Source organism: Glycine max, chromosome 1 (assembly GCF_000004515.6).
Source record: "Glycine max cultivar Williams 82 chromosome 1, Glycine_max_v4.0, whole genome shotgun sequence".
NCBI classification, from domain to species: domain Eukaryota; kingdom Viridiplantae; phylum Streptophyta; class Magnoliopsida; order Fabales; family Fabaceae; genus Glycine; species Glycine max.
Window position 1 is genome coordinate 16,678,736 of NC_016088.4, and position 144,179 is coordinate 16,822,914.

General features: G+C 38.8%; 3 protein-coding genes, 1 long non-coding RNA gene and 1 pseudogene across 4 annotated transcripts; 2 read left to right on the top strand and 3 right to left on the bottom strand.

Moving 5' to 3' along the window:
- Positions 1-1,297: 1,297 nt before the first annotated feature.
- On the top strand, positions 1,298-1,961 carry LOC121175274 (uncharacterized). The gene is made up of 2 exons (XR_005892520.1): positions 1,298-1,495; positions 1,572-1,961. It is a non-coding gene; the product is annotated as an uncharacterized lncRNA (long non-coding RNA).
- Positions 1,962-7,560: 5,599 nt separating this feature from the next.
- On the bottom strand, positions 7,561-11,388 carry LOC100795590 (uncharacterized). Its single transcript, NM_001255754.3, has 4 exons — positions 11,109-11,388; positions 10,544-10,661; positions 10,058-10,154; positions 7,561-7,995 (listed from the first exon to the last, which is right to left on the bottom strand). Exons 1-4 carry the CDS (start codon positions 11,342-11,344, stop codon positions 7,736-7,738), a joined length of 711 nt encoding a protein of 236 aa, NP_001242683.2. The 5' UTR covers positions 11,345-11,388; the 3' UTR covers positions 7,561-7,735.
- Positions 11,347-101,511, top strand: LOC100803923 (probable polygalacturonase At3g15720; annotated as a pseudogene).
- A 1,452-nt stretch (positions 101,512-102,963) lies between these two features.
- Positions 102,964-104,040, bottom strand: LOC102668437 (uncharacterized). The gene is made up of 2 exons (XM_006573979.1): positions 103,383-104,040; positions 102,964-103,058 (listed from the first exon to the last, which is right to left on the bottom strand). The coding sequence occupies exons 1-2, from the start codon at positions 104,038-104,040 to the stop codon at positions 102,964-102,966; spliced, it is 753 nt and encodes a 250-aa protein (XP_006574042.1).
- A 19,035-nt stretch (positions 104,041-123,075) lies between these two features.
- On the bottom strand, positions 123,076-123,963 carry LOC102668701 (uncharacterized mitochondrial protein AtMg00310-like). The gene has a single exon (XM_006573980.1). The coding sequence runs from the start codon at positions 123,961-123,963 to the stop codon at positions 123,076-123,078; it is 888 nt and encodes a 295-aa protein (XP_006574043.1).
- Positions 123,964-144,179: the final 20,216 nt, after the last annotated feature.

Genomic DNA, 144,179 nt, shown 5'->3' on the forward strand with positions numbered 1-144,179 from the left:
GTACATTTAATCTACAGTTTTTTGATAAATTGGTAAAAATAAGGATGCTGCAGTATTATTGAAATTAATCATAAAAGATAAAGTCCCCACTGCCCCAAAAGCCATTATTCTAATTTCAACAGCAATAGGCATTGAGGCAGTCCCTACAGCCCCATAAGCCAAAACCATCACAGAACCACCATACCATGTTCCAGCTGTGTGTCAATGCTATTTTATCAAAATTGGTGAGGGTCAATGCTTCTTCGTAAGGTTGGTGATACAGTTAAATGTATAAGATGTAGTGATTATATTCTCTGTATTCCTCTTAAATGTTGAGCTTTTTTTAGCCATATTATTTATTTATTATTTTTCTGACAGTTAACTAAACAAGGATTTTGCTTGATGATAGGAGTGAGAGCGATGCTTGGACCAAGTTAGTGATGATATTTATTTATCTTTTGGTAAAAAGTTTATGGATGTTGCTGAGATTTTCTTGCACTGTGTGGATTTCTTCTACATCCAACAATTTTATTAAATTTCAAACATTACCCCTATTAAGTTTTTTGTGAGTTGATTTTATTTTTTCTTCATTCACCAAGTTGTTTTCTTTCTGGATGACGTCCTAGCTGTTGTTGTGGACGGTTTGATCGAGGTTGCGGTGGTCGTTCCCAACACGTGGTTATCATCGTGGTGGGTATTGCGGTGCAACGATGGAGTAAGTTTTTTTTTTTTTTTGGTGTCTGAGAGTTGATCTGTTTGGTAATAAACATATGGATTGATAATCCGTATGGTTCTTATGGATCCGTATGAAATTTACGGATTGTTAATCCATAAGTAATTTATCGCAATATAATTTGTAATAAAAAAAAAGTTGATAATTTATAACTAATTTGTAGATAATTATATATATATATATATATATATATATATATATATATATATATATATATATATATATATATATATATTTGTAGCAATGACTAAAAGGTAATAAAAAAGAGTTGATATTTTTTTTTAGCAAAGTCCATATGAGTAATTAAATATTTATAATATTTGTGTAAATATTATTACGTTAACTACTTTATGCAAGTAAAAAAATAATAAAATTGTATCATATATTAGTTTATGCAAGTCTAAATTTTAATATATATGTTTATCAATTTTAATGTATTATATTATTAAATGAAGTAAAAAAAATAAAAATTGTATGATAGTATATGTTAAAAACATATTTATTGATATATCGACATACTTATGTAGTTTAGAAAACATAATTTTTTTAACCTAGATGTTTCTTAAACTAAATAGATTTATATATAAATAATTAGAATTATGTGGTGTCGTTAGGGTTCATTAGTTTATCATTGAATTTTTTTAATGTTTTGTTAAGATAAATGAAGATCAATGGATATATGACAACATAATGTTTGAAGAAGTTAATATGAATGAAGAAAATGGAGAAGAATCTGTTGTGTTTGAAAATATTGATTGTTCTGATGCCTTCAATACTTCTCAGGTATTTATATAATTTTGTATTTTGTTAAAGTAAATAATGTCCTTTAAAGACTAAACATGTATTAACCCTTTTGTAGGTGTTTGCTACCTGTGATGATGTTTTGCATTGGGCTCATTCTATTGCATATGATATTGGTTTTGTGGTGATGATTATGAGGTCAAACACAAGTACTAGAAATAGAGGAAAGATCTCATATGTTTTAATTAGTTGTGAAAAGAGTGGAAAATATAGGGCATACAGGCAAGATTTAGTACGAATAGTTACTGACAGTAGAAAATATGGGTGTCCCTTTAAGTTGTGAGTGAAACCAGTATTAGGAGGTGAATGATGGATGGTGAAATTAATACATGGGAGTCATAATCATACATTAGCAAAGTCATTAGTTGGACATCCATATGTTGATCGACTGACTAAGGATGAGAAGATTATTATTGATGATATAACAAAGTCAATAGTCATTTATGTTGAGGGGCTTCTTTCGCATCACCACTAACCTGTCTCCCTAAGGTTCTTCCCAAAACTCTACCTAAAGCCCAACACAATCCTCTAGTTCTAATAATAATCTACAAATTTAAACAGTAATAACAATTAATGTCATTGTTCAAATAATAGTTTACTTTCATCATATATTTGGTACAAATTTTTTTGTCATTCTATTAATAAAAAAAAAAAACTAACAAGTTCAGTAAATATTTTAAAACCCTATTGTACTATAAAATGTAGTATATTTTAACAAAGGTAATAACAACATTTAAATTACCATTAAATGATTAATGTAGCAAACTACAATATATCATCAAAATCAAACTACAAATTCAGTAATAATTCCCGGCTATTATCTACAAGTTGGGAATTATCTACAAGGTTACAATAGCCCCTACAAATAAGGACCAACAACCACACTCAACTAATATAAATACAGGTTCCATCGAACCCCTCTACACGACTTGTTCACACACTCAGCACATGGCAACAAGCTTGTGCCCCCTCTCTCTTTCGCGCATACAAGCTTTACATTAACATACATTTGCTTTTCTTTCCTAACTCATATTGTTACTTGAGCGTTGAAGTCCTTTATTTTGCAAGTCCCCGCTCCTATCAAAGATACCTCTCCTAGCCGACGTATGAAGTTCGGAACCTCACTCAGCCACATCCACCTTGACGTGTTACGGTTCTAAATTTTGGTAAGAACATTTGGCGTCCACTGTGGGGCCACGGTAAAACATACCCCACGACCTCTCATCAATCCCCTCACACTCATCTATGGTTAGCACTTAGTCTGCCCTCTGATGTGAGACCCCCCCTAACGAACTCCCATCTTTGTCCGACAGTTATGACAGACACAAATACTCTACAACAACTCCAAAACCGCATCGCAGGGAGCAACACCATGAGGAAGAGTTGACAAAGCTTAAAAGTTGACCATGACCAGCTAGAGGCTCATGTCAGATGTCTCTAGGGCGATGAGCAATTCGCCCACACCTTGGCCTGAATGCACCCTAGGGGAATCACACATCTGACGCATATGCAACACTGCAGATGATTTGAGTCTCTCCCACATGCAATGCCCAGCGCGGACTGTCCGTTGACATCCTTTTGTCGATCGCATTATGGAGGCAGGTATACCCTTGGGGTGGAAACCACTCAACCTCGAGCGATACGATGGGACAACAGATCCAGATGAGCATCTGTATGCCTTCCTGACACAGGCGAACCTCTACACCAATGATAACACGATCCTATGTTGTGTCTTTACTACGTCCCTCAAGGGAGCAACATTGACCTGGTACGGTGGACTTCCACCTAGGTCCATAGATAGCTTCAACACCCTTGTCAAATGATTTAATGCGCAGTATGCCACTAGCAGGTTTCACCGCATGACCTCGACCACCTTATCCAGTTTGCGACAAGTAGACGACAAGTCTCTCAGAAAGTTCATGGACAAATTTGGGTGCTCTTCGCCTTACGCCCCGACAAGTTCTTAGATAGTCTGTGCAAAAAATCACTCGGTAGCATGGACGAACTGTGCGAATGAGCCAAGGGCTACATCCAAATGTAAGAAATGTCCAGATTCTAGAATGAAGTTCGTCAAGCCCAACGAAATCGCGACAAGCACGAAGCACACACCAAGCCTAACGCGCACAAGTCAGACAAGAGGCACAAGCCAGACAAGCATCAACGTCTCTCCAAAGGGCCTAGGTATGAGCGTTATACACCCCTAACGACTAATCGCACCATGATTCTCGAGGAAACATTCAACCTGGAGGTACGTATCTGGCTACCCCAAAGACGCAACCAAATATTGCAGATATCATCGCAGTATTGGTCACAACACCAAACACTGTTGGGCCCTAAAAGACAAGATAGAAGAACTTATACATGCTAGGTACTTAGCCCAGTTTGTTAAGAGACCAAACAACCACCAAGCAAGAGCAAGACCTGGAGGACATCTAGAGGAGTAGAACAGGAACAAGGAAGCAAATAGAAGAAGAGTAGAAGACTATGATAGACCAAGACAGCAGCAATAGTGACAACCTCCACCCTAGAACAGGAACCCGCCCAACACATCAAAGGTGTAATCAACACCATCACTAGCGGCTTTTCCTATGGATGACAGTCTAACCATCCCCAAAAATGAAGCCTACACGCCATCTGGGACTTCAACATTAATTTTTTCGACACACCCTTTTAGTGAAGTCTCCCTCTTATCACCTTTACGGATAGGGACTTCAAGGGCATCAACCCCGTCAACCAAGACGATTCTGTAGTTGTCTCCATCGTCATAATGAACTTCATGGTGTTTAGGGTCCTCATCGACCAAGGTAGTTCTGCTGACATCCTGTATTGGAAAACCTTCCAAAGACTTGAGGTCTCACATAATATTGTCCACCCCCACGTAGTCCACTCCTCGGCTTGCATGCGAGAAAGTCGAGACCAGAGGCTACGTGGACTTGATGACCACTTCCGATCAGGGCAAGCTCTCCAGGAGCTTCACCATCATATATCTACTGGTTAATGCAAACACATCATACTTTTCCTTAATCAATAGAAAGACATTCCACGAGGTTGGAGCCATAGTCTCCACGCCCCATCTGACAATGAAATTCCCTACACTGACAAGAGAGATCGTAACAGTCAAGGTTGACCAAAGGCAAGAGCGATAGTGCTATGCAAAGAGCTTGAAGTAGCACTGTATCCTCCCATCTATGAGCTTGTCATGCCTCACCCCATAGCAGTTAAAGGCACTTAAGTCATGATAGTGAATGAAGGGTCTCAAAGTCGAGCCCTAACCGTCTACCAATCTAGCCTAGGCATAGAATTTGACATAGATCAGTGAGATGATACCTTCGACAGAGGCCCAAAATCCATCAAAGAGCTTGTCTAGCTACAACTCGGACCTAAACCAGGGCAGTGCACTCAGCTCAGTAGGGACCTCACCAGTCATAAACACCGCTGCATCGTTGACATGCTTTGCAAAAATGCAGATTTATTTGCCTGACATCCATCTGACATGTCGGGGATCCATCCCGACATAATCTGCCATAAATTGGCTATTTGCCCCCAAGCTAAACCTATATCACAAAAGAAAAGGAAGATAGGAGAATAGCAGTGTGAAGCCGTCAAAGAAGAAGTAGACAAGCTCCTTCATGCCAACTTCATCAGAGAGGTCAGGTTTTCTACCTGGCTCGCCAACGTCCTCATGGTAAAAAAGGCCAACGACAAATGACGAATGTGCACCAACTACACTAATCTGAATAGGGCATGCCCTAAAGATGCACACCCTTTTCCCAGCATCGACAGGTTGATCAATAGAGCGTCCAGATTCTAGGTGCTAAGTTTCCTGGACGCATACTCTGATACAACCAAATCAGAATGCATCCTCCAAATGAGGAGAAAACAACATTCATCATTGAAGATGTCAACTTTTGTTATAAGGTCATGCCATTCAGCCTAAAAATACAGGCGTGACATACCAATGACTAATGGACCGAGTCTTCAAACAATGGATTAGACGAAATGTCAAGGTATATATGGACAACATGATTGTCAAGTCTCAAAGAATACCCCAACATGTGGGGGACCTGGAAGAAGTATTCGGGGAACTACGCAAATACGACATGCACTTTTGTGAATGGTTTGACTATTTGAGGATTCACATACTTCTCCACTTCTTCCTCCCATCCATTTTCCTTTTCCTTTCTTGTTCCAATGACTTACACCTTTGCTTTTGTGAATGGTTTGAGCCTGCAAAGCTTGTTCTTAAGCCCTTTCACCACTCCCTCTCTCCTTAACTCATTCTTCATGTGCTTGAAGAGAATTCAACAACTCCCCCACCTTCATTGAATCAAAGATCCTTGGATTCTTTGATTGCCACAATAATGTGATTAAAAGAGGAGTCAATGTTCTCAACACCTTGCCAACAATTTGTTGGTCTAACAACACTTCATTGCAGGCTTTCATTGAATTGATTAATGTTTGGATTTAGTTGAAATAATTAACAATGGACTCTTGATCACTCATTGACAATAATTCATATTGTCTTCAAAGATCTTGAAGCTTCACCTTTTTGGTTTTGTTTGCACCTCCATAAGCTTTGTTCAAGATGTCCCAAGCTTCTTTTATTATCATAGCCTTTGAAGTTTTTCCAAAATTTGCAACATCTACACACTGGTGAATCAAGAACTGGGCTTTGCAATCCATCTTCTTGGCTTCTTTGTGAATTTTCTTTTGCTCATCTGATGCACTTCTTCCAAGTTCTTGAAATCCATTCTTGACGATTTCTTCCATATCCTTGAAATTGAAGATTGCATTCATCCCCTCACACCAATCATCGGAGTTCTTTCCATCAAGCATAGGTAGGTTGCCTGAAACATAACCACTTGAACCAGCCATGACTTCTAGTCACTAACACTTCAGAGTATCGCACAAAATCAGTCTCCACCTCTTTTCACACAGATCCCTAACAATGGCTCTAATACCAGTTTGTTGGGAAGAAGACACTCTCTCACAAAATGTTTAAAGAAGGATAAGAGATAGAAGTTGAAAGTAATTGTTATTGATCACAATTTTCACATATATAATTAGTTTCCTTTTATAAGCAACTCACATTAATACTCATCTACCCTTTAATCTCTAACTAACTAATAACATAATAACTGTCATTTAAATTATATCACAACACCTCAGCCATGGCTAGCACTAAAAAAAGGATTTTTCTTAGAATATAAAAAAATGGAAGAGTCACGAGACCCTTAACAAAAAATTTTAAAAAAATAGTGGTATTTGGTTTTGTTGAGAAAATGGTTAATTTTTTGGATTTGGATCTAAGAAAAGGGTTCCCCAACAATGTGGAACATGAGAATCATTAATTGAGATTTTTAATTTTTTTATTTTTGTTATGTTGAATAGGTGATAGTGTGTCTAAAGAAAAAGTGAGGTGAGGATTGTAGTGAGGATTTTATGCACGAAGCTGAGTGATGTCATTATTACCGCGAGAGGGGTGGTGATAGGATTTTTCTAATGATAGGATGTATGGAATATGGGCCATATTTTGCGCATATTGGTGAATTGAAAAATCACCTTTAAAAAAAGTGAACTCAAAAATACCTCTACTAATAAGATGTTTAATTAATAAACGTATCAAAGTGTCATCTCAGCAATTAGTCAACATTTTTTTTCCAACAATCAACACTCCTAATTTTATGATTGTTAAAATTCTCAATTTTTCAAACTAGGGGACCAAATGTTTCAATTTTAAAATAAGAAGGTCAGAATTGCATATTTAATACAATAGAAGGACCAAAATTATAATTTAATCAAAAATTAATTAAAAATGACTTAATTATGATTCAGATCCTTGAAATTGTGATATTTTCTTAGTTTCCATTTAAATTTAATTTTTCTAAATATTTTATTCAACAAAAAAAATATTTTTTTAATCTATAATAGGTTAAATAAGCCTTCAATTAAAGTATGATAAAAGTGTATTTTTTGTACATCACTCAGGTAAGAGACACTAATTGCTAAACATAGGTGTTGTGAAGTCAGTTAGAAGTAGGAGCTGATATAAAATATTTCAAATATGATAATTTTGTAATGATGAAAGAGCTAACATAGCTTATCCAATTATCTTTCTAGTACAAAAATAAAAGTTACATAAATGACTCATAGTTTGAACATGAATCATATATAATTATAAATATACAATGGAGTACTCTTGCTATATCTACACTCCATGAACTAAAACCTTTGAGATCGAGCCACTATTATAATCAAGAGGATTAGTATGGAGAGAAGGAAAGATGACCTAACTTTTTCATCCCTCTCTGTTGCAATTGTTGTGGCATTCCCCATCTTAGGGGATTGAAATAAATCATTCACAAGTGATTGGAAACTTTCTATTAGTTCCAATATTTTTCCCTTTATGATATCCAATGTCCAGCTAAGTATTTGTATGCCAAATTCATTTAGTTCAAAAATCTGAGGTCTCCTGCAATCAACTAAATAAAACAATACCATGTGAAATGAGTCAGTAGAAGTTTAATGCAATATAGTATTTTAACATTCAAAAAGATGCTTTCATATATATCCCTTGGAGGTCATCAAGCAGGGAGGAAAGAGAGAAAATAAAGGTGTAAGTTGGATATAAAAATAGGGGTGCGATAACCTAGGGTTGTTTAACATTTTATTTTGGATTCTAGTTCCTCCAAAATGAGAAACTCACTTTAACAGAGTAAGATAAGTAATCTTAATCGTTGTTGATGAAATAAGCAATTGATATTATGTACACATGGACAACAAATTGTGACTTTGTTGAGATATCAAAAGTTGATTTTCTCATCAATGTTTGAGATTACTTACCTTTTATTAGAAAAAATTCAAGTCTCGCATCAGCTAGAGACAAGACCAGGATAGAATATATAAGTAAGGGAAAATCCTCACCCTATGAGCTAGCTTTTGCGGTTGAGTTAGACTAAAACCCACATTCTAAAATGGTATCAAAGTCTATCCTAAATCAATTCAAAGAACCACCCACCATGTTATCGCAGACCAAGCCCAAAAGTGTTGGGCATGAAGTAAGGGCGTTCAAATCCAAACCGATCGAAAATAAAAATTGAAAACAATTATAAAAAATTGAAAACCAAACCAAACCGATTCTTTTTTTAATATCTTTGGATGATTATTTTTCTCAAATCGATTAGTTTAGTTCAATTTGTGATTTGCATTTTTGAAACCAATCCAAACCGTAAAACTTGTACTGACACTTATATTACTTTAATTTTATGTATTTTATGTGTGTACCACTTCAATTTCATAATATTTTGTAGTGTTATGTATACAAAACTTATATAATGCATACTACTTTATTTTTCATATGACTCTTTAAAGATATGTTTGGTTCAAAATAGATAAAACTGTCCATATTTTTATTATAAAGGGTTTATCATATTAATAAATTTCGTAGATTGTTGTCAATAATTTTTAATGTAATTTTATTTAAAATATGAAAAGAAGTATATAAATTTTAATAAAATAATATTTTAGTAAAAACCGCAAAAATCAAACCAAACCACAAAATATTGGTTTAGTTTGGATTTTATTGTAAATGAAAACCAAACCAAATCGATCTGCATATATTTTTGAAGCTTGGTTCAAGTGACTTTTTGATTAAAACCGAACCAAACCGAGCTGCGAACACCCCCTAGCGTGAAGGGATGTATTGGAAAAAACTCTAGTCCCACATGGGCTAGAGATAAGGACAAAATAGAGTATATAAGTGAGGGACAACCCTCATCCTATGAGTTAGCTTTTAGGGTTGAGTGAGATTCAAATCCACATATTAAAAAAAAAGCACATCCCATATTAGCTAGAAATAAGGCCAAAATAAAGTATATAAATGAGAAACAACCCTCACCCTATGAACTAACTTTTGGTGTTGAGTTAAGTCCAAACTCACATTTTAAGATGGTATAAAGTATATAAGTGAGGAACAACCCTCATCCTATGAGTTAACTTTTTGGGTTAAGTTAGGTCCAAACGCACATATTGAAAAAAATCTAAATCCCACATTAGTTAGAGATAAGACCAAGATAGAGTATATAAGTGAGGGACAACCCTTACCCTATGAGCTAACTTTTGGGGTTGAGTTAGGTCCAAATTCACATTTTAAGATGATATCAGAGTCTATCCTAGATCCATTAAACGAGTCACTCACCATGTCATCCACGCACCAAGTACAAAAGTGTTGGGTGTAAATGGGTGTATTAGGAAAAATCTAAATCTCACATCGACAAGAGACAAGACCAAGATAGAATATATAAGTGAAGAGAAATCCTCACCCTATAAACTAATTTTTGGAGTTGAATTAGGTTCAAGTCCACGTTTTAAAACTTTTTACCCTAACTTTAGAGTAGTCATTTTTTTCATTTTTCTTTTGACCGGGAAGGGGTTTTATGAAATGCAATATGCAGTTGGTAGCTACTGTCAATCTATTCATTTACTTCTGTAGTTTTACTTTTCAAAAAATACACATATACATAGGACATGACCATACATACAAACCTGAATCAGGCAACTCTAGGAGCTTTTTTTGATGCCGGACATTGCTCATGACAGCATCCCAAAGAGCCTTATCAGATGATAATGATACCACTAATCTCTGCAAGAAGTTATAGTCCCAAAGACAGTCAAATTAAAAAGAAAATTAAATAGGAACAACAAAAGTCATATATAGAAGATTAAATTAGATAATAAAAGCAAGAATGACCACCTAGAAAGTGCCAAAGTGGTGCATTCAAATTGGGGATAACATATTAAATAACAAGATTCCCCCAACAGTGGTTGGTATCCATAACATGACAAATGAGGTTTAGACACTCGGATTATTAGCTCCGAGCAAATAAAAGAAAACAAATTTCGTCCAAAACAAAAATATCTAAAAAAAATAGAATTTTTATGTCAGTTTTCACCCAAAATCAGGGATTGTTTTGATTTAATAAGTGAAAAAAAATACTTTGCAATTTAAACTACTAAAGTCAAGAGGGAAACCTTAATAGTGGGATCAGCTTGCAGCAACTGAAAAGCATCATATAGTCTTTTATATCCATGAGACATCACTCCCCTCGAATCATAAAAGCCTGAGATCTGTTGAAATGCTTGCATAAATCTGACACAACAGTTTTGAAAAGGAACGTTCAAGCTGTTATTAATTGCTTGGATAAAACTCTTATATACACACAATAAACGGTAAAAAGTAACCAGTAAACTTTTGCCACTTGATAAGCTAATTTAACTTGGGTAAAAACTTATTTATTTTTTGTTTCTTGTTTTCTTTTTTTTCTAAGTGGTACGAAGAAGTTTATCCTAACATGCCTAAAACAACTTCTACATTAAAGTAAAGTAGACAAGACTAAACTATGAGTAACGAGAAATGTTACAGCCACGGCTCAACATGGAACACTGATTAACCAAAGCAGTAAAATTGAAGTTAAAATATTCTTTACCGCAACAGTAACTACAATTTAATCCAATTATCTTTAAAGGGGCATCAAGTAATAACAGAGATGTCGGAAGAAAGTAGAAACTAGAAAGTGAATTAGAAGTTAGAACCCACTCTTGAAGAGATGATACAGCATCTTCAACTTCACGTTGAGATGGAGCTGGCTGGTTGGTGCAAAGTTGAGTGTGAGAGACGCTGCAAGTGCAAGATAAAGTGTTTGTAGTTGAAAGTGCAGGGTTAAGCTTGGGAGCAGAAGAAGAAGGAGAAGGAGAAGAGAAGTTGTTGAGGGTGTTCCTAAACTGAGGCACACGATGACTGGTAATGGTAGTCATGATGGTTCCTCCTCCCATTGATGGGGGTACTGCATAGAGAGTTTCTAGTTATTACTCTTCCATAACATAATCTTCTATTAGGTGGATGATGAGATAAGATGTTGGCATTTGCTTCTTGGACCCACTTTTAGATGTTGGAATTTGCTTCTTACACCCCCTATTTTGCTTCATGCACGCCCCTAAAGACATGAACAGATCCAAATACCCCTGCCTCTCCCAAGCAAGTGGGGCCCACCCAAAACCTCCGCCAACCCAAACACCACTGCCGTAACTGTCAACACCACCACCGACAACCATGATTTAAAAAACAACACAAATCAAGTTGTTCAAGTCAAAAATAAAAAAGAGGAGTAAAACTATACCTTACTCTGGAATAGCTATTCCGAAATAGGCTTAATTGTAAATTTAATCCCCCAATTTATCTCAACTCAGGAATTTGGTCCCCCCTCACCAATTGAGTCTTTCATTTTTTTTTAATCTCGTTATTTTAGTCTCTAATCCCGAAATTAAACGTTGACTGTTAATTGCTTATATTGATCATCATATGTCGTGCTTTTATTGGAAATTAATTAGGTACACAAAATTAACCATCATTGGTAATTTTTATTTTACCTCTTTACCATAAAACTTCTCCCTATTATCACCCTACAAGAAAAAGTTGTAAAAGAAAAAGTTGGTTAAGCTTTTCTCATTTATTATCATAAAATAATAATAAATATTGATAAAAATAATTATATAAAATAATTAAGAGTGATTTGATTTTAATTTTTATGTTAATTTAAATATTGTTATGTTATAAAGATCATGTAAACATATAAAATATATTCCTTGCTAATTCAAATAAGATTTTAATATACATGCCTTTTTAGTTAGAATTTTTATTTTCTTATTAGCATGTAAAAAATTTTATATTGTTAACTGGTTAAAAATATTGTTTTGTATGATTTTAACGTAATTATAATAAACTTGATATACATTATAATTGACTGTCTAAAAACATCATTACACCAATAATGTATGTATTATTTATTCTTAAAATAATAATGTTTTAACACTATGTTTTTGTGTGCTGGAACCTCCCATTCATTGTCTATGCCATTTTTTTCTTACAAATTTTCTCCATCGGCGGTATATTAATTCTACAATCTATAAATTATCATATTTTCTCTAGTTTTCATAGTGCGTTTACATTCTACAAGCCATATCTAACACATACACATATATAGTTAGACTTGATAAAGTATTCTATTTTTTTGAATGCATAAAGTCTGTATTATTTTAAGAAAAAGAATATTGATATTACTTTCAATTCTGAAGATGAAGTTCCATTTGTTGTCCTGGCAATTTTTGTTGTTGCTTTACCTTGCGTGTGGACTAGAATGGAGCTTGATGCAGGTCCTAGCTTCAATAGTGTTATCGATCAAGTATGTTTATCAGTTTAATTTCTTCCTTATCTTATATACAGCAACGACCACAAACTGATGTCCTACGTACCCACACATGCATAATTGCATATACCATAAGGTTTTCTTTTTGTGTATAATGATTATATCAATGACTCTTTTTTGAGATACTGATTAAATATCAATGATAAAACCTACAACTTAATGCATATTATATAAATATCCTTATTATTAAGCCAATTCTAGCGAGATATTGGCATTAGGTTATATAACATTTCTAATTGCCAATTCACATTTTTAAATTTTACAAAATAATTATGAGTATACCTTCAACATTGTCTTCCAAAATTGCACAAGTTATCACATTTTTCTTTTAAAAAAAACATACACCAAATTATTTTTTAAATTAAGATCTCAATCATCACCATATATTTTTCTTCAAAGATTTTATCACTAATTAAGTTTTGAAAAAATTAAAGTCCACTTAATCAATTTTCAAAATTCTTATCCATTAGTTTAGTCATCTATATCTATATTTTGATTAAATATACCGACATTTTAAAATTTTGACGGATAAATTTAGTCACTAGATTATTGGAGGAAATGCATTTTAAAATTATATTTTGAAGGACTTACTTAATGATCAATTTTTTTAAAAAGGGATATAATGTGGTGCTATATTTAAATGGTTAACTTAAAAATTCACTAATAATTTATGATTTCAATATCATAAGTTGTCGTCACTGAAACAACTTCTAATATTGAAATTAAACCTTAATTAATTATTTAAATGTTTATATATTCACAACACTATTTTTTTTTTGTTGGAAATGCTTACATTCATTTTTATCTCAATTACAACTCCTACCACTAAAAAACCCATGCATATACTAATAGATAAAAATGTTAATAGTATAAAACATTGATATTATGCGTCAATCTTCTTTATTAACCGAATTGTCCTTCAATAATTACATATTCTTCATACTTCGGTTTAGAAAATTAACGTGTGCCTTCAATACATCATCATGTAAACCTACAATATTTCTTATAAAGTATGTTTCGTTAGAAACAAGGTTTTAGTACCCTCCAACTTACATTTTTTTTCAATTAATTAGTATATAATTTTTTTTAACTACCCTCCTTTTTCTGCTAAAACTCTTGGAATCTCTGTTCCTTCCGTGGCTCCTGATAATTTCGGATGCGTAACAACTAAAACTAATGGTGATATTTCATTATGCTTTATTTTTTTTATTTATTTTATCTCTGGCGTTTAATTGATATTTAAGTACATGCATTTTGAAAATTTAGTTTTTCTCTGATTAATAAAAATTGCCTTTTCACCTGCTATTCAAAAGACAAGCATCATGAAAACATATAATTTTTTTTTTTTCGAAATGAATATGGAACCTGGCTTTAGGACATCCGCTTGTTTCTTCTCAGAAAAAAAAGGACATCCGTTTGTTATTTATTATAAGTATATTCATTTTTAATTAATGAATAGAAGTTAAATTTTATTTGGCTAATCTGATGTAAATAATTTGCAGTTACTATTTACATAGAGCCAATGCCTTTTATATGGCTTTTGAAGTTAATGTTTTGCATATGCTTTCTTATTTGAGCCTTTGAATACTTGAAAAATAAATATAGTACGTATAGTTAAAAGGAATCTAAAATTAATTTTATTTAATATCATTTTCAACTATTTGTTTGGTAATTTGTAAAGGCTTTTCTGAAAGCATGGAGAGACGCACGTAATGCAAGTCATGGCTCCCCAACACTTCTCATACCGAAAGAGAAAACTTTCATGTTACAGCCGGTGTTGTTCCGTGGTCGTTGCAAGCCTCCAATAGTTCACATTAAGGTAACTAGTCATAACTTTCATATTCTATTAGAATTTTAAAAAAGTTTTTCCACCAAAAAAAAATGTTTTAAAAAATTAAAAAAATCTATATAAAAAATTGAAGTAAAAGTATTAAATAATAAGATTTTTAATTTGCTAATTAACTAGTTTTTAGCGATTTAAAAAATAAAAAGTCATGTGAATAGTATTAGATAAGAAGAAATTCAATTATTTGTAATATTAAAAAACTTTCTTTTAATTAATTTAATATATTTAAAATAAATAAATGGCATAGATAATATTCGATAACGATAAATTTAAACTTTTGGATCAATAACAAAATTATTAATTTATTAAATTTTTTGTAATTTTTATGATAAGTTTAATTAAGATGAAAAAATGTTGATATATGGAAAAATGTTTTTTTATTTTATTTCAAGAAGTTAAAAGTGAAATTTGCTAAAAAAAATAAAGAGAAAGAATATAGATATAAACTAAGTTAAGAGAGTGCAAAAAAAAGAAGTAAAAGTCAAACTAATTAAACAGTATACTCATACTAAGAGATCTAATTCAATTTGTTGAGCAAGATATGTGAGTATGGATAAAAGAATTATATATATATATATATATATATATATATATATATATATATATATATATATATATATATATATATATATATATATATATATAGATAATTAATCCAACAACAAATGTTATAAAAGAATCATATTGTTGGATCACCTATGTGCCCTTGATAACTATTTTAAAGTTTTGATCTACATTTATCATATTGCATTATTCATCATTCTTGCTTACTATCTGTCCGTTTGATCTCCCTCCGTTGATCTTAATTAATTAGTCATCCTCTCACCATCCTTCAATATACGAACATAGCCAAAAATACAAATATTTACACATCGGTTGTGTACAAGTAGCCATCAAACCCTTAATTGATATGGGTATAGATGCAGCAGTTTTAATGTGCCTTAGAGACATTAGGCATAATAAATTTGAAGATTCCTTAATAGGAACGGTAGAAACAAGCCTAGGATAAGGTCCAATATACTTCAACTGTTACCCAAACAAAATAGTGAGTCTGATGGATAGAAACATTTTTGACTCTCTGTTTTTAAACATCCACTTTCATGGTCTCGACATGAAAGAAGGATCAATCCCAGCAACTCTAATCTATAGGATCTAGTACAAATTCATGAACACTTGTGCATCTAGAGTCCTATTAAAACCTCAAAGAGGAGAAACAACTTTGTTTATAACTGATATGACAAAGGCCAATGTTTCTCTTCCGAGAACGGTAAAATGGGATAAGGTAACTCTTCCTGAAAAATGGGTCATGGATAAGGCCACGCCGTCTGTTCCCCGACCCGCTCCGACAATTGAACAAATCAAACAGGATAACTCCGATAAGGTAGAAATAACCTTTAATAGGAGAAATTCTTTTTCATCAAGAATAGAAGTCTCTAGGTCTGAATATGAGTCAGTCAGAAGATCTTTTTTGGTTAGAACTCGTTAGATCCCAATAGGATTAACCAGATCTAAGTCACACAACCAGTTTCCTACTGTAAATCTCCAAGGATTAGATACCACATCTAGCATACCTAGAACAACTTACAACCAAGAATAAAAGGACGACTAAAAGCCAATCCAATCCCCAACTTATTCTTCTATTGAACCTTATGATGTTATCTGGCAACTTTAGCATTGATAAGGAAACACTTAAGAAAGACTTTTTTTCTCCGGAGAATTAACCTCAAAGGAGATGGTTTTTCCAACACTACAAGGGTACAAACAAAAAATAGATCCAAGATAAGTTCTATGAATTTGTCGAAAGAGTCAAAATTAATGTCCTTTTCTTTGATTGGTTTCATGCTTATACCATCAGAAAGGATATAGATTACCCATGGAAGCAGGATATCATAGGTGATCCAACAACAAATGTTATAACAAACTGACAAATGAAGGATGGCAAATTAATCCAATCGGAATTACCTCCCACAACACAATACCAACTACCAAATGTCAAAGATAGTAACAACAAACCTGTCATGACTGTTCCATTCAAAACAAAAGATATCAATGAGGAAATAACCTCTAAAGACATTAAAAGCCTAATGGAACAGGCAAATTGTACCAACAAATATTTACAAGTTTTAGGAGAGTCTATCAAAACTAAGGTAGTCCCTAAACATAAATCAGTTGAGGAAACATCAACAAGTATTCCTATTGAAAAGCCACTATTTAAACCTTTTAAAATTAGTGATAAAGCTAAACGAAAAATTAGGGAACTTAGAAAAAACAATCATCCTCATTCTGGAAACAAGTCCTCAATTGAAGAAGTAGGTGACAATAATAGCGAATTACAAAACAAAATTGGTAGTTTACTTAAGGTCATCCCAGAAACTCCCCAAACTTCAAAAAATACATCAAAAATGGTAACAAGAAGTACCTCCAAATTAATTAATGTCATTAATGAAGATAGTGACCAAAACTCAAGAAAACACAACTGAGATAGGTTCCGTATCAGAAAAGGATATAAATCTAATTAATTCTAAACACTGGAAAACACCTTCCAAGTTATATTATCAATGTCCAATTGCCCCTGACCTTCTATTAGAAGAAAGAGGTGAAAACAATTTTAAGAGTTTTAGTGCAAACAACATCTATGAATGGAACATAGATGCACAAATGGAGTATAACATTATGAATACATTCCAACATATGACCATGGTAGTCACAGCCTACCAAACCTCCCATGAGTGTTCAGAAGAAATCATTATAGATATTTTAGTGGCAGGATTTTCCGGACAATTGAAAGGATGGTGGGATAATTATCTCACTAACGAGGAAAAATAAAAAATTTACAGCGCAGTTAAGACGGATCTCAATGGAAAAGTCATTACTAATGACGAGGATAAGGAGATTCCTGACACTGTTAATACATTAATATTTACAATAGCCCAACATTTTATTGGAGACTCGTCTCTTTGGAAGGATAGGTCTGCAAAATTATTATCAAACCTTAAATGTAGAACTTTAGCAGATTTTAGGTGGTACAGAGATACCTTCCTGACTAGAGTATACATCAGAGAAGATAGTCAACAACCTTTCTAGAAAGAAAAATTTCTAGCCGATCTTCCAAGATCATTAGGAGATAAGGTTAGAGATAAAATCCGTAGCCAGTCTGCTAATGGAGACATTTCATATGAAAGCTTAAGTTACAATCAATTAATTTCTTATGTCCAAAAGGTAGCCTTGAAAATTTGTCAAGATGACAAAATCCAGAGACAATTAGCTAAAGAAAAGGCACAAACAAAGAGGGATTTAGGATCCTTCTATGATTAATTTGGTCTACCAGCTTGTCCAAAACAAAAGAAAAAACAAACCTCTAGGAAATAAATCCATGAGAATAAACCTATCCATAAAAGGAGATTTCCAAAAAGGAGATACTCGCATAAACCTTCAACTAGTAAAGAAATAGAGAATCCTAGACAAAAATTAGGATAAAAAATAACATGCTACAATTGTGGAAAACAAGGCCACATTAGTAAATATTGTAGGTTAAAAAAGAAATTAAAAAATCTTAACCTAGAACCAGCTATTGAAGAGCATATAAATAATTTGCTCATAGAAACTTCGAAGGAAGAAACTTCATCCTCCATGCTCTCTGATGAAAATCTCAATATAATCCAACAAGATGACCAATTATCATCAACAAATGATGATGGACAAATCAATACTCAAACAAGAGAATAAGATCTCTTGTTTGAAGCAATCAATTCAACACCTGATCCACAGGAAAAGAAGGTTTTTCTGGAAAAACTAAAGAAAACATTAGAGGTAAAACCTAGACAAAAGGATTTTATTACAAACAATAAGTTCGATGTTAGTAACATATTCAAAAGGTTAGAAAACACTTCTGCCAAACCAATAACAATCCAAGATCTCCAAACAGAGATTAATAATTTAAAAAGAGAAGTTAGAGAACTTCGTAAACAACAAGAAATCCACCAAATTATCCTTTCTCAGCTTGAAGAAAGCAGTGATTTTGAGAATACTGAAAAGGATAACGAAAATGAAATTAAAAATGAGGAAGATGAAATGTGTATGGGATTAATCAACAAGATTAAAATCCAAAAATTCTACATAAACATTAGAATCATAATTAATGATTTTGTCTTAGATACAATGGTCCTATTTGACACAGGGGTTGATTCAAATTGTATTTTAGAAGGTCTAATTCCAACAAAATTCTTTGAAAGAACCTAAGAGAAATTAAGTACAGCAAATGGTTCAAAATTAAAAATTAATTTTAAATTATCAAATGCAATCATTGAAAATCAAGGCCTTAGGATTAACACAAACTTTCTTCTGGTAAAAAATCTTAAGAACGAAGTAATACTAGGTACCCTTTTATTAGAATATTATTTCCCCTTCAGATATTAAAAGAGGGAATAACTACAAATCATTTGGGTAGAAAATTATATTCAATTTTTCCACTAAACCAATTTCCAGAAATATAAATCTTATAGAAAATAAGATTAACCAAATTAACTTCTTAAAAGAAGAAGTATCCTTTAATAATATCCAACTGCAATTAGAAAAACCTCAAATAAAAGAAAAAAAATCCAATCTTTATTAAAGCATATTGAATCCACAGTATGTTCTGATTTGCCACATGCATTTTGGGATAGAAAGAAGCATATTGTCGATCTCCCCTATGAGAGAGACTTCAGGGAAAAACAAATTCCCACAAAGGCAAGACCGATTCAGATGAACGAAGAACTTCTTCAATATTGTCAAAAATAAATTAAGGATTTGCTTGATAAAGGCCTAATCCAGAAAAGAAAAAGCCCATGGTCTTGTGTAGCTTTTTATGTCAATAAACAGGCTGAACTTGAGCGAGGTATGCCTCGTCTAGTCATAAATTACAAACCTTTAAACCAAGCATTACAATGGATTAGGTATCCGATTCCAAACAAAAAAGATCTACTCAACAGATTGAATTTGGCAAAAATATTTTCAAAATTTGATATGAAATCTGGATTTTGGCAAATCCAAATCCAAGAATCAGATAGGTACAAAACAACGTTCATCGTACCTTTCGGGCAATATGAGTGGAACGTAATGCCATTCGGACTAAAGAATGCCCCTTTAGAATTTCAAAAAATTATGAATGATATCTTTAATCCTTATTCAAAATTTGTCATTGTCTACATAGATGATGTTTTAATCTTCTCACAAAATATTGATCAGCACATCAAACACATTCAAACTTTTATCAATATTATCAAACATAATGGATTGGCAATCTCCAAATCAAAGATCAATCTATTCCAAAGTAGAATTAGGTTCCTTGGTCATAACATATATCAAGGTACGATTATTCCAATAGAAAGGTCAATAGAGTTTGCCAACAAATTCCTAGACCAAATAACAGACAAAGCCCAATTACAAAGATTTCCAGGTTGTCTAAATTTTGTAGGAGAATTTGTTTCCTACTTAAATAACATTGTCAAACCATTACATGATAGGTTGAAGAAAAATCTGCCTCCTTGGTCTGACATCCATACCCAAACAGTAAAAGAAATCAAATTCAAAGTCCAATCTATGAAATGTTTGTATCTTCCCATTCCACAGGCATTCAAAATTGTTGAAGCAGATGCATCAGACATAGGCTATAGTGGTATCCTCAAACAAAGAGTTCATACCCAGGAACATGTCATTGCATACACATCAAAGCATTGGAATTCTGCACAAGAAAAATATTCAACTGTTAAAAAAGAAGTTTTAGCAATTGTTCTGTGCATTTCCAAATTTCAATCTGATTTATTAAATCAAAACTTTTTAATCAGGATTGATTGCAAATCAGCCGAAGACATTATTCAAAAAGATGTTAAAAACCTTGCCTCAAAACAAATTTTTGCAAGATGGCAAGCAATTTTAAGTGTCTTTGATTTTGAAATAGAATATATTAAGGGCACCTCAAAATCTCTGCTTGACTACCTCACACGTGAATTCTTACAGAGAAACACTGATGCCGCCTAAGGCGACGAGTTCCTCCAGTAGAGGAGGAAGTTCTAGCAAAGGAACAGTACTGGCTCTACCAGAGCCAACCACCAAAAAGGCATCCTCAACATCTTCTGGGTCATCTAGCCAGGCTGGGTCATCTACCCAGAAATCAAAACTTGAAGAGTCATCAGCCCAACTAACCACCACCAAACCTGAGTCATCAACTCAGGACTCCCCAAAACCAATCACCACCAAACAAACCGTGGCAGATTATGCCTGATCAATCCAAACCCTCTAAGCCCTTGAAGAAATGGGCCTCACCAAAGTCCCAAGGTTAGCCAAAAAGACCTGGGCAGAAATGGCCTCAGAATCAGATGATGATTCTGAAACGAAACTCCAAAAACAAATCCAAATTGCCAAGCAAACCAAGACGGTTAGCAACCCCAAAGGCAAACAAACAATGGTTCAACAAGACCTAACACCAAAACCAGCTAACAACTATGTTTCAAAGAATAATTTTTTTTTTTTTTCTGTTTTGCAGATGGAGCTGGAGTATTGGGACAAGAATCCCTTTAAGGCAACTGCAAAAGCTTTCCCGCAGGGATTCCATTTCAAGTCAACGACCCTCAACAAAACTAGAAAATTCTATGAGTTCATCTTAGTGGATACAGATTCAATATCCATTAAACACTTCAAAGACTCCAAAGATCCAATCCTGAATACCCATTCAACCATTCAAATCATAAAAGTAATGCAACCATGACATAACAGATTAAACCTAAACCAACCCAAGAAATTCTCTATTCCATTTGACTCGGCAAGATATACGTATTGGGATTACATTGATGCCTGGACCAATGTATTCTGGCATTAAAATAATAAATTTAAACACTCATGGTTAATCTACTTTAAAAACAACACAGTGTATAATTTCCCGAACTGGTTCCTCCAATGGTGGAATTATTTTGAACCAATTTCACAAATTTATCTAGAAGAAGTCCAACAAGGATTTAACCAATTCAAAAAAAAAATGTTTAATAACTAGGAATCAAGAATTCCAACTGATTTAATGTATTTCTCCAGCTTTGGTTTGTCATGGATTTTCTCATGGCAATATAGATATGGGAAGACAAAAAACAACAGGCAATTTCCACCTCTGCAAAGACACGCTTTTGTCAAATGGTGGACTCAATTTGACACATCAAAAGTAGCTCCAGAGCAAGTCAAAAACTGGTTTCAGGCCAACCCAGAATTTTTAAAACCTACTGATCCAGAAACATCATTGTTTCTAAATCAAAAGTCTCAGCTAGAAGTATTCTTGGCTAGCTCCAAATCCAAAGAAACTCTGGCAAAAAATCTAAAAGAGGTTCTTCATCTACTTCAACAAGAAAAAGAAAGTACCATGAAGAAGGAAGTTGATTCCTTAGAAGAAAATGATGATAAAAACAACAGTCCCTTCTATCAGAATGAGGATGATTGTTTTGGCATCTCTTTAGAAGATGATTAATTAATTAAGATCACTCAATAGCTTAATCAATGTAATTTACTTTTTCGGTCAAGTTACCGGTATTTTGCACCAATCATTGTAATAGTTCCAGTCAAGTTATTGGTACTATAGCAAACAGTAAATCTTGTGGCTATAAAAGGAGTCCTCGTCCATAATGTGAGGTACCCTTTTTATTTCAGTCATATTTTCAGGTTTCTGAGGCTACAGGTGCTCTGCTTAAGAACAACTTTTGTAAGCACTTCTTCCAAAGTTTAATAAATTTTGAGTTTCGATTCATCTCCCTTCTCCCTCTTTGTCGATCCTGTGCGGCTCTGCCGCCGTTTCAATTTCTTCTTTTGTGAAAACCTGGGATTTGTAAGCCGTTTAACGGTGTGTGTAACACCCTAATATATATATATATATATATAGTAATTATATTTGATGTTTGATTATTTTGTTGTGTTATTTTATTCTTAATTATTTTCATGGAGGTTAATTTAGTTCATAGAGGGGTGTGGGTAGATAAGAATCTAGCTTCTCAAAGAAGCCATGAGGAAGCCTCTTAATGAAGCTTCTCAAGGAAGCTACATGAAGCTGTCTCGATAAAAATGCTGCCCAGTCTTCGTTAACCGTTGGATCTTCTCGAAATTTGGTCTTGAGCTTCACAGAACACTTGTCCATGATCTGACCATTGGGATATTTGAGAAGACCTCTGGAGTGTGCGCGACGTTTCCATTTCTGAGAGCATTAGTCACTTGTGCGTTTTGAGCCTTGCAGTCCAAGTAGCTTTGGAAAAATGCCATTTCTTCTCCTTCTTTCTTCCAAAACCATTTCTAATGTTCCAAGCTCTTTCTCCATCACCCACAACCACCAGTAGCCACCACAAACCACCGTTGTTCTCCGTTGAAACCCCACACCGAGAGGAACCCTTCAACCAAAGCGGAATCTTCCAAACTTGCCTCGCGGTTTCGGTAGAGAACGAAGCCCTAATCTGACCTTTTGTTTTCCTTCGAGGTAACCATGGTTCTATGCTTGTTTCTTGTTAGTTTCATCTTACCTTTGCATCATTCTGAGTTTGGAAACCGCCATTGCATGTTTTACGCTTCCTCTGAAAAACCCTAGAGCAAAGAGACTTTGTAAAAGTTATCCTTTTCTGAAATGGGTGTTATTTTCGTGACCTTCATTGAACCCCGATCGCATTGGCATGATCAGAATTTAAAAAATGATGTCCCTTTGTAAAACCCAAAATGCTCTCAGCACTTTCATGTAGTGACGTGGGTGTTTAACCCAGAGCATTGTTGTTAGCTTTGTTTCTAAAATCCATATTAAGTCTCCTTCATTTTGGCATGGTAGAGGCTTACGGGGAACCGACGAGCGGGGACGAAAGAGAAATCTCCAAGTGACGTGACAAGGAACTCGTGGGTAGCTTACAATATGTGAGGGGAATTTATTATAAAATTTACCGTTTTAACACCATAGTTAAGGTCAGGGAACGTAGCTATGAGAATAACTGCATGTCCCTGTTGCATGCTGATTTTTCCTTTATAGAAAATGATGTTTTTAACTAATGGGATGCAATATAATTGTCCTTGATGTGCATGCGGGTTTTCCAAGAGAAATAATGTTTTTAACTAATGGGATGTGATACATTTGAATATTGATGTTGCAGCTGGTTTTTAGGAAAAACTATGTTTTGACGAATAGGATGCGATATATATTTATTGTGATGAATGAAATTGGTATCTTTATTTGATTTGTGTTGTTTGAAGACCTTGGGAGTGTAAATCTCAGGCATGAAAGAAATATATATGTGCGGAATGCAATTTATTGTTGATGTCGCTGTCGCAACCTACCCTTCGGCGGGAGGGCGACGCGGGGCTCGCGGGTGCGTCTTTCAAGAAAGGAATACGTGCGGAGTCGCCACCAACATTTATTTGAGGAAAACGTCGGAAAAATCGGAAAAGACGTTGCCTATGAACTTTAAGTGAAAGGTTCGGGAGTTGTATTTATGCACGGGGAAGGTATTAGCACCCCACGCGTCCGTCACAAGGGACGACAGCCTTTAATCAAGGGTGCAAATATGACTTCAATTTGTTTTATTTTCCCTTTTTTATGTTTTTATGTCTTTTTATGCCTTTTGTATTTTTTATCTTTTTGTGGTCGACAAGGGTGTTTCCCTCGCTCCTACGTATCCTCAATTGCGATGAGAAAATCAGACCTACGTAGTTCTTTTGTGAACAAAGCGTTTTGGTTAAGTTATTTTTTAGTTTTTATTGAATGAAAGGTCATTTAAGGCGTTGGACCATTAGACAATCTTTCGATTCTTTTGAAAAGTGAGAAAACGTTAAGGCATTGGACCATTAATGATTTCTTTATTTTTGAAAGAGGTAACAAAGTTACATATTGATTTTAGGCTTTTTTAGAAATCTACACTTAACCAATAAAAGCGGAAAAGACCATTTCAAGGCGTTGGACCTTTGAAAATGGCTCTTTTAGGCGATGACAAAAGTTTGGTTTATGAATTGATTTTAGCCTTAGTTTCACTTTGGTTATTAGTCGATTCGATTTAAGAAAGAGAAATCCCAAAGAAATACGTCCGATTGATTTTTTTTAATTTATTTTACTAAAAGATATTTTTTATTATTATATTATTATTTTACCTTTTTTTGGTTTCCAATGTGGTTACGGCATGACCGAACGGTCGGATTTCATTTTAACATAAATTAACGGATGTTACAATTCAAATGATCGGTGGAAATTTATTTTATTTTTTGATTAGGCGAGAAAATGACTTAAGTAAATGACTAAAGCACGTTAAAAACAGAAGAAAAGAAAACTGAAAGTAAACGAAATTAAAGTGAAAGTACACAAAACAAGAAATGAATTGAAAGTCTCGGATTCGAAAACTTACCCGTTGAAGACCCTGTTGGACTTCTTCGAGTCCACTGGGTGTCTTGCGGGCACGATCCCTGCAAATAGTGGATGGTATAAGAAATCAGTTGAACCATATGCATACTTACCTATGTCGGGACGACAGAGACCAACTGATACATCTGTAGGGGAGATCGGCATTGCGGTCACTGGGCAAAACGTTGCTAAGTAGCAACATCATCCATATCTGTGTAAGAGTGGTCATGTTGGTGCGCATGATCCACACTTGTCTCTTTGCAGCGACACGGGTGAAATCATGCCCCGGTATGCATAGTAGCTGCGTGATAGCCTCCCTCTCTGATTGTGCTCGCACAGTTGGCCCTCCTCCAATATCAGGGGGTGGCCCAAGAACTGATAAAAGGAAACTACTGGCCCCTGAACCAGGAGTGCAAGTCTCAGTTAAGCATTTAAGGGTAGAGGACCTTAAATTCTCTTAAGGTGCGGATGTGGAGCCCTCTGAAAGCGAGGACGCATAGTCCTCTAAAGATGAGGGCGTGTAACCCTCTGAAGGTGAGGACGTGAAGTCCTCTGAAGGTGAGGACGTGCAGTCCTCTGAAGGTGAGGGCGTGCAGCCCTCTGATGGCGAGGACGTGTAGCCCTACGAAGGCGAGGACATGTAGTCCTCTGAAGAAGATAGGTACTAGTACCCAAGGGTCCACCCTTATGAGAAATCAAGAGATCGACTCATTGAGAGGGCCGGTCATCCCAAATTCACAAGATTGGACATTTAGATGTAGGAAATCTATGTAGTTAACATGATTTTTAGGGATGCAGATGCATGCAACCTTTGTTGTGAAATTTGGCAAATGCGGACTTCATATGAAATAATGCAATGTAATGGAAAGTTGTACAATGTTCATGTCATTCTTTCCTTGTTTTGTGATTTTTGATTTTGATTTAATTTTTTGGAAAACACAGATTGACTATCCTTTTGAAAAAGGTGATAATTCATGCAACCTTATCCTATCTTTTGCAAATCTTTCCGTGAACTCCCTCAGAGTATATGTTCTGTTTGATTTAGTCACTTGACCATTTTGGAGTGACGGCAATGGAGTCGTTTGACATTTAATCAATCCATTGAAATTCCAGGGTTTGTCCCTTTTTTTTTTGTTTAAAAACATCGACGGGTGAGAACTTTTGATCTGCCCCTATGTTCACTTGAGGCTCATGCACGATGCCCCTCATTGCCCCAGTGTAAGACTTTGAGGTACCAATTTTTATCTTTCATCATGACCTTGTAGCTGGGAACCTATTAGGTGAGAACTTCTAATCTGCCCCTAGGTTTACTTAAAGCTCATGCACGGTGCCCCTCATTGCCCCAGTGTAAGGTTTTGAGGTACCAATTTTTATCTTTCGTCATGACCTTGTAGCTGGGAACCTATTGGGTGGGAACTTCTAATCTGCCCCTAGGTTCACTTGAGGTTCATGCACGATGCCCCTCATTGCCCCAGTGTAGGGCTTTGAGGTATCAATCGTTGTCTTATTTTCACAACCTTGTTGCAAGGAAGAACGAAAGAAGCGATTGATTCTCGAGAAATAATTGAAGGATTTTTTTTTCAGTTGATGGATTAAGTCAAATGACTCCTATTCTTGATAACTCACTTCTCTCTAAAAAGACAAACTTTCCAGAATGATAAAATGAGGTCACATGAACGTCTATATTTTTACTTGAAAACACAGTCAATAAAATGCTTTTTATTTTATTTTTATTTTGAAACTTATTTTTGCTTTACTTGTCGTTTTACGGCACCCTCACCAAATGTGTAGCACGAGTAATTTTTGATTGAATGGTCTTGGAAGTCAACACTCAGGAGCGCAGGTCGCTTTGAGCAAACAAACCAATGGCTTACACTCACATTCCGGTGGAAGTTGAATAAGCAAAGATGTGTTTGTGAAAGGATGAGAGAAACAAGGATGTCAAATTCATTCATTTTAGCATTGTAACTGTGGTTTACAATAATGGCATAAACTTGGAAATCCTGATGTGTCATTAGAGACACCTAACAACAGTCTTCAAAATTGCCCTATGTGTGGTGTCGCTTGTCAATGTCAGGACTCATACGCGATTCTCCTCAAATTTCAGCCAGCCCGCATCAATTAGACTTTGCACCTTATGCTTCAGGGTCATACAATGCTCAATGGAATGCCCCGGGGCTCCTCCATGATAAGCACACATTGCGTTCGAGTCGTATCCTCGAAAAAATAGAGGTTGAGGAAACCTACAGGGGTTATGGCTACCATTGCAGTATCTAGTAGGTAATGGAGCAAGTTAGCATAGGACACCGAAATTTGGGGTGAATCCTACAAGTTTTTTTGCTGTAAAATTCCTTTTTGGTTTTTGCTAAGGGTGGTGTTTGGGCATTGGTTGTGTGGTAGGTGGGTTTTGTGGTTGACTTAAGGATGGCCTTTGTGGATAACTGGGTGGTGGATAAGGAGAATGGTTGTTATTGACTGAGAAATGACATTGTTGGATTGGTGGGAAACTTGGCCATGTAGGAACGGCAGTCGCAGCATGGGTTTCTCCTTCATTCTCACCCTCTTCATTTGCCTCAGTTTTCTCATTTATCAAAGCATGAGGATCAGATTTGCCTCTTTTCAGACCTACTTCGATCATTTCGCCAGCGAAGACCAAATCCGCAAAGCTCGAAGGTGTGTAACCCACCATTTTTCATAATAGAACACTGGTAATGTGTCTATTATAATTGTGATAATCTCTTTCTCTGTTATTGGGGGCGCTACTTGAGCTGCCAGGTCTCTCCATCTTTTTGCAAGATTCATGCCACTTTTTGCACATGTTCTGTAGTTGCATCCTATCCGGAGCCATATCAAAATTGTACTGACACTGCCTAACGAAGGCAACCATTAGGTCCTTCCAAGAATGGAATCAGGAAGGTTCCTAAGTTAGTATACCAGGTGATAGTTGTCCCAGTAAGACTTTCTTGGGAAAAATGTATCAGCAGCTTCTCATCTTTTGCGTATGCCCCCATCTCTCGACAACACATCTTTAGATGGTTCTTAGGGCAAGTAGTCCCCTTGTACTTGTCAAAGTCCGACACCTTGAACTTGAGAATGACCATGTTTGGGTACTAGGAACAACTCTTCTAGGATAGCACAGGCATAATCTTCGCCTCCTTCAATGGACCTGAGCCTTTCCTCTAGATGATCCGACTTTCCCATTTTTTCCATAGCATGAAGGTTTTAACCCGGTGTGGAATGCAAGGGGTGTGGTTATGGGTGATACTGAGGGCCCTCCAAAATGTTTTGCAGGAGTATACCTACCAACTGCTTAACCTTCAGTGGCATATCCGAGGCAAGGCTCGAAGTCGGCTAGATTGTGGTGGGGCATTTCATGTGTCTCCCGCACAGTTTAAGAGACATGTACATGATGAGGTTGTCGACTTTCAATGAGTATGGGAGCGGAGTTATTGACATCCTCATTGGGAATGTATGCCACATTGGGTGGTGTATAGTTGGGAGGCAAGCCACATGGTGGGAAGGCATGCTTGTTTTGAATTTGCGCATAATGGGGGGTCGTTCGTACTTCCCAAATCTTTGCCTACCATATCTAAGGTTGGATGATTCATTTGGTTAAGGCCAGATGGGGGCATCGGGTTCACCTTAGCAATAGCGCTGGTAGCGGCAACTGTAACCGCATTGGCTTCCATTATCTTCTTCATGCTCATCATGGCCTCCATCATTGTGGCCATTTGCTCTTTCATGGCCTCCATGTCAGCCTTTATCTGCTCTTGCGCCTCCTCTACTTTACCCATTACTCTAGCTCTAGCACGGGTTCGGTAAGGGCACCATAAAGCATGTTCTTTTCTTTTTTATAACAATGGTTAAGTTTGTTTTTCTTTTTTCAAGGAAAGAATGTAATGAACAATGCAACCAATGAAAAGCATGGATGTATGTGAATGATGCAAGTTGAAGTATTGCGAATTTTTATGCAGGACATGGGGTTGAATCAATTTAGATTTTCAACATGGTCCATGACATCTTTGTCAAGGTGAAACTGGAAGTAACAAGGACATCAACAGTCCTAAATGTGTTTGGCAGTAGACGAAGCAGCGATGTAACTAGATTCATCTTTTGCCCCAATTTTTGCAAGATGGTTACTTCCATACTTCAACTTGACTTGATGAACCTTTTTCATAAAAGCATGAACTTAGTTCAACCCTATAATCCAAGGAATGGCAATTTTGATCACCAATACTCATGAATGACTCGAGCACACTTAAGCAGTGCATGGAAAATGTAATTATGAGATTGAGATGCCCGAAGAAACATCATTTCCTAGTTTAACCATGCATTAGGTACCATGTTCACTCATTTTGTTTTGTTGTTTTTTTTTGTTTTTTAGAAATGGGTTTATGATCCCAACATGGTTGGCTCATGGTACCTAAAACATGCAACTAAGAATGTAGTGTGAATTTTCATGCTTCCTCTCCTTTTTTTTTTTGTTTTCATTTTGTAGAGGAAAATGCAAGGATCATGCATAAGCGAACATGAAAACAAAAGGTATGCAGTTTGTAGAACAAAAGTATGTTGAACGCATATGCACGATGATGCAATGACTCATGCAAAATTTGCTAGAATATGATAACGGACAAATGCAGGAATGATATTATGATGCCATGAAGAGATGCTTATGCGATGCATGATATGAATGCATTTATGGACACGAGAGCCCGAAAAATTATCTCTTCTTACTTGCGCATTTGGGGGCGCAGTGCCCCATGTGTATAGTTAAGAAGGTGATATGGAACTTCCGGCTTCCCGAGACCAACATACAATGCATGCTAGAGATAACATGCGGGAGTGACTTGATTCGCACTGACTTTTTGGAGCAAAAACGTGGGATAAACTCATTTTATTCAGAAAGTTATAACTAGTTAAGATCTGAGTGACAATACAAACTTTCCTAGTGGTTTCTAATTATATGGGCCATTAAGTCTATCATATGCTGACAATAGCTGAGAAGTCCGTGGATCTCCTCGGGGGTAGAGTAGGTGTCCACCATTGCTTTGGCTTTGGCTAGCAATCGGGGAAGCTCTTGATTCCCGTTCAAGGTAAGAGCGAATCGGTCCATCCACATCGTTGCCTCTTGATGTAGTGAGTCGATCACCCTTCCTCTAGCCTCCTTTTCCGTGTACACTTGGGCATACTCGTCCGCCACTCTATGCTCGGGGGCCGTGGCTAGATTTAGTTCTTCTTGGTACTTGCTGATGATGGCTAACATGTTGGTCTCTGTCTCGCATAACCGCTGAGACAAACTTCTCTTGGACCTCGAGCAAGCCTTCAACTCATCCTTCAAGATCAAACTGTCTACTTGCGATTGGTCCCTTTCCTCTCTCCGGAGCTTAAGCTCGCTGTTACTGCCCCACAGAGCCCCTCGGAACTTGTTCCGGCCGTGTTCTTCCCTACGAGCCCTCTTGGTTTCTCGTTCCAAGGCTTTGGTGGTAGCCACATTTACATCTCTCAGTTTGGTATTCTCTTTTCGGATTTTCAGAGCTGTTGATTTGAACCTTTCTTTAACTGTTTGGGCATGCTCGAGTTCCGCCCTAAGGGCCTGCACTTCTTCGTCTTCCTCCAGTGCCTCAACTTCCTCTCTTTTAGCGGTTCTCAAACTTGGGAGCCAATCCAATCCTTGCACGTGGGCTTTTAACCACTTACGATAGCCATCGATGGGCCCATTGTTACTGCCCCTGAGTTCCTTGTCCTTCTTTTGCAACACCTCCTATGCCTTGCGGACCTTTTGAAGTGTCTCCACGTTGGTCTTATTGAAGCCTCGTGAAATGACAGGTGCGAGCTCATCCTCTAGTGGTGCCCTTCTCATAGGGTAGCCAAGTTGTCTTATAGCAAGAACGGGATTGTAGCTGATGCAACCCCTCGTCCCCATCAAGGGAACATTTGGAAATCCTCCACATGAAATAAGAACTCCGGTTCTTCCTTCCTTCCATCGAGGGAACCAGTTGACAGATGCTCCTTCTTTGCTTGCTAAGAGTTGGTCCCAATTTGCCCCTCCTTTCTCTGTGCACGAACGGTGGCTTTCTAGCGGGCAAGCATGCCTCACCTCTTGGCAAAAAAGGTGTGAAACTAACCATACATAAAGAGCTGTAGTACAACAAACAATCCTTGTGTTGCTCTTTTCACATCTTCGGTCGAAGGTGTCATATAGGTCGGCTAGTATAGCGACAACCGGGCTTTCCTTGTGGTTATTATAGGCGAGAAAAGCGTCGATCGCTGCCAGGTCCACCAACCCATCCACATTCGAAAAGAGGACTCCTCTGAAAATCAACAGTGCGAGAATATCTATGAACGGGGCCCACTCGCCTTTACCTGCCAAGATTCTTGCTTTTGCCTCCAAATATTTTCTCGATATTCGAACCACCCCATTTTTGACTTGCTTCCTGTGGTCTAATTCCTGCGCCGAGATTTGGACTATCTTGGAAATTCTAGTTAATGAGGGATAGAACCCTGAGAAGAGGTATGGTTTCCTTCCCCCTAGAGGGCATCCTAGGATCTCTTCAAATTCTTCTACCATAGGTGATAGCTGGAAGTCCCCAAAGGTGAAGCACCTCAACGGCTGATCATAATACTGGGCAAGGGAGGCAATGGCCTCTGTGGAGACTTCTACCATGGCTAGGTCCCAGATTTTACCATAAGCTTTGCGAAAATCTTGCCACTGGAGCTGACCCATCAACTGCCCAAGCTCTTTTAGGCTGGTGATTCCTAGGCTCTTGACCTTGACTTGATAGAACCTCTTTTTAAGTGAAGGCTTTTGACTTGATCCCATGTTTTACTAAAGTGAAACAAAACCCAACGCGAATCAAAACTTCGACATCTATCATGGGTGGAATGGATGAATGCATGAAGAAATACATATGATACAGATGCAATTTATGAACACGGGAGCCCGGGAAATTGTCTCCTTCTTAGATACAACGTCTTGGGGTAACACAGTGCCCAACGTATGTATTTAAGAAGATGACACGGACCTCCGTTGGTTTGCCAAAGAGAGGGGATTAAGACGGGACCCGCACATGATGCATATGCGAAAGGTACAACACGGGGATGTACATAGTACGACAATATTCACAAACAAATATAAGCAAAAGGGTACTTAACACTTATGCATGGCAGTGTGAAAAAATGGCACACAGCGTGTTTGCCCCGTGCCCCTATTTACGGGACCTATATGGGAGGGAGCTAAAAAGGGCTTTTAGTGATAATTCCCAAGGCGGTCATATCTCTCTTGATGGTCTCTAGAGGTATCATCCCCTTTGAAGAACATATTGCAGCAGTAGGGATTACTAGCAACAATATGTTATCAAAGAAAAAAACTCTAGATAAGGGTTCACTGTAATCAAGCAAGTTGGAGACCTAGCATGATCACAGATTCACCTCCACTCCTTAAGTTCCCATGGACCCGGGTATAGGGACCTTTTTCAACTCACCATGTGTGGAGATAGTGTTTGTGTTTGTGTGCATCAAATGAATAAATATTTACCTCATGCATACATTTTAAAACACACTAAAAGCATCAAAAGAGTTTATATACACAAGAACATAAGGAGAAAGACAAAGAAAAAGAACAAAAAGGGAAGTCATGGTAAGGAAAGCACACTGATTGATTGGCCTAACTCTCTAAAAATTGTCCCCAGTGGAGTCACCAACTGTCGCAACCTACCCTTCGACGGGAGGGCGACGCGGGGCTCGCATGTGCGTCTTCCAAGAAAGGAATTCCCAGCGGAGTCACCAACTGTCACAACCTACCCTTCGGTGGGAGGGCGACGCGGGGCTTTCGGGAGCGTCTTCCAAGAAAGGAATACGCGCGGAGTCGCCACCAACGTTTATTTGAGGAAAACGTCGGAAAAACCGGAAAAGACGTAGCCTACGAACTTTAAGTGAAAGGTTCGGGAGTGGTATTTACGCACGGAGAAGGTATTAGCACCCCACGCGTCCGTCACAAGGGACGACAACCTTTAATCAAGGGTGCAAATATGACTTCAATTTGTTTTATTTTTCCTTTTTATGTTTTTATGTCTTTTTATGCCTTTTGTATTTTTTATCTTTTTGTGGTTGACAAGGGTGTTTCCCTCGCTCCTACGTATCCTCAATTGCGATGAGGAAATCAGACCTACGTAGTTCTTTGGTGAACAAAGCGTTTTGGTTAAGTTATTTTTTAGTTTTTATTGAATGAAAGGTCATTTAAGGCGTTGGACCATTAGACAATCTTTCGATTCTTTTGAAAAGTGAGAAAACATTAAGGCATTGGACCATTAATGATTTCTTTATTTTTGAAAGAGGTAACAAAGTTACATATTGATTTTAGGATTTTTTAGAAATCTACACTTAACCAATAAAAGCGGAAAAGACCATTTCAAGGCGTTGGACCTTTGAAAATGGCTCTTTTAGGCGATGACAAAAGTTTGGTTTATGAATTGATTTTAGCCTTAGTTTCACTTTGGTTATTAGTTGATTCGATTTAAGAAAGAGAAATCCCAAAGAAATACGTCCGATTGATTTTTTTTAATTTAATTTACTAAAAGATATTTTTTATTATTATATTATTATTTTACCTTTTTTTGGTTTCCAACGTGGTTACGACATGACCGAACGGTCGGAATTCATTTTAACATAAATTAACGGATGTTACAATTCAAATGATCGGTGGAAATTTATTTTATTTTTTGATTAGGCGAGAAAATGACTTAAGTAAATGACTAAAGCACGTTAAAAACAGAAGAAAAGAAAACTGAAAGTAAATGAAATTAAAGTGAAAGTACACAAAACAAGAAATGAATTGAAAGTCTCGGATTTGAAAACTTACCCGTTGAAGAACGAAGAACGGATGAAGAACGGTGAAGAGCAACGAAGAACGATGAAGAATTTCCACAAAATCGCTTACGGAGGCGTTACGGAAGCACTTCGACTCGATTTTTCTTCACGAAAATGTGTTTTTTGCCCAAAATAGCCGAAATGCATAGCCAAGGGGTCTTGAACATTTTGAAACAGCTCCCCCCTCCCCTATTTATAGGAAAAAAGGGAGGTGCTTGCCGCCCAGAGACTTAATGAAGAAGATTTCTAAGCGCACCCGAATTACTAAGTTCACCCCCCTTTCGTATTTTACGGAAAAGTTACGGAAGTCTTACGGAAGTGTTTCGGATTTGATTTTCATCTTTTTTCTCTTCCATTTCACCAATGTTAAGTGGAATATGCTTACCCAAGATTTTCGGAAATTTTACGGAAGCATTACGGAAGCCACGGAAGCCCCGGAAACCATTTTTCAAAAACGTGGAGGAGCTTGCCGCCCAGTTGCTTCCTCCTTAAGCAACCCAACTTCCAAAATGTTCCAGAAGGGCCTAGACTCAAATTTCTATTTACACCCCTATCTTGATAAGTTCACCCCTTTCTTTGCTGATTCTTTTTTCCGTAACGTTACGGAACCTTATGAATTATGTAATGATACTTGTTTTCTTTCCACAATGTCGCAAAACTTTACGGATTATGCAACCATCCCTTTTTTTTTTTACTTCCGGAATGTTACGAAACTTCACGAATTGCCTAACGATGGGTGCCAAGTACCTCGAAGTGGTCAAACGAAAGTTGTATGCCACCAAACAATGGTCCCTGGATGAAATTAGGATATGACAGTCGTTATTGCGGATTTTAATTGATATGTGGTGATATTGATAATTATGATGATATTGATTTGAGATGACGTTGTTAATAAAGACCATGTCAACATGAATTGATGTTATTGTTGATGATTATGTGAATATGAAATGAGGTTGTTGTTGTCGTTGTTGATAACGTCATTGAGACGAGATGATGTTTATGTTGAGAATGATATGAAAATGGAATGTTGATTGATGTTGGAAATGCATTGGCATGTGCATGTTGTGTATGTTCATGGGGGGTGTGCATTGACCTTGTCGGACGACCTATTCGTGGGGGACTAGAGTGGTTAAAGAGTCTAAGCATTCGCTACGGGGATGCTTAGGCGCTTTAATTTGTCCATGGTCATTGCACTTGATGGTGCCCATGTTCGATACGTTGGATGTTGTGTATGTTCGTGGGGGGCGAAGTGCATTGACCTTGTCGGATGGCCCATTCGTGGGGGACAAGCGTGGTTAAAGAATCTAAGCATTTCTGAGGGGATGCTTAGGCGCTTTAATTGGTCCATGGCCATTGGCACTTGCTTGTGGCCACGTTCATACGTCGTATGTAGTGTATGTTCATGGGGGGGGGGGGGAAGTGCATTGACCTTGTTGAATGGCCCATTCGTGGGGGACAAGCGTGGTTAAAGAATCAAAGTATTTCTGAGGGGATGCTTAGGCGCTTTAATTGGTCCATGGTCATTGGAACTTGCTTGTGGCCACGTTCATACCTCATACAACACAAGAAATAGAATAACTGTGGCAGAGTGTACTTTGTACTGAGGGTGCACATCACCTGGTAGGGAACTCCTTTGGGCCCCAGACTGATCACCTGTGGGGGGGGGGGGCAGTTACGTGCATAATCGGGTGGTCTCGATGAACTCTGCATGGTTTCCTAAGTGAGAGTGTCGTGTGGACATGCTTAGGCTATTTCCTGGGATTTGGTTATTGGTACGTACCACATTGCATATGAGAGTTGAGTCAGGTGCATGCATCATTCTATGCAATCTTGATTGGATTCATGGATGAATGATGAGTAATTGTTGAATATGGATGATGAGTAATTGTTGAATGTGGATGATGAACAATTGTTGGATGTGAGTGTTGAATAATGAATGTTGTGTAAGCTCATAATGTTTGCCTATGTTTCTTGCTAATTGTGATTATTTGGAATTGGTATTGGTTCTTTTTATAATGAACTCACCCTTGCAATTTTGTATCGTGTGGTTGATACTTGTGATGATCGCGAACATTGTTCGTGGGAACAGATTGACAACAGCAGGGTGCAGGGAGTAAGATTATGGTGAGGAGCCGCCAAGCCGACGTGAGCATTATTTTGGGAGAGAGTTGTATTTTGTTTATCAACTCCTCCATAGTTGGGTTATGAGTCATTTTGTTGAATCAAGGATGTAAACTTCATATTTTACTTATATGCATGAACAAATTTTAATTTTCCATCATGTTGATGACGTGTACTAAGTTGTTGTCCGTACACATTTACTTAGGTGAATATATATATATATATTCACCTAAGTAAATGTGTATGTTTTAGCGAATGTATGTTGGGACAAAATTACTTCTATTTTCATAAGCAAATTAAGGGAGTTCTTTTTTTATAAAAATTGAAATTATCGCATATTAGAGTGTTGATATCGTAGCGACAAGGCGGGTCGTTACAGTGTGCTCTTGATAACTGTTTTAAAGTTTTGATCTACATTTATCGTATTGCATCATTCATCATTCCTACTTTCTATCTGTCTGTTTGATCTCCCTTTGTTGATCTCAGGATATATATATATATATATATATATATATATATATATATATATATATATATATATATATATATATATATATATATATATATATATATATATATATATATATATATATATATATATATATATATATAAATAAATTTTTAAAGACAAGATGACAAAATAATCATTTTTTAAAGAATACACACTTCTACCCTGACATACATACAATTGAAAGATTTTTCTTAATATGTTCATTTCATAATTTTAATTAAAAAGGATGTATTGAGTATTAAAAAATTTATGTAACACCCTAAATTTCTATTAAGGAAATATTATTTATTTTTGTTATCTAGAAAAATCATTTGAATATTTATTATAAAATAATCTTGGAAAACGTGGGGAAATTTGTTCTATTTTTTATTTTCAAAATATCATTACTCTTAACTTCATAAAAGAACCATTCTCATTAACTTATCATCAATTTAAAATCACTCTTTTTGACCCAAAAAATTCGGTTGCTAAATGGTTAAATTCAATCCCTAAAACTATTAGCAACCGAATTAGGTGTGTCACAACAATCCTAATCGCTAAGCCCTGAGCGACCGAATGCCAACTCAGTGGCTATTTAGTGATTGAAATTTTTGGTTGCAAGTACATGTTGTTCGGTGGCTGTCCATTTGGTTGCTATTCTGCTTAAGACCAAATCAACAACTGAAACAGTCGGTTGCTAATTTGGTCGCTAATAAATAATTAAATTTTAAATATAAAACAAAGTAAAATAAAATCCGACGCTATGTTCTACTTAATTTTTAAATATAAAATAAATTAGAAAGGCAATTTGGTCGTCATTTAATATTTAATTTTTGAGTATAAACTAAATTAAAAATACAATTCAATCGCTATTTGGAAATGAATTTTAAATTAAAACAAATTGGTTGCAGATTCAGTAGCTAAAAGATAATATGCTATATTTTTTAGTTTTCATTCATTAAATTTAGACCTACTTAATAATTATCGACTATATATATAATTCTTAATTAAACTGTATAGTCAAACTTATAAATAAAAGCGGACATTTATAATATGTAAATATATCTAATAAAAAAGTTCTAATTTAAATATTGATAAAGTGAAATTCAAAGTTTTCAAAGTACCAGAGTCCAACACAATCAAGGTAGTTAAACTACATTCCAAACACCGAGTCAACAGTTTAATACTAATCATAGAACCTACTAGTTGAACCCACTTTTGACAAAAGAAAGCATCAAATCTACCATGCATCTACTAATATTCTTATAATACTTAAAATTGTGAGTACAAATATTATACCTATTGTAGTGTGTATTGAAACAATTATTGAAGAAAAAGAAATAGTTATTGAAGAAAAACAAAAGAATTGATTTTCCTGTAATGTAAACTGTCAGGAAAAGAAATCGACAAGATTAAAATGATAGGAAAATATAAATAAGGTGTTGGACAAATGGCCTCAGTTATCTTAAGAGGGGGGGGGGGGGTTGAATTAAGATACAAAGACTATTCCCCAATTAAAATTTCACTCTCTTTTTTTGGATTAACAATGCACCCTTAACATGAATTACTCAAAAGACAATTCAGAATAAACTTCTTTAAAGCAAAAGATAAATAGCAATAAATAAAAGAATTTTAAGGGAAGAGAGAAATGCAAACTCAGTTTTATACTGGTTCGGCCACTTCCTGTACCTACGTCCAGTTCTCAAGCAACCCACTTGAGATTTTCCACTCTCTTTGTAAAACTCCTTTTACAAAGTCTAAACCACACAGGGACAACCCTTCCCTTGTGTTTAGGAATCCTTTACAACAAGAGACCCTCAGTCTCTTAATCCCTTTTCAGAAGTAAGAAGAAGAGAAGAAGAAATCTCTCTTGAAAGAGATAGATTGTACAATAAAGATCAATCAAGATTCCTTATTGAATATGCAAGTGTTTGACCAAAGAATCTTTTTGAGAGGATAAGACATTTCCGTTCAGAAAAACTCTCTCTCAATTTCATCCCAAGTCACACATATATATAGGCCTTTGATGGCCATTCAAAATCCAAATGATAAGATGTGACTGTTGGCGATATTCCTTGAAAATTCTCTCTGGTAATCGATTACAGCATTAGTGTAATCGATTACACAATTATTTTTCTTGATCAGTTGTGACTCTTCATTTAAAATTTAAATTCCCAACGTTCAGAGTCTCTAGTAATCGATTACATATGATGTGTAATCGATTACATACTTTCAAACCATTGGCAATCGATTACATGTATTGGTAATCAATTACATATATTGGTAAGGAATTACATGTGCCTTGGATGACTTGAAACCTTTCGTTTTGAGGCAAGGATTGATCTTGAAGAAATCATGAATCAAGGCTTTGTTTGAATCTTGTATTAATCTTGAAGCAAATGAGCCTTGTTTGATTCTTCTTTTGACATCATCAAAATCATGTATACATACATTCACATAAGGTAAAGTTAAAGTAGATAAAGTGCATAAAACTTAGAGAAGTTAAAAATAAAAGTGTAAAGCTTAAATAAATATAATTTTTGAGTCCCCCTATATTTCAAAATTCACTAGGAGTAACACACTCCTTTATCACTACACTCACATGACCATTTAGATATTTGGTACAAAATATAATATTAATACAAATTTTATGCAAAAATAGTTCAAAATTCAAACTTTATTCTTTTTTAATTTATTATATTTTAATATATAAGATTAAATTTTATTTTCTCATAAATTAGAGTATGTAACATATGTAAGCTTTATTTTATTTTATATGTTATATTTTTATAATCTTATGTATTTTTATAACATTATTTAAAACTTATTTTACATACTAAAGATATAATATAAATTTTATCTTTAATGTATATTTTTTTATAGATTATAATTTTATATATAAAATGACAGTATTTTATTATGTTTTAAAATATTTATATATGTGATTTAATAACAATTTTTTTTACCTATATTAAAATATTCTTGTTATTTATTATAAGTATTTTTTTTATATATATCAATATATTGTGTTTAAGGACGTGCAAAATTGAGGAGCGAGCTTATAGTGTATCTTGGACAATTGCTCTCTAATATTGATGCTTCTAGAGTTTTCTTACTGGCCTCTGTCACCGCATATTTGTTGTGTGTCTACCACCTCAAGAAAAGGAATCTAAGTGAAGCTTTTATTGTATCATAAAACTAATAATTATGAGAAAATAACACAAAAATGAACAATGAAGTAATTTATGCATTTATCTCCTTTCAAATCTATAAAATGATTAATAAAAAATGAAATATATTTAAAGATATAGAAACATCTATTCTTAAAACTAAAATTTTATAATTTTTTTTAAAAGCTCATTTTTTATAAGTTTGGTTCAATTTCTTCTTTAAAAAATATAAACTATGCTACAAGAAATATTACCTTAAATTATCATTTAGTCATATCAAATATACAAGAAATTTGTTCAAATGAAATTATTTTATTTCTTAAAATTTCAATATAAAATTCTTCGTTGTAATTCATAGGACAACAAAAGTGAGAATTAAGTTGATAATGATGACAATGATAAAGATAAGAAAAATAAGGAATTAAAATATTTATCAGCACATGAATAGACAAAAACATAGCAATTACATAGACATAAATAGGGAGAAAACATACAAAAGGCAAAGTGTGTAAAGCAGGTGAAATTGAAATGGTAATTTTTATTTCTATAATAATAATCACATGGTCAGTGTGTGAAGTAGTTTTCTTAGGCTAAAATTAGGACATGGGAACTAACAAAAACCCCAAACTAATAAGAACATGCCTAATACCAAAAAAGCACATTATTAAATGCAAACATTTGAGATCTATATTTCATGACATAACAACTTTTTACCATACAAGTTCCCTATTTATAAATCACTTTCCAAATTTAGTGTCTCGATCATCAGAATACACATACCAAACCGATAACAAACACACATTTAAATAGGAAACAAATTGACTAAGAATTATGGTATAACCAGGGCAAAGCATATGTTAAATTAATTCTAAGTATTTTTAGTTAAAAAAAACATTAAGGTTATTTAAAGAATGAATTGGTGAGACAAATTGTGTGTTAGGCTACACATTTGTGCTATTATTTATTGATTGATTTACAAGCAATTAGAGCATAATCTCATCAGACCAAAAACTAATTTGTAGCCTAATATTTAGTAATTGATTTTTATAATCTAATGAACACCAATATGAAGGGTTGACTATATATTCTAGCATGCATGTTAGTATAACAATGATCAATTCCTTTCGGGGCAACATTTCTATATGCATACTAATAATTAATTTACAATATTTATACATATTTTTCCAAGCAACCTTACCCATGCATCACATGTATACATATTATCCCCATGAAGCCACTCCTTGGCAGTAAACTGGTGGGTGCTAATGATTGTTCCATGTGTTGGTATGTTAAATGTAGTTTTGGTGAAAAGAAGTTAACTTTACCCCATTGTAAGTCTAATGACAACATTTGCAGTAGTTCTATGGAAACAAGACTTTATTTTGAACTCATTGTCATGTCAAAGACAAATATTATATGACACTAATCGTAGATTTTCTTTTTAAGTCACATAAATGAACTAAAACATGCTAATAATTCCTTTGTAATCTTCATAGTTGAAATCCTTTGTAATCTTCTTTTTTTTTGGATAAATAAGATATTCCTAACATTATATATGAAGGGTGCAGATTCTCAAACTAGAGAAACCATAAAAGTCATAATGAGGTTACACATGCAACTAAATGCCTATTCTACGAGTCAGTGACAGAATTGGAAGATCTACCAACACTAAAATGTTTTCAGAAATTCAAAATATGGTTACTGGTTAAAGATCATAGGCCTTCAACATCTTTAATGTCACCATAATTTTCTAATTTCCTATAACTATAAAAGTCATGTATATAAAGACCTTCCAGTTTGCAAATAACCTAAAACGTAGAGTACACATAGCTCTTTGTATATTACCTATTTTTCCATTGAACCACTCAAACATCTTAAGTATAAACCCAGAAGTGAAGCATCTTTAGCTTAGTTTTTCCATGTATAGAAATAAAGCATGCAAGGTAATCTCAGTTACTATGGCAAGTACCTTTTATGGTAGATGTTAATGCACAAACTCTTTTCTTCTATTCTTCATCTAATTAGCTTAACAATTGATACCAAATGTAGTGGCAAGAAATAAAAGGAAAATTAAGCTACCTTCATGTATGCAAGCATTAAAATCAAAATGGTATTTAGCAAAGAAATCCATTTAAGTGGTCTGACAAAGGAATTCCTAATTCTTTCTCAGCAAGGATATTCTAATGTATGATATAGCTTTGCCCTTTTGTAGTATAACATTCCTATTTTTACTTAGAGTTTGAAGTTAGAACAACACGTGGTTTATTCCTAGTTTTGTTAGATTGTGATAAATTTTGTTTTCTCTTGGGTTTTTCTTCCCTTACCTATTTACCTTTTCAGTACTATGACACTGAGACTAGCTAATCATTACTATATAGCAGCTCACAAGTACATTAAACTTCCTACAATCAAATTTGAAGTAATACAAGATAAATAGGAGCAAAAAAGAAAGACAAGGAAATCTATAACAAAGCAAAAGAGAGTCAACCTTATGGTTGGTAACCAAGTACAAGTGGAGGAAGAAAATCTTCTGGGCTATTAAGAAAATTTCACCCATCCACTGTAACAAACACTAACAACCCTTTTTTCCTTGAAGAAGTAAAATTGGGTTAATTTGAAAATCCTATGGTTTCTTGTTCCTAATGATTTCATGCTAGAGTTGTGCTAGTAATCTTCAAGCTACTATACCTCAAGCAATCTTCTATTCTAACCACATAAAAAAAATTTTGTTACATGAACCACCTAAAGTTTGACTGATTGAGCAGTCAAAGTAATATATCATATGATTTTTATTTTATTTTTTACTTCCATTATATCTAGCAAACCACATGATTAATTAGCATAATCCTCATTGTTTCCATTTATCATTCAACATTAAATTGGGTGGTTTCCCTGCTTTGCTGTTGACCCACCACGTAACTTGAAACATTGCCACTGCTCACTCATTATATTTATGCATTCCCCAACCACACTTTTTAACTCTCAATAATCACTGTTTGGAATCTTATCCCATCCCCACAAGTAACGATCCCTACCCACTGACCCATGTCCATGTTATGATGGCTTTGTTTAGTATTCGTAAGATGTGACGTGTATCCGACACGACATGGTGAAGGGAGTTGCTAGGTGCACCCAACATCATTGTCGATGCACCTAGCATTCTTAAAAAATGCCAAAACTACCCCTGACTTCTTTCTCCTTTTAAAAGTTGTTTTCTTTTTAAAAAAAACCACACCAGCCATTTTTGTGCACTCTTCTTCTCGCTTTTCTCTCTTCGGTGCCGTATTTTCTTCGGTTCCTTGGCAACGGTTAGGTTCGGTGAAGGTGAAGGTACCGGTGTTCACTGTTGCGGTGGTCATTGGCGGTATACGAGGTACACATTTGTGTAGGGTGTGCGTTCTGGTGTACCGTAGATCGTGCAGATCAACTTGATCCGTAAAAAATTATGGATCAACTTGATTTGCATGTTGATTTTAAAGCTGCGGATCAAGTTGATTGTTACAGATCCAGTTGATCTGCAAAAGAGTTACGGATCAACTTGATCCGTAAGTCTTCTACGGATCAACTTGATCCGTAAGTCTTCTACGGATCAACTTGATCCGTAAGTCTTTTGCAGATCAACTTGATCCGTAACATGCTATAATTTTTGAAATTTTAACCTTTATTTAAGTTTAATTTTGTTTTTTTTAATTATTACTTTGTTTGTATTGTCATTTTTTATTTGAATTGTTTATACGTGTAGAATGATATAGGATTTTGGCTTTTTACTAATGATGAGTTATTCCATAGCAGGCTATATTTTTTGAAATTTTAACCTTTATTTAAGTTTAATTTTGTTTTTTTAATTATTACTTTTTTTGTATTTTCATTTTTTATTTGAATTGTTTATACGTGTAAAATGATATAGGGTTTTGGCTTTTTACTAATGATGAATTATTATGTATAATTTTGTATGTTATGTATTGTTCGGTTAGGTGTTGTATGCCTGTGTTGAAATTTTTGATTTATTGTTAAGATGGATGAAGATCAGTGGATGTATGAAAGTATAACGTTTGAAGAAGTGGATATGGATTATCAAAATGAAGAAAAATGTGGTGTGAATGAACCACATGTTGATTGTTCGAATGCGTTCAATACTTCTTAGGTAATAATGTTCATGATTGTGAGTGATTTAATAAAATGAATATGTTGTAGGAAACTGAAATTATCTGGATTGGTTTATAGGTGTTTGACAACCAAGAGGATGTTTTGCAGTGGGCTCGATCCGTTGCTCATGAAAATGGATTTGTGGTAGTGATTATAAGGTCTGACACAAACAATGGTAGTAAATGAAGTACTTTGTTTGTGTTAATTGGCTGTGAAAGGAGTGGCAAGTATAGGTGCAGGAAGAAAGAATTTGTTAGAAGAGATACTGGGGCTAGGAAATGTGGGTGTCCCTTCAAGTTTCGTGGCAAGCCAGTGGTTGGAAGACAAGGCTGGATGGTGAAGTTGATGTGTGGGATTCATAGTCATGAATTGGCCAAGTCATTAGTTGGACATCCATATACGGGGCGATTGAGTAAAGCTGAAAAGACACTTATTGTTGATATGACAAAGTCAATGGTCAAACCAAGAAACATTCTGCTAACTCTGAAGGAGCACAATGCCAATAGTTGTATGACCATCAAACAAATATACAATGCAAGAAGTGCATACCATTCTTTCATAAGAGGAAGTGATACTAAAATGAAACATCTAATGAAGCTTCTTGAACGGGATCAGTATATTCATTGGCACAAATTAAAGGATGAAGACATGGCTCATGATATCTGTTGGTGTCACCCTGATGCAATGAAGTTAGTCAATGCATGTAATTTGGTGTTTTTGATAGACAGTACCTACAAAACAAACAGGTACAGACTCCTACTGCTCAATTTTGTTGGGGTGACACCAACTGGGATGACATTCTCTGCCGGTTTTGCATATCTAGAGGGTGAACGTCTTAATAATGTGGTTTGGGCTTTAGAACGCTTCCGAGGTATATTTTTAAGGCGTGATGCCCTACTTGGAGTTATTGTGACTGACAGAGACCAAACATTGATGAATGCAGTGAAAACTGTATTCCCTGAGTGTACAAATTTATTGTGCAGCTTTCACATAAACAAGAATGTGAAGGCCAAATGTAGATCGTTAATTGGTCAGAGAAATGCTTGGGAGTATGTCATGGATGCCTGGGGAACTCTTGTTGATTGTCCTTCGGAGCAGCAGTTTGATAAGTGACTGAAGAAGTTTGAAATAGTTTGTTCACCTTGGCCAATGTTTGTTGACTATGTCAAGGAAACATGGAGAATCCCACACAAGGAAAAATTTGTTTCCGCCTGGACGAATAAGGTGATGCACTTAGGAAACACAACAACAAACAGGTATGAAATTGTTCAATTATTTCTATTAACATTGAAGAATTGATGGAATTCTATTGTTGTATATGTTTATTGTTATTTGTGTATTTGAAATGTAGGGTTGAATCTGCTCACTGAGCTTTAAAAAGAGTGTTACAGAATATCCTTGGAGACTTATGCAGTGTCTAGGATGCTATGAACAACATGATGATGATACAGCACACGGAAATTAAAGCATCATTTGATGATGCTACAACACACGCAAGCAGCTTACGGATCAACTTGATCCGCATGCAGCTTGCAGATCAAGTTGATCCGTAAGCTGCGTGCGGATCAACTTGATCCGCATAAAGCTTACGGATCAACTTGATCCGCATGAAGCTTCACTGAATCCTTCCAATTGAGGATCACCTAAAACCTACATGGATTATCTACATCCCTACCCTATGACTACTGCGGATCAAGTATAATGCAAACGCGGATCAGCTAAATGGATAAGCAGATCAACTACCCTAAGCACTACACAAAGCCACCAACAATGGAAACACAAATGACAGTGAGGGAGAAGAGTGCTTACCTCGACAATCCCGACGCGCTGAAGAAGAAGAAGAAGAAGAAAACAACGTTCATGCCGCGGAGGGAGAAGAGGACGCTACAGAACGAAGCTGCTGAAGACCAAAACCAAGCTCAAGAAGAGGACACTGATGCTGGGTGCACAGGGTCATAGAAGAAGAGTCGCGGAAGAAGAAAAGCCAGGGTGCAAAACTTTTAAAAAAATAAGCATGGGTATTTTTGACTTTTACCCTTAAGTGTTGGGTGCACCTAGCATTAGCCCATGGTGAACCCTATTTTTATTTACCACATAAAGTTTGTGTGATTAAGCTGTCAAAGTACTATATCATATGATTTTTATTTTATTTTTTACTTCCATTATATCTGGCAAACCACATGATTAATTAACATAGTCCTCATTGTTTCCATTTACCATTTAGCATTAAATTGGGTGGTTCCCCTACTCTGTTGTTGACCCACCATGTAACTTGAAATGTTGCCACTGCTCACTCATTATATTTACGCATTCCCTAACCACACTTTTTAACTCTCAATAATCACTGTTTGGAATCTTATCCCATCCCCACAAGTAACGATCCTTACCCACTGACCCACGTCCATGTTATGATGGCTCTATTTAGTATTTATAAGATGTGACGTGTATCCGACACGACATGGTGAACCCCATTTTTATTTGACTCCCAAATATTTTTAGGTAGATTGTTACTACATTTCCAACTAATTAAAACTTAAATAGTTACAAAATCAGACAAACCAAATACTAAATCTCCGGTGGTGCAGTGGCATGGTACTGCGGTGGCCAGTGTCGTCGAATGCGAGCAGGGACTTTTTAGTGTGTTTTTATTAAGTGTGTTTATGTTTTTTTATTTTTATTACTAAGTTTGTCTTTATTTTTATTAACTACTTTTTTAGTCTTTTTAGGCTTGTTTTAACTTTAGTAAAATTGTTTTTACTAAGACTCTTTATTTTTACTAAGTTTATTTTTTATTTTTATTAAGTATTTTTTAGTCTTTTAGGCTTAATTTAACTTTAGTAAAATTGTTTTTCCTAAGACTCTTTATTTTTACCAAGTGTTTTTTTTTCGTCTTTTAGGCTTGCTTTAACTTTAGTAAAATTGTTTTAAAGAAAGCTATTTATTTTTAAAGATAAAATAACAAAAAATGTGTAATTTTTAGAAAATTTAATATTTATAGGTTGTACGCTCAATTATTTTTTCTAACTTTTAATTTAAAAAGAGTTTTTAAAGTATAAAAATGAAAAATAATAAACAACTACTTATTTTTTAAATTTCTATTTTTTTTTACTTTAACTTATAAGTAACTTTTAAGCCCAAAAAAAGCTAGGCCAAATAGAACCTAAGGCTATTTTGGTCCTCTAACCAAAAATTATAATTTAATTATTTTTATTAATTTTTCCTAACTTAATTATAACTCATTTATCTTTATTAATTTTTCTTAAATTATTTTATAACTTTATCAATATAATATTTAATAATTATTTTTATACAAGATAATTAAAAAATGAGCTTAGCATGTAATATATGAGATTAAAAAATTAAAAACTTGAGCTTGACTCTTTTACATAATCAAGTGAGAGTGGTATCTCAAAAAAAGTGGTATCTTAAAAAAAAGTAAGAGTATAATACACATTTATATATGACAGTGCATGACTTTTTCTCATAATATAATTAATTTTACTATTTTTAAAAATATATTTAATCTTATTAATTTTAATAAAATGGAAAAATTATTAATTTATCAACTTGTGCATCACACGAGAATACACACTAGTAACTTTTAATTAATTATTAAGCTTTGATTAGTGTATATGTTACACTAAAGTCATATTGGATCTTATTGAGTTTCAATTAATCATTAGTGCATATGTTACACTAAAGTCATATATTGGGTCTAATTGGGTTTCAATCAATCATTAGTGTATATGTTACACTAAAGTCGTATATTGGGCCTTGATTAGGTTTCAATCAATCATTAGTGCGTATGTTACACTAAAGTGATATTGAGCATTGATTGAGTCTTATTGGGTTTCAATCAATCATTAGTGTATATTTTACACTAAAGTCATATTGGAAAGTGTTGAATGCATAAGTTACACATTGAATCTTAATAAATCATTATTGGGTCTTGGTTAGTGAATATGTTAAATTAAGGCTTAATTGCAAAATTCATCCCGCTATTTTGCCTATTTCACCAAATCGGTCCCCCTATTTTTTAATTCACTATTTGAGTCTCCCTATATTTCAAAAATCACTATCTGAGTCCCCATAAATCGTCAACCGTTAAATTTTAAACGTTGACTAGACTAAAAAGTTGACTAATATTTTCTTAAAAAATAAGAACTTAAAAAAATGCTTGAGGAAGGACTAAAACCATGGTCCTTGGCATAGTTGTGAAACCTAGCCTGGTCATTGACCCGGTTGAGGTAATTGGTCAATGGTCCAACCGGTGGGCCAGTAATTGGTCTGGTTTGACTCGGTATATATTAAAAAATTCAAAATTATATATATTTATTATATACACTATATAACTAACATTATTTGATTAAGAAAAGTACATTCATACTCCAAAATCCAAAATAACAATTGAAGTATTAAAGTTGATAACACAAGTTCACAAATAATAATTCAATAAGACAATTACGCAAGTCCATGATAAGTTTTGAAATGAAAACACAAATAGCATCAACATGATAACATCCATAATTTATATCCAAGGAGCCAATATTGGGTTAACTTCAGGTAATCCTTCTTCATCAAAAGAATGAGACTCTTCACCAATGTTGCTTTCATTTGGATTAACATCTTCCATGGTGTTGCTTGGTGTTGTGGCACATCATCATCCTCATATTCATCCAGTTTTAATTTATCTATGATAACATCATTATAGATTCAAATTAGCAATTAACATAAGTACATAAGTGATACCTAATAAATACTAATGTTATTAAGAAACATACCAATATCATATGAAGTTGATTGAATGGACATGTTTGCAAGATCATTATGTAAAGCCTCCATCTCTTCACAAGTTAAGAATGATGGTGACTCCTCCAACACCCAATTAAAATGGTCATCAGGGGTTTCCGAATTGATTGGGTCATAATTTTGTTGCCTTAGCCGATTCCTAAATTGATCAAAATGCTCATATATCAACAATAAAAAAAATTCAGACAAAATTGGTAAACAATCAAAGCATAATCAATATAATAATACCTTTGTTGTAACCTCAAGTTATACGAACATAAACAAGATCATTAAGCTTTTGATGCTCTAGCCTATTCCTTCTTTTTCAATGGGTGTGTTCAAATATACTCCAATTTCTTTCACAGCCCGAAGCACTACAAGTCTGATTTAAAACATGAATAGCCAATTTTTGCAATTGTGGAGCACTACATCCATAACAATCCCACAATTGATCTAGAATAAAATATATAAAGAAATAAATCAAATGTAATGAATATATTATGACTCGCTAAAATAAATCACAAATCAATAATGTTATCAAAGTATCAAACACTAAATTTACCTGGCATGACTGTGTTCCCTTCACGTATTGAAGCTCGTCTTGCAAAATCTCCTTCAAAATTTTATATATCCTCATGCCTTCATTTAATTTATCTTGCAACTCAAGATCTCCAAGTGTGTAACTATCAATGAGTTTCAAAATGCTAGATTGTGTGTTCCTATGCTTCTTAAATTCTTCAGCATTGAATCTACAAGCCGAATTTAACCAATAACCAGCTACATGTAGATCTTTGCAAAGCTGTGAATCCCAACGCCTATCAAGGACCTCCAAATAAGGCTCCACTTTCCTCTTATTTCTCTAAAACCTCTTAACCATCTTCTCTCTGGCCTTATACATAGCCTGGTAAAGAAAACCCATGGCAGGTTTATGTTGATTGTCAACAATACATAACACATGAACTAATGGCTCCGTAAGCTTCACAATAGCAGCACATTGTTTCCAAAAACTAGAGTCTAGGATTTGCTTCACAAATTTTTTAGCCTTGGAGTCTTTGGCATAAGTTGAGCCTATCCAATCCCTAGATGTCACCATGGCCCTTAATGCATCCTTTTGGGCCAATATGCTTTGCAAGGCAATGAAATTAGTTGCAAACCGAGTAAGAGCTGGACGGAGCATATCTCTTCCACCTGTATGTTGTCTCATCAAGAATAATGCATAACAATGATTATATATGTACTTAGTAATTTTTGAGGCATGTGAAACAATCTCACTTACTTCCTCAAATTTCCCAAAGTTTTGCAACATCAAATTAATGCAGTGAGTAGCACAAGGAGACCAATATATTTTAGGAAACTCTTTTTCCAATAACCTATCAGCAGCAACATAATTTGAAACATTATCGGTCACAATGTGAACAACATTTTCTGCTCCAACATATAACACCATCTCCTTGAAAAGCTTAAACAACATTTCAACAGTTTTAGAAGCATAAGAAGCATCAACAGACCATAAGAAAACAGTCCCTTTAGGACAATAAACAAGAAAATTAATGATAGTTCTTTTAGAGTGGTCAGTTCACCCACCAACCATCAGAGTATATCTAGTTTCCTTCCAAACTTCTTTATAACTTTCAACAAGCTTCCTCTCTTCATCAACCCACATATTTAACAAAGGACCACGAATTCTTTAAAAAATTTGGGGCTTTATACCCTGGACTCATGCTACTAATAGCATCAATCATAGGTTGATAATATGTCGAGTTAACTGCATTAAATGGCATTGAAGCATCTATCATCCATTTTGCAATGGCTTTGTCACACTTTTCTACAATTTGCTTATTTTGCAAGACACTCTTTAAGCTAGGTTGAGCTCCAGGAGTTGTTCTAGGCATAAAATAATCATCTACATAAGGAGTGTTCTTTCCCTTTTGAGACTTGGAAGAAATTGGTTTTGGAGGTCTTCTTAATTCCTCAACTATTCTCACAGTGTCTTCATCCATTTCAAATGTATTACTTTCATTAAATTGTTCCTGCTGCACTTTTATTTTCTTGTTTTTTTTCAATTTGTTCAAGTAGTTGCTTCATTTCATGTTGGACATCAGCAGAAACCTTCTTCCAAGCCTCTACTTGGCCTTTTTGTCCAGCCAAGTGAGCCTTAAACCTATTAATACCACCTCCCTTAATTCGTTTATCACAATAAATACACATCATTGTCACTTTTGTAGCACCCTCATCAATTTTTTTACAATGTCCTCAAGTTGGATCATTTTTCCCTCTAACATTCTGAGAAGTATTTGGAGTGCTTCTTGAGATGATGGGACTTCAGTAGATGACATGTTCAAGTCTAATTGCAAACATTAGCTTCATTAGTTAGTGATCATATCATTCTACATGATATTCAAATAAAAAACTAACTTGATTTTTAATAGAGAATACAAATATTTGTGTTTGATAGAGTGAAAAGGAATGAAAAGCATAATTATATAACAAATATGAAACAAACCAAATTACACTTAAAAAATTAGGAATGAAAAAATTCAACTACCCCTAACAAGAAAAAGGGAAGATAAAAATTTTCAACAGCTTAAGTGTACTAAGTTGTTAATGATTAATGAAATAATTAAGAAATTGTTGATTTTCTGCATAATGTAAAGGTTTACTACCCCACTTAGTGGACACGAAAGAAACAATTTTAGGCTTTGATTATCATTGGGTCAGCCTTGTCTAAAGGAATTTAGGAACATGTGACTGCACCCGAGTGACAATCAATTTTGTGAAAGAAAAGCAAAGATTCCAATCATAAAATTGACAGGAGCTTAATTAGTGATAGATGGGAAGTATGGGAGAAAGGGAATTGCTTGGACTACCCAAAAACTGATTACATTTTGATAAGAATTCTACATAAAGGTGATAGGAAACTTAGTGATAGAATAAGAAGCCAAGCATAAAGAACTCCAATAGTGAAGATTCTTTTCAAAACCAATTGAATATTTTAAAACAACACAAGTAATACAACATGTTTAGTTTTCTTGCGTTCACCTCATGACTGTATAGCATAGAAATCTTCAAAAAAAATAACAATGGTGCCTTAAATACCTTAGTTAGACGAAGATATTAAGGACCTACACAGAAATCATATTTGGATGTAGTGGACTTGCCTAAAGAAAAAAAAAAGATTGTATATGCAAATAGAAGTTTGCAGTCAAGTATATACATATACACCAATGGCCAAGCTTAATCGTGTTGAAGTCCTATTCTCAATGGCTGAAAACTTAGATTGGTCAATACAACAACCAGATTTCAAAAATGCATTCTTGAATATAGATACAAAAGTGTAATGGAATCTCCTTCTAGCTTCGATCAGAGGCATTAGTATTGTTACAAGGAATGGAAACTAAAAAAATCCTTGTATGGATCAATCAATCACCTAGACAACGGTTTGATAATTGTACTCAATCTATGAAGAAACAAGGATATTTTCAAGGGTAGATTGATCTCATTTTATTTCCAATTCCATGATATCCTTGACAAAGTAGGAAACTAAGATATTCATGAATTAATAATAACAGAAAAAAGCACATTTTTTGAACCAAAGAAAAATAAATAAAATAACACCTCAAGCAAAACCTGTCAAGTTGTTCTTAAAAGTGCTAACCATTTAGAGTGTTAACCCTCTAGATCATTGATAATAAAACAGTGCAATTTCATAAATAAGATAAGAGAATCAAACAAGAAATTTATAGACATTTTGATTGAGTGAGACATCATATTTTGGTATATTAACTATCAGTATCAAAATAAAAACTTAAGATTCTAAGCCTTGCCACCTCCTGAAATAATGAAAAATCATAAGGAGCAATGATGCAGCTCTAGCGGGTACATATTGTAACACCCTGAAATATTACTAATTATAAATCGATGTTTAATTATATTTATCATGTTATTTGACTATATGGTTGACTTGAATGAGTTGAGGTATGGCTTGAATTAGTCATGTGTGAATTTCTTGATGTGGATGTTGAGTTATGTTGAGCTAAGTTGAAATTATGAAATTTCAAATTTTACCTAAACATATTTCAGTAAAATCATGATCCCGATTCGTTAACCGTTGGATTGTCTTCAAATTTTGGCTGGAGCTTCCTAAGACAATTCTCCAGTCTGACCGTTGGGATTTCGAAAATAACAACTTTTGATGTCTCGCTAAGCACGAGGGGCGCACTAAGCGCAATTCCAACCCAGAGGGAATTGCACTGAGCGAGAATTAGCGCGCTAAGCCCAATTCCAACCCGAGAAGGAATTGCGCTGAGTGAGAATTAGTACGCTAAGCGAGAATTAGTGCAAAAGGAGTTGCACTTAGTGCGAATTGTCACGAAAAGTGGACTCCCGCTTAGCGAGACAAGCTCGCTAAGCGAGATCTACAGATTATAAATACGTTCTTCAGCGTGAAAAACACGATTCCCCCCCCCCCCCTCCTCCTCTCCAAACACCACCCAAACCCTAACACCTCCTTCTCCACCACCCACGACCACCGGTGGCCTCCACGAGTCGTTGTTGCTTGCCGTCGAACCTCCACACCAAGAAGAATGTTTTAATCCGAGCGGAATCCTCAAAATCCTCCTCAAGGATTCGGTGGAGAAAATTCCCGAATCCTTCATTTCGTAGCTTCTCTGAGGTAATCTTGACTTCTAAGCCTTTCTCTTAGTTAGTTTGAGTTTCTCTTAGTGTCTCTTGTGTTTTGGGTACTGTAGTAGGGTGTTTTTACACTTCCTTTGTAAAACCCTTGAGAATGAGATATTGTAAAAGTTATCTTTTTATAACATTGATGTTATTTTTGTGACCTTCACTGAACCCTGGTCACATTGGCGTGAGCGAAATTTCAAAATGACGTCTCCTTTTAGTAGAATCCGAAACACCCCTCATCCCTTTATGTTTTGACAAGGGTATTTGACTCTGAATATTTTTATTAACCATGTTTTTGAAATCTATACTAAATTTCGTTCAATTTGGTATATAGAACCTTGCGTTTGGACTCACGAGCGTGACGAGAGAAACCTCTGAGCGACACAAAGAGGAACTAACAGAGAGCTCACAATAGGTGAGGGCAGTTTATTATCATTTATAGTTTTTAATACCATAGTTGGGGGTCAAGGAACCTAACTATGGGGATGTATGCCTGTTCCTGTTGCATGCTGGTTTTCAAGAAAACAATATTTTTTACTAATGGGATGCGATATATCTATTATTGATGAATAACATTATTGTTTCTATTAGACTTGTATGGTCTGAAGACCTGGGGAGTGTGAATCTCAGGCATGAACTATAGATGTATGTATATGCAGAATGCGACTTACTAATGATACTATTAGTGAGGATATTAATTGATGTGAGATGATGTTGTCATTGATGATTATGTTGATATGAGTTGATGTTGTTATTGATGATTATGTTAATATGATATGATGTTGTTGTTTTTGATAATGTCATTGAAATGAGATGAGGCAATGTTGATGCAGATAATGATATTGAGGTGAAATGTTGATGATGTTGAAAATGTCATTGTGATGATGTATGTTGTGCATGTACATGGGGGGTGCAGTGACCTTGTTGGATATCCTTGGTGGGGGAATAGAGTGGTTAAAGAGTTTTAAGCATCTCTTAGAATCTTTAATTATCCACGGTCAATGCATTGATGGTGCCCATTGTCGCAACCTACCCTTTAGCGGGAGGGCGACGCGAGGGCTCACAGGTGCGTCTTCCATGGGAGGAAAATGTGTGGAGTCGCCACCAATGTTTATTCGAGGAAAACGTCGGAAAAACCAGAAAGGTGTGGTCTACGAACTTTAAGTGTGAAAGGTTCGGGAGTTGTTTTTACAAACGGGGAAGGTACTAGCACCCCACGCGTCCGTCACAAGGGACAACAACCTTTAATCAAGTGCAAATATGACTTCCAAATGTTTTATTTTCCCTTTTTTTTATGTCTTTTTGTGTTTTTATGCTTTTTATGTTTTTTTGTATTTCTTATCTTTTTGTGGTCGACAAGGGTATTTCCCTCGCTCCTACGTATCCTCAATTGCGATGAGGAAATCAGACCTACGTAGTTCTTTTAGAACTAAACGTTGGTTAAGTTGTTTTTATCTTTTTTCGAAAGATAAATTTTAATTGAACAAAGGTCATTTAAGGCGTTGGACCATTAAACGATCTTTTGATTTTGAAAGGAGAGAAACGTTAAGGCGTTGGACCATTAACGATCTCTTGTTTTTGAAAGGAGAGAAACGTTAAGGCGTTGGACCATTAATGATCTCTTGGGGTGATCGACAAAAGCGGGGCTTTTGCTCCTAAGTATCCTCAATTGCGATGAGGAAATCAGACCTACGTAGTTCTTGCAAAAACGGTAAAGTTACATGTTGATTTTATGCTTTTGAATGGTCCATGTTAACCGATAAAAGCAAAGAGGACCGTTTAAGGCGTTGGACCTTAATTTTAGCTTTAGTTTCACTTTGGTTATTAGTCAATTGATCCAAGGAAACTTCCAAAGAAAAACGTCCAATTGATTTTTTTGATTATTTTATTCAAAGATATTTTGATTATTTTTTTTATTATTTTTTTCAAGATATTTTGATTATTTTATTATTATTTTTCTTTTTTTGGTTTAATCGTGGTTACAGTGTGAACGATCGGTTAGATTTTGCTTTAATAGTGATTAAACGAGATTACAACGCAAATGATTGGTTGAAATTCATTTTATCATTTATTAGGCGAGATAACGACTTAAAAGATTGGTTAAAACTCGTTAAAAACGGAAGAAAAGAAAACCGAAAGTGAACAAAATAAAGATGAAAGCCAACAAAACAAGAAATGAATTGAAAGTCTCGGATTCGAAAACTTATCGGTTGAAGAACGAAGAACGAACGAAGAACGGATGAAGAACGGTGAAGAACGGCGGAAAACCTTCACGGATTTGCTTACGGAAATGTCTCGGAAGCGTTACGGAAGCACCTCGGCTTGAATTTTCTTCACGGAAACAATTTTTTTCACCCAAAACAGCTGAAATGCATAGCCAAGGGGGTTAGGGATATTTGGAATAGCCTCCCTTCGCCTATTTATAGGAAAACGGGGGAGGAGGTTGCCGCCCAGCTCACCCAGGCGAGCTGGGTTGCTTCCTCCATAGGCAACCCCGCTTTCAAAGTGTTCTGGAAGGCCCAAATTCGAAAATTTTAAAATTGCTATTTGCACCCCATCTTGATAAGTTCACCCCCCTTCTTTCGTAATTTACGGAAAAGTTATGGAATCATATAGGACTTGACTTTCTTCTTTTTTCTCTTCCTTCTCACCCATATTAGGTGAAATATGCTTATTTAGGGTTATGGGAATTTTACAGAAGCATTACGGAAGCCTTATGGAAGCATATAGGACTTGATTTCCCTCTTTTTCCTCTTCTTTTTCACCAATATTAACTGGAATAGGCTTACTCAAAGTTTTAGTAATTTTACGGAAGCATTACGAAAGCCCTGGAAGCCCCGGAAACCATTTTCCAACAAAATGTGGAGGATCTTGATAAGTTCACCCCCCTTTGCTAAATACACTCCTGTTTATTTACACACACCCAACTTTGCTAAATACACTCCCGTTTTCGTGTTTTTGACCGGTTTCTTCCTGAAACATCTCGAAACTTTACGGATTATGCAACGATACTCTTTTTGTTTCCGGAATGTTGCGAAACTTTACGGATTACGCAACAATGCCCTTTTTGACTTCCGGAATGTTGCGGAACTTTACAGATTACGCAACAATGCTTCCTTTCGACTTCCAGAATGTTGCAGAACTTCACGGATTACCTAACCATGAGTGTTAAGTACCTCGAGGCGGTCAAGCGAAGGTTGCATGCCACCAAACAATGGTCCCCGGATGAAATTAGGGTATGACACCATGTTTCATACATTGTATGTTGTGTATGTACATGAGGAGTGCAGTGACCTTGTTGGATATCCCTGGTGGGGGTAATAGAGTGGTTAAAGAGCTTTAAGCATCTTTGGAGGGGGATGGCTTAGAATCTTTAATTATCCACGTTCAGTGCATTGATGGTGCCCATGTTTCATACTTCATATGACATGGAAATAGTATAAACTTTGTCAGTAAGTACTTGTAGTTTCTCATGAGGAGGAATACTTGTACTTGGGGGCATGTCACTCGGTTTGGAACTCCCTTGAGACTTAGGCTGATCACAGTGGTCAGAATTTCCCCAAAACCTTTCTCCTTGATCTGAGAAAACTAGGCTGCTTGAGATCATCTTGAATTCATAGCAAATGTTCTAGAAAAATATAAATTAGATTGAGTATTGACAGCCTAAAATAACTTACTGACAATAATTAGTTATCAGGTAATGTTTTATGTAAATTTATGGAATTTATTAGATAAGAAAATCCAATATTTCTTTAAAAAGAAATTATTATTGCTTGGGTGACCTCATCATTTTCTAATTTTTATCACTCATCAAGCATGGCTTAGAAGGAAAACATAAGTTTAAAAGAATTCCAATTTGAGTTTAATATTTTCGCTAATAAGAAGTCCATTATAATAAAAAAATTTACATGTTCATGATAAATTTCAGCCACAACAACATCTAAACATCACCCTGGCACTACAAATTCGCATGATTTAAAAGTACTATTATACTATATGGTCATTGTCCAGAACACAAATAGAAACATAACAATTAGCTGAAACAGGTACTAAGAACCCAAGTATGCTAAGATAATAATAACTATTATGATTGACAAGAGATGAGGAAAAGTCCAGTGCTTTGGCATAAATAAGTAAAATAATTCAAAGATAATAACAATAACACGAGATTGAATCCTAGATTCAATAACACAAGCAATAATGATGGGGCCAAAAGGTGGCTTTGAATCCAAAATTCTAACCAGCTCCCAAAACTTTTAACACGAGATTGAATAATAATAATAATAATGATTACTAACAATGAAGGTAACACAAAACATTCACAAGTCAAAATGGCACTGACCCTTTTGAATGTCTTAAAACAAAAAGCATACAAACAAATTGGAAGGCAAATAAAATAAACAGAGGAAAGAGGACAAAGAAGAAGAAGAAGAAAGATTACCTAAAAAACAAGCTCCAACCACAGGAAGAAAGAAATGAGATGTGGAATCTCATTTGGCACCAGTCAGAAGAGGAATACTAGAGAAATCAGATAATGAAGAGAAGGGTCGAGAACGACTGAAGGTTTTTAGGTTTTTTCAAAACGGCATCGTTTTGTAACTTTTTTGTGTGAAAATCCAGGTTTTAAAAACTGGTCGGGTCACACCAGCCAGATGCATGACCAGCCCAATACCCAAACCGACCCAGTTTTGCCACCGGATCCCAGTCGGACTGATTTTCTGAACTATGGTCCTTGGAGTAAGTGGCACATTCCTATACCACTACACCCACATGTCCATTTGAATATTTGGTGCAAAATATAGTATTAATATAAGTTTTATGTGAAAATAGTTCAAAATTCAAACTTTATTTTTTTAATTTATTATATTTTTATAATCTTATATATTATATTTTAAAATATAATATATAAGATTAAATTCTATTTTTGCATAAATTAGAATATATATATACTTATATAAGCTTTATTTTTTATTTTATATATTTAAATTTATTTATATTTAACTTTATTTATTATCTGAGTTCCAAATCAACGATTTTGGAGACTCAGATAGTGAATTTTGAAATATAAGGGGACTCAAATAGTGAATTAAAAAATAAGGGGACCGATTTGGTAAAATATGTAAAATAGGGGGACGGAATTTGCAATTAAGCCTTAAATTAAAGTCAATTTGAGCTTTTAGTGAATGCATAATTTACACATTACATCTTATTGGGCCTAGCTTAGTGCAATGTTATACTAAAATCAAATTGGGTCTTCATCAATGTATAAATTTCACTTACACCATATTGAACCTTAATGAACCATCAAGGTTACACTAATGCCTTATATTTTTAAACACTTAATTTTACAAAATTTGATTATGACATATTTTCATAATATAAAGGGTATTTATTTATTATAATTTTTCAATAATGATATGAAATAAACAATTATTTTGTACAACACACAAATTAAAACTAATGATAAGCATGATTTATTTATCTTAACCAAAAAATATAAATATTGGTTTGTTAATTTCAAAATATTACTAATATAATAATTTCAATACTTTTCAAGTATAAAATTTATTTAAGTATATTATATATTTATTATGATTAATAATAAATTAAAATTTAGTTTAAAATATTTTAGAAAAAAGTACATTCGGTCACTAATCTCAAGATATTATTTAATCTAGTAGCAACCGAAATATTATCGGTCGCTATGACCATAACTTAGCGACCGAAACAATATTGGTCGCTATCATCATAATATAACGATCGAAAAGTATTCGGTCGCTATATTTAAGTCACTCTTTGGTCGCTAATTCAATCGCTATACTTGTATTTTGATATGTAGCGACCGTATATTTCAACGACCCTTTCTCTTCGGTCTCTAATTTGGTCGCTGGTTCAAGTTAGAACCTTGATGACTGCGGTTGCAAACTCAGTCTCAATTAGCGACAAAACATTATCGGTCTCTAATAACAACTGAACGTTTTCAGTCGCTAATTTTGTTCGCTGGATTGCATTTTTCTATTAGGGCGACCGTGTAGCCTTGTTCGTCAACCACACACATAAACAAAAGAGAAAGGGAATTAACCCTCATCACTCCTTAGGGTCACCATCATTATGACCCTTCAAGTGGATAATTCTACTTCACACAAAAGCACATGGCACTATACACCACACCATTCAACATCAATCAAATTCTGCAAATACTTATATACTTTCCTGAGGGTCCAACACCCTCGGACCCAATCCCAAATCATGACAATTCACAAGAATATATTAAAAATAAAGTTCATAATCATAATCATAATCATGCAATATTCATTGCCAAGTGGTTTCACTCACTTGGTCTTACAACACAAAACATAACAATTTTCATAACTTTCACATACTCGTTAATTAAATAGCATTCAAAAGCATCATACAAAGTCACAATTTAGTCCTTGTCATCACAAGCTTGCATTAAATTCTTATTCCATATTTAACATACAATTTTATAGCCCCATCTCATTTAGAATTATACACCATTTATAGAATTTACTCCTACATTTTCAAAACTGAAAGAACCCTAAGTTGTACACAATAGCCAAACTTAAAAGTTAAGTTTTTGTTGATGTAAGAATCCATTTTAGGCAAATTATATGTGCATCCCTAGGTTTTTAAAGATGATGAACTCATTTTTAGACTCAAAATTACCTAAATCCACCCCCATTATGCCCAGACACAAAACTGTCCTGCACTTTTCCCACAAACCAATAAAACTTGTTTTTCATAATTCCAAGAGTTGTAGAAATCTGATTTTTGCAAACTTTATATTGAACTCAAGGCTTTCAATTATGGTGAATTCATTCCAATGGTCAAAATTGGAAAGTAATGGGCCCATAAGTACAGTTTATTCAAAACAGAATACCAAAGAGGGCTAAAACATAAAGTTTTGATTCCAAGAGCTATACTAACTCAAATGGGGTAAACTTTATGTCGAACCCTAGGTTTTAGGACCTAATGAGTTCATTTTTTAGGTCTATAGGCACAGATTCAAGCCCCCAAAATCTAATTTTTCAAAAATTTGAGGATTACCCACATAATGCCCTAAAACTCAAAATTGCAATTCCAAACGATGTACAACTTCAAAATGAGATGAATTATGTATGCATTCCTAGATTTTTAGGGTCATTTAACCCATTTTTTAACTCATACAAAGCAAATAATACACCCATTTTCCCCATAATCTCAAATAGAGACAAAAGCACAAATAAACCATATTTCACATCACTAAAATTAGGGCTTTGTCCATTTCAATCAAAGGCATAGGTTTCAAGGTTAAGAGAACTCCCTCATACCTTTGCTTCCAAGTGCTCAAGTGTCCAAAACAAAAATGCAACCACCTAATTGTAGAGCTTGAGCTTCTCTATCACATATCCAAAAATAGAAAGGAAGGAGAAGATTAGAACTATGAAAATCTAGAGAGAAGAAATGAGGAACCTAGAGAGAAGTTATAAGACCTCACCTTTCTCTATATTCAAACTCAACTAGGGTTGAGGGCTTTTTAGTCAATTCAAAAATATGACATTTACTAAAAACATTATAGGCATGATTAAGCTGTGAAATTAATTATCCATCTTGTGACATTTAATTTTTCGAGTCATATGCCCTTGGAATCACTTAATTTCAATTTATAATGAATTTTCTACACTTAAAATACTAGGAATGCTCAATAAATTAATTATTAATGCATGATAATAGATTTTCTTGAACTAACTTCATGACTGTCCTTAATTATAATTAAAATAATTTTATTAAGGTTCAAACTAATATTTAGGCTACAAAATTGCATAATAACCAAAATGTCATTAATGAGGATATTCTCTTACTTTGACTCCTCTTGATTGTAGTTGTTTGGATGTTTGGCCAAGGATTTTTAAGCCTAAAACACATCTTTTTAAGCCAATAATTAAAATTCTAGAGCATTTTTCTATGCTAAAACACTTCACACACACAAGACAATTATTTCATTATTTATAAAGCTACTAAATTAGTCATCAATCAACTGGTTACTACTTTCACTCCAACTTTCTAAAGTATGGAAAATCGGGGTGTTACAACTTCTTTCATGGTAAAAGTCATAAACTTAAAAGAAACAACTCAATAAGTAACATAATTCAAAGGTAAACAAACCTTGGCACTCGAAAGGCCACACAAACCATATCGAATAAAGTAAGAAAAATTATTCATGAGTTGAAAACTCATAAATGACTAACACCCATGTTCTGATGTTACATTGTCTTAGAGAACCTATAACCATAAAATTAAAAGATAATAAAATAGAGGCCTAAGACTATCCTCAAGCATCATCATTGTAACCTTGTAGAAACAAGGAAAACATGTTGGGAATCTCACGATGCATTTAAATCTCAAGGAATTCATAAAGAAATAAGTTACATTTACGAACAATTTTGTTGCACAAACACACCATCGCCAAATCAAACGCTATATACATAGACACACATGAAATGCGATAAACATTAGACTCATGGACTCCTATGCATGTGGTATCATTTTCAAAAACACTATAATCGGCATATTATCACACCATGGGCAGGCCAGCTGTCGCAACCTACCCTTCGGCGGGAGGGCGACGCGTGACTCGCGGGATGCGTGTTCCACGAAAGGAATATGCGCGGAGTCGCCACCAACGTTTATTTGAGGAAAACGTCAGAAAAAAACCGGAAAAGACGCGATCTACGAACTTTTAAGTGAAAGGCTCAGGAGTTGTATTTATGCACGGGGAAGGTATTAGCACCCCACACGTCTGTCATAAGAGACGACAGCCTTTAATCAAATGTGCAAACATGACTTAGATTTTTACGTTCCCTTTTACGTTCTTATATCTTTTATACCCTTTTTATATTTTTCTCTTTTTGTGGTCGACAAGGGTGTTTCCCTTTGCTCCTACGTATTCCTCAATTGTCATAAGGAAATTAGACCTACGTAGTTCTTTCTTATGCGTGAATCAAGTGATTCTTTTTTACTTGAAAGGTGATCATTTTCAGGCGTTGGACCTTAAAAATGATCCATTTTACTTAGTAAGAAACAGAAATGATAAACTTTCAAAATCCTATTTTTGTGGACGAGCTTGACTAGGCGAATCGATTTTAGCCTTAGTTTCACTTTAGTTATTAGTCAATTCAATTAAGAATGAGAAATCCCAAAGAGAAAATGTCCGATTGATTTTTCGCTTTATTTTACAAAAAGGTATTTTTTATTATTATATTATTATTTTACCTCTCTTTTTTATTTCCAACATGGTTACGGCACGACCGAACGGTCGGAATTCATTTTAACCGAAATTAACGGATGATACAATTCAAACGATCGGTGGAAATTTATTTTATTTTTAGATTAAGCGAGAAATGACTTAAATAAATGGCTTAAGCATGTCAAAAGGGGGTATAAAAAGTAAATGAAAACGAGAATAAAAATACATGAAACAAAATGTGGACCACCACGGGTACATAGAATGAATTGAAAAGCTTGGTTTGAGGTACTTACCCGTTGAAGACTGAAGAAAACGAAGAACGAACGACGAATCTTGAAAAACGGTCGAGAATCTTCGCGTAATTACTCACGGAAACGTTACGGAAGCGCCTCGGCTTGGATTTTCTTCACGAAACTAATTTTCCTCAGCAATTTCGAGAGAGAGAGAAGTGCCTAAGGGGATGAACCCTTTTCTACTTCACTTATCCCCCTATTTATAGAAAATTGGGGGAGAAGCTTGCCACCCAGCTCGCCCAGGCGAGCAAGGTTGCTTCCTCCAGAAGCAACAGCCTTCTGGAGGAATCTTCTGGAGGGCCCAAGTGGGCCTGGTTGCTATTTGCACCCCCATTTTTACTAAATACACCCCTGCCTTTTTTTTTTGGTGATTCTTTTTTCGTAAAGTTACGGAAACTTACGAATTTCGTAACGATACTTGTTTTCTTTCCGTAATTTGACGGAACCTTGCGGGTTACATAATCATCCCCTTTTTTGACTTACGGAATGTTACGGAACCTCACTATTTGTGCAACGATGCTTCCTTTTGATTTCCGGTGTGTCACGGAACCTTACGGATTGTGCATCAATATTTTCTTTTGATTTCCGGCACGTCACGGAATTTCACAAATTGCCTAATGATAGGTGCCAAGCACCTCAAAATGACCAAACACAAGTTGCATGCCACCAAGCAAAGGTCCCCGGACGAAATTAGGGTATGCCAGTTGCCCCTCTTTACTTGTCTTTTATTGGAGATAAAAGGGAAGTAAAGATAAGACACTAATTTCGTTCCTCTCGGTTGACGAGAGTTGCGGGTGACCATAAAATCTCCGCGTGCAAATGACTTGTTGTTCCCGGGGGAACAAAGGGTGCAGAAGACGATGTCAGTCTTCGCATGCTATCAGGCTTTTCGTCTTACAAATAGCAAAAAGAATGTTTATACGGATAACCACTAGGGTATTTCCGCCTGTCAGCGTGACTCAAATGTCAGTATGACAGATCTTGTGAGCGCGGAAGATGACGTAAATCTCCGCATGTCAACGGGCTTATCGGCCGCGATTGACGAAGGGCGCAGAAGACGACGTTAGTCTTTGTGTGCTATCAGGCTTTTCGTCTTACAGACAGCAAAAAAGTTTTGAAAGTGCGGACAACCACTTGGGTATCTCCGCGTGTCACGTGACTCCTGTGCCAGCATGACAGATCTTGCGAGCGCGGAAGATGACGTAAATCTCCGCTTGTCAACGGGCTTGTTGGCCGCGATTGACGAAAGGCACAGAAGACGACGTTAGTCTCTGCGTGCTCTCAGGCTTTTCGTCTTACAGACAGCATAAAAGTTTTGAAAGTGCGGACAACCACTTGGGTATCTCCGCATGTCACGTGACTCCAGTGCCAGCATGACAGAACTTGTGAGGGTGGCCGACAAAAGCGAGGCTCTTGCTCCTACTTATCCTCCAATGAGGAACTCAGACCTACGTAGTTCTTGATAACTTGTGAGACTTGAAAAAGTCTCCACCGGAAGATGCTGACATCTCTGGAAAGGGCGCAGATGACTACATTGGCCTCTGCTCGTCAATCACACTTGGGGTCACTGAATGACAAGGTGCGGATAACCGTAAGGTGTCTCCGCGGGCTACCAGCTCTTGGATCATGGTAACAAAAACGGTGTGGTCGACAAAAGCAGGGCTTTTGCTCCTACGTATCCTCAAATGAGGAACTCAGACCTACGTAGTTCTGGATAACTTGTGAGACTTGAAAAAGTCTCGGTGTTTTCTCCACTAAAATGAAAACATGCTTTAGTAAAGAGATCAATATTCCAACTGATTAGAGCAGCATATGCCTTTTTGAGTGAAAAACAATGCGTCTACCGGGGAAGGAGAGTCTGCTGATGAAACCCCCCCATAACCATAAATGAGATTTTGGATGTTAGCATTTCGTTTCTAAATGACCATTTAGAGGAAACACTAGGTTCAACAAAAAATAGAAGAAAATCACTCAGAGTGTATCAACCTCGCACAGGTAAGTGTTTCATCCTAATTCCGAACCATAGATATGCCACGACTTGACTTTGCGAATTATTTCCTATCAAATCAAAGATTACATGCGTGATCATGGATCAATAGGACTTCCCTTGGAAATGGGTTCTTTTGGTGGGTTTTTTCGGCTTTTGATTGATTTGATTTTTCCTGGCTTTCTTCCTTTTCTGTTCTTGTTTGACGCGAGGCGAACAAGTCACCGACGCACAGGATTTTGGTTGGTAATCAAAGGGAGAAGACCACTTTAGGTCATGGTTTCCTTTCCTTCCATTTGTTCATTTGGTGACAATTCTGTATTGTTCAGATATTGTCTGGTCAAAAGACCTTTCTGCACATTTCTTCTGCTTCTTTGATCAGGAACTTTCTTTCCTTCCTTTTCTTCTTCTTTTTTTACTTTCTCCCATTCTTTGATTGGGAATTTTCTTTCTTTTCTTTTCGCTTTCTCCCACTCTTTGATTGGGAATTTCCTTTCCCCTCTTTTTTGCTTTCTCTTTGATTGGAAATTTTCCTTCTCATTTTTTGCTTCCGAGGGTAAGGATTGACATTCTCACCCTGGGTCAAGGTTAATGGTGAGTTAGGATTTTGGCTCAAGGCTTGTAGAATGGCTAGACATGATACCCGTCAGGGTTTGGCTTGGTTCAAGGATAAAAAGGGATGCCCCACATTATTTCCATGACACAAATGCAAAAATGATGATTTGGAAACTTTATGCAAAACTGGTCATGCATGCACCTATGTGGACACTCAAGTGTCAAATTTTTATGGTCATGTGATGCTAGGGCTCAGGATTCATTTCCTCTATTTTAGTCAACCCAATGTTTCCAAAATATGTTCTTTTATCCATTTGTGCATTCATCCGAGTCCATTTTGGGCGTCCGGGAAAATTTTCACAGCGTTCACCCTTCAGGTGTACACACATTTTGTTTTTCAAAAACTAGCTATGATCGGCGAATTTTCCTTTCAAACAAAAGTCGGAAATCATCTCTTTCAAAAACATGTTGGTTCTTTATCTTCTATTTTCCTTCTTTTTCTCCTTACTTGCTCTCTCTTTCTTTTTTTTTTCTTTCTTTTTTTATTTTTATCATGATTTTTGTTTGTTTTATTTTTTGGACGATGTTCCTAAACGAAAAACTCTACACGGTTCCAGAATTTCAAATAAACATCATCGATAATAATGATATAAGCACTAACGCAACAATCCAAACAAAAATGTATGCGCTGTACAAATGACAATCGAAACAACAAAAACAAACATTAGTCTCTCAAGTAAAAAAAAATAACATAACATAAAAATGATAAAAGAAATATGAAAGAAAACATGAATCTGGTGATCTCCCAGTCATGTAGCTCCACTCCCTCCCAGGAAGTCAAGCAAATCGGCCATCTCCTCGTCCTCGTGGGCCTCCTCTCCATCATCGGGAGCCTCTGGGGGTGCCTCTCCTGCTTGGGCCTCGGGCCAATCCCCGGACCATGCGACCTTTGCCCTGAACTGGTCTGGAGTAGGGCATGAAAAAGAAGCGAAGCCCTGGCTCTGCATGCTGAGGCTCAGCTGGTAAAGACAAACATAGGTCTGTACATGTGCCCGGTGGTTGGCCGCCTGCTGGCGAACCAAATGCCGTAAATACTGCTCCATGTCAAACGACCCAGCCGGGCCAGCCTGATGAGGTGGTGGTGGCGCGCCTGCGGCCTGTGGAGCATCACCCTGAGCCTGTCTCTGGGTGCAGTACTTCTCAATAAAAGCCCGGGTGATGGGCGGCCGAATCACCTTGGTAGGTGCAACGGGGACTCCGAACGACTGGCAGAGTCCTGTGATCAGTGCGGGAAATCCCAGGGCCCTATTGGACTTATCTGGGTCCAAAGGGTGCCTGGTCGGCGCCATACCTGCAAATAAATAAATGGCATCAGCGATCAACTGAGCCACGTGAATACTCATCCGTGTCAGGATGGCGTACACCAGCTGACACTTCGGCAAAGGGAGGTCGGAATTATGATCGATGGGCAGGATGTTGCTGAGCAGCAACGTCATCCATATCTGGGTCAGGGTGGTCATGTTGGTGCGCATAATTCGCACTCGCCTCCCTGCACCAGTCCGGGCAAAATCCTGCCTCGGTATACACAGCAACTGGGCGATGACCTCCTCATCAAAACCATTGGACCGGTTCCTCCTCTGGCCATACTCGCACTCCTGGCCCTCTTCCAGCACTAAAGGATATCCCAGGAATTGGCTGATAGCATCCGCATCGAACGGGATCCACTGACCCCTCACCCAGGATCTCATATCTCGCACGCCCTCCTCCGTAGGCCAAGCATTGGCATAAAATTCGAGGACTATGTCTGGGTCGAACTTGGCCATGGGGGTAACCAGTGATGCCCACCGCCGGCGAACTATCTCCTCCTGGAAATCGGCATACTCATCGTCCCTGAGCTGGACGCGTCGCTCCCGGAGAAATGACCACCCCTTGATGGCCTCGAAGCGCTGCTGGTGTTCAGCGCTCCTAAAGCGGTGGCTGTCATACTCGGGAGCGGAACTGGTTCCTTCGGCCGCTTTATCCTTCCTGGACCACTTTGAGGCAAGCTTCCTCGGGGCCATTTCTTGTTGGTGATTAATAAAAGCGCAAAACGGAATCGAAAAATGCGAAAATAGTGACCCTAGGGCTGCAAACTCGTAAATTCCGTGGGTATTGCTTTTGAATGGGGGGAAAAGAAGTTTTTGAATGCAAAAACGTCCCCCTTCTTCATTTTTTATATTTTGGTACAGGGGTTGCTCGCCCAGGCGATCTAACCTGCACTTTTATTTTATTTTTTTTAAAAAAAATGGTCGATTGATTTAAGAGGCGACTATACACGGGAATGGCTCGCGTGAGGGGACCAAAGCTTTTGATGCTCCGCCAGCCACTCCGTAAGGTACTGATCGAAACTCCCCAGGATAGATTAGGCATCGAACAAAGGTAATAATTACTATAATTTCAAAGGATACTGGGCTGCTTTACAGCAGCGCTTTCCGCTCGTCCCGGGCTAGGTTAAGGACGACGACCTATTGGTAGTGACCCTAGCCTCCTTTTGTGTCCGTCCACAAGTATCTGAAAGTAGGAAACAACGAGGTGTGGCAAATCTCTACCGCGTCGTTGTCTTACCTCGATTGGTTTCTGCTGTTTTAGCTTTGTCTCTACCCCAGAAGGTAGCTCAAGATGATCCTGCCCCTGTTTTACCACAACAATATGCATGCGTATGCGTATGCATGAATGTTTTCAAACGCAGCAAATTTTAGTGAAAGTTGGTTTAGGTTCAATTTTAATTAAGCGCTTGGGGCATCCCATGAACTGAGCGGAAGGGCTCAGGTGATCACAAATTAACGCAAGGTTTAAAACCAACGTGAGGACTAAAGCCTCGAACCCACGTTCACTTCTTTGAAAGATTGTAACGAGAGATACAGTAGACAGGGAATCCTTGGGGGAAACCTAGAAAACACATAAAGATAAAGAACATGCGGCGACATTCTTAATTGCCCCATATTCTAAGCATAATATCGCTTGACGACGTCAGAGTTCACGGGTGAAGGTAGCTCTTCGCCATCCATGTTGGTAAGCACCAAGGCTCCTCCGGAAAAAGCCCTCTTCACAACAAAAGGCCCTTCGTAGTTTGGGGCCCATTTTCCTCGATTGTCCTTGACAGTATGGGACATTTTCTTTAGCACAAGGTCTCCCTCATGGAACTTGCACAAGCGTACCTTCTTGTTGAATGCATTCTTCATTCTTTGCTGGTACAAGCGCCCATGACTCATGGCCGTTAAGCGCTTACCTTCAATGAGGTTGAGCTAGTCATAGCGCGTTTGAGCCCACTCTGATTCCTTTAATCCGGATTCCGCCAAGATCCTTAATGACTGGACTTCTACCTCAAACGGTAGCACAGCCTCCATTCCATATACCAATGAGAACGGCGTTGCCCCAGTTGACGTTCGTACTGAAGTTTGGTAACCGTGTAACGTGAATGGGAGCATCTCGTGCCAATCTTTGTATGACACGGTCATCTTTTGGATAATCTTTTTGATATTTTTATTGGCCGCTTCCACGGCTCCATTCATCTTTGGTCGGTAGGGCGTGGAATTGTGATGCTGGATTTTAAACTCCTCGCACATTTCCCCCATCATCTTGTTATTTAGGTTGGTGCTGTTGTCCGTGATAATCTTCCTTGGCAAACCATATCGGCAGATGATCTCTTTCTTAATGAACCTGACCACTACACCCCTCGTGACATTGGCGTAGGAGGCCGCCTCGACCCACTTGGTGAAATAATCTATCGCCACGAGGATGAAGCGATGACCATTCGAGGCCTTGGGCTCAATGGCCCCGATGACATCTATTCCCCACATGGAGAAAGGCCAAGGGGCGGACATGACATTCAGAGGATGCGGTGGGGCATTGACATTGTCTGCGAATGCTTGACATTTGTGGCATTTCCTTACGTGGACACAACAATCACTTTCCATGGTAAGCCAGTAATAACCTGCCCTTAGGATCTTTCTGGCCATAGCATGCCCGTTGGCGTGCGTTCCAAACGAGCCCTCATGGACTTCCTCGATCATGTGGTTCACCTCTTTGGCATCCACGCACCGTAGGAGTGTCATGTCGTGGTTTCTCTTATATAGTATGCTTCCGCTCATGAAGAAACCGACCGCCAATCTTCTCAATGTCCTTTTATCATTGTCAGCAATCTCTGGTGGGTATTCTTTGCTTACTACATATCGCTTGATGTCGAAATACCAAGGCTTACCGTCCCGTTCCTCTTCTACTTGGCAACAATGCGCGGGTTTGCCACGACACCAAAATTCAATGTATGGTAGATCCCCATGCGGCGTTAGCTGGAACATAGACGCCAAAGTAGCAAGCGCATCCGCCATTTGATTTTCCTCGTGGGGAACATGATGGAAGGAGATCTCATCAAAGGTCTTAGCCAATTCCTTGATATAGGCTTTGTAGGGTATCAGCTTGGGATCTCTAGTTTCCCATTCCCCTCTCAGCTGATGGATTACCAACGCTGAGTCGCCGTACACCTTGAGTAGTTTGACATTGGAGTCAATCGCTGCCTGGACAGCCAGGGCACATGCTTCATATTCGGCCATGTTGTTGGTGTAGTCGAATCCTAACCTGGCTGTGAAAAGTACGCATTGATTGTCCAGAGAGACCAATACTGCTCCAACGCCATGGCCTAGAACATTCGACGCTCCGTCAAACCATACGGTCCATTTGTCCCGATCTTCGTCCAATTTTTCCTCAAACAAGGCCATGATGTCCTCATCCGGGAATTCGGGATGCATGGGCTGATAGTCGTTAAGAGGCTGCTGAGCCAAATAATCTGCCAAGGCACTTCCTTTAATCGCCTTTTGGGTGACGTAAACTATATCAAACTCGGATAGCAGGACTTGCCACCAGGCGATTCGTCCTGTGAGAGCTGGCTTTTCAAAGATGTACTTGATCGGGTCCATCTTGGATATCAACCAGGTAGTATGGCTCAGCATGTACTGCCTTAGGCGATGGGATGCCCATACTAAAGCACAACACGTTCTTTCGAGCAAAGAGTAATTCATTTCACAGGTCGTGAACTTCTTACTCAGGTAGTAGACAGCGCGTTCTTTCTTTCCGGATTCGTCATGTTGCCCCAGCATACACCCCGTTGACTCGTCCAAGATTGTCATGTACAAGATGAGAGGCCTTCCAGGTACTGGTGGCATAAGCACAGGGGGATTCATGAGGCATTTCTTGATCCTTCCGAAAGCCTCTTGGCAACCCTCATTCCAGCGGTCAGTTTGGTTTCTGCGTAAGAGTTTGAACAACGGCTCACAAATGGCGGTGAGCTGCGATATGAATCTGGCAATATAATTCAAGCGTCCCAGGAAACCTCGGACTTGCCTCTCTGTACGGGGTTCCGGCATCTCAAGGATAGCCTTCACCTTTTCGGGGTCTACCTCTATCCCTTTCTGGCTTACAATGAAACCAAGCAATTTCCCTTATTTGACCCCAAAGGTACACTTGGCGGGGTTCAACCTTAATTGATATTTCTTAAGCCTTTCGAACAACTTCCGCGGGTTGACAAGGTGTTCTTCCTCGGATTTAGATTTAGCAATTATGTCGTCCACGTAGACCTCGATCTCTTGGTGCATCATATCATGGAACAAAGCTACCATGGCCGGTTGATAAGTTGCCCCGACATTCTTGAGTCCAAAGGACATCACCTTGTAACAGAATGTCCCCCACAGGGTGGCGAAGGTAGTCTTTTCCATATCCTCTGGCGCCATCTTTATCTGATTGTAACCGGAGAAACCATCCATGAAGGAAAATAAAGCGAAATTGGCCGTATTATCTACGAGGATATCGATGTGTGGTAAAGGAAAGTTGTCCTTAGGACTGGCCCGATTCAGGTCCCGATAATCCACACACATTCGTACTTTCCCATCCTTCTTAGGGACCGGTACAATGTTGGCAACCTATTCTGGGTACCGAGCGACGGCCAGAAAACCAGCGTCAAATTGCTTCTTCACTTCTTCTTTTATCTTCAAGGATGTTTCGGGCTTCATCCTTCTCAGTTTCTGCTTTATCGGGGAACACTCGGGATTTAGAGGTAATCGGTGTTGTACAATGTCAGAGCTCAAACTGGGCATATCTTGGTACGACCAAGCAAAGATGTCTTGGTAGTCTCTTAGCAGGGTTATTAATTCTTCACGGATAGGTGCGGTAATACCTGTGCCTACCTTTACTTCCCTTTTTCCACTGCCAATTCCCAAGTCTACTAGTTCTGTTGCTTCTTGCTGAGGCCCCATTTCTTGGTCCTCATGGACGACTATCCTTTCTAATTCTGGGGGAAGTCCCACATCCTCGTTCCCTTCATCTTCCGTTTGATTCGTTTCTTGCTCGAAGTTGATAGGCGGGTCCCAGGTATTAGTACCTTCGAGGGACTCGTCATTGGATCTGCCATTTTAAAAATAAAGAAGTAAACATGCAAATGGATGAGAATGGGTAGAGACGTAGGAACAGATGAAGAAAGATCCTTGTATTATAAATTCAAAAACAAAAGACACAAAGCCTTAACAAAAGAAAAACTCTAAAGCCTAGGCCCAACTATAGAGCTTTTAAAACCGTAAAGGTTTACATTATGCTCGTCGCGTAAATGCCGGGGCGTTCTTCCACTCGCCAATTTCCCAACTGGAAATCAGGAGGGCATGGTCGTACCAAATCCAATGTACTCGGAACATTATCTTCGTATATTGCGACCACTTGACCTTCGTCCCCCAGACCCGCGCTTATAAAGCTCCTACTTATGTGGCAGGGTGGGCTTCCTTCACCTTCTTGTCTCAACCGCGAGCTTTGACTACCGCTCTTCCTTCCCGCGATGCTTCTCTTTATATCTGCTTGAGTGGGCTTATAGCCTAACCCATACTTCCCACGATTTCCTTTGGCATTTATCAGGCTAGTTATGCCGCCGTTGTCTTTGCCTAAACCCATTCTGGGTTCGTAACCGTTCCCCAACATAACTCGGGCCATCATTACTGCTGCATCGGACAGGCAAGCTTGCCCAGAGAAGGAATCCACGGAGGAAATGCTTACCACCTCGAAAGACTGGAAAGCGGTTTCTAATGACTCCTCTGCGGCCTCCACATAAGGCATAGAGGATGGGCAGCTCACCAAGATGTCTTCCTCGCCTGATACGATGACCAGATGCCCTTCCTCTACGAATTTCAACTTTTGGTGGAGTGTAGAGGGAACAACTCCCACTGAGTGGATCCACGGACGCCCCAACAGACAACTGTAGGGGGGTTAATATCCATTATTTGGAAGGTAACTTGACAGGTGTGAGGGCCCATCTGTACTGGGAGATCGATCTCTCCCCTAACCTCTCGGCGGGTGCCGTCGAAGGCACGAACCACCATTGAACTCGGCTTTAGGTGGGAAGCATTGAATGGTAATTTCTCCAAAGTGCTCTTAGGCATCACGTTTAAACTGGAACCATTATCGATCAGCACCTTGGCTACGATATGGTCCATACACTTGACTGATACGTGCAAAGCTTTATTATGCCCTCTCCCCTCGGCGGGGATTTCTTCTTCGGCGAAGGCGAGATAGTTGTTGGCAGTGATATTATTGACCAGCCCTCCGAAACCTTCTACCGAAATATCTTGGGCCACGTGGGCCTCGTTCAGAACTTTTACTAGCAGAGCCCGATGAGGCTCGGAGCTCATGAGTAACTCCAACAGCGAGACCCTGGCCGGGGTTTTGTTGAGCTGCTCGATAACCTTGAATTCGCTCTGCTGAATTATATGGAGGAACTCGCTGGCTTCCTCTAGCGACACCTCCTTTTTACCATCCTTTTTCTCCGGAAGACCTTTTGCCGGAATATCTTTATTCGAAGCGAGGGGTATTTCATCATCTTGTTCCTCCACCACTTTTGCTTTCCCCTTTACGTTCGCGGGTTGGACTGGTAGGTCCGGGGGTGCAAACACACGACCGCTACGGGTCACACCACTCAGTCCCGTGATATTTGTTACCTTAGCCGACAATGAGCTGACGTCGGTGGCTTCTTCTTCCTTCCCCCTCGGAGGTGTATATCTCCATGGGACTGCGTGGCTATTTAGGTACGGGAAAGGGACAGGTTTAGCTGCCAAGGGGTGTCCGGGCTTTTGCGAAGCTGTGCCCTTGGTGAAGTATATCACCAAGGGTTTGGGCTTCACAACAGTGCTCCCATCCGTGGACTGCATGCATATGTGCTACTCTTCTCTTCCTTCACTGCCAACTTCCAGTCGACCTTGATCTATCATCCGCTGTAACAATTCCTCTACTCCCAAACACGTTTCCATGTCATGCAGCTCGCCAGAATGCTGCAAACAGGAATCTTCCTTACGCCCACTATGGGGAATCACACCTCCCTTTTGTAGGGCCTCAAAGATAAACCTCCTAGGGGTTGCCACATCCCTTAAAGGTTTAGACCTGCGTGGCCTATCGGACTCAACGACATTAACCGCTCCCCTTCCATGATTGGCGAGCGGGTTGGTTTTCACATTGGGCCGATCCTCTTGGAAAGTCAGCCATCCAGCATCTATCAAATGTTGGACCTTGTGTTTAAAGGCCAAGCATTTTTCAATGGAATGCCCCGGGGCACCCCCATGGTACTTGCAAGTTGCGTTAGGGTCATACCACTTTGGGAAAGGGGGTTGGAAGACCTTTCCGGGAGTTACCACGGCCAAATGGTTGGCGATGAGGGACGACAAGAGGTCTTCATACATCATTGGGAGTGGGGTGAATTCTTGAAATGGCCTCGGAGGGAAGTTCCTTATTGCGTTGGAATTGCCGGCCGGGCGAGTTGTGTTCGGAGTTGGAACTTGGGGAGCTTCCCTCTGGGTGGGTGCCTTAGGCTGCACAGGTGCTGAACTAGAGGCGTTCCCGGTGTGAGCCGAGAAGCTCGGGTGATGTTGCGCGTACTGATGGGTACCATGAGGTGGCTGCGGGGGTTTGACCCATGCGGGCGTTGAAGAGACAGCATGGGCATCTCCTTCCTTCCTTTTTGCCCCCGTTGTCCCGATTCTTTTGGCATTCACACTCGTGGGGGAAACGTAATCGAACTTTCCTCTTTTCAATCCTACCTCGATTCTTTCCCCGGTGAACACTAGGTCCGCGAAGCTGGACGACATGTAACCTACTAGCTTCTCATAGTAGAACACTGGCAAAGTGTCTACCATCATAGTGATCATCTCTGTCTCGACAATGGGAGGAGCCACTTGTGCTGCCAGGTCTCTCCACCGCTGTGCGTATTCTTTAAAGGTTTCGCCCTCTTTCTTGAACATATTCTGTAGCTGAGTGCGATCGGGAGCCATATCGGAATTATACTGATATTGCCTTAGGAAGGCAGTAATTAGATCCTTCCAAGTACGGATACGGGAAGCTTCCAAATTAGTGTACCAAACTACCGCGGCTCCAGCCAAGCTATCTTGAAAAAAGTGTATTAATAGCTTCTCATCCTTAGAGTGTGCACCCATCTTGCGACAGTACATCTTGAGATGGTTCTTGGGACAAGTCGTCCCTTTATACTTGTCGAAGTCCGGTACTTTGGACTTCGGAGGGATAACAACATCGGGTACTAAGCAGAGATCTGTCATGTCTGCGAACGGATAGTCACCAAATCCTTCCACGGCCCTCAGTCTCTCCTCGAGGAGATCGAGCTTCCTCCTTTCTTCAGTTGCCGGGGGCGGTCCTTCCATGGACAAAACTATTGGTTGTGTCGTGATGTTGGGCTGAGGCAACGTGCTGGGTGCCGGCCCTTCGGGAATCGGGGGATAGAACTCGACATCCCTTCGAGCATAGTCTTGAGGGTCTTCGTGGACCTCGTCAGGCTGTTGAGGAGGCTCTCTTTCAAGGACGGGAGAAGCAATATGGCCCGCATCGTCTTGTAGGACGGGTGGTGAGTAGTTAGGCGGCAATCCATAAGGGTAAGCCGCTCGGTTGTATCCCAGATGAGGGTTGCCGTCATGCCCCAGCGTGTTCCTTCCCCGTCCTACTATGTTTGAGGGAGGATGGCGCACGGTAGCCAAGAGAGTTGGGTCTGCTTCGGCAGCCGAACTGACAGCGGCAGCGGTGGCCACGTTTTTCTCCATGAGCTGCCTCATTCCTAACATGGCCTCCATCATGGAAGCCATCTGTTCTTTCTGAGCCGACATGTCGGCTTTCATCTGTTCCTGTGTCTCCTCTTGATCACCCATCGTTCTAGATTTGGATCTGGTGCGATAGGGATGCCTTGTGGCGCGTTTAGTTATGGTGTTTTTCCCTAAAAAAAACAAACGTGAGGAGTGGGTAAAGAAAGAAAGAATGCATGCTAGAGATAAAATGCAGGAGTGATTTGATTCGCACAAGCTTTTTGGAGTAGAAACATGGGACCAACTCATTTTATTTCAGAAAGTCGTATCTAGTCAAGATCTGAGAGACCATACAAGTTTCCTAGCGGTTTCTAATTATATGGGCCATTAAGTCTATCATATGCTTACAATAGCCGAGAAGCCCATGAATTTCTTCGGGGGCGGAGTAGGTGTCCGCCATTGCCTTGGCCTTGGCTAACAATCGGGGAAGTTCTTGACTCCCGTTCAAGGTAAGAGCAAACCGATCCATCCACATGGTTGCCTCTTGGTGTAAAGAGTCGATCACCCTTCCTCTAGCCTCTTTTTCCGCGTATACTTGGGCATACTCGTCCGCGACCCTATGCTCGTGGGCCGTGGCTAGACTTAACTCTTCTTGGTACTTGGCGATGATAGCTAGCATGTTGGTCTCCGTCTCGCATAAACGCTGAGACAAGCTCCTTTTGGACCTTGATTAGGAAACTAACTCCTCTTTCAAGACCATGCTATGTGCTCGCGACTGGTCCCTCTCTTCCCTTCGCAGCTTGAGTTCACTGTTGCTACCCCACAGAGCTCCGCGAAATTTGTTACGGCCATACTCTTCCTTGCGAGCCCTCTTGGTCTCTTGTTCAAGGGCTCTTGCGGTAGTTGCATTCTCTTCCCGTAATTCGGCACACTCCTTCCGGATGTGTGTAGCGGCTAACTTGAACTTCTCCTTCGCAAGTTTCGCCTTCCCTAACTCGTTTTTGAGAGCTTGGACTTCTTCGTCTTCTTCCGGTGCTTCGAAACTGTCTTCGCTGACGACTTTTAACTTGGCGAGCCAATCTAAACCTCGTATATGAACTTTCAGCCATTCATGATAACCACCAATGATGCCATTACGAATGCCCCTAAGTTCTTGATCTTTCCTTAACGGGGTTTCCCATGCCTTATGGATTCTTTGTATAGCCTTGAAATTTTGCGCGCCGAAATCTCTCACAAGGAAAGGAGACATGCTTTCTTCCATCGGTGCTCCCCTCATGGGGTACCCTAGTTGTCTTATAGCGAGCGCGGGATTGTAGTTAATACAACCCCTCGTTCCTATCAGCGGAATGTTTGGGTACCCTCTACATGAGAAAAGGACTCCCTCATTTCCTTCCTTCCATCAGGGGAACCAACTGATTGTTCTACCTCCTATCCCGGCCAAGAGCTGGTCCCAATCTATTCTTCTCTTTTCAGCACACGAGCGATGGCTTTGGAGCGGACATGGATGCCTCGTGTCTTGCTGGAACAGGTGTGAAACCAACCAAACACAGAGAGCGGGCAAGCAACAGATGATCCGTGCGCTACTCTTCTCGCACCTTCGGTCAAATGTGTCAAATAAATCTGCCAAGACAGCTACCACCGGGCTTTCCTTGCTATGGTGGTATGCAAGGAAAGCGTCGATGGCGGCTAGGTCCACCAAACCATCTACGTTTGGAAAGAGGACGACCCCAAAGATTAGCAATGCTAACACATCCATAAACGGGACCCAATCTTCTTGATTTGCCATATCCCTCGCCTTGTCTTCTAGGTACTTTCGTGGTAGGCCCGCAATGCCGTTTCGAGTTTGTTTTACGCGGTCCAAACCTCTTGCTGAATCTTTGACCACAGTTGCAATTCTGCTCAAAGAGGGGAGACACTTGGAGAAAAGATATGGTTTTCTTCCCCCGAGAGGACATCCTAGAATCTCCTCAAATTCTTCAATGGTCGGTACCAATTGGAAGTCTCCGAACGTGAAGCATCGCAAAGGCTGGTCGTAGTATTGGGTGAGTGACACAATGGCCTCTATGGATACCTCTGCTATGGTCAAATCTAAGATCTTTCCGTAAGTCTTGCGGAAGGCTTGCATTTGGAGAGGTTCCATCAACCGCCCTAATTCCTTGATGCTGGTGGTATCTAGGCCTTTAGCCTTGACTTGGTAAAACCTCTTGTCGGTTTGATTTGTCCCCATGCTTACTAAAGTGAGACAAAAAGCTGGTGCAAATCAAAACTCTGATATCTCATGGGTGGAATGGATGAATGCATGAAGGAATGCATATGACACAGATGTAATTTAGGAATGCGGGAGCTCAGGAAACTGTCTCCTTCTTAGACACAACGTCTAGGGGTAGCAAAGTGCCCCAACGTATGTATTTAAGACGGTGACCCTGACCCTCGGTTGGTTTGTCTATAGAGGGGATCAAGACAGAACCCGTGTGCGATGCATATGCAAAAGGTGCAATACGGGAATGCACATAGTATGACAATACTTACTGAATATAAGCAAAAGGGTATATGATACTTATGCATGGCAGTGTGAAAAATGGCACGCAGCGTGTTTGCTCCGTGCCCCTATTTAAGGGACCTATAAGGGAGAGAGCTAACTAGGCTTTTAGTGATAACCCCCAAGGTAGTCATATCTCTCTTGATGGTTTCTAGAGGTATCATCCCCTTCGAAGAACATACAGCAGCAGTAGGGACTACTAGCAATAATATGTTTTCAAAGAGAAAAACTCTAGATGAGGGTTCACTGTAATCAAGCAAGTCGGAGACCTAGCATGATCACAGATTCACCTCCACTCCTTATGTTCCCATGAACCCGGGTATAGGGCCCTTTTTCAACTCACAGTGTGTGCAAATAGTGTTGGTGTTTGTGTGCATCAAATGAATAAATATTTACCTCATGCATACATTTTAAAACGCACTAAAAGCAACAAAGAGTTTATATACACAAGAACATAAAAAATAAAGGGAAACCAACAAAGGAGAAAGTCATGATAAAACATTGCACAAGATTAAATGGCCTAACTCTCTAAAAATAGTCCCCAGTGGAGTCGCCAACTGTCGCAACCTACCCTTCGGCGGGAGGGCGACGCGTGACTCGCGGGATGCGTGTTCCACGAAAGGAATATGCGCGGAGTCGCCACCAACGTTTATTTGAGGAAAACGTCGGAAAAAAACCGGAAAAGACGCGATCTACGAACTTTTAAGTGAAAGGCTCGGGAGTTGTATTTACGCACGGGGAAGGTATTAGCACCCCACACGTCCGTCATAAGAGACGGCAGCCTTTAATCAAATGTGCAAACATGACTTAGATTTTTATGTTCCCTTTTACGTTCTTATATCTTTTATACCCTTTTTTATATTTTTCTCTTTTTGTGGTCGACAAGGGTGTTTCCCTTTGCTCCTACGTATTCCTCAATTGTGGTAAGGAAATCAGACCTACGTAGTTCTTTCTTATGCGTGAATCAAGATATTAGTTTCACTTTAGTTATTAGTCAATCCAATTAAGAATGAGAAATCCCAAAGAGAAAACGTCCGATTGATTTTTCGCTTTATTTTACAAAAAGGTATTTTTTATTATTATATTATTATTTTACCTCTCTTTTTTTATTTCCAACGTGGTTACGGCACGACCGAACGGTCAGAATTCATTTTAACCGAAATTAACGGATGATACAATTCAAACGATCGGTGGAAATTTATTTTATTTTTATATTAAGCGAGAAATGACTTAAATAAATGGCTTAAGCACGTCAAAAGGGGGTATAAAAAGTAAATGAAAACGAGAATAAAAATACATGAAACAAAATGTGGACCACCACGGGTACATAGAATGAATTGAAAAGCTTGGTTTGAGGTACTTACCCGTTGAAGACTGAAGAAAACGAAGAACGAACGATGAATCTTGAAAAACGGTCGAGAATCTTCGCGTAATTACTCACGGAAACGTTACGAATGTGCCTTGGCTTGGATTTTCTTCACGGAACTAATTTTTCTCAGCAATTTCGAGAGAGAGAGAAGTGCCTAAGGGGCTGAACCCTTTTCTACTTCACTTATCCCCCTATTTATAGAAAATTGGGGGAGAAGCTTGCCACCCAGCTCGCCCAGGCGAGCAAGGTTACTTCCTCCAGAAGCAACATCCTTCTGGAGGAATCTTCTGGAGGGCCCAAGTGGGCCTGGTTGCTATTTGCATCCCCATTTTTACTAAATACACCCCCTGCCTTTTTTTTGGTGACTTTTTTGGTAAAGTTACGGAAACTTACGAATTTCGTAACGATACTTGTTTTCTTTCCGTAATGTTACGGAACCTTGCGGGTTACATAATCGTCCCCTTTTTTGACTTACGGAATGTTACGGAACCTCACTATCTGTGCAACGATGCTTCCTTTTGATTTCCGGTGTGTCACGGCACCTTACGGATTGTGCATCAATATTTTCTTTTGATTTCCGGCACGTCACGGAATTTCACAAATTGCCTAATGATGGGTGCCAAGCACCTCAAAATGACCAAACACAAGTTGCATGCCACCAAGCAAAGGTCCCCGGACGAAATTAGGGTATGACACCAGCATTGTCACTCTTATCGAGGTGACATTGTCGATGGTGTGTTAGTGTGTTTCAGCATGAGCTTAAAAGACATTCCAAATTGTTGTACTCCTAAGGTCAAAGTCATTTGTCAACTCATTCATAACCTTCCCAGTTAGGTTCATAAACATTCTTCACTTTAAAACACACGCATAACATGATGCATGGTTTACAAAAAATATGCACATGATTTATTTTTGAAGTCCCTTAGAAATTATTATCCAGCGAGGATTAGGTTCTCCTAATATTTTTCACAACATATATGCATATCATGGCATATTGCTTTCACATATACTTGTGGGCATCATACATTTAGTCACAATATCATTTATGGACACAATTAGTCATTCACACAACAATCTCATGCTATCACTTTACACAAATCATACATGCAAACGTCATGCATTGTACTACCATTCGTTATGATACCAATATTACACACTTACTCTTTCTCCTATGTTACCATAACCTTTATAAAGTATAATAATCATAGCTAGTGTTTTACTAATCCTATTAAGTTGGTTCTTACTTTGTTAGAAAGCTAAGACTATTATCTACAACTTTTATGTTGACCTCAAAAGTTTGTTTAGTCGTTTCCTAAGCCTAAAATTAGAAACATATAAATTGATTGCATAATCCTGATAGCTTGACATTTACTTGCTAAAATAACATTATCTAGAGTTCTAGATTTCAATTTTGAGTGAAACCAAAGCCATTAGTTAACACTAAGCCCGCTTAATTCTTTGGTTCTCCTAAGACTTGGTGTAACACCCTAAGTTTTGAGTACTACGAATATACCATAAGGAAAACTCTTATTAGGATTAGGAACCTTTTGTTATATTTTTTGTAAATATTTGTTATTATTATTTGTATATTATTAGTTTTGTCTTAAGCATATACTATGTTGAGATAGTGTGTGTTCCTATACACATGTATATTTTGTGTATATTATTATTATTGTTGTCTTTATTATATTATATTTGGTGTTAGAAGAGTATTAGATTAACTTCTTGTAATTAAAATGCTTGACAAGTTGTATAAGTCTAGTGTTAGTTTTATGATGACAACCCTAGATAGACCATGTCATATCTTGAGTTATAGTTGTCTATTTGAGGTGTTTTTTATGTTGTTGGAAAGCTTGCTGAAAAAGCTAGAATTCATTCACACACCTTGGAGACCAAAATTAGCTTATATCTTAGAGAAAATAAGCTCCAAAGTAGGTCACTTGATCATGAAAAATGTTCTAAGTCTCACATTGGACAAAATAACCTAATGAACTCCTTTTTTCCCTATATATAGAGGAGACCAACAAGCCTTATATGCATAAAAGAATTAAGTAGGCTTAGCGTTAGGCACAGATCCCCTTGGTCAATATTTTTATATTTCCCTTTGAGTTTTCAAACTTGGGGAATTTAGATGGCTTGAGATTGTGTTTTAAATCACAATCAAGTTTTTTCCATAGTAAGAGTTGTCGTGGAGATCATGGTGGATGAAGCCATTGGGTCAATGTGTTCTTGGGAGTGGTCACGATATCATATTCCTTTTCCTTGTTGAGTAATTGTTTCATTCGAGGTTAGGGGAGTGGGTTCTCTCTTTTTCTTTTGTTGTATGAGTGGTAATGAGCCACCACGTGTAAATTGTATGATCTTAGGTTTATGATTATAGCAAGTTTATTTTCTTGGATGGGTTGTGAATATCCTGAAGCACTTTGTTTTGTTATAATTTAGGTGAATTTGATTGTTGTATGTTTTGATGTTCTTGAAATTGAATGTGATAATTGATGTTGGATGCATATGCTGATTTTCTAATAGAAAACATTAACTTAGAACACCAAAACATGTACATAATGATAGAATTAGACTTTGTGATCTTCATAAGAATTGTAGCCCTGGATGTTATCTAGTGAGTAAAGATTAAGTTGTCAGAATTATGCGGTCAATTTGTATATTTCCTAATTTTAGGTTTCTAAACGATTGAAAGGGATTTTGAGGTCAACATAGAAGTTGTATATAACTATCTTATCTTTCTAACAAGATAAGAAGCAACTTAATAGGATTAGTACAACTTTAGACATGATTATTATACTCTATAAAGGTCATAGTAACGTAGGAGGAGAAATGTGTGTAATATTGATATCATAATGAGTGGTAGTACAATGCATGATGTTTATACTTATGATTTGACCAATGAAGTGGTGTGATGATATTGTTGTGTAAATGAGTGAATGTGCCCATGATTGATATTATGAATGAATGCATGATGTCCACGAGTATATGTGAAAGTAATATGCCACGATATGTGTATGTGTTGCAAAAAAATGTTAGGAGAACTTATCCCTGCGGGATAAGAATCTCCAAGGGAATTTGAAAATAAGCCATGTGCATATTGTCTATGAATCATGCATCATGTTGTGTGTGTGTTTTGAAGTGAATGACGCTTATGAACTTAATCGGGGTCATGAATAAGTTGATGTATGACTTTGACCTTGGGGGTGCAATGGTTTGGAATCTCCTTTAAGCTCATGTTAATCACATGTGTTGGAATATCCTTGCAAGGCCGGAACACCCTAACGTGCCACCGACGGTGTCATCTCGGTGAGAGTGATAGTGTCGGGTTGCCCATTGTATGGCAATTCGTAGACTACACAAACTCTAAGGTTACATTCATAGTGTTTTCCAAAATGGTACCACATGCATACGAGTCTACAGGTCTAATTTGCATCGCATTTCGTGTGTGAATTTGTGTATGAAATGTTTGATTTGGATGAGGCATGCTTGTGTTGAGGAACGTAATTGTTTATAAATATATCTTATATCTTTAGAACTTCCTTAATGCTTTAAATTTATTGTGAGATGTATCTCACTCATTTTCTGTTTGTCTTGTTTGTGTTTAGGCTGAATGCTACCTTGCAAGGTTATGATGATGATGCTACATGAGAGGTTAAGATCTAATGTGGCTCCATGTAGAGCTTGTAGGCCTTGGATCTTCTTCATCAATGGAGCCCTTTGCTTCTTGAAGATGAATGGCAGTGAAATGGAGAAGGAGGAAAAGTGATTGGAGACGCCACTTCAAGGAGAAGATGAGTCAAGAACAAGCTCACCATCATAGGAAGCCATGGATAAGAGCTTGAAGGTAGAAGAAGATGAGTGGAGGAAGAGGGAGGAAGAGGGAGAAAGGGGAACAGAATTTTGAGAGAGAGAAGAAGGAGAATGAGGTCTGAACTTTGAAGTCTAATTTCTCAAATCATCAAAGTTGCAAAATGCACATGCAAGGCCTTTATTTATAGCCTAAGTGTCACACAAAATTGGAGAGAAATTTGAATTTCTATTCAAATTTAACTCGAATTTGAATTTGTAGGGCCAAAATTTAACTAACTATGATTAGTGGATTTCAGCTATGGTTCAACCTACTAATCCAAGATCAAATCCAAGATTCTCTACTAAGTGTGCTTAGGTGTCATGGGGCATGTAAAGCATGAAAGACATGCACAAAGTGTGACTATATGATATGGCAATGAGATGTAGCAAGCAAATGTTCACCTTCCCCTTAGGTTGGTTCAAAATTTAATTGGATTAGGCTTCTCCCAATTCAATTAAATTTCTCTCCCAACACACATATCAAATAGGTCTCCTCCTTGGGAGGATTGCATTATCCCCTCCCTCTTAAAGATGATTTGTCCTCAAATTCGCAGGCTCCTCATCATCTGAATCAGCTACACCTACAAAAGGAACCAAATCAATAATGTTAAAGGTGTTTCTAACTCCATATTCCTATAGGAGGTCTAGCCTATACTTCATAGTTATGTTGATGACGGCCCTACAGTTTGTACACATTCTCCACTTACCATCCTTCTTGGGCACCAACAACATAGACACAACACAAGGATTTAGGCTCTCTTGGACCCAACCCTTCTCCAACAATTCCTTAACTTGGGATTCAATCTCCTTGGTCTTTTGAGGATTAGTCCTATAAGTTGGCCTATTAGGAAGGCTTGCTCCTGGGACTAAGTCTATTTGGTGTTCTATTCCCCTAAGAGGAGGTAACCCAGGGGGTATCTCTTTGGGAAATACATTACCAAATTCCAATAAGAGTTCTTGGAACTTTGGGGGAATGGTCTCAAGTGTAGGAATTGTGGCAATGCTAAGGAAAGTCTCCCTTGAGAAGAGAAGGTAGAAAAATTGCTTGAGAAGAATAGCTTTCTTAATATCTCCTTTTGTTGCAAAATGACTCTCCTTCTTTACAACTTTCTTAGAGGAACACCCTCCGTCTTTTTCTTTCTCCTTGACCTTTGGAGCTAAAGCCTTACTATCCTTTTTTTCTTTTGTTTTTCTAACTTTTACTCATCCCTCTTGTCCTTCATTGTAAGTTGATCCTTAGCTACATGTGACGGTGTTTGAGGATGCAACACAAATTTAAGGCCAAGAAGGGTGAGGGTAATCTCATTAGTTAGGACATTGTAAATGATATTTCAATCAAATTGCCATGGCCTTCTGAAGAGAATATGTCCTGCCTCTATGGGAACTATATCACAAATAAATTCATCCTTATATGTCCCAATGGAGAAAGGTACCTTCACTTGTTTGTTAACTGTCATTTCCCCTAGCTCATTGAGATAATGAAGTTTATAAGGTTTTGGGTAGAGAATTGATGCATTCCTATCCTCCAAGGGCATTGGATAGAAGACTCCAAGAAGATTGGGCCAGAGATGCAAGAAAAGGCCCTAGGGTTCTCATGAGCCTTAAGGTAGATTTCGGACCCATGGCCTAAGTATGAGCCAACTTATCTTTATACATATTAGATTAAGGTTTCATTATTTTTGGGCCTTGTATTTAGGACTACATAATGTAGGTAGGGTACCTTAGAAATGTAGGATTTTTCAGCCCTTGTATTTTAGGGCACTTAGACTAGTTTAGTATTAGGGGTATTTTTGTAATTTCACATGCATTAAGTGAATATTTGATGTGTGTGTTGGGAAATAAATTTAATTGAATTGGGAGGAGCCCAATCCAATTAAATTTTAGAGGGGGAGGTGAGCATTTGCTTGCTACACCCCATTGCCACATCATATAGTCACACTTTGTGCATGTCCTTCATGCTTTACATGCCTCATGACACCTAAGCACACTTAGTGGAGAATCTTGGACTTGATCTTGGATTAGTGGGCTGAACCATAGATAAAATTCACTAATCATAATTAGTGAAATTTTGGCTCCAAAATTTGGCTCCACAAATTCAAGTGAAATTTGAATAGAAATTCAAATTTCTTTCCAATTTTGTGTGACACTTAGGCTATAATTAGAGGTCATGTGTATGCATTTTTTCAACTTTGATCATTTAAGAATTACACTTCAAAGTTCAAACCTCATTTGAGGCACAAAATTTCATGCTCCTTCTCTCTTTCTCCCTCCACTCATCTTCTCCTAGCTTCAAGCTCTTATCCATGGCTTCCTATGGTGGTGAGCTTCTTCTTGACTCATCTTTTCCTTGAAGTGGTGTCTCCAATCATCTTTCTTCCTTCTCCATTCAACTACCATGATCTTCAAGAAGCAAAGGAGTCCATTGATGAAGAAGATCCAAGGCCTACAAGCTCCACAAGGAGCTACATCAGGAATGATAGTGAGGTTCAACTTGGAAACTAATCTTATGCTACAACAATTGTAACAAGATCCACTATCCATAACAAGAGAACAATTTTTGTCTAAAATTTTTGCATCTTGTATGAAAGATGTTCTCTCTTTGGGATTGAGATATATCACAAGATTGACTTCCAAGGAGCCTTCTAACCTTTAGGAGGTCACCTTCTTCATGGGGGTAGACTTCCTCACTAGACTCTTCACCTCTTACTTCATCTTCACTTCCACCAGAGGAAGGGGAAGAAGTAGTCTCCTCTTGACTATTATAAATGTCTTGACCCCTAATAATCATGGTTTTCTTTGTGGGGCATTGAGAGGAAATTTGACCTCTCCCAAGACATTTGAAGCATTTAATGTTGCTAGTCCTTTCTTGGGAACTAGTCTCAGGGGTGGATTTCTCTATGGTCTTACCCTTATCTTCCTTGGGTTTTGAAGGTGCAGCCCCCAAAATTCCTTGGGCTTGGTCCTTCCTTGGATAAGAGTGAAAGCCATAAGATTTTGAAGAAGGATTTCTTTTAAGTTGATGCTCCACTCTTATACAAAGTTAGACTAGCTCATCTAGGTCCCTATATGGAAGGAGTTCAACCTTGTCCCTCTCTTCCATATTAAGCCCACTAAGGATCCTAGCTATGCTTGTTCTTTCCTCCTCCCTAAGTCCAGCTCTTAAAAGGAGTAGTTCCATTTGTTGTCTACATTCTTCAACACTCATACTCCCTTGTCTAAGCCTTTGGAGCTTGTCCATAAGGTCCCTTTCATAGTAGGAGGGAATGAGCCTCTTCCTAAGGGCACTCTTAAGATCATTCCAATACTCTACTGGAGGATCCCCATGAATCCTTCGTTCCCTAACAAGGAAAGTCCACCAATAGAGGGCATACCCTTGAAAGCTAAGGGTAGCCAATGGAACTTTTCTCTCTTCGCTAATATGATGGCAAGCAAAGAGTTGTTCAACCTTCATTTCCCAATCTAAGTAGGCCTCAACATTATCTTTTCCATGGAAATATGGGAGGCTAATGTTAACCTCTTGAGGCCTTCTATCCTTTTCTCTTATTTGGGAATGATGTTTAGTATATGAACTATGGTGCCCTCTATAATAGTCGCTAAGTTCTTCACTTAAACTCTTGCAAGAGTCATGACTACTATAGGAGGCATGCTCTTCTCTTTTCATTTCTTTCATTATTTTTCTTCTTTCTTCCTCTCTTATTTATTCTCTCTCATCTTGATTTATTTCTACCCTCTCTTTTCCTTTTTCTTTTCTTTCTAGTTTTTCTTTCAATAACTTGAGGGAACTCAACTCATCTAAGATTCTAGATAGAGGGTCCTTATGACTAGTACCCTCACCATTAGCACTAGATGAATGATGACTCATGTTGGTTCCTAAGTTGTGGTTCTTTCTTGTTGGGGGTTTGTAAAAGGTAAAAGCTAGGGTTCAAAAGAACTCAAGATAAGCGTGATAAGTAAGAAGAAAGTATTATGTAATTACAAGATAAATTAGGCGTGACTAGTAAAGAAAATAAGCTATGAAAGTAAGCAAGAAATTAATGTGCAAGAAATGTAAACTAGATGAATCCTAAGAGTGTTTGGATGACCACATTTAAGGTTCCCAACAAAACACTCACTATCCTAAGGGGAAAATTGTCTAAAATTATTACACACAAATGGAAGTTTGGTAACCTATTGGAGGCTCCCAACACACTTCCAATGAAAGGCCTTTTTGTTACAAAATTTGAAAGCAATGAAGGTAAGTAAATTGCAAATTACAAAATTATGAAACGGTCCTCAATTTTGGTGGTTGTTCTCTTTTTTGTGATTCACTCAATTTGGAATGCTTCTTAGTCCAATATCTCTTAAGGTGGTTGATCCCATGCTTCTTGACTCAAATTCTTCAAGGGATGACACCAATTCTCCTTTCCAGTTCCCTATATGGAAATTCACAAACAAGGAAATAAAGAGACAAGCAATAACCAAAGACCAAAAAAAATGAAATGAAAGCTAAACCAATAGAGTTTTAACAAGACAAATTTTCAAGGATTATTCGAAAATTAAAGCAATGAAAAGCAAGCTAGGACCAAAGAGAAACCTAGAATGGCTCTAGAGTAGAGTAAAAAAAACTAAAAAGATAAGACTCAAGAAACCTCAATTTTTGGCACTTTTTTTTGCACTAACTTTCAATTGAAATTTCAGAACTATGATTGGTATAAAATAGGCACAAATTATAGAGTAAATTTCGAGCCAAAACAACAAGCACACTTCCCTTTCACTTCTTTTTTTCTTGGACACTGATTTTCCTACCAACTTGTGTGATTTTTCGTATTTTTTCCTTTTATAAAAATCACTTGGTTCTTTTTTTATAATTTTCTTACAGATGTCTAGAAAATTCAGTAAAAATTTTAGCTCAAACTTCATAGTTACCAATTCCCAGTAATTTTTACAAGTTCATATGTTCAAGCTGCCAGCGCCAACAATTTCAACCTAGAAATCAAGAGTAGTTTTTATGTTGCTTAAGGCTTGGATAATTACAATTTGTGTTTGCTTATGCTGAAATCTATTGAATAACACAATTAAAGAGATATTAAGACTTATTTTGATTCACAAATTCAGCCACAAATCAGCACCGCAACTCAATTTCTTCATAGGCTTCATATAGGAAACTTAGAAAACAAAACAAAGTTCAACAACAAGACTACTTCTAGGAATTGATTTAGAACATGTTATGAACTAAATAACATGCGTGAATTAGACTCAAAATTCAAAAGATAGGCTAAGAATGACAATAATACATGAACAAATGTATCTAGAATTCAATCAACAAAATCAAAATTCAACACAAACTTAGAACATAATGTAACAATTGTTATGACTAAACATGACTCTAAGACAACATGGATTAAGTGATTTACACTTAGATTTTTGTGTTTTTTTTCTAATCAATATTTTGGAAGAAAATTTAGATCTATAGGTTCAGCACAAGAAGATTATGACTGAAAAATGATACAACCTAAAATCAACAGAAAAACATGATTCAATAATAGATCTATAAAATTTGAACCATAGAAATGCAAGAACTTGATCTAAGATTTAATCATTTTTTTAATTGACTTTAAACAGCACCAAACCACGAGACAATGGAGGATATACATGGAGAATAAGATTAAGAAAAAGGAATTAAAGTGAATAGACCGAACAAAAAGATAGAGGAAGCAAAAGAACATCATCTAGACGAAGATGCTCTAATACCACATGATGTAGCTCCATGTAGAGCTTGTAGGCCTTGGATCTTATTCATCAATGGAGTCCTTTACTTCTTGAAGTTTAATGGTAGCAGAATGGAGAAGGAAGAAAGATGATTGCAGACGCCACTTCAAGGAGAAGATGAGTCAAGAAGAAGCTCACCACCATATGAAGCCATGGATAAGAGCTTGAAGGTAGGAGAAGATGAGTGGAGGGAGAAGCAGAGAAGGAGCATGAAATTTTGTGCCTCTAATGAGATCTGAACTTTGAATTATAATTCTCAAATGATTAAAGTTCAAAAAATGCACACACATGGCCTCTATTTATAGCCTAAGTGTCACACAAAATTGGAGGGAAATTTGAATTTGAATTTGTGGAGCCAAAATTTCACTAATTATGATTAGTGAATTTTAGCTATGGTTGAGCCCACTAATCCAAGATCAAGTCCAAGATTCTCCAATAAGTGTGCTTAGGTGTCATGAGGCATGTAAAGCATGAAGGACATGCATAAAGTGCGACTATATGATGTGGCAATGGGGTGTAGCAAATAAATGCTCACCTCCCCCTCTAAAATTTAATTGGATTGGGCTTCTCCCAATTCAATTAAATTTATTTCCCTACACACACATCAAATATTCACTTAATGCATGTGAAATTACAAAACTACCTCTAATACAAAAACTAGTCTAGGTGCCCTAAAATACAAGGGTTGAAAAATCCTACATTTCTAGGGTACCCTACCTACATTATGGAGCCCTAAATACAAGGCCCAAAAATAATGAAACCTTAATCTAATATATACAAAGATAATTGGGCTCATACTTAGCCCATGGGTCCAAATTTACCGTAAGGCTCATGAGAACCCTATGGCCTTCTCTTTCATCTTTGGCCCAATCTTCTTGGAGTCTTCTATCCAATGCCATTGGGGGGTAGGATTGCATCAGGATCCCCGTGAATACTTCTTTCCCTAACAAGGGAAGTCCACCAATAGAGGGCAGACCCTTAGAAGCTAAGGGTAGCCAATGGAACTTTTCTCTCTTCACTAATATGATGGCAAGCAAAGAGTTGTTTAACCTTTATTTCCCAATCTAGGTAGCCTTCAACATTATCTTTTCCATGCAAATATGGGAGACTAATGCTAACTTTTTGAGACCTTCTATCATTTTTTCTTCTCTGGGAGTGGGGTCTAATATGGGACCTGTCAGACCCTAATTTCGTCTGGGGAATGCTTTTATTGATCGACATCAGTTGGAACACAAGGTCGAGGGATCGCTCATATCTATTGTCAAATCCAAGAACGAAAACCACTAGGAAATGGGCAAAATGGTTATTTACTGGAATTTTCTGGACCCTAGCTCGCCCAGGCTAGCATCTGGCTCACCTGGGCTGTGAAATACCTTTATCCTTAAACAACCAGCTCGCCTGGGCGAGTTGCCCCTTCCCCAAATGCCTTTTTTCTATAAATAGCCATGAAGGGGAAGGGGCAAAGGGTTCAAAAAGTTTAGGAGGAAGAAAAATGATGGGAGAGGAAGGAAAAAGAAGAAAAGTGAAGCCAAGGCGTTGTCGAATCGCAACCGAAGATCATTCCCTACATCGCTTCTCTTGCTAGCCTTGTACCCTGTGCAACAATCGCTTAGTTTTTCTTCCTTTTCTTTTCTTTTATTTTCTTAAGAGTTGAATATAATCCATGTACCCTTATGGGTCCTCTCTGACATTCGTATGTATTCGTCTTCTCCCCTCTTATTGTTGGTAATTTCATTTTATTTGTAAGGTTTAATTCTAGCCAACCACCAATGTCGTGAGATTGTTTTCTTTTCTTTTGTGAGACTAGAAACTAATAAACTCAAATAAAAATGAAAAGGGAATCAATTCACAAACCAAACTTCTTTTTATCAAATATCACTTGAGATCGTTTTAAGGTCCAACGTCTTAACAATTTTCTCCGTTTTTCAAAATTTAAAACGTCGTTTCAAGGTCCAACGCCTTAACGACTCTTTGTTTGCAAATAAAATAAATCTTTCAAAAAAACAAAATCAATTTAACACTCAAACATTCAGACTTAAAGAACTATGTAGGTCTGAATTCCTCATCGCACCTGAGGATACGTAGGTGCAAGGGCAGCCCCTTGTCGACCCCAAAAAAATAAAATATATATATATATATATATATATATATATATATATATATATATATATAAAGGGAAAAATAAATATTTTTGAAGTCACGTTGTGCTCACTTGATTAAAGGTTGTCATCCCTTGTGACAGGCGCGTGGGGTGCTAATACCTTCCCTATGCGTAAACAACTCCCAAACCCTTATTTTCAAAATTCGCAGGCCTCTTTTTGGTTTTCCTAACATTTTCCTCGAATAAATGTTGGTGGCAACTCCACTCGTTTTCTCCTTAGGAGACAAACACCTGTTCTTTTATTTGCTTTTGTTGTCCCGTCATGAGATAGGTTGCGACAGATGGCGACTCCACTGGGGACTGTTAGAGAGTTAAGCCATTTTCATCGAGTGTGTAATTTTATCATGACTTTTTCTTTATTTTATTTTTGCAAAATAAAATCTGCCATTGAACCCTAGGATAGACGACATGTGCTATACTTAGGTTGCTTTGTTCACACATGACACCTATACTTTTTTCACACACCTTTAGAGGTTGGGCCCTATACCCGGGTCTGTGTGAGCCATAGGGAGTGATGGATGATTTGTGGTCATGTTGGGTCTCCGACTTGCTTCATAACAGTGAAGCCTCATCTAGAGTTTTCCTCTTTTGGTGATGTATTGTCGCTTATAGTCCCTATCTCCATAATGTATTATCTAAGAGGATGATATCTCTAATGACCGGTAAGGTTACATGAAAGTACCTTTGGGAGTTGTCACTAGAAGTGGACTTTTGGATCCTTTCCATTAGGTTCATGAATTAGGGGAACAGAGCAAACTCACTCTGGCTTGTTCCTTGATCGCATCATGCATCTCTTCTTGGCATCATAATGGATGTATCATTCCTGCATTTATCATTTATCATATTCATGCATTGCATTTGCATAAGTCATTGCATTATCATACATCTTTATTTAACATGCTTTTGCTCTGCCAATTGCATACATTCTATTTTCATCATTCGCATGTTATGTTCACTCATGCATGATCCTGACACATAGTTGCTTATGCCTTGCATTTTCCTCAAAAAATAAAAATAAAAACAAAAAAAAAGAACAAAAAGAAAGTCACAATGAAGCATGAAAGTTTACACCACATTTTTAGTTACATGTGTTGGGTACCATGATGATAGCTATAAAGAGACCATGTTGGGATTATACAGTCATTTCTCTTGAAAAATGATTGAAAATCACGTGAACATGGTACCTAATGTATTGTTAACTAGGAAAGGGTGGTTCTTCGGGCGTCTCATGTCAATCTCATAATTACATTTGTCATGCATAGCATAAGTATGCCCTAATCATTCATCTCTATGATAGGTTGTCGAAGTATTGACAATCAAAATTTATATTCCTTCGATTATGGGGTAAAAACAAGCACGTGATTTTAAGAAAAGGTTTTCATCAAGTCAACGTCAAGTATGGAAGTAACCAGCTTGCAAAAGTTGGGGCAGAAGATGGATCGAGTTTACATACCTTCTTTGGCTACAGCCAACACATGATTAGCTAGATAATTTACAAAATTAGGGACTATTGATGTCTATGTTTTATTTTCAGTCACACTTTGACTCTGACAAGATGTAATGAACAATGTTGTTTTAATGAAAATCTAAATTGATTCGACCCTATGCTCTATAGAATGTCCTGTGTAAAATTTGCAATACTTCAACAATGTATCATTCACATACATCCTTGCTTATTTTTCTTTTCACATTGGTTGCATTGCTCATTGCATTATTTCCTTGAAATCAGAACTGTAGTCATTGTAATCAAAAGGAAAGAATGCGCTTTACAACACCCTTACTGAATGCGTGCCAAAGCTAGAGTGATGAGTGAAATAGAAGAGGTAAAGGAACAGATGAAGGCCGGCATGGAGGCCATGAAAGAGCAAATGGCCACAATGATGGAAGCCATGATGAGTATGAGAAAAATGATGGAGCTCAACACGACTACAGTTTTTGCCGCAAGTACCGCCACTGAGGTGGACCCAACTCACCCATCTGGAATCAATCAAGTAAATCATCTAGTCTCAGATATGGTAGGTCAAGGAGGCGAAGCATTGGGAAGTACGAGTGGCCCCCATTTTGTGTAGGTCCAGAGCAAGCATTCTTTCCCACCAAATGGCTTGCCTCCCAACTATGCACCACCCAATGTTGCACACGCTCCTAATGAGAATGTCGATAACTCTCCTCCCATACCCATTGAGAGCCAACATCCCTAATCTGGTCATGCACAGGTTCCTCAACCCATGAGGGAGACACATGAAGTACCCCGAGACCACACTCTAGCCGACTTCGAGCCTCACCTCGGATATGCCACTGAGGGGCAGACATTTGGTGGCATACCCCTGCCAAAAAATTTGAGGGGCCCTCAGTATCGCCCACAACCATAACCCTTACATTTTGCGGTGGGAAGACTTCCTCCTGCCATGGTAGAAAGGGAAAAATTTGATGATATAGAAGAAAGGCTGAGGGCCATTGAAGGAGGCAGAAATTATGCCTTTGCTGACATGGCATAGTTGTGCCTAGTGCCCGACGTGGTCATTCCTCTGAAGTTCAAGGTGCTAGATTTTTATAAGTACAGGGTGACTACTTGCCCTAAGAATCACCTGAAGATGTACTGCAGGAAAATGGGGGCATACGCGAAAGATGAAAAATTGTTGATGCATTTCTTCCAGGAAAGTCTTACTAGGGCAGCCGTCACCTGGTATACTAATTTGGAACCTTCCTGGGTCCGTTCCTGGAAGGACCTAATGGTTGCTTTCATTAGGCAGTATCAGTACAATTCTGATATGGCTCTGGATAGAATGCAACTATAGAACATGTGTAAGAGGGAGCACAAATCTTTCAAAGAATACGCCCAAAGGTGGAGGGGTCTGGCAGCTCAAGTACTGCCCCCAATGATGGAGAGGGAGATGATAACAGTGATAGTGGACACGTTACCGGTGTTCTACTATGAGAAGATGGTGGGTTACATGCCTTCAAGCTTTGCAGATTTAGTGTCTGCTGGAGAGAGGATCGAAGTAGGTCTGAGAAGAGGCAAATTTGATTATGCTGCTTTGATGAATATGAAGCTTGGGGAAAATGAAGAGAATAAGAAGGAGGGAGAAACACATGTTGTGATTGTTGTTCTTACATGGCCCAATTTTCCACTAGCTCAACAATATCAATACTCAACCAATATCAGTCCTTCTCGTTACCCACCACCTTACCAGCCAAGAACACCCAATCATCCACAAAGGCCGCCCCTAAATTGGCCACAAATCTCGCATGTTGCACATCCGAGGCAAAACACCACCCTTAATACGAACCAAAACACCAACCAGGGAAGGAATTTTCTAGAAAAAAGCCTATAGAATTCACCCCAATTCTGGTGTCGTATGCTAACTTACTCCTATATCTATTCAATAATACAATGGTAGCCATAATCCCAGCAAAGATTCCTCAACCTCCATTTTCCCAAGGATACAACTAAAATGCAACATGTGCTTATCATGGAGGAGTTCCGGAGCATTCCATTGAGCATTGTATGACCCTGAAACATAAGGTGCAAAGTCTAATTGATGCAGGTTGGCTAAAATTTGAGGAGGACAATTGCTTGTGAATTCTGACATTGTTGAGCGATACTATGCATGATACTTGGGGCAATTTGAAGGTTGTTGTTAGATGTCTCCAATGACTTATTAGGATTTCCAAGTTTATGCCATTACTGTAAACAATAGTCACAATGCTAAAAATATGGATAAATTTGATGTCCTTGTCTCTCATTCTCTCATAATTACATCTTTGCATATTTATTTAACATTCATTGGAATATGAATGTACGTCGTTGGCTTGTTTGCTCAAGTGACTTGCGCTCCTGAGTTGATCTTCAAGTTTGTTCAATCTGAAATTGCTCGTTCTACACATTTGGTGGGGGTGCCATAAACGATGAGTGAAGTTCAAAAAAAAAAAAGAAAAAAACGTTTGATTGACTGTGTTTCAAATAAAAAATAAGAAGTACAAACATTCATGTGACCTTATTTTATCATTCTTAAAAGTTGTATTTTTGATAGAAAAGTGAGTTGTCAAGAACAAGAGTCATTTGACTTAATATGTCAATTGAAAATCCTTTAAATATTTCTTATCCTTGAAATTTCTTTTTCGAGAACCTGTACAGTTTCTTTCATCTCTCCTTGCTATAAGGTCATGACAAACGGAAACAACATATACCTCTGAACCCTACACCGGGGCAATGATAGACATCATGCATGAGCTTCAAGCGAACCTAGGGGCAAACAAGAAGTCCTCACCCGATAGGTTGAAAACCCAAAAGGGTGGCCTAGGCAAGTTAGGGAAATAACCCTTCTCCCTCCACTATACAAACCCAAAAGGGTGGCCTTTGCAAGCTAGGGGCAAAAAACAAGTCCTCACCCGATAGGTCCAACACCTTAATGACTCTTTGTTCGCAAATAAAATAAATCTTTCAAGAAAAACATAAAATCAATTTAACACTCAAACATTCAGACTTAAAGAACTACGTAGGTCTGAATTCCTCATCACACCTGAGGATATGTAGGAGCAAGGGCAGCTCCTTGCCGATCCCAAAAAAATAAAAAAATATATAAAAATGGAAAAATAAATATTTTTAAAGTCATGTTGTACACACTTGATAAAAGGCTACCATCCCTTGTGACAGGCGTGTGGAGTGCTAATACCTTCCCTATGCGTAAACAACTCTCGAACCCTCATTTTCAAAATTCACAGGCCTCTTTTTGGTTTCCCTAACGATTTCCTCAAATAAACGTTGGTGGAGACTCCACTCGTTTTCTCCTTAGGAGACAAACACCTATTCTTTTATTTGCTTTCGCCATCCTACCTATGCCTCCCTCCATATTAGTCACTTAACTCTTCACTCAAACTTTTACTAGACTCGTGACTACCATAGGAAGCATTTCTTCCTCTTCTTAATTCTTTCATTAATTTTCTTATTTCTTCCTCTCTTATTTTCTCCCTTTCATCTTGACTTATTTCTTCCACTCTTTTTTTCCTTTTTCTTTTCGGTCTTGTTTTTCTTTCCACAATTTAAGAGATATCAACTCATCTAATATCCTATACAAGGGGTCCTTAGCAATAGAACCCTCACCATTAACACTAGATGAAGAATGAAGACTCATATTGGTTCCTAAGTTGTGGTTCTTTCTTGTTGGGGGTTTGAAAACAAAAAGTAAAAGAAACTATGGTTGAAACTAGCCAAAATAAACACTAAAAGAGGTGTGAAAGATAAGGTAAAAACTAATTGGTAAAAAGCAAGCTATCTAGGCAGTTTGACAATGAAAGGTAAAGGAAATTTAAAACAATCTAGACGGTTTCCTATGTGAAGGCTTGGATGACCCTTTGGAGGTCCCAACTGGCTCTTCACTTAGTCTACAAGGTTTACACTAAGCTATTACACACAAATAGAGGTTTAGGTGGTCTCTTGGAGACTCCCCATACACCTCTGAAGAATGTCCAAATACAAGGAATTGCAATAGAAAAAAATTCAGCACTCAATTGTTCCATTACAACAAATTTAACAGAGCAATTAAGGTCTTCAAATTTGTCTTCAATGCTTCTTTGTTTTCTCAAGTGTTTCACTCAAAATTTGGTGAGGTTTTGGTTGCTTCAAATCCAATGGTGCTTCTTGGATGGTTAACCTCCAAGACTAAAAAATCTTCCTTCGCACAATGCATCAATTTCCTCTTCCAATCCTTATTGTAAGCAACACTTAAACACAAAAAAAGAAGCAAGAAATGAAAAGATGAAATGAAAGTTAAACCAAAAGGAAATTTAACATGATAGTAATTCAATGACATTCAAGGAAAAATAAAGCAAAAGGACAGCACCACAAGCTAAGGTCGAACACAAAGGAAGTCCTAGAATGGCACTAGATTAGATTGACAAATTGAAAACAAGACTCAGAGCAAAATTCTAGTTATGTAAATTTGGAAACACATCTAAAAGATGAAAAACTCCAAGAAATCAAATAGGCTTGTAATAAAACTCAAAAAAATGAAAAAATTTCAAGCAAATCAAGCATACACTTTTTTTTAATTTTTTGTTGTTGTTCTGGATGTGTATTTTGACGTTAATCTTTATCACCTTTTCTTGCTCATTTCTTTTTTGTTTTTGTTCATTCTTTTTCCATTGCTTTCGTCTAGATGTCTATTTTATCTAGTTAAAACTTCATCTCAAAAATCAAAGTATTCAACCCATAGTGGAGTTAAGAAGATAGTGTGCTAGAACTGACAACAACCAGAATTCTAACCTAGATATCAAAAGTAGTGTTTATGTTGCTTAAGGCTTGGATAGTTACAATTTGTGTTTGCTTATTCTCAATTGTCTTGGATAACACAATTCAAGAGAGCTTAAGACTTATTTTGATTCACAAATCCAGCCACAACTTAGCACCACCACTCAATTTCTTCATAGGTGTCATATACGAAACTTAGAAAACAAGAAAAGTTCAACAAGACTACTTCTAGGAATTTATTTAGAACATTTTATGAACTAAATAACATGCATGAATTAGACCCAAAATTCAAATGATGGGCTAAAAATTGCAAGAATACATGAACAAATGTATCTAGAATTTAATCAACAAAATCAAAATTCAAGACAAACTTAGAACATAATGAGACAATATTATGACTAAACATGACTCTAAGACAACATGAATGAAGTGATTTACACTTAGATTTTTGTGTTTTATTTTCTAATCAATATTTTGCAATAAATTGAGATCTAAAGGTTCAAAACAAGAAGATTATGACTAAAAAATGATAGAGCCTAAAATCAACACAAAGACATGATTCAAGAGTAGATCTATAAAATTTGAACCACAGAAATACAAGAACAAGTGTAAATCTAATATTTAATCGGTTTTTTAATATACTTTAAACAACACCAAACCACGAGACAATGGAGGAGATACATGTAGAAGGTGATGAAGAACAAGGAATTAAAGTGAATTGACTGAACAAAAGATAGAGGAAGCAAAAGAATATCACCTAGATGAAGATGCTTTGATACCACATAGTGTGGCTCCATGTAGAGCTTGTAGGCCTTGGATCTTCTTCATCAATGAAGTCCTTTGCTTCTTGAAGATCAATGGCAGCAAAATGGAGAAGGAGGAAAGGTGATTGGCGACGCCACTTCAAGGAGAAGATGAGTCAAAAAAAGGCTCACCACCATAGGAAGCCATGGATAAAAGCTTGAAGCTAATAGAAGATGAGTGGAAGGAGAGGGAGAGTGACGAATGAAATTTTGAGAGAGAGAAGAGGGAGAATGAGATCTGAACTTTGAAGTCTAATTTCTCAAATCATCAAATTTGCAAAATGCACACACAAGACCTCTATTTATAGCCTAAGTGTCACATAAAATTAGAAGGGAATTTGAATTTCTATTCAAATTTCACTGAATTTGAATTTGAATTTGTGAGGCCAAATTTGGAGCCAAAATTTCACTAATTATGATTAGTGAATTTCTGCTATGGTTCAGCCCACTAATCTAAGATCAAATTCAAGATTTTTCACTAAGTGTAATTAGGTGTCATGAGGCATGTAAAACATGATGTACATGCACACAGTATGACTATATGATGTGACAATAGGGTGTAGTAAGCAAATGTTCACCTCCCCCTTAGGCTAGTCCAAAATTTAATTGGATTGGGCTTCTCCCAATTCAATTAAATTTCTCTCCCAACACACACATCAAATAGTGCACTTAATACATATGAAATTATAAAACTACCCTTAGTACAAAAACTAGTCTAGACGCCCTAAAATACAAGAGCTAAAAATCCTACATTACTAGGATATTCTAAACTTGTGGGTTACCCTCCCTACATTATAGAGCCTTAAATACAAGGCCCAGAAAAATAATGAAACCCTAATCTAATATGTACAAAAATAAGTGGCCTCATACTTAGCCCATGGACCCAAAATCTATCCTAAGGCTCATGAAAACCCTAGAGTCTTCTCCTACATCCCTGGCCCAATCTTCCTGAAGTCTCCTAGCCATGACTCTGGTGATGGGTCCCCTCCTTGTGAGGATTGCATCAAGATCTCCACTTTATATTACTATTAATTTTAGGGTTATGGATGCTCTAAAATTATGTAACATTTGGACATAAGTTTTATTCGTTTATCTAAGGATTAAATTAATAAGTAATTTTTCACCATATTTTATTTAATATGGTTTGTATGGAATTTGGAGCGCCAAGATTTGTTTAACATGAAGTTACATTATTTATCGATTTTTTTCTTTAAGTTTACAAATATTTGACATGTAATACTCTTACCGCAAAATAAGTATTTTTTTTAAAACGTATTTAGAAAATATTACAAGTGTATGTATCTTGGGGCAAAAGGGTGTTACACTTAGTGGTCTCCTATATATTTATAGAAAATCTTATTATATTAGTTCAAACCAAAATCTTATACAAACAACCAAAAATGTTATTATTTATCAAATCGATGCAGAAAATCTCTTATATTAGTTCAATAAACAATTAAAGTATATAAATTGGTAGTATACAAGAAATATGGAGGTGGTCATAGTCATTTTAAAATTCTCCTAACCATTTAGTTGTGTAACTTAGTCTTCTAACGATCTATGATACGTGTGTTAATTATTTCAAATGACTATAATATTTAACTTATGGTTTGACTTGATAGCTCAAGGGAACCATCATTGCCCCAAACAAGATTGGATTGAAAATTGCCAAAAAGTACAAGGAAGGCATGGATTCGTTTCAGGCACATAAGAGACTAACATGAAAATTAATAACAAATAAAAACACATTGACCAATGAAAATTTTAATTTGGAGTTTTAAATTCAAAATTTATTAGAATTATGTATATAATTACTTAATACTCTGTGTGCAAGCTTTACATTTTCGTGAATGTGACAATCTATTCCTTAGTGGATTGATTCACCTTAACAGCCCAAAAAATCATATAAGCATAATTAGATGCAACAACTCACTCATCTCCAATCTTCATATGATTGCACCAAATGAAAGCCCAAACACTGATGAGAATGTTATCTCACATTCATCCAACATTTCCATAAAGAACTCCAAGATGGAAATTGGTAAATCATATATAAGTTACAATCTTTAATTGCATAATTATTATATCTTGTCCTTAAATCATTCAATGAGATTGCATAGCCCTTTAATTCCTAGTTTTTTTTATAAGGCTACTCAAGTGGTAGATCCTCTCTTAATTTTTTTTATTTAAAAATTATGTGATGGTTAAATATTCATTTTTCTCATTTAAGTTGACAATCTTATGTAATAAAAAGAAGAAACAAAATTCTCTTCAATACTTTATGAGATGAGAAATTTTATTTATACCACTAAATTGAACAATTTTTTTTACAAATTAATGAATATGAAAAGAAAGAAAGAATTGTGAAATAAGATGGACGATTTCATGAAGAATGATTGAAGGAAACATAAATGTTACATAAGTTGTAATATAACTTTATTATATAATATGATATTTGTTTTCAAAATAAGTGCAAGTTCAAACATACAAAGGTTAAAAATGTGTTTATCTCTCTATAAAAGTTACATAAATATAAGAGAGATAGAAAATTTAAACATGACCTCGCATGTATGAATCTCTTTCTTTTGTATTATCTTATCATTATTATTATTATTATTATTATTATTATTATTATTATTATTATTTCTAAACGTGAAGATTGCATTGCCATTAACCACGGATCCACCTTCATCAGCATAATTGGTGTCTTTTGTAAACCTGGCCATGGCATTAGGTCAGTTCGAGTAAACTTTTATTTTCATGTTAATTCAAGTTATTTGGCCAATAAATTGAAACCATTTGGGATGTCTTTGTGAATATGTAGTATTGGGAGCTTAGGGAAAATGGAGCTCATCAAACAGTAGAAGAGATATGTGTACGAAATTGTACCTTCAATAGAACAACAAATGGAGCTAGAATCAAGACATGGATAATAAGGAGCGACTCTAGTTAGTTTGGCATTATTAAATATATTGAACTAAAGTAAATAACATTAAATAACTTTCATGTTTTATGTTCTTTAAATCAGGGAGGTCAAGGGTATGCAAGGAAGATCACCTTTAAGGATATTAAACTTGTGGAAGCTACAAATCTTGTGATTATAGATCAACTTTACAACCCATGTGACAATGTATGTGCAGTCAGAGTGAATGATGTTAGTTACCACAATGTGAGGGGAATCTCAAGTTCCACGCATGCAATCAAATTGTATTTTGACAAAATCATAGGTTACACAAACATTGTATTGAAGGGGGTTAAAGTAACTACCTATACTAAAAAGAAAACTTATGCATCATGCAAACATGTAAAAGGGGTGTGCTCTTTGTGTAATCCACATGTGTCATGTCTTTCTCATAAATAATCAAATTAATGTGATAAGTCATTTCAATTCTTGTCTCAACATTTGGTTTTTCTTTCTCCATTGTATTAAATTGTTGATTTAAGTAGAACATGCTACAAATCTTATTGTATTATACTTGTTGGCTAAAAATGTTTGTTATTGAGACTAGCTATTTATCGTCGACTAACAACTAATTTAGTCAACAACCGTGAACTAATGTACCTCAATCTAAATAGATTCTAGTTTGTCCCCCACTATAAGAAAATATCATTCTAGTCTAACCCTAAGCAAATGCATTTTCTACAGTTGCTCTTTTTGTTGGGAAAATGTCTGTGACAAGCGTATTACTAGCATTTTAGACCAACCCTTAGAAGCGCATGGTTTAGCCACGATTTTAAAATCCCCATCAACACCATAGTTAAAGGCTTTCTAACCCTCATTAACGTTATATTTGACCTGAGATCATGTAGCACTTACCTAGGTTTACTAGGCCTTGCTAATTTTGAGCCTTACCAATGGTTTTTAACCCCTTGTTAATTGATTTTTTTTTCAATTTTTTATTACCTATTTTATTTTACCCATGCATAATATTTTAATCACAGATGAAGTTGCATTTAAGGATTTTTGTGTACCAATTAAATCAAACTTTCAATGTTTGTGTCTAAAAATTTTAAGCTAGACAAATATTCAAAAAATATAATAAAATAAAGCAAGAAATCTTCAAATTTTATGAGTAAACAAATGTACTTAAACAAGTGGTTCAATAAAACTGCTAATAAGTAACATCCAAAAGAACCCCTAATTAAGAAGTAACATCCATAGTTTATAAATATCCAAAATCTAAGAAGAAACAAAACACATCACTACTACAAAAAGCGGATTCAACATCGGTGTGTTAACATCGGTTGTTAAAAAAACCGATGTTAACATATGCGCGGTGGCATAATTGTAAATACCGTGTATACGTTAACATCGGTTTTGTGAAAAATCGATGTTAACAAAGTTCATTAACATCGGTTATTGGAGAACCGATGTTAACATTTATTAACATATGTTTATTAACATCGGGTTTTTAGAAAACCGATGTTAACCTTAACATCATTTTGTTAACATTGGTTTTTTTTTAAAAACCGATGTTGAAGTTATATTTTAAAAAATATGGTGAGCCCTAAGAAACTAGCGCTCTGTCTTCTTCTCCATCTAAGCTTTCGCGCTCTCTTCTTCTTCTAATCTCCGTCTAGCGAAACCGTCCCTGTCTGCATCTGAGCATCGTGTTCGTCGCACTCGAGCATCGTCTTCGTTGCACTCGAGCATCGTCACAAGTCTCTGCTTCTTCTCCTTCGCCATGATACCTAGGTATGTTTCGTCTCCTTCGTGTTGTCTTCTCCTTCTCTCTGTCTTCTTCTCCATCCATGCTTTCTTGCTCTCTTTGTTCTCCATCTACCTTGAAGCTGTATGTTCTCCATCTGACCATCATTTTGTCTAAGGTCGAGCATCGTGTTCGTCGCACTCCAGCATCGTCAGAAGTCTGTGCTTCTTCTCCTTCGCCACCTCACATAGGTATGTTTGGTCTAATCCTGTATAAATATTTGATTGCATTCATGTATCGCACACTTAGTGAACTAAACATGGATAGGGTATCTCATATTTAACTCGAGCATCGTGACAACTTTGTGCTTCTTCTCCTTAATGAAGTTTCCCTTACCCTTATTGTGTTCTTCTAACAGTTTAAGAGTTAACGCCTATTATTGGAGTTTAACAGTTTCCCTTACCCTTATTGTGTTCTTGTAACAGTTTAAGAGTTAACGCCTATTATTGGAGTTTAACAGTTTCCCTTACCCTTATTGTGTTCTTGTAATAGTTTAACAGTTTAAGAGTTAACGCCTCCTAGTTCCTAAAACCTTCCTTAAGATTAGAGGACCATTGGTTAAAATGAAGAGTAAAATCCTTGTCCATTGCTTTGATCCATGACCATAGTAGGAATAAGGCATCTTCTAACAGTTTGATTCCATGAAAAGTTGTATCTTGGAACACCACCTTATTTCTATGGTGCCATATTGTCCAAGTTAAAGCAATCCACCAGCATTTCCAGGTTTTGGACCTGACTCCATCTGCTACCTCCATTCCATGTTGCAGAAAATGGTCCCTATGATTTTGTGGCATTACAGTGATAAGATTAACCCAGGACATTGATTCCCACCATAAAGGGAGGGTTTTGCTACAATTGAAGAACAAGTGTTCATCCCCCTCCTCCTTATTTCTGCATAAAGGACATAACATATCATCTATCGGTATTTGTCTCCTTCTAAGGTTTTGCTTTGTTGGTAATCTATCCCGAAGTAGCCTCCAAGTGAACACTGCTGTTTTTGTGGGTATTTTGAGTTTCCATATTGCCCCACAATCCTGTTCCTGTCTTACCTCCATCAGCTCTCCCCATATCAAATCATATCCACTTTTTGTTGAGTAGTCTCCTGCAGGTTCAGGTTTCCAAATCCAAGTGTCCTCCCATAGGGGATGAAGTTGCTGCTGTGATATGTCCCCAAGAAAACTATCCGCCATTGCTATTTCAGAATCGAAAAGGCTAGGTGTCTTCTCCAATTAAGCTGCCATTCCCAGTTTGAGTGCTATTTCAAGAAAACTACCCATGCAATCAGTATTTGGTTTGAGTGTCGTTTCATTTGTTTTGCTTATGCTCTTCTTTCCCAGTTTAGTTAGGATTCTTTTATCAGCTTGTTCTTTTAATCCAACACAATGTCAGTATTTTGGTCTAAAAGTTAAGATAGTTCCAATGATTGCTTTTTATGCATATTTTTGTTTGTGAAGTGATCCTAAGAATTTTTGTATGTAGCTTGTGTAGAAAATTGAAACCAGTAATTTGAAAATAGGATGCTTAAACTGGTTTAGGCTATAAGAAGCAAGTTTTAACCACTATGCTACACAAGCCAGTAGCATAGTTATGAAACCAGTAATTTGAGAACAAGATGCTAAACTGGTTTAGGCTACAACAAGCAAGTTTTAACCACTATGCAACATTTGCTTTTAACCAATGTAGTGTATATGGTCCTTAAGCACACGGGTTAGTAGATCAATGTTTAGGTCAATGTATATGAAATAACATCTTTTCTCTTTTTTGCTTGATCATTATTAATTCTGATGGCAATATCAATAGATACAAAGCCACAACTGATATAGAAGTGGCCCCTACAGCAAAATATAGAAGTTTAGTTGCTGCCACAGCTGATATTCTCTGGATTCAAACTCTTCTCTTGGAACTTCCAGTCCCTCATTGTAGACCTAGGTAGGTTAATTATTCACCATGAAGTAAAAAGAGAGTATCATTTGTATATGCAGATAGATATATAACATAACAAGGCAGCTAGAGAGAGAGAGAGAAAAAATAGAGAAAGAGAATGATAGCAAGGGAGAAGTTCATTTATGTTCCAAATTTCAGTGACATGATTGATTCATTGATTAAATTCCAAGCAGCATGGCTAAACGCTTTTGAGTTCTGCCCTTAATTGTTTTTTTATTCTTCTGTATTTTATACTTGTTTTTTCTATAGTTCATTTCATCATCATTGTAACTATAGCTGCCCATTATAAAATAGCTTAGACAATCTAGGTCTGCTGCTTCTGAACCTTTTATTTATCCTTGAAGTAGTTTAATTTTTTTTTATTTGTGTTCAACTAGTGAAGAGTGAAGACTGAAGTTGTTCTGTCAGACTCGTTGATTTTCCTTTCATTTCGACGGAAGCCTAAGCAATACACTGCCACTGAATTGCCAGTAAGAAAAATTGGTCATGAAACACACACACACACACACACAAACCCTAATGACACACACACACACACACGTATGATAGAAACACACAGACACACAATGATGACACACACACACACACACACACACACACACTCATCATACAAAGACACACACACAAGTTTGATAACAAATTTGTTGAATTATACATGCAGAAATTTGTTCAGTTCTGACTTGTTAGCTGTGACAAGGTAGCTGGCCTCTTCATAAGGTACTTATCTAAGTTTAACTTAAATTCTACTGCAGTGGTGATGACCTACTAATATTAGTGAAAACAAATTTTCCTACTGTACCTTAGTTAATTTGTTCACAGTTGTAAAAAATGAATTGATTTTAACTTGAGTTATTCGTATTTTAAGTTTTCAAATATGCTTGCATGATTGTTTTTTTTTTTGCACTGCAAAAATCTGAAGATGGAAGTCTGTCTCCATTCCATTTAACCAACACCAAGTGTGGAATAGATACTACCTTATGCACCACTTTTTTAGGAATTTTGAAGAATGACAGTAGGTAGATAGGAAGGGCTGTTAGGAATATCCTGCCTCCCATAGAGAGACATCTCTGCTTCCATTTGGCTACCTTAGATTCAAACTTGCTGATGAGAGGCTGCCAAACATCCCAGCTTTTAGAGGTGGAGCCTACTGGAATTCCAAGGTAAGAAAAAGGAAATTCCAGCTGGCCACAATTAAGGAAGCTAGCTGCTTCCCTGCACCAGTCCAAAGATTTACCCAAGCACCCAAATTGGCTTTTAGCATAGTTAATCTTGAGTCCTGAAACCAACTCGAAAATTCTGAGGATAGATTTCATGACTCTAACATTAGCTGTAGTTGCAGTTCCAAAAAATAGTGTATCATCTGCATACTGCAAGATGTTAATCTCCTCCTTTTGCCTCCCCACTTTATAGCTGCTAAAAAGGTTTTTGGAGACAGCTGTCCTCATCAAACCAGTGAGTCCCTCAGCTGCTATATTAAATAGGAAAGGTGCAAGGGGATCTCCTTGCCTCAGTCCCCTCTCAGGCACAAATTCTCTAGTAGTGCTGCCATTGATCAAAATTGATATAGTTGCACTAGAAAGGCATCCATGGATCCATTTTCTCCATCTTTCACAAAATCCCATCCTCATCATCATATAGTTTAGGAATCCCCAAGAAACTGAGTCATAAGCTTTTTCAAAGTCAAGTTTGAAAACCATGCAGGGGTTATTTTTGAATTTAGCTTCAGCTAAGACCTCATTAGCTATCATTACACCATGGAGGATATGCCTGCCTTTGAGGAAAGCAATTTGCCTTTCATCAATTAAGTGAGGCAGCACAAGAGCCAGCCTATTAGCCAGGACTTTGGACATTATTTTGTAGACACACCCTATGAGAGAGATGGGTCTATAGTCATTAAGAGATTGGGGGCTATTGGTTTTGGGGATGAGGGCTATGAAGGATGCATTACTTCCTTTGGGGAATCTGCCATTAATGAAGAATTCATCAAAGAATATGATAAAATCAAGTTTTAGAGTTTCCCAAAACTGTTTGATGAAATTGAAATTCAAACCATCCAGGCCAGGACTTTTATCTCCCCCGCAAGCCCAAACTGCAGACTTGATTTCCAGCTCAGTGAGTCTATCAACAAGGCTTTCCTTCTACCTTTGATCAAGGGAAGAGAACTGGATCCCTTCCAAGGTTGGTCTACAAGGATTCTGCTCTGAGAATCTTTCTTTAAAGTGCTGAAGAACTGCAATCTTGACACTGATGATTCTGTGGAAATTTCTGCATTAATGCAACTCCTTCACCATTCCAGCAATCGGGAGTGATTATAAAATAGAAAAACTAAGATGAATTTAATTTAAATTACTGCTTTGTTATCATTCTTGATGGATGTTCTAGCATTCATGAGTATTGACTTTGGTTTAATGGCTTCCATTTCTTACTATATGATTAAATCCCGCTCTGATATTGGATGACCATTGGTTGAAATGAATACCAAAATCTTCTCCAAATGTGTCAGCCATGTCCATGACCATTGGTTTTTTTTTTCAGGTTATCATAGACTACTTTTAATTGACATTGTTGTTGAAGGTCGTTCGGGTTATAGCAACTCCAGGTACGTACGTAGGAACTAGCATGTATATACTGCTGTTTCATTTAAAATATAATGTAGTGGTGTTTGCTTTAAAATGTTATATGCTGGTGTTTGATGTAAAATGTTGCATACTGGTTTCAATGAATGAGGAATTGAGTCCCTTAGGAAATGAATTGATGTAAAAAAAAGAAAACCTTCTGCAGTGCTTATTTTTCCACCCACATTTTTTTTATCAGCCAAGATAAATTATTTTTATATATATTGTGAGTACCAGAGGTACAAAACAGTACATGAATTAGATTGAGTTGCCAGCAACATGGTTTCAAGCTCAGACTGAGATCAGTCTCGCAAGGAACCAAAGCTATGTTTTTTTTTGGAAGGCAAATTGTATAATATATTATTAAGATAAGCAAAAACAGTACAAGTATGTCATACCCTAATTTCGTCCGGGAACCTTTGCTTGGTGGCATGCAACTTTTGTTTGGTCCTTGTGAGGTGCTTGGCTCCCATCATTAGGCAATTTGTGAAGTTCCGGGACATGCCGAAAATCAAAAGAAAGTATTGATGCACAATCCGTAAGGTTCCGTGACATACCGGAAATCAAAAAGGAAGCATCGTTACCCAATTCGTGAGGTTCTGTAACGTTCCGTAAGTCAAAAAAGGGATGATTATGTAATCCGCAAGGTTCCGTAACATTACGGAAAGAAAACAAGTATCGTTACGAAAATCGTAAGTTTCCGTAACTTTACAAAAAAGAAGCACAAAAAAAAGCAGGGGGTGTATTTAGTAAAAATAGGGGTGCAAATAGCAACCAGGCCCACTTGGGCCCTCCAGAAGATTCCTCTAGAAGGTGGTTGCTTCTGGAGGAAGCCACCTTGCTCGCCTGGGCGAGCAGAGCTCGCCTGGGCGATCTGGGTGGCAAGCTTCTCCCCCAATTTTCTATAAATAGGGGGAGAAGTGAAGTAGAAAAGGGTTCAGCCCTCCTGGTAATTCAGAATCACTTAAAATTAGTGAGAAAAATTGGTTCCGTGAAGAAAATCCAAACCGAGGCGTTTCCGTAACGTTTCCGTGGGTGATTTCGCGAAAGTTTTCGACCGTTCTTCGACGTTCTTCATTGGTTCTTCGTCGTTCTTCGGTCTTCAACCGGTAAGTTCCCTAGATCGAACTTTCCAATTCATTCTATGCACCCTTAGTGGTCCTCATTTGTTTTTACGTGCTTTCATTTACATTTCATTTACTTTCCGTACCCCCTTTTGACGTGCTTTAGTCATTTGCTTAAGTTATTTTCTCGCCTAATCAAAAAATAAAATAAATTTCCACCGATCATTTGAATCGTAATATCCGTTGATTTCTGTTTAAATGAAATCCGACCGTTCGGTCATGCCGTAACTACGTTGGAAACCAAAAAGAGGTAAAATAATAATATAATAACCAAAAATATCTTTTAGTAAAATAAATCAAAAAGAATCAATCGGACGTTTTTCTTTGGGATTTCTCTTTCTTAATCGAATCGATTAATAACCAAAGTGAAACTAAGGCTAAAATCAATTCATAAACCAAACTTTTGACATTGCCTAAAAAGCCATTTTCAAAGGTCCAACACCTTGAAATGGTCCTTTTTTACTTCTATTGGTTTAAGTGTGGATTTCTAAAAAACCCTAAAATCAATACATAACTTTATTACTTCCTTAAAAAAAAATAGAGAAATCATTTAATGGTCCAACGCCTTAAATGGTTTTTCATTCAATAAAAACATGTCGTGCAAAAAGGATAAAAACAACTTAACCCAAACACTTTGTTCCAAAAGAACTATGTAGGTCTGATTTCCTCATCACAATTGAGGAATACGTAGGAGCAAAGGGAAACACCCTTGTCGACCACAAAAAAAAGGAAAAATATAAAAAGGGCATAAAAGATATAAAGAACGTAAAAGGGAACGTAAAAATCAAAGTCATGTTTGCACATTTGATTAAAGGTTGTCATCTCTTATGACGGACGTGTGGGGTGCTAACACCTTCCCCGTGCGTAAATACAACTCCTGAGCCTTTTTCATTTAAAGTTCGTAGATCACGTCTTTTCCGGTTTTTCCGACGTTTTCCCCAAATAAATGTTGGTGGCGACTTCGCGCGTATTCCTTTCGTGGAACACGCATCCCGCGAGTCACGCGTCGCCCTCCCGCCGAAGGGTTGGTTGCGACAGTTGGCGACTCCACTGGGGATTATTTTTAGAGAGTTAGGCCATTTAATCTTGTGCAATGTTTTATCATGACATCCTCCTTTATTGGTTTCCCTTTATTCTTCTTACGTTCTTTGTATACAACTCTTCGATGCTTTTAGTGTATTTCAAAATGTATGCATGAGGTAAAAATTTATTCATTTGATGCACACAAACACCAACACTATTTGCACACACTGTGAGTTGAAAAAGGGCCCTATACCCGGGTTCATGGGAACATAAGGAGTGGAGGTGAATTTGTGATCATGCTAGGTCTAGAGCTTTTCTCTTTGAAAACTTATTGTTGCTAGTAGTCCCTACTGCTGCAATATGTTCTTCAAAGGGGATGATACCTCTAGAGACCATCAAGAGAGATATGACCACCTTGGGAGTTATCACTAAAAGCCTTTTTAGCTCTCTCCCATATAGGTCCCTTAAATAGGGGCACGGAGCAAACACGCTGCATGCCATTTTTCCACTGCCATGCATAAGTTTCATGTACCCTTTTTATATTTTGTGAATATTGTCATACTATGTTGCGCCTTTCGCATATGCGTCACGCACGGATTCTATCTTGATCCCCTCTCTTTAAACAAACCAACGGAGGGTCCGTGTCACCTTCTTAAATACATACGTTGGGCACTTTGTTACCCCAAGACGTTGTATCTAAGAAGGAGACAATTTCCCGGGCTCCCGTATTCATAAATTACATCTGTGTCATATGCATTCCTCCATGCATTCATCCATTCCACCCATGAGATATCGGAGTTTTTGATTCACACAGCTTTTTGTCTCACTTTAGTAAACATGGGGACAAATCAAACTGGCAAAAGGTTTTATCAAGTCAAGGTTAAAGGCCTAGATGTTACCAGCATTAAGGAATTGGGGCGGTTGATGGGACCTCTCCAAATGCAAGCCTTCCGCAAGACTTACGGAAAAATCTTAGATTTGACCATAGTAGAGGTATCCATAGAAGCCATTGCATCACTCACCCAATACTACGACCAGCCTTTGAGATGCTTCACGTTCGGAGACTTCCAATTGGTACCGACCATTGAAGAATTTGAGGAGATTCTGGGATGTCCTCTCAGGGGGAGAAAACCATATCTTTTTTCCGGGTTTCTCCCCTCCTTGAGCAGAATTGCAATTGTGGTCAAGGATTCAGCAAGAGGTTTGGACCGCGTAAAACAAACTCGAAATGGCATAGCGGGCCTACCACGGAAGTACCTAGAAGACAAGGCGAGGGATATGGCAAATCAAGAAGAGTGGGTCCCGTTTATGGATGTGTTAGCATTGCTAATCTTTGGGGTCGTCCTCTTTCCAAACGTGGATGGTTTGGTGGACCTAGCCGCAATTGACGCTTTCCTTGCATACCACCATAGCAAGGAGAGCCCGGTGGTAGCTGTCTTGGCAGATTTATTTGATACATTTGACCGAAGGTGCGAAAAGAGTAGCGCACGGATCATCTGTTGCTTGCCCTCTCTCTGTGTTTGGTTGGTTTCACACCTGTTCCAGCAAGACACGAGGCATCCATGTCCGCTCCGAAGCCATCGCTCGTGTGCTGAAAAGAGAAGAATAGATTGGGACCAGCTCTTGGCTGGGATAGGAGGTAGAACAATCAGTTGGTTCCCCCGATGGAAGGAAGGAAAGGAGGGAGTCCTTTTCTCATGTGGAGGGTACCCAAACATTCCGTTGATAGGAACGAGGGGTTGTATTAACTACAATCCCGCGCTCGCTATAAGGTAACTAGGGTACCCCATGAGGGGAGCACCGATGGAAGAAAGCATGTCTCCTTTCCTTGTGAGAGATTTCGGCACACAAAATTTCAAGGCTATACAAAGGATCCATAAAGCGTGGGAAACCCCGTTAAGAAAAGATAAAGAACTTAGGGGCATTCATAATGGCATTATTGGTGGTTATCATGAATGGCTGAAAGTTCATACACGAGGTTTAGATTGGCTCGCCAAGTTAAAGGTTGTCAGCGAAGAGAGTTTCGAAGCACCGGAAAAGGACGAAGAAGTCCAAGCTCTCAAAAATGAGTTAGGAAAGGCGAGACTTGCCAAGGAGAAGTTCAAGTTAGCCGCTACAGACATCCGGAAAGAGTGTGCCGGATTACGAGAAGAGAATGCAACTACCGCAAGAGCCCTTGAACAAGAGACCAAGAGGGCTCGCAAGGAAGAGTATGGTCGTAACAAATTTCGCGGAGCTTTGTGGGGTAGCAACAGTGAACTCAAGCTGCGAAGGGAAGAAATAGACCAGTCGCGAGCACATGGCATGGTCTTGAAAGAGGAGTTAGTTGCCTGTTCAAGGTCCAAAAGAAACTCGTCTCAGCGTTTGTGCGAGACGCAGACCAACATGCTAGCTATCATCGCCAAGTACCAAGAAGAGCTAAGTCTAGCCACGGCCCACGAGCATAGGGTCGCGGACGAGTATGCCCAAGTATACGCGAAAAAAGAGGCTAAAGGAAGGGTGATCGACTCTTTACACCAAGAGGCAACCATGTGGATGAACCGGTTTGCTCTTACCTTGAACGGGAGTCAAGAACTTCTCCGATTGCTAGCCAAGGCCAAGGCAATGGCGGACACCTACTCCGCCCCCGAAGAAATCCACGGGCTTCTCGACTATTGTCAGCATATGATAGACTTAATGACCCATATAATTAGAAACCGCTAGGAAACTTGTATGGTCTCTCAGATCTTGACTAGATATGACTTTCTGAAATAAAATGAGTTGGTCCTATGTTTCTGCTCCAAAATCTTGTGTGAATCAAATCACTCCTGCATTTTATCTCTAGCAGGCATTCATTTTTCATTACCTACTCCTCACGTTTGGTTTTTTAGGAAAAACACCATAACTAAACACGCTACAAGGCATCCCTATCGCACCAGATCCAAATCTAGAACGATGGGTGATCAAGAGGAGACACAGGAACAGATGAAAGCCGACATGTCGGCTCTGAAAGAACAAATGGCTTCCATGATGGAGGCCATGTTAGGAATGAGGCAGCTCATGGAGAAAAACGTGGCCGCCGCTGTCAGTTCGGCTGCCGAAGCAGAACCAACTCTCTTGGCTACCGCGCGCCATCCTCCCTCAAACACAGTAGGATGGGGAAGGAACACGCTGGGGCACGACGGCAACCCTCATCTGGGATACAACCGAACGGCTTACCCTTATGGATTGCCGCCTAACTACTCACCACCCGTCATGCAAGACGATGCGGGCCATATTTCTTCTCCCGTCCTTGAAGGGGAGCCTCCTCAACAGCCCGACGAGGTCCACGAAAACCCTCAAGACTATGCCCGAAGGGATTTCGAGTTCTATCCCCCGATCCCCGAAGGACCGGCACCCAACACGTTGCCTCAGCCCAACCTCACGACACAACCAATAGTTTTGTCCATGGAAGGACCGCCCCCGGCAACTGAAGAAAGGAGGAAACTCGATCTCCTCGAGGAGAGATTGAGGGCCGTGGAAGGATTTGGTGACTATCCATTCTCAGACATGACGGATCTTTGCTTAGTACCCGATGTTGTTATCCCCCCGAAGTTCAAAGTACCGGACTTCGACAAGTATAAAGGGACGACTTGTCCCAAGAACCATCTCAAGATGTACTGTCGCAAGATGGGCGCACACTCTAAGGATGAGAAGCTGTTAATACACTTTTTTCAAGATAGCTTGGCTGGAGCCGCGGTGGTTTGGTACACTAATCTGGAAGCTTCCCGTATCCGTACTTGGAAGGATCTGATTACTGCCTTCCTAAGGAAATATCAGTATAATTCCGATATGGCTCCCGATCGCACTCAGCTACAGAATATGTTCAAGAGAAAGGGCGAAACCTTTAAAGAATACGCACAGCGGTGGAGAGACCTGGCAGCACAAGTGGCTCCTCCTATGGTCGAGAGAGAGATGATCACTATGATGGTAGACACCTTGCCAGTGTTCTACTATGAGAAGTTGGTAGGTTACATGCCATCCAGCTACACGGACCTAGTGTTCGCCGGGGAAAGAATCGAGGTAGGATTGAAAAGAGGAAAGTTCGTTTACGTTTCCTCCACGAGTGCGAATGCCAAAAGAATCGGGACAACGGGGGCAAAAAGGAAGGAAGGAGATGCCCATGCCGTCTCTTCAACGTCCGCATGGGTCAAACCCCCGCAGCCACCTCATGGTACCCATCAGTACGCGCAACATCATCCGAGCTTCTCAGCTCACACCGGGAATGCCTCTAGTTCAGCACCCGTGCAGCCTAAGGCACCCACCCAGAGGGAAGCTCCCCAAGTTCCAACTCCAAACACAACTCGCCCGGCCGACAATTCCAACGCAATGAGGAACTTCCCTCCGAGGCCATTTCAAGAATTCACCCCACTCCCAATGACGTATGAAGACCTCTTGTCGTCCCTCATCGCCAACCAATTGGCCGTGGCAACTCCCGGAAAGGTCTTCCAACCCCCTTTTCAAAAATGGTATGACCCTAACATGACTTGCAAGTACCATGGGGGTGCCCCGGGGCATTCCATTGAAAAATGCTTGGCCTTTAAACACAAAGTCCAACATTTAATAGATGCTGGATGGCTAACTTTCCAAGAGGATCGGGCCAATGTGAAAACCAACCCGCTTGCCAATCATGGAGGGGGAGCGGTTAATGCTGTTGAGTCCGATAGGCCGCGCAGGTCTAAACCTTTGAGGGACGTGGCAACCCCTAGGAGGTTTATCTTTGAGGCCCTAGAAAAAGGAGGTGTGATTCCCCATAGTGGGCGTAAGGAGGATTCCTGTTTGCTGTATTCCGGCGAGCTGCATAACATGGAAACATGTTTGGAAGTGGAGGAATTGTTACAGCGGATGATAGATCAGGGTCGATTGGAAGTCGGCAGTGAAGGAAGAGAAGAGCAGCACATATGCATGCAGTCCACGGATGGGAGTAGTGTTGCGAAGCCCAAACCCTTGGTGATATACTTCACCAAGGGCACAGCTTCGCAAAAGCCCGGACACCCCTTGGCAGCTAAACCTGTCCCTTTCCCATACCAAAATAGCCACGCAGTCCCATGGAGATATACACCTCCGAGGGGGAAGGAAGAAGAAGCTACCGACGTCAGCTCGTTGTCGACTAAGGTAACAAATATCACGGGACTGAGTGGTGTGACCCGTAGCGGTCGTGTGTTTGCACCCCCGGACCTACCAGTCCAACCCGCGAACGTCAAGGGGAAAGCAAAAGTGGTGGAGGAACAAGATGATGAAATACCCCTCGCTTCGAATAAAGATATTCCGGCAAAAGGTCTTCCAGAGAAAAAGGACGGTAAAAAGGAGGTGTCGCTAGAGGAAGCCAGCGAGTTCCTCCGTATAATTCAGCAGAGCGAATTCAAGGTTATCGAGCAGCTCAACAAAACCCCGGCCAGGGTCTCGCTGTTGGAGTTACTCATGAGCTCCGAGCCTCATCGGGCTCTGCTAGTAAAAGTTCTGAACGAGGCCCACGTGGCCCAAGACATCTCGGTAGAAGGTTTCGGAGGGCTGGTCAATAATATCACTGCCAACAACTATCTCGCCTTCGCCGAAGAAGAAATCCCCGCCGAGGGGAGAGGGCATAATAAAGCTTTGCACGTGTCAGTCAAGTGTATGGACCACATCGTGGCCAAGGTGCTCATCGATAATGGTTCCAGTTTAAACGTGATGCCTAAGAGCACTTTGGAGAAATTACCATTCAATGCTTCCCACCTAAAGCCGAGTTCAATGGCGGCACCCGCCGAGAGGTTAGGGGAGAGATCGACCTCCCAGTACAGATAGGCCCTCACACCTGTCAAGTTACCTTCCAAATAATGGATATTAACCCCCCTACAGCTGTCTGTTGGGGCGTCTGTGGATCCACTCGGTGGGAGTTGTTCCCTCTACACTCCACCAAAAGTTGAAATTCGTAGTGGAAGGGCATCTGGTCATCGTATCAGGCGAGGAAGACATCTTGGTGAGCTTCCCATCCTCTATGCCTTATGTGGAGGCCGCAGAGGAGTCATTAGAAACCGCTTTCCAGTCTTTCGAGGTGGTAAGCATTTCCTCCGTGGATTCCTTCTCTGGGCAAGCTTGCCCGTCCGATGCAGCAGTAATGATGGCCCGAGTTATGTTGGGGAACGGTTACGAACCCGGAATGGGTTTAGGCAAAGACAACGGCGGCATAACTAGCCTGATAAATGCCAAAGGAAATCGTGGGAAGTATGGGTTAGGCTATAAGCCCTCCCAGGCAGATATAAAGAGAAGCATCGCGGGAAGGACGAGCGGTAGTCAAAGCTCGCGGTTGAGACAAGAAGGTGAAGGAAGCCCACCCTGCCACATAAGTAGGAGCTTTATAAGCGTGGGTCTGGGGGACGAAGGTCAAGTGGTCGCGATATACGAAGATGATGTTCCGAGTACATTGGATTTGGTACGATCATGCCCTCCTGATTTCCAGCTGGGAAATTGGCGAGTGGAGGAACGTCCCGGCATTTACGCAACGAGCATAATGTAAACCTTTACAGTTTTAAAAGCTCTATAGTTGGGCCTAGGCTTTAGAGTTTTTCTTTTTGTTAAGGCTTTGTGTCTTTTAATTTATAAATACAAGGATCTTTCTTCATCTGCTGCTACGTCTCTACCCATTCTCATCCATTTGCATGTTTACTTCTTTATTTTTAAAACGGCAGATCCGATGACGAGTCCCTCGAAGGTACTAATACCTGGGACCCGCCTATCAACTTCGAGCAAGAAACGAATCAAACGGAAGGTGAAGAGAATGAGGATGTGGGACTTCCCCCGGAATTAGAAAGGATAGTCGCCCATGAGGACCAAGAAAGGGGGCCTCATCAAGAAGAAACAAAACTAGTAGACTTGGGAACTGGCAGTGGAAAAAGGGAAGTAAAGATAGGCACGGGTATTACCGCACTTATCCGTGAAGAATTAATAACCCTGCTAAGAGACTACCAAGACATCTTTGCTTGGTCGTACCAAGATATGCCCGGTTTGAGTTCTGACATTGTACAACACCGATTACCTCTAAATCCTGAGTGTTCCCCGGTAAAGCAGAAACTGAGAAGGATGAAGCCCGAAACATCCTTGAAGATAAAAGAAGAAGTGAAGAAGCAATTTGACACTGGTTTTCTGGCCGTCGCTCAGTACCCAGAATGGGTTGCCAACATTGTACCGGTCCCTAAGAAGGATGGGAAGGTACGAATGTGTGTGGATTATCGGGACCTGAATCGGGCCAGTCCCAAGGACAATTTTCCTTTACCACACATCGATATCCTCGTAGATAATACGACCAATTTTGCTTTATTTTCCTTCATGGATGGTTTCTCCGGTTACAATCAGATAAAAATAGCGCCAGAGGATATGGAAAAGACTACCTTCGTCACCCTATGGGGGACATTCTGTTACAAGGTGATGTCCTTTGGACTCAAGAATGTCGGGGCAACTTATCAACGGGCCATGGTAGCTTTGTTCCATGATATGATGCACCAAGAGATCGAGGTCTACGTGGACGACATAATTGCTAAATCTAAATCCGAGGAAGAACACCTTATCAACCTGCGGAAGTTGTTCGAAAGGCTTAAGAAATATCAAATAAGGTTGAACCCCGCCAAATGTACCTTTGGGGTCAAATCAGGGAAATTGCTTGGTTTCATCGTAAGCCAGAAAGGGATAGAGGTAGACCCCGAAAAGGTGAAGGCCATCCTTGAGATGCCGGAACCCCGTACAGAGAGGCAAGTCCGAGGTTTCCTGGGACGCTTGAATTATATTGCCAGATTCATATCGCAGCTCACCGCCATTTGTGAGTCGTTGTTCAAACTCTTACGCAAAAACCAAACTGACCGCTGGAATGAGGGTTGCCAACAGGCTTTCGGAAGGATCACGAAGTGTCTCATGAATCCCCCTGTGCTTATACCACCGGTACCTGGAAGGCCTCTCATTTTATACATGACAATCTTGGACGAGTCAATGGGATGTATGCTGGGGCAGCATGACGAATCCGGAAAGAAAGAACGCGCTGTCTACTACCTGAGTAAGAAGTTCACGGCCTGTGAAATGAATTACTCTTTGCTCGAAAGAACGTGTTGTGCTTTAGTATCGGCATCCCATCGCCTAAGGCAGTACATGCTGAGCCATACTACCTGGTTGATATCCAAGATGGACCTGGTCAAGTACATCTTTGAAAAGCCAGCTCTCACTGGACGAATCGCCCGGTGGCAAGTCCTGCTATCTGAGTTTGATATAATTTACGTCACCCAAAAAGCGATAAAAGGAAGCGCCTTGGCAGATTATTTGGCTCAGCAGCCTCTTAACGACTATCAGCCCATGCATCCCGAATTCCCGGATGAGGACATCATGGCCTTGTTTGAGGAAAAATTGGACGAAGATCGAGACAAATGGACCGTATGGTTTGACGGAGCGTCAAATGTTCTAGGCCATGGCATTGGAGCAGTATTGGTCTCTCCGGACAATCAAAGTGTACCTTTCACAGCCAGGCTAGGATTCGACTGCACCAACAACATGGCCGAATATGAAGCATGTGCCCTGGCCGTCCAGGCAGCGATTGACTCCAATGTCAAACTACTTAAGGTGTACGGCGACTCAGCGTTGGTAATCCATCAGCTGAGAGGGGAATGGGAAACTAGAGATCCCAAGTTGATACCCTACAAAGCCTATATCAAGGAAATGGCTAAGACCTTTGATGAGATCTCCTTCCATCATGTTCCCCGGGAGGAAAATCAGATGGCGGATGCGCTTGCCACTTTGGCGTCTATGTTCCAGCTAACGCCGCACGGGGATCTACCATACATTGAATTCTGGTGTCGTGGCAAACCCGCGCATTGTTGCCAAGTAGAAGAGGAGCGGGACGGTAAGCCTTGGTATTTCGACATCAAGCGATATGTCATAAGCAAAGAATACCCACCAGAGATTGCCGACAATGATAAAAGGACATTGAGAAGATTGGCGGCCGGCTTCTTCATGAGCGAAAGCATACTATATAAGAGAAATCACGACATGACACTCCTACGGTGCGTGTATGCCAAAGAGGCGAACCACATGATCGAGGAAGTCCATGAGGGCTCGTTTGGAACGCACGCCAACGGGCATGCTATGGCCAGAAAGATCCTAAGGGCAGGTTATTACTGGCTTACCATGGAAAGTGATTGTTGTGTCCATGTAAGGAAATGCCACAAATGTCAAGCGTTCACAGACAATGTCAATGCTCCACCAAACCCTGACATGTATCATGTCTAGCCATTCTACAAGCCTTGAGCCAAAATCCTAACTCACCATAAACCTTGACCCAGGGTGAGAATGTCAATCCTTACTCTCGGAAGCAAAAAAAGAAGAGAAGGAAAATTTCCAATCAAAGAGAAAGCAAAAAAAAAGGGGGGAAGGAAATTCCCAGTCAAAGAGTGGGAGAAAGTTCCTGATCAAAGAAACCAGAAGAAATATGCAGAAAGGTCTTTTGACCAGACAATATCTGAACAATACAAAATTGTCAAAAGGAAGGAAAGGAAACCATGACCTAAAGTGTTCTTCTCCCTTTGATTACCAACCAAAATCCTGTGCGTCGGTGACTTGTTCGCCTCGTGTCAAACCAGAACAGAAAAGGAAAAAGCCAAAAAAAAATCAAAAGCCGAAAAACCCACCAAAAGAACCCATTTCCAAGGGAAGTCCTATTGATCCATGATCACGCATGTAATCTTTGATTTGATAGGAAATAATTCGCAAAGTCAAGTCGTGACATATCTATGGTTCGGAATTAGGATGAAACACTTACCTGTGCGAGGTTGATACACTCTGAGTGATTTTCTTCTATTTTTGTTGAACCCAGTGTTTCCTCTAAATGGTCATTTAGAAACGAAATGCCAACATCCAAAATCTCATTTATGGTTATGGGGGGGTTTCATCAGCAGACTCTCCTTCCCCGGTAGACGCATTGTTTTTCACTCAAAAAAGCATATGCTGCTTTAATCAGTTGGAATATTTGTCTCTTTACTAAAGCATGTTTGCATTTTAGTGGAGAAAACACCGAGACTTTTTCAAGTCTCACAAGTTATCCAGAACTACGTAGGTCTGAGTTCCTCATTTGGGGATAAGTAGGAGCAAGAGGTTCGCTTTTGTCGACCGCACCGCTTTTTGTTACCATGACCCAAGAGCTGGTAGTTCGCGGAGACACCTTACGGTTATCCGCACCTCGTCATTCAGTGACCCCAAGTGTGATTGACGAGCAGAGGCCAATGTGGTCATCTGCGCCCTTTCCGGAGATGTCAGCATCTTCCGGTGGAGACTTTTTCAAGTCTCACAAGTTATCAAGAACTACGTAGGTCTGAGTTCCTCATTGGAGGATACGTAGGAGCAAGAGCCTCGCTTTTGTCGGCCACCTTCACAAGATCTGTCATACTGACATTTGAGTCACGTTGACGGGTGGAAATACCCGAGTGGTTATCCGTATAAACTTTCTTTTGCTGTCTGTAAGATGAAAAGCCTGATAGCACGCAGAGACTAACGTCGTCTTCTGCATCCTTCGTCAATCGCGGCTGACAAGCTTGTTGACACGCAGAGATTTAGGTCATCTTCTGTGCACACAAGATTTGTCATACTGACATTTGAGTCACGCTGACGGGCGGAAATACCCGAGTGGTTATCCGTATAAACTTTCTTTTGCTGTCTGTAAGACGAAAAGCCTGATAGCACGCAGAGACTAACGTCGTCTTCTGCATCCTTCGTCAATCGCGGCCGACAAGCCTATTGACACGCGGAGATTAACGTCATCTTCCGCGCACACAAGATCTGTCATACTGACATTTGAGTCACGCTGACGGGCGGAAATACCCGAGTGGTTATCCGTATAAACTTTCTTTTGCTGTCTGTAAGACGAAAAGCCTGATAGCACGCAGAGACTAACGTCGTCTTCTACATCCTTCGTCAATCGTGGCCGACAAGCCCGTTGACACGCGGAGATTTACATCATCTTCCGCGCTCACAAGATCTGTCATACTGACGTTTGAGTCACGCTGACGGGTGGAAATACCCGAGTGGTTATTCGTATAAACATTCTTTTTGCTATCTGTAAGACGAAAAGCCTGATAGCCTGCAGAGACTGACATCGTCTTCTGCACCCTTTGTTCCCCCGGGGAAAACAAGTCATTTGCATGCGGAGATATTTTATGGTCACCCGCGACTCTCCTCAACCGAGAGGAACGAAATTAGTGTCTTATCTTTACTTCCCTTTTATCTCCAATAAAAGACAAGTAAAGAGGGGCAACTGTCATACCCTAATTTCGTCCGGGGACCTTTGCTTGGTGGCATGCAACTTTTGTTTGGTCCTTGTGAGGTGTTTGGCACCCATCATTAGGCAATTTGTGAAGTTCCGGGACATGCCAGAAATCAAAAGAAAGTATTGATGCACAATCCGTAAGGTTCCGTGACATACCGGAAATCAAAAAGGAAGCATCGTTACCCAATTCGTGAGGTTCCGTAACATTCCGTAAGTCAAAAAAGGGATGATTATGTAATCCACAAGGTTCCGTAACATTACAGAAAGAAAACAAGTATCGTTACGAAAATCGTAAGTTTCCGTAACTTTACGAAAAAGAAGCACAAAAAAAGTAGGGGGTGTATTTAGTAAAAATGGGGGTGCAAATAGCAACCAGGCCCACTTGGGCCCTCCAGAAGATTCCTCCAGAAGGCGGTTGCTTCTGGAGGAAGCCACCTTGCTCGCCTGGGCGAGCTGGGTGGCAAGCTTCTCCCCCAATTTTCTATAAATAGGGGGAGAAGTGAAGTAGAAAAGGGTTCAGCCCTCCTGGTAATTCAAAATCACTTAAAATTAGTGAGAAAAATTGGTTCCGTGAAGAAAATCCAAGCCGAGGCGTTTCGGTGGGTGATTTCGCGAAGGTTTTCGACCGTTCTTCGACGTTCTTCATTCGTTTTTCGTCGTTCTTCGGTCTTCAACCGGTAAGTTCCCTAGATCGAACTTTCCAATTCATTCTATGCACCGTTAGTGGTCCTCATTTGTTTTTACGTGCTTTCATTTACTTTCCGTACCCCCTTTTGACGTGCTTTAGTCATTTGCTTAAGTTATTTTCTCGCCTAATCAAAAAATAAAATAAATTTCCACCGATCATTTGAATCGTAATATCCGTTGATTTCTGTTAAAATGAAATCCGACCGTTCGGTCATGCCGTAACTACGTTGGAAACCAAAAAGAGGTAAAATAATAATATAATAACCAAAAATATCTTTTAGTAAAATAAATCAAAAAGAATCAATCGGACGTTTTTCTTTGGGATTTCTCTTTCTTAATCGAATCGATTAATAACCAAAGTGAAACTAAGGCTAAAATCAATTCATAAACCAAACTTTTGACATTGCCTAAAAAGCCATTTTCAAAGGTCCAACACCTTGAAATGGTCCTTTTTTACTTCTATTGGTTTAAGTGTGGATTTCTAAAAAACCCTAAAATCAATACGTAACTTTATTACTTCCTTCAAAAAAAATAGAGAAATCATTTAATGGTCCAATGCCTTAAATGGTTTTTCATTCAATAAAAACATGTCGTGCAAAAAGGATAAAAACAACTTAACCCAAACACTTTGTTCCGAAAGAACTACGTAGGTCTGATTTCCTCATTACAATTGAGGAATACGTAGGAGCAAAGGGAAACACCCTTGTCGACCACCAAAAAAGGAAAAATATAAAAAAGGCATAAAAGATATAAAGAACGTAAAAGGGAACGTAAAAATCAAAGTCATGTTTGCACATTTGATTAAAGGTTGTCGTCTCTTATGACGGACGTGTGGGGTGCTAACACCTTCCCCGTGCGTAAATACAACTCCCGAGCCTTTTTCATTTAAAGTTCGTAGATCACGTCTTTTCCGGTTTTTCTGACGTTTTCCCCAAATAAACGTTGGTGGCGACTCCGCGCGTATTCCTTTCGTGGAACATGCATCCCGCGAGTCACGCGTCGCCCTCCCGCCGAAGGGTTGGTTACGACAAAGTAGTACTGAATGAAAAGATAATACAAAGCACCTCTGGTGCTGCCTCCCAAAGGTAAAACCCAAGCTAACCCATCAAAAAGTTCATATCCACATAGGTTAAACAAAGTGATCCTTTATATTAGAGGACCAGTGATTAAAGCTAGTGTTGAATCCTTTCTCCCTAGTTTTTAGCCAAGACCAAGCTGAAAACATAGCCTCTTCCATGACTTTCGATGAGTCGAATTGGTTTCCTTGAAAGATGAGGTTATTCCTGTGTTGCCAAATAGTATTAGTTAGAGCCACCCACCACCCATACCATCTGCTATGATTTACATTAACTCTGAATCCTTCACAAAATTGTGCTAAATGACTTGCTGGGACAAGTGGGAGTGGTCCTACAACCTGTAACCATGTGGATTCCCACCATAGGGGCAGTGTCCTTTGGCAATTAAAGAATAGGTGACCCACTTCCTCCTGTACTTGACCACATAAAGGGCAATCAACATCTTGGGTAATGACATTTCTTCTTAGAAGGTTACCCTTAGTAGGTAATCTGTCCTTGAGGAGCCTCCAAGTGAAGGTTGCTGCCCTTGGGGGATGTTCATCTTCCATATTAGTTTGAAAATTCTGACATCTGAGGCTGAGGCATTGACATTCAACATCATTCTATAAGCTGATCTGGTGGAATATACTCCTGTAGATTCAGCTTTCCACACCATAGTATCCTTCACATTTCTCTGAATAGAAATAGAAGTAATATCTTCCATAAAATTCACCGCCAAAACACTTTCGTGGTCAAAAAGATTCCTCCTCCAATTGAGATCCCATCTCCAACCATCTTCAGAAAAATTCCCCATCTGTGATATGATGCTGTGTTGTTGCCTGCTGATCAAAAACAGAGAATTATATTTCTGCTTTAGGGTGCAGTCTTCCCCTAACCATCTATCTGTCCAGAAATGAATTCTATCCCCCCCATCAGGCTTCCAAACCAAGTTTTGTTGAAAGAGGCTCTGACCAGAGTTATGATAAATCTTCCTCAAGTCCCTCCACCAGTGTGAGCAGCCCCTTCTATCTCTGCTCGACTGAAGCTCTTCCCAACCACCATATTTAGATTTAATGATCCTAGCCCATAACTGTTGCTGGTCAGAAGCTAAATCCCATATCCATTTACCCAACAAAGCTTCATTAAATTTAGATATTTCTTTAATCCCCAAACCACCTTCCTCCTTAGGTAAACATATAGTTTCCCATTTTACCCAGGGGATTTTCTTGTAATCCTTGTCTCCCCCCCACAGAAAATTTCTTTGCAGTGTTACCAATCTATGAGCTACCTTTTGAGGGATCTTGAAAAAGGAAAGCAAATATATTGGTAAAGCATTGAGCACCGAATTGATTAAAGTCACCTTCCCTGCCATGGAAATATTTTTCTGTGCCCACTTAGATAACTTGGATTCATATTTACTAATCAAAGTCTCCCACACCATGTTGCTTGAAGGTTTAGCCCCAATCGGAATTCCCAAATAACAGAAAAGGGTTTGCAGCTACCTACATTTCAGAATTTGTGCAGCATGATTTACCCAATTGACTCTACCTCCTATAATCCCAAACTGGCTTTTTGCATAATTAATCTTCAGACCTGAGGCCAATTCAAATCCCCTGAGCATAGCCTTCAAAACAATAACATTCTCCCACTCAGCCTCACCCACAAAAACTGTGTCATCCGCATACTGCAAAATATTAATGGGTTCCTTTTTCTTTCCAGCCATATAGCTTCTATATAAGTTCTTCTAAACTGCTTCCCTCATCAATCCTGTGATGCCTTCTCCAACTATATTAAAGAGTAAGGGGGCTAAAGGATCCCCTTGCCTCAAACCTCTAGTAGGAGAAAATTCCTTTGTAGGACTGCCATTGATAAGAATAGAAATGCTTGCTGACTTGAGACAGGCAGACATCCAGTGTCTCCATTTGTGGCAAAAACCCATTCTTTGCAGCATATAATCCAAAAAAACCCATGAGACTAAGTCATAGGCCTTTTCAAAATCCACCTTGAACACCATAGCTGGCCTTTTGCTTCTACAAGCTTCCTTAATCACCTCATTAAGGACTAGAACACCATGTAGGATGTGTCTGTTTTTTATGAAAGTTGTCTGCCTCTCATCAATAAGACCAGATATCACTTGTCTCAATCTATTTGCTAATAACTTAGCTATCACCTTGTACATACATCCAATCAAGGAGATGGGTCTGTAGTCATCAAATGACTGGGGATGTTTAATTTTGGGAATGAGAGCTATGAAGGAAGCATTACTGCCTCTAGGGAAACTGCCATGTACATGGAATTCATCAACAAATCTTCTGAAGTCAGCTTTCAGCATATCCCAAAATTCTTTAATGAATTTGAAGTTGAAACCATCAGGTCCAGGACATTTGTCCCCATCACAACTCCATACTGCTTCTTTGATCTCCAAATCTGAAAAAGGAACAACCAAAGACTCCCTCTGCTCCTGGTTTAGTGAAGAGAAATGCACTCCATCAAGAGTGGGTCTACAAAGCTGCTGCTCAGAAAATCTGTTAAGGAAAAAATTCACAGCTTCCTTCTTAACTTCATTGGGGTTCTGGATCCATTCACCCTGAATGAGAATTCCATGAAGACCATTATAATGTCTTCTGAAATTGATGACTTTATGGAAATAAGCCGAATTTCGGTCCCCTTCCTTTAGCCATTTAGCTCTATATTTTTGCCTTAATAAAGATTCATAAGCTGTTGAAACCTCCCACAATTCTTGCTGTAATTCTCTCTTAGCTTTTATCTCATCCTCGGATAGATTTCTAGTAGATGCTAAATCCTCCACTTCATTGAGCTCCTTCTGAATTTTGTGAATCCCCTTATCATTTATGAACCCATAGTCTTTACTCCACTGCCTGATGGCCCCTTTCAAATATTTGAGCTTATTTTTTAGCACAACTCCCCCCATCCCCCCTGCTGGGCAGTGTTCCAAGCCTCCCTCACTGCTCTGTATTATAAAGACCTACAACACCCACTGTCTATGGTTTCTACCCCCTTGAAAAGACAAATCTCGATGCTATGTTAGACGACCAATAGCTGTAGGTGAAGGCAAAGTCCTTGTCAAAGTTCTTCAGCCATGTCCATAGTGTAAAAATAGCATCCTCCATTAACTTGTTACCATCAAAAGTTTGATTAGAGAAGATGATTTTATTCCGGTGCTGCCACACTGTCCATGTGAGGGCCAGCCACCAACTTCTCCATCGGTTAAGACGAATTCTACTAGGCAAACAGAATGCGTGCTGGAAAAGTGCTGCCATGGTTTCTGCGGAAAAGCTCCATGAATGTTGACCCATGTCATAGATTCCCATCATAATGGAAGTATTCTATCACATGTCAAAAATACCGAATATTGTCCAGTAGGGTCTATTTTCCAGATCCAGTCATCTTTTTTGTGAATCTGAATACAGCTGCCAACAACATCATTACGGAAACAATCTGCCATCTCAAGCTCTCTGTCAAACAAGTGTCTTCTCCATTTAAATTTCCACTCCCACCCTTTTTCCACCCACATACTGCAGATGCTGAAGAATTTGTGCCTTAAATAAGCTGCAGTGCTTATTTTTGTAAAAGCTACAGTGCTCGTACATAACTTCAATTAATTTGAATCTGCTTTGCAAATGCTGCAGAATTTCAGGCTTAACCAAATTAGGATTTTCCACTCAGAAACCATCAATTTGCAGCATGAAGACACCACTCCTTAGATTGACCAAAAGCTTGTAAAGCATTGATTTGATATTGCTTCCCTCATCATGTGGCTCATGATGTTTACAATTTAATGATCCTTTGCTACCCTGCAATGAGACACACACAGATACACAAACACACACACATAGAGACAAACACACGCAGACACAAACACAAACACACACACACACACATAAAGATACACACACACACACACACAGAGTCACGCACACATAAAGACACAGACAAAGACACAAACACACTGAGCCACAGACACACACAGAGACCCACACACAAAGACACACACACTGAGTCATAAACACACACATACACAAACACACTCACACACATGGACAGACACACACACACATAAAGAGACAAACACACACACACACACACACACAGATAAAGAGACAACCACAAACACACACACCCACACACACACAGATAAAGAGACAAACACACACACACACACACACAGTCACACACACATAAAGAGACAGACAAACACACAAACACACTGAGCCACAGACACACACACAAAGACACACACACTGAGTCACAGACACACACATACACAAACACACTCACACACACACACATAAAGAGACAAACACAAAACACACACACACACACGCAACTGTTGATGTCCTTGTATGTTCTTGTACGTCATGAATGTTCTTGTATGTCATGAATGTTGTTATACGTGCTGAATGTAATTTTCTATATAAATAACGGTTGTTCATGCTGAGTGAACCGTAGATTCCCATTTGAGACTGAATGCAATGATTCTTGCGGGTAGTTTGCATTAGTCATTGTATTTAGTCTTGAATTGTCCGTTTGGACAGTTTGGGGAGACTTGTATTTTTATGTTAGACTCATTCGGTCAGGTTATTATTATTTTGATAAATTTGATGAAATTTCAGTTGAATGCATTTCAAGTTGTTCTCTGAGTACATACTTGATTATCGTGAAATTCGTTTCACCGATGTCATGTCGTGTACTTGGAGACCAATGCGAAATGCTGTCGAAATTTACTCAAATTGTTCAAAATAATGCTAACCATGACGTTTGAGGCTAACATAAAAGACAATCTTCCTAAATGGGATAGGGCCACACCTATAAATAAAAAAGTGAGATTTGCATGCATGGATTTGCTTAGATGGATAGAAGTTGGATCAATCAAAGTCGCATGAGCCCAGAATATGAGGATGGCGTCGAGCAGTTTTTGCAATTTGCTTTAGAAAGAGGTCGACCGAATGAAGAAGGAAAATATTATTGTCCTTGCATCAACTGTTTGAATGGAAGACGACAACTACTTGACGACATACGGGACCATCTATTGTGTGATGGGATGAAGAAGAATTGCACGATGTGGATATGGCATGGTGAAGTGACTGACTTGCATATTGGGTCCCAATCTGAACCGTTTGATGTAGAAATGGGAGATCGCTTGGAAGACATGATTCGTGACCTTGGACAAGAGTGTTTTCAACAAGCACACGCCCCTGTGTATGAAGGATTGCAGAGTGATTCAAAAAAGCCTTTGTATACAGGGTGCCAGAATTCCTTAACCTTGTTGTCTGCGGTGTTAAGTCTGGTTAATGTGAGGGCCAGGTATGGGTGGAGTGACAAAAGTTTCACCTCACTGCTTGAGATAGTGCACAATCTGCTTCCAGAGGACAACACGCTGCCTAAAAGTTACTATAAGGCGAAGAAGATATTGTGTCCCATGGGTATGGAGTATCAGAAGATTCATGCTTGCCCCAATGATTGCATACTCTACAGGCATGAATTCCAAGAAATGTCCAAATGCCCTGTCTGTGGGACTTCACGGTACAAAGTGAAGGATGAAGAGGAAAGAAATTCTGATGAAAACTCCAACAAGGGCCCCCCAGCGAAGGTTTTGTGGTATCTTCCAATCATTCCAAGGTTTAAGCATCTGTTTGCTAACGAGGACGACGCAAAAGACCTTACATGGCATGCAAATGGAAGGATTTATGATGGAATGGTCCGTCATCCGGCTGATTGCTCCCAGTGGAAGAAGATTGATGGTTTGTATCCGGATTTCGGGAATGAGCCAAGAAATCTTAGACTTGGACTAGCCAGTGATGGAATGAATCCATATGGCACCTTAAGCACTCAACACAGTTCATGGCCAGTTCTGCTAGTAATTTACAATTTGCCTCCTTGGTTGTGCATGAAGCGAAAATACATGATGTTGTCTATGATGATATCGGGCCCAAGACAGCCAGGAAATGACATTGATGTTTATCTAAGTCCGTTGGTTGAAGATCTGAGAAAGTTGTGGGACGAGGGGGTTGTAGTGTTTGATGTGTTTCGCAAGGAGACGTTTGAAATGCGTGCAATGCTTTTTTGTACCATTAATGACTTCCCAGCATATGGGAATCTCAGCGGTTACAGTGTTAAGGGTCATCATGCATGCCCCATCTGTGAAGAAAATACAAGTTACACACAACTGAAACATGGGAGAAAAATAGTCTACAGTAGGCATCGCCGCTTTCTAACACCCAATCATCCTTACAGACGACTGAGAAAAGCTTTTAATGGAAGTCAAGAGCATGATATTGCGCCGATACCGTTCACTGGTGAGCAGGTATATTAGCGGGTTCAACACCTGAACACTGTATTTGGGAAGACCCAAAAGAAGGATAAAAGTCAGAGTTGCATATGGAAGAAGAGGTCCATTTTCTTTGATCTTCCGTACTGGTGTGATCTTGACGTTAGACATTGTATTGATGTTATGCCTGTGGAGAAAAATGTTTGTGACAGTGTGATTGGGACGCTCCTTAACATTCAAGGCAAGACGAAGGATGGCTTGAATACCCGTCAAGATCTAGCTGATATGGGTATAAGATCACAGTTGCATCCAAGGTCTAATGGGAAGAAAATTTACTTGCCCCCAGCCTGCCATACTTTGTCCAAGAAGGAGAAGATAAGTTTTTGTCAGTGTCTTCGTCGGGTGAAGGTTCCACAAGGATACTCTTCAAATATTAAAAGCCTTGTGCAGTTGAAGGAGCTTAAGCTTGTAGGGTTAAAGTTTCACGATTGTCATGTGCTCATGCAACAATTGTTAACCGTGGCTATACGAGACATCTTGCCAAACAAAGTCAGGTTCACGATAACTCGCCCGTGCTTTTTCTTCCATGCTATATGTAGCAAAGTGATTGATCCAGTAATGTTTGATGAGTTGGAAAATGAGGCCGCAATTATACTGTGCCAGTTGGAGATGTATTTTCCCCCTGCTTTCTTTGACATCATGATTCACTTGATTGTGCATCTGGTCAGAGAAATCAAATGTTGTGGTCCTATTTATCTATGGTGGATGTACCCGGTTGAGCGATACATGAAGATCTTAAAAGGGTATACAAAGAATCTATATCGTCCGGAAGCATCTATTGTTGAGAGGTACATTGCAGAAGAAGCCATTGAATTTTGTTCAGAATACTTAGAGAAGGCTAAAGCTGTTGGGCTTCCTGAGTGTCGGCATGATGACAGAGTGGGTGGTAAGGGTTCAAGAGGACTGCAGGTGATCACTCCAGGTGTAGAAGATTTGTTACAAGCTCACTTGTATGTCTTGAACAACAGTAATGAAGTTTTGTCATACATAGTTAAGCATGAAGCTTTAGTCAAACAAAATAATCCGAAAATGTCAAAGAATTGGGCGTTGAAAAAGCATAACAAAACTTTCTGTGATTGGTTTAAAGATACAATCTTTGCAGATGAGAATGCTTCAGAAACATTAAGAAAACTAGCAGATGGGCCTAAAAGAAATGTTATAACCTGGCAAGGATACGACATAAACAGGTATTCATTTTACACAAAAGCACAAGATGACAAAAGTACAATGCAGAACAGCGGGGTCACCCTAAGGGCTGAATCTCAACACTTTGCAAGTGTCAATGACGCCAATCCCTATGTAGCTTCCATCCCTTACTTTAGGTTCATTGATGAAATTTGGGAGCTTAATTATGTGAAATTTACAGTATGTGTTTTCAAATGTAAATGGGTTGACAGCAACACCGGTGTGCGCACCGATGATATAGGATTTACCCTGGTAGATCTAAAGAAACTTGGTTACCACAATGACCCTTTCATCATGGCAGAACAAGCTAGACAAGTATTTTACGTGCAAGACCCTTGTGATGAAAGGTGGTGCGTGGTTCTGCAGGGCAAAACAGTTGGTGTTAATGTAGAAGATGATGATTCATACATGGACACCTATGTTAGTCCTTTGACTGCTCAAATCACTGGTAACGTTGTCGGAGAAGAAGAAGCTGACGACGTTCATGCAAATCGAAATGATCATGATGAAGGAGAATTGATTAACTTCGGCTAATGTAATTTTCTGCAGAGACAGAGGTCACCAAACCTAGTAAGTGACAACTACATTTTTCTCTTATTGAGGCATCGGTTTTTTGTTTCAATTTGCCTCCTTAGGACTTCATCCAGCTGATGTTTGTCGCCAGTTTCATCATCCACCACCCTTTTCTTCTCTAGCTTCTCACGTTCATTGTTGTTAAACACATATTTATGCTCTCTTCCCTTCATGTCTTGTTTTATCACAACTTTAGTTGAATCTCCCATCTTCAGCATAGTTGAAACTCTTGTCTCATTGTCCAATGTCACACTTTGATGGCCTGTATCTCTTTTCTTTGTATGTTCTAGTGCTTCAGCTTCAGAATGCATAAAGCAATCAGAATTTTCGAGTGATCACCAAAGGCTTCTGCATCAGCATTGACACTCTCCACCCTCTTTGGTTTATGCTTCTGTGTTTTCTTCCGTGCCTCCTCGTTATAAATCTCACCTTTATTCGAGGTTGCACTAGAACGATCACCACCAATCTGTGCTTCTTCCTCGTCTATCAGGTCAATATCTTTCCTTTCAACTTTTGTTTTGTAAATTACAGTGTAGTTTTCAAAAGCAAAGGTGAAACGAAAGATATTGAGCTGGTAGAGGAGGAACAGGCACGGATTGGTGCTGATCCTTCTAGTGGGACCTCCAATAAATCTGAGAATTATAAGGAGGAAGCATGGAAGAAAACACAGAAGCATAAACCAAAGAGGGTGGAGAGTGTCAACGCTGATGCAGAAGCCTTTGGTGATGACTGGAAAATTCTGATTGCTCTATGCATTGTGAAGCTGACGCAGTAGAACATACGAACAAAAGAGATACAGGCCATCAAAATGTGGCATTGGACAATAAGACATGAGATTCAACTATGCTGAAGATGGGAGATTCAGCTAAAGTTGTGATCAAACAAGACATGAAGGGAAGAAGGCATAAATATGGGTTTAACAACAATGAACGTGAGAAGGCACAGAAGAAAAGGGTGGTGGATGATGAAAATGCTGACAAACATTAGCTGGATGAAGTCCTATGAAGATCCTCCTCATTCTGAAAGAGGGGAACGAGCAACAATTTGAAGGTTGTATATTCAGGAACTAAAGAATTCAAAATAGCTAGTAATAAGAGGGATTTGTTTTTGGGATTTTCTGAGCACCAAGAGCGGCTACGCAAGAAGTTTGCACTTGAGGAGGGAAGGATATTTGCAGCTAATGAACAAGTTTCTTAACTATTTGTCCTTAAGATTTTACTGTTTCTTTTTGCTAATATGTAAATATAAATGGTATAAGGGTATGGCGTAAAATCATGGTCTATATTTACTTCTAAGATTGTTAGGCGTAAAAATGACCATGTCCCTATGGCATAACCTTATATTATTTATATTTACATATAAGAAAAAAAAACAGTAAAATCTGAAGGACAAATAGTTAAGTTGTTCATTAGCTGCAAATATCCTTCCCTCCTCAAGTGCAAGCTTCTTGCGTAGCCGCTCTTGGTGCTCAGAAAATCCCAAAAACAAATCCCTCTTATTACTAGCTATTTTGAATTCTTTAGTTCCTGAATGTACAACCTTCAAATTGTTGCTCGTTCCCCTCTTTCTTTTCTGCAAAAAAGCAAATCAAATGCTGTCAAAACATGGATGAAGTCCTAAGAAAATCAATATCAAAGAAAACATGGATGAAATCACAATTAAAAAGCACAACTACCTATCTTTCAGAGTCCTTTGGTTAATTTGTCTTGTCTCCTTATGTGGTGGGGTTTTGTTTAATAATCTTATACTTTTGCCTTCCAAAAAAAACTTATCACTAATCCTCTTTTCATTAATCCAATTTTGTATGTTATTGTATAAAAGATCATGGGTTCTCCACCTGCCTCCACTACTCCTCCTCCTCCTCCTCCTCCTTCTCCTCCTTCTCCTCCTCCTCCTCCTCCTACTTTGGACGCATCGGCTTCGACGTCTGCCGTGAAGCGGACACGCAAAGCCTCACGCCTACGATCGTTGTCCACTAGACCACCTGGTGTTGAGAGACCAGTGGTGCATGTTGATCCTGCTACAGGGAAGGCCGACGGTCCCCACAAGAAGAAATTAAGAACATATTTGGGGATTGTGGCACGTGATAAGGTGGACATCACCTACGAGAACTGGAAGGAGGTCCCTACTGCTCAGAAGGACCTGATTTGGGAGGATATTCAGGTATTTCTTTTCTTATTTGATTGTGTGTAATTAATAGCCAAAAAATTTCATTATTGTAACAAATAAACTTTGTTTCATGTTGTCAGGTGGAATTTGATATCCCAGAGGCTTCTGACAGTAGGACGAAAAGGAAGTTACTACAGACCGTGGGGGAGAGATGGAGGCAATTTAAATTAGACCTCACGAGGAAATGGGCCCTTGCAGCCGATCAGGACAGTTTCGAGGACACTGTCTGTGACAAATACGGCATCAGCAAGGAAAAGTGGGCCCAGTTTTGCCAGACTCGCAGAGACCCTTCTTGGGAGGTATGTTCCTTTGCCATTTAAGTTGTTTTTCATATTAAACATGATGTTGTTATACTTCATTCTACCCATTTCAAACATTATTGTTTAATTTTTTCAGGATGTGCGCATGAAGGCACAGGCCATCCAGAAGCAGAATACTGCCCCCCACGTTTTGTCTCGTGGGGGTTATGATTATTTGGAGCAGAAGCTCCTGGCTGAGAAGACCAAGAAGAAGATGCAGGAAGCTGCACAGTCAGAAAGCGTTGATGGCGTCATCGACCCTCCATCCCCGGTCAGACGGCACGTGAAGTGGAAGATGGCCCACACGAAGAAGACAGGGGAGATGACGACTGAGGCCGCAAAGGAAATCGCTGAGAAGATTGTAAGTCATGTTCAACTAACCATTACAATTATGTTTGAATATTTTGAGAATGCCATGTACCACTGTGTGTTTTCTGTGCAGGATTCGTTTGAGGAGCAGGCCACACAGGGATCGTTCGTCCCCCATGGACGTCAGGATGTTCTGGCCGCTGCTATTGGACGTCCAGAGCACCCTGGATGTGTCCGTGGTATTGGAGCCGGTGTCACCATCAAGCAATACTTTGGATCGACTCCACGGACGTCCCGCAGCGCTTCCTCCCTACCTCCTGACGAATTACACCAGCTGACTCAGCAGATCAGGGACCAGCTAGAGGAGTCCATCATAGAGAAAGTGACGAGGTAGGTCATGGCATCCTTTAGCCACCTTCAGTCGCAGATGCAATCTCAGGGACTTGCAATGCCTCCTGAGCCTCTGGTTGGTCCTGGTCCCTTCTGTCCTCGAGTGAGCAAAAAGGGGAGTTGTGTTGATCCCTCAGGAAACGATCCTGAGACCGGTGACTCTGACAGGTGCGGCTTCTACATAGAAGCAGATCCTACCCGCCTGGTTGCCATCGGGAGAGTTTATGAGGGATCCACTGTTGTTCATAACACTCCTTTGTTGCTTGGCCAAGTAAAGGTGAGTGTGGAGGAGGTTAGAGATGCAGATGCTCCAATTCCTGTACCCACTGATGAGGTTTCCTTAGTGGGGCAGGCACTTCACACCTTCCTTGCTTGGCCGACACATCTGGTCAAGTCTTTATCACAGCAGGTACTTATTGTCCTTACTATATGTTTCTTCTTTTCAAATTAGGCTATTTAACTTTGTTTCATGAATAGGTAGTTGTGTCTCCGCCAAAACCACCTCCGAAGCCCGATCCGGAGGTCGATGATCCGCTTTATCTGATGACATTAACCATCCCAGAGCTTTTCTTGAGGCCTTATCAGGTTAGATGGGATGCCACCATGTTCGGGGTCGTTAATCCAGATTTCCCCCTGTACATAAAGCACGAAGACCTCTCCGAAATCGCACACGGTGGTCAATGTCTCAGCATATCAGTGTTACAGTTGTGGATTCTGTAAGTCTTTATATAAAAGGCTTTTATTTACCTAAGTTATGGCTTTCAATTCATAAATATTTAACTTTGACTTAATATAAACAGGCATCTCACCGAAACATGTATGCGAGCGGGGAATTCTGATATCTATGGATTCCTCGAGCCTCAGTCCATTCAGAGGTCTGGGCAATCACAGTTTGAATCTGAAAGTTACATAAAGAGTTGGATGCAAAGTTCACAACGCGATGTGTATCTTAGAGCCTACCTAAATGGGTAAGTCACAAAATAACAAAATTTAATTAATGTTACTAATGTACTAACCCATTTTAGGTTCCACTGCAGCGGACATTGGCAGATGGTGGTCATCCTGCCCAAGGAACACTTAGTTGTCTGGTTTTGTTCATTGCATAACAGGCCAGACAACTACCTTAAGGGGATTATTGATAGGTTAGTGTTCTTTTCAATACATTTGCATTGTAATACCTCAACGTACAACACCAGTTTTTAATTGTTACTCATATGGAACAGTGCTATCAAGGGTCTTGATGATGCTCCACAGCCTAAATCAAAGGCTCCTGCTAGGTGGATTGTCGTCAAGGTACGTCATTTACATAAAACTTACACTAGTTGTTTAATTAATATCTGTCGGAACCTACCCTTCGGCGGGAGGGCGACACGTGACTCGCGGGATGCGTGTTCCATGAAAGGAATACGCGCAGAGTCGCCACCAACGTTTATTTGGGAAAACGTCGGAAAAACTGGAAAAGACGTGATCTACGAACTTTAAATGAAAAGGTTCGGGAGTTATATTTACGCACGAGGAAGGTATTAGCACCCCACACGTCCGTCATAAGAGACGGCATCCTTTAATCAAATGTGCAAACATGACTTTGATTTTTACATTCCCTTTTACGTTCTTATATCTTTTATACCCTTTTTATATTTTTCCTCTTTTTGTGGTCGACAAGGGTGTTTCCCTTTGCTCCTACGTATTCCTCAATTGTGATGAGGAAATCAGACCTACGTAGTTCTTTCTTATGCGTGAATCAAGTGATTCTTTTTACTTGAAGGGTGATCATTTTAAGGCGTTGGACCTTAAAAATCATCCATTTTACTTAGTAAGAAACTGAAATGATAAACTTTCAAAATACCTATTTTTGTGGACGAGCTTGACTAGGCGAGTTGATTTTAGCCTTAGTTTCACTTTAGTTATTAGTCAATTCAATTAAGAATGAGAAATCCCAAAGAGAAAAACGTTCGATTGATTTTTTTCGCTTTATTTTACTAAAAGGTATTTTTTATTATTATATTATTATTTTACCTCTTTTTTTGATTTCCAACGTGGTTACGGCATGACCGAACGGTCGGAATTCATTTTAACCGAAATTAACGGATGATACAATTCAAACGATTGGTGGAAATTTATTTTATTTTTAGATTAGGCAAGAAATGACTTAAATAAAATGACTTAAGCACGTCAAAAGGGAGTATAGAAAGCGAATGAAAACGAGAATAAAAATACATGAAACAAAATGTGGACCACCACGGGTACATAGAATGAATTGAAAAGCTCGGTTTGAGGTACTTACCCGTTGAAGACTGAAGAAAACGAAGAACGAACGATGAATGTTGAAGAACGGTCGAGAATCTTCGCGTAATTACTCACGGAAACGTTACGGAAGCGCCTCGGCTTGGATTTTCTTCACGGAAATAATTTTCCTCAGCAATTTCGAGAGAGGGAGAAGTGCCAAGAAGGCTGAACCCTTTTCTACTTCACTTCTCCCCCTATTTATAGAAAATTGGGGGAGAAGCTTGCCACCCAGCTCGCCCAGGCGAGCAAGGTGGCTTCCTCCAGAAGCAACCGCCTTCTGGAGGAATCTTCTGGAGGGCCCAAGTGGGCCTGGTTGCTATTTGCACCCCCATTTTTACTAACTACACCCCCTGCTTTTTTTTTGGTGCTTCTTTTTCGTAAAGTTACGGAAACTTACGATTTTCGTAATGATACTTGTTTTCTTTCCATAATGTTACGGAACCTTGCGGATTACATAATCATCCCTTTTTTGACTTTCGGAACGTTACGGAACCTCACGAATTGTGCAACGATGCTTCCTTTTTTATTTTCGGTATGTCACGGAACCTTACGGATTGTGCATCAATACTTTCTTTTGATTTCCGGCATGTCCCGGAACTTCACAAATTGCCTAATGATGGGTGCCAAGCCCCTCACAAGGACCAAACAAAAGTTGCATGCCATCAAGCAAAGGTCCCCGGACGAAATTAGGGTATGACAGTTGCCCCTCTTTACTTGTCTTTTATTAGAGATAAAAGGGAAGTAAAGATAAGACACTAATTTCGTTCCTCTCTGTTGACGAGAGTCACGGGTGACCATAAAATATCTCCGCATGCAAATGACTTGTTGTCCCCGGGGGAACAAAAGGTGCAGAAAACGATGTCAGTCTCTGCATGCTATCAGGCTTTTCGTCTTACAGATAGCAAAAAGAATGTTTATACGGATAACCACTCGGGTATTTCCGCCCGTCAGCGTGACTCAAATGTCAGTATGACTGATCTTGTGAGCGCGGAAGATGATGTAAATCTCCGCGTGACAACGGGCTTGTCGGCCGCGATTGACGAAGGATGCAGAAGACGACGTTAGTCTCTGCGTGCTATCAGGCTTTTCGTCTTACAGACAGCAAAAGAAAGTTTATACGGATAACCACTCGGGTATTTCCGCCCGTCAGCGTGACTCAAATGTCAGTATGACAGATCTTGTGTGCACAGAAGATGACGTTAATCTCCGCGTGTCAACGGGCTTGTCGGCCGCGATTGACGAAGGATGTAGAAAACGACTTTAGTCTCTGCGTGCTATCAAGCTTTTCGTCTTACAAATAGCAAAAAAAAGTTTATACGGATAACCACTCGGGTATTTCCGCCCGTCAGCATGACTCAAATGTCAGTATGACAGATCTTGTGTGCGCGGAAGATGACGTTAATCTCCACGTGTCAACGGGCTTGTCAGCCGCGATTGACGAAGGATGCAGAAGACGACGATAGTCTCTGCGTGCTATCAGGCTTTTCGTCTTACAGACAGCAAAAGAAAGTTTATACGGATAACCACTCGGGTATTTCCGCCCGTTAGCGTGACTCAAATGTCAGTATGACAGATCTTGTGTGCGCGGAAGATGACGTTAATCTCCGCGTGTCAATGGGCTTGTCGGCTGCGATTGATGAAGGATGCAGAAGACGACTTTAGTCTCTGCATGCTATCAAGCTTTTCGTCTTACAAATAGCAAAAAAAAGTTTATATGGATAACCACTCGGGTATTTCTGCCCGTCAGTGTGACTCAAATGTCAGTATGACAGATCTTGTGAAAGTGGCCGACAAAAGCGAGGCTCTTGCTCCTACGTATCCTCCAACGAGGAACTCAGACCTACGTAGTTCTTGATAACTTGTGAGACTTGAAAAAGTCTCGGTGTTTTCTCCACTAAAATGCAAACATGCTTTAGTAAAGAGACAAATATTCCAACTGATTAAAGCAGCATATGCTTTTTTGAGTGAAAAACAATGCGTCTACCGGGGAAGGAGAGTCTGCTGATGAAACCCCCCATAACCATAAATGAGATTTTGGATGTTAGCATTTCGTTTCTAAATGACCATTTAGAGGAAACACTGGGTTCAACAAAAATTGAAGAAAATCACTCAGAGTGTATCAACCTCGCACAGGTAAGTGTTTCATCCTAATTCCGAACCATAGATATGTCACGACTTGACTTTGCGAATTATTTCCTATCAAATCAAAGATTAAATGCGTGATCATGGATCAATAGGACTTCCCTTGGAAATCGGTTCTTTTGGTGGGTTTTTCGGCTTTTGATCTTTTTTTTGCTTTTTCCTTTTCTGTTCTTGTTTGACGCGAGGCGAACAAGTCACCGACGCACAGGATTTTGGTTGGTAATCAAAGGGAGAAGACCACTTTAGGTCATGGTCTCCTTTCCTTCCTTTTGTTCATTTGGTGACAATTCTGTATTGTTCAGATATTGTCTGGTTAAAAGACCTTTCTGCACATTTCTTCTGGTTTCTTTGATCAGGAACTTTCTTTCCTTCTTTTTTTTACTTTCTCCTATTCTTTGGTTGGGAATTTTCTTTCTTTTCTTTTCGCTTTCTCCCACTCTTTGACTGGGAATTTCCTTCCCCCTTTTTTTTGCTTTCTCTTTGATTGGAAACTTTCCTTCTCTTCTTTTTTTGCTTTCTCTTTGATTGGAAATTTTCCTTCTCTTCTTTTTTGCTTCCGAGGGTAAGGATTGACATTCTCACTCTGGGTCAAGGTTTATGGTGAGTTAGGATTTTGGCTCAAGGCTTGTAGAATGGCTAGACATGATACATGTTAGGGTTTGGTTTGGTTCAAGGATAAAAAGGGATGCCCCACATTATTTCCATGACACAAATGCAAAAATGATGATTTGGAAACTTTATGCAAAACTGGTCATGCATGCACCTATGTGGACACTCAAGTGTCAAATTTTTTATGGTCATGTGATGCTAGGGCTCAGGATTCATTTCCTCTATTTTAGTCAACCCAATGTTTCCAAAATATGTTCTTTTATCCATTTGTGCATTCATCCGAGTCCATTTTGGGCGTCCGAGAAAATTTTCACAGCGTTCACCCTTCAGGTGTACACACATTTTTTTTCAAAAACTAGCTGTGATCGGCGAATTTTCCTTTCAAACATAAGTCGGAAATCATCTCCTTCAAAAACATGTTGGTTCTTTATCTTCTATTTTCCTTCTTTTTCTCCTTACTTGCTCTCTCTTTTTTTTCTTTTTATGATGATTTTTATTTGTTTTATTTTTTAGGACGATGTTCCTAAACGAAAAACTCTACACGGTTCCAGAATTTCAAATAAACATCATCGATAATAATGATATAAGCACTAACGCAACAATCCAAACAAAAATGTATGCACGATACAAATGACAATCGAAACAACAAAAACAAACATTAGTCTCTCAAGTCAAAAAAATAACATAACATAAAAATGATAAAAGAAATATGAAAGAAAACATGAATCTGGGGATCTCCCAGTCATGTAGCTCTACTCCCTCCCAAGAAGTCAAGCAAATCGGCCATCTCCTCGTCCTCGTGGGCCTCCTCTCCATCGTCGGGAGCCTCTGGGGGTGCCTCTTCTGCTTGGGCCTCGGGCCAATCCCCGGGCCATGCGACCTCTGCCCTGAACTGGTCTGGAGTAGGGCATGAAAAAGAAGCGAAGCCCTGGCTCTGCATGCTGAGGCTCAGCTGGTAAAGGGTCTCATTGGTCCGCACATGGGCCCTGTGGTTGGCCGCCTCCTGGCGAACCACATGCCGTAAATACTGCTCCATGTCAAACGACCCAGCTGGGCCAGCCTGATGAGGTGGTGGTGGCGCGCCTGCGGCCTGTGGAGCATCACCCTGAGCCTGTCTCTGGGTGCAGTACTTCTCAATAAAAGCCCGGGGGATGGGCGGCCGAATCACCTTGGTAGGTGCAACGGGGACTCCGAACGACTGGCAGAGTCCTGTGATCAGTGCAGGAAAACCCAGGGCCCTGTTGGACTTATCTGGGTCCAAAGGGTGCCTGGTCGGCGCCATACATGCAAATAGATAGATGGCATCAGTGATCAACTGAGCCACATGAACAATCATCCGTGTCAGGATGGCGTACACTAGCTGACACTTCGGCAGAGGGAGGTCGGAATTATGATCGCTGGGCAGGATGTTGCTGAGCAGCAACGTCATCCATATCTGGGTCAGGGTGGTCATGTTGGTGCACATGATTCGCACTCGTCTCCTTGCAGCAGTCGGGGCAAAATCCTACCCCGGTTTACACAGCAACTGGGCGATGGCCTCCTCATCAAAACCATCGGCCCGGTTCCTCCTCTGGCCATACTCGCACTCCTGGCCCTCTTCCAGCACTAAAGGATATCCCAGGAACTGGCTGATAGCATCCGCATCGAACGGGATCCACTGACCCCTCACCCAGGATCTCATATCTCGCACGCCCTCCTCCATAGGCCAAGCATTGGCATAAAATTCGAGGACTATGTCTGGGTCGAACTTGGCCATGGGGGTAACCAGTGATGCCCACCGCCGGCGAACTATCTCCTCCTGGAAATCGGTATACTCATCGTCCCTGAGCTGGACGCGTCGCTCCCGGAGAAATGACCATCCCTTGATGGCCTCGAAGCACTGCTGGTGTTCAGCGCTCCTAAAGCGGTGGCTGTCATACTCGGGAGCGGAACTGGTTCCTTCGACCGCTTTATCCTTCCTGGATCTCTTTGAGGCAAGCTTCCTCGGGGCCATTTCCTGCGAAGGCAAACATTTGGAAAGTTAGTTTTACCAAGAAATGCTACTCTTAAAACGAAAATGGCATACAACCTCCTCCAATAAACACAAACATCAATGTAAATTTAGAGCAAACTCATGCACATACTTCCTTACGAACATTCACTCGCACAAGATATTCTTCTAACTAAAAAAATGCACCCATGCACAATCAAGGCACCTTCGTTACCTAGATCACTTATATGCACTTCCGAGGTATATTTGCTACCTACATCACATGCATTTCCTTTGCTAAATTTACATGCATGCATACTCAAGGCACTTTGGCTACCAAAAATTGCATACATGCACATTCAGGTATTTCTAATACCTATACATACACAAACTTCGTGATGGATCTTGGCTACCTACACAATAAGGTGCTACATTTCATGCTTTATTCAAGTGTTTTTGCTACCTAAAGCCGCATGCAAATTCAAGTATATTTTCTTTTGCTGACTAAAATTGCATTCAAATTAAAAGGTATCTTTGTAAGGTATTTCTTTACATAACATGCAACATATATATATTTTTGTGAGACATTTTGACTACCAAAAATTACATGTACATACATCCAAGTATTTTGCTATCATACCCAAAGTGTAAATTGCCAAAGTTATTTTGCTACCTATTCTACACCTACACGTCCGTGATGAACAAAATTCCTAAACGTCTAGGTGTATGGAAACTATTATAGCGTGGCTTATAGCTGATTGCTGGCCAAAAAGGGTAGCTTCACCCAATATGCACCCACTCTTGTGTTTTCTTGCATCAAAACAAGCTTTGGTTACTAGGCCTAGGGTATATGTGGGGTAATCATTCTAGCCCTCACGAAACTGAACACATGTTCAAAAAATAGAAAACATGCGCAAACCAAATTGCCCCATAGGTTGTTTCCCTATAAAATCATGCGCAAATGCCATTGAGGCATTTCACCGAACACTTGGTGGGCGCGCGTTTAGGCATAAATAGCGAGAGAACGGGGACAATGTGACATGCCTCATTGCTTCAAAATGCATTATAGGCATAGGGCCATCTCATACAAACCCTCAATTCAACCCAATCAAGCAAGAAAACAAACCAAAATTGCCCCACATATATGAGCACATTCCCACAATTTAGAGCACCAAAAGAAGATCAAAATACACCAATGGAAAGCTAGAAAGCTTAAGGATGGAATACTTACTTGTTGGTGATGAATAAAAGCGCAAAACGGAATCGAAAAATGCGAAAAATAGTGATCCTAGGGTTGCAAACTCGTAAATCCTGTGGGTATTGCTTTTGAATGGGGGAAAAAAATTTGAATGCAAAAACGTCCCCTTCCTTCTTTTTTTTTTTTCTTTTGGTGCAGGGGGTTGCTCGCCCAGGCGAGCTAACCTGCACTTTTTTTTTTTGCCGTAGTTTATCAACATCGCCCAAAACCTTAATTGGACAACATCCCAGGGATTTTTAAAAGTCGATTGATTTTAGGAGACGACTGTACACGGGAATGACTCGCGTGAGGGGACCAAAGCTTTTGATGCTCCGCCAGCCACTCCGTAAGGTACTGATCGAAACCCCCCAGGATAGATTAGGCATCGAACAAAGGTAATAATTACTATGAATTCAAAGGATACTGGGTTGCTTTACAGCAGCGCTTTCTGCTTGTCCCGGGCTAGGTTAAGGACGACGACCTATTGGTAGTGACCCTAGCCTCTTTTTGTGTCCGTCCCCAAGTATCTGAAAGTAGGAAACAACGAGGTGTGGCAAATCTCGGCCGCGTCGTTGTTTTACCTTGATTGGTTTCTGCTGCTTTAACTTTGTCTCCACCCCAGAAGGTAGCTCGAGATGATCCTGCCCCCTGTTTTATCACAACAATATGCATGCGTATGCGTATGCATGAACGTTTTCAAACGCAGCAAATTTTAGTGAAAGTTGGTTCAGGTTCAATTCTAATTAAGCGCTTGGGGCATCCCATGAACTGAGCGGAAGGGCTCAGGTGATCACAAATTAACGCAAGGTTTAAAACCAACGTAAGGACTAAAGCCTCGAACCCACGTTCACTTCTTTAAAAGATTGTAACGAGAGATACAGTAGGCGGGGAATCCCTGGGGGAAACCCAGAAAACACATAAAGATAAAGAACATGCAGCGACATCCTTAATTGCCCCAGATTCTAAGCATAATATTGCTTGACGACATCAGAGTTCACGGGTGAAGGTAGCTCTTCGCCATCCATGTTGGTAAGCACCAGGGCTCCTCCGGAAAAAGCCCTCTTCACAACAAAAGGCCCTTCGTAGTTTGGGGCCCATTTTCCTCGATTGTCCTTGACAGCATGGGACATTTTCTTTAGCACAAGGTCTCCCTCATGGAACTTGCGCAAGCGTACCTTCTTGTCGAATGCATTCTTCATTCTTTGCTGGTACAAGCGCCCATGACTCATGGCCGTTAAGCGCTTACCTTCAATGAGGTTGAGTTGGTCATAGCGCGTTTGAGCCCACTCTGATTCCTTTAATCCGGATTCCGCCAAGATCCTTAATGACGGGACTTCTACCTCAAACGGTAGCACAGCCTCCATCCCATATACCAATGAGAACGGCGTTGCCCCAGTTGACGTTTGTACTGAAGTTCGGTAACCGTGTAACGCGAATGGGAGCATCTCGTGCCAATCTTTGTACGACACGGTCATCTTTTGGATAATCTTTTTGATATTTTTATTGGCCGCTTCCACGGCTCCATTCATCTTTGGTCTGTAGGGCGTGGAATTGTGATGCTGGATTTTAAACTCCTCGCACATTTCCCCCATCATCTTGTTATTCAGGTTGGTGCTGTTGTCCGTGATAATCTTCCTTGGCAAACCATATCGGCAGATGATCTCTTTCTTAATGAACCTGACCACTACACCCCTCGTGACATTGGTGTAAGAGGCCGCCTCGACCCACTTGGTGAAATAATCTATCGCCACGAGGATGAAGCGATGACCATTCGAGGCCTTGGGCTCACTGGCCCCGATGACATCTATTCCCCACATGGAGAAAGGCCAAGGGGCGGACATGACATTCAGAGGATGCGGTGGAGCATTGACATTGTCTGCGAACGCTTGACATTTGTGGCATTTCCTTACATGGACACAACAATCACTTTCCATGGTAAGCCAGTAATAACCTGCCCTTAGGATCTTTCTGGCCATAGCATGTCCATTGGCGTGCGTTCCAAACGAGCCCTCATGGACTTCTTCGATCATGTGGCTCGCCTCTTTGGCATCCACGCACCGCAGGAGTGTCA

Coding starts and splice junctions, on each gene's coding strand:
- LOC100795590 (NM_001255754.3), bottom strand. CDS start 11,344: ATGGGAGGAGGAACCATCATGACTACCATTACCAGTCATCGTGTGCCT. Junction 10,662..11,108: donor GCTGTATCATCTCTTCAAGA/GTGGGTTCTAAC, acceptor CTGTTGTGTCAG/ATTTATGCAAGCATTTCAAC. Junction 10,155..10,543: donor AAGCTGATCCCACTATTAAG/GTTTCCCTCTTG, acceptor AACTTCTTGCAG/AGATTAGTGGTATCATTATC.
- LOC102668437 (XM_006573979.1), bottom strand. CDS start 104,040: ATGGCGGATAGTTTTCTTGGGGACATATCACAGCAGCAACTTCATCCC. Junction 103,059..103,382: donor GTCCTCTAATCTTAAGGAAG/GTTTTAGGAACT, acceptor ATATTTATACAG/GATTAGACCAAACATACCTA.
- LOC102668701 (XM_006573980.1), bottom strand. CDS start 123,963: ATGGCAGGGAAGGTGACTTTAATCAATTCGGTGCTCAATGCTTTACCA.